Source organism: Myodes glareolus, chromosome 8, assembly GCF_982192425.1.
Source record: "Myodes glareolus chromosome 8, mMyoGla1.1, whole genome shotgun sequence".
NCBI lineage: Eukaryota > Metazoa > Chordata > Mammalia > Rodentia > Cricetidae > Myodes > Myodes glareolus.
The window spans coordinates 67,272,940-67,406,001 of NC_142033.1; the positions used below are offsets into that span (position 1 = coordinate 67,272,940).

The following is a 133,062-nucleotide window of genomic DNA, read 5'->3' on the forward strand; positions in this document are numbered from 1 at the left end:
AATATCTTAAGCAGAGGTAGGAACATGCATGGATATAATATGACTAAATAACTTTGCATAGGTGTACAAATATTGTACACATAAATAGGAGCATATTCAATATAATGAATATAATTTGAATTTTTTATCAATGTACAAGAATCTATACCAATATAATTTATCTATAAATAATAGCTCATAAGTATTCTATTACTCACTATTAGTAGTAGTATAATTAAGCTCACACTAATCTATTATCCCATCCAATCCTTTTGTTCTCAAAAGAGATCTGAGTCTACTTAATTTCTACCCCAACCATATACCACTTATAACCAACCCCTAATAGGTGTCCCTAACCTTGAGGACACACTTTGTTGGGAGAGGGGATATCATCTTCTAGAATTACTTCCAACTGTCAGGGGTGTGATGCTATTTCTATGGGATCTTGTAAAAAACTAAAATGATGGTTAAGTTTCAATATTACTGTCTGGTACAATTGTAGATAGCCTGAATAGTTGGTTGGGTTTTTCTAAAGTTCTTATTTGAAGTTCTGGCTAGAACATTGTAAGAGGATGCACCATCTCAGCTAGCCAAGTTGGAATCATCTTGGGCAGTTTTTAACCCAAAGCTGAACTTAAAGTAATGCTATCAGCATATCATATGCACCAGGGGGAATCATTGTTGTGGAACCCCCACCTTCTTCCTGGATACTTCAAATTTATTGTGGAAAACTTAATTATTCACATAAACATATATTCAATGAAATAGATTATAGAGACAAAAATAGGTATCGGGTTGAGGAAAATTTTCCTTCCTTCTGTTCCATACCAGGTGGCTCCTGATATGAGAAACTAAATATTTCTCTTAATAACATACTTGGATTTAGAGAAAAATAGCCAGTGTCCAACTCCAAAGCCAGTTTTGATTTTTAAGTGAGCTGTGACTAATAGTATACTGAGAAGTAAGGACAAACGTGTATGTTTAGGTAGTGAAATTTTATCCTGCAGAGGATATGGGTACCATAAGTCAGATTTCTCTTTGCTTGGTGATTCTTTTTGGATAGCTATCTTTTCTTCTTTTGGCATCTAGATGTCCAAGGACTTTTGACTTCTTGAAGATGGATATTTTTCTGCAAAGACAAGAACAGACCCCGGTTCCAACCCTTATGAGGTTTCCTTACCGTTTGCAGGATTGTCACCTCTGTGAATGAGCTGTCATTTCTCTTTCTCAAGAGGTTTCTCTTTTTCAGACAGAATCTTTATTTTTAGTGGTATCCATAGCTCTTCTTCTCCTGTGGAAACAAGAGCAAAATCCCTTCCCCAATGTAGCAAATCTCCTGGTTTTCATTCTGAGGTCAACACATCCTTGATATATACCTTTTGATTTAATTCAGAAGCTTTTTTCTATTACCCTATGTCTCTCTGCTGCCATTGTTCCTTTATCATTAGCATTAAGAAAACTCAAACTTAATAAAGCACTATACAATCTCTTTCTGGGGATATTTTTCATCCCTTTCTGTTTAACATGTTTTATAGTTCAGTTTGATCTTTCTATAACTGCCTGACCTGAAGGATTGTTTGATATACCTATAATGTACTTTATATTATAATAAAAACTCTCATTTTCTGAGAGTCATATGCTGGCCATTGTCTTTATTTGTTCGAGTACCCATGATGATTATAATTCCTAGTAAATGCATTCTGAATCAGCCTTTTCCAAACTCAAAGCAGTTGCCCATTGAAAACATGAATAAGTGTCAATGATGTGGTGTATATATTTCAATTTTCCAAATTCTACAAACTGGAGCACATCCATCTGCCAGATTTCATTCTTTTCAGTACCCTTTGGGACTACTTCCTGCAGTAGTGGTGTTTGGTTATATAAAGAACAAGTAGAATATGTCCTTGTAATCGCCTTAGAATTTTCTATTACATGACAACAAGCTGTTTTTAAACCTTTGCTATTGACCTAGGGCAGAGAGGGGCTAAGGAAATAAGCTCCACTGGGAGCAGAAGCCAGGAGCAAATCCAGTCCTTGGAGCCAACCCAGTCCTGGGACATTGGCAGACCAGGATTGAGTCAACGACCTGACTCAGCTACCTGGGACTGAACCAGCTACCTAGGATAGGACGGAAAGAACAAGCTCCACCAGGAGCAGAAGCCAAAAGCAAATCAAGTCCTGGGACATGGGCGGATCAGGCTTGAGCCAGCGACCAGATCCAGAGTCAAGGATCCCAGAACAGATCCAGGGGAGTAACCACTAAGCAAATGAGCCAGAAACTGCTCATGGTCTGGACGTGAATCTGGGACCTTCAAGGGAGTAATGTAAGCCAACACCCTGGTGGGTCTGGGCATGAATCTAGGACCTCCCAGGAAGTAGGCCTGAGCCAGGACCTCTGCCAGTCTGGGCATGAGTGAATCTGGGTCCTCTGACAGAATAGGCAGGAACCAGAGATCTCAGTGGGGCCAAGCATGAGTCTGGGACCTCAGAGAGTAGGCCTGAGCCAGGACCTCTGTGAGTTCGGGCATTGGGCTGGGACATCAAAGGGAATAGGCAGGAACCTGGAACCTCTACAGGTTCGAATATGAGTCTGGGACCTCTCAGGAAGTAAGCAGGTTCCCTGTGGGTCTGGGCACACCTGAGTCTGGGACCTCCTAGGCGGTAGACCAGAGCCAGAAAGCTTTCCAGGTCCAACTCCAACCCAGGAACTTCTGCAGGAAGGAATCCAGACCAGGATTTACAGGTCAAAGCCAGTAACCTAGGCCAAAGTTGCCCCAAGGCAAAGAACTCCTCCTTGGGTGACAAATTCCACAGGAATGGGACCCAAGGAGACTCGAGATACGGAGGACAGAGGGCCTGAGGAAACAAGCTCCACCTGGAGCAGAAGCCAGGAGTAAATCCAGTCCTGGGAGTCAACCCAGGCCTAGAACACTGGCGGATCAGGATTGAGCCAGTGACCAGATCCAAAGTCAGCAATCTCCATCAGAACAGGTCCAACTCCAAGCCAGGGACTTCTGCAGAAGGGGATCCAGACCAAGATTTAAAGAAACAGATCAAAGTCAGCAACCCAGGACTGTGTTGGCTCCCAGGGCTCGATTTGCTCCTAGCTTCTGCTCCAGGTTGGAGATTGTTTCCTCCCGCCCTCTCTGTCCTAGGAGTCTCCACATTCAACCCATTTCATGATTTTACTTGAGATAGGGTTCCAATTCCTAGAAATTGAACATCTGCCTCCTGAAGAGGCCAAGTCAGATGCCAAGATTCTGGAGCAACAATAGTCACATCTGCACCAGTGTCCAGTAATTCTTCAATTACAATGTTACTTATTAATTGAAGTCTGCCAAAATATATGTTTCCTATTTGAATTGTTGATTCATCTTCATGTTTGTTCTATCATCCAGAGCAGTATGGTTTACTACAACAGGCGCTGGACTATTTAATTTCCTGGGGAGATGTGCCCTCCTCAGTGACTGAGAATGATTGGACCACATCTGACCCGGGGGACTGTGAGAGGCCCAAGGAGTTTCCTGATGGTAATGGGTTGCCTTGTCTCTTGAAGCACAATTAATAAACTCAGGGTCAGAAATTGGGGTTCAACCTGAAGATCTGAAAAGCAAAACAGGCAGTTGTCAAGGACTGCCCTGGACAAAATCACCTCTTACCAGGGTAGGGGCGTGGGAATTGAAGAAATATAAGTAAGGAATATGAAGATGCATAGAATAACAAGACAGAAACCATAAGACAGTACCAGGAGCTTAATCCAGTCATTACTCAGACCCTGAAATCACCTGTTTCTTTCACAGCTTTTACACCCAATGTAAACTGTGGGAGAAGGTAACAAAAGACTTTATTAACATGATACAAAAGGTTAACTCACAGTCAACTCTGAGACATCCAATCATTAGCATTGTTTTCTAGGTAGCAAGGTGTCCCAAGTCAAGTACTCTAGGCCATGTATGTTGAAGACTGCCCTTCCCTAGGTTATCTCATAGTTACAAAAGAAAGCAGCAGAAGTACATTTGTATATCCTGACCACCCATCAGGATGGCACCAAGCTATCTTAACTTCAGATGAACCAGGCTCAATCCAGTCTATTTGGATGCAAAGCTTCCTAGGCCTGGAGGTAGGGGGCTGGGGGCCTTGGACTTCCCACAGGGCAGGATTCCCTGCCCTCTCTTAAGGAGGAAGGAGGGAGGAAGGAGGGTGAATAGGGGAGCAGGAGGGGAATGGGAGGAGGGGAGGAAGTGTAAATTTTTTAATGGAAATAAATAAATAGATAACCAGGCAACCACATGCTGAGTTAGAAGGTACAATTAAGTCTGTTAGTCTCCAACTCTCTGACCATCAGACAAGGTGAAAATGGGCCTGCATTTTTTGGCCTCCACATCAGTCACAGGCCTTAGACCTCAGTCTGAAATGGCGGTCTTGCCTCCTTGAATCTCAGAATGAGACCATGTGTTGAAAGCCATTTTCTCCCATTTTATAATCCTCTCCAGGGCTGGAGTTAAAAGTGTGCACCACCATGATTAAAGGCATTTACCACCCGGTTTCTATGGCAATTAGTGTGGCTACTGGGATTAAAGGTGTGTGTTACCATAACCTGGTCTATAAGACTGACAAGTGGGACTGTTTTACTCTCAGATCTTCAGGCCATCTTTATTTGTTAAAATACAATTAAAATGCTACATTTCCCCTTTTGTCTAAAATAAGGAGGCAATAACTAAGAAAACTATATACAATAAGTACAATGGCTATATGTGATACATACAGGCAATAAATACATCAATTTCTAGTCCATTTGCATTTGACAAATTCAGAGAAAATATTTCATATCTATCCTACCTTGCTGAGTACAAAGTCTTACATTTAAAATACTTTCTATCATAACTTGCTTTCTGCATCTGGCAAATTATAACTATTCTATCTGATCTTCAATTCCCTCAGAGACCCAAAAAGGAAATATTGACTGAAAAGCAGGAATTGTAAGCAGGTGACTTCCAAAAAATGTAATGACAGAAACAACTGGCTGTCAGGACAGTCACTGGATGGTCCTTTGCAACATTGGGACATCTATCTTCAGCCTACAGGCCTAGCATATTCACAGACTTTTATGTGAAGCAGGGTATTTTATGTCCTGCTTGTCTAATTAGGACAGCACAATGTCAGCAGTCGAGATAGAAGCATTTTCTTGTTCAGTGGTTTACTTTCACCAAAGAAAGTAAATTCTGTGTGGAGTTTCTTCAGTGTCCATTATTTTATTTGAAGTAGATTGGTGCTGCCATGAGCAGACATGAATCATTATAAAACAGAACCTATGTTATTAAAACATCTTAAATGTCATATTCTGTAGATTCTCTGAAGTGTTTGAAGATGACCTATCCAAATTTTAACTTTGTTTGACCTTCAAAATATAGCTAATGTGACTACAAGTTCAATTATACTAGATGGTTAACTACTAATCTCTATTTCTTTATAATTCTAAACAGTTGGTATTAATTTTCAAGGACTAGAAATTTGCATTACATTGTTAAATTAGCTGTATAGGTACAATACCTTGAACAATATTAGAAATGTATGTACAAGATGTTTTAACAAAATTAATCTCAAATTTGTATCAATATACAAAATTAGTGTACAATATACAAAAGTTAAACCAATGTAAGACATTTAAAACTAAGTTGCTTTTAAAAAGTAGATTTAATAATCTACCTTTTTATCTAATCATATCTATAGCCTCCCTTTTTCTTTTCAGAGTAAATTCAATGTACTTTTCCATATTATATTTATATCTCCTCTTTTCCTTTTTTTTCCTTTTTTTTCATTATTTATTTAGGATTTAAGACAGGGTTTCTCAGTAGCTATGAGGCCCCATCCTGGAACTCACTGTATAGATCAAGCTGACCTTGAACTCAGAGATCTGCACTCTTCTGCCTCTCAAGTTCTAGGATTAAAAGGTATACATACCACCACTGCCTGGTCTTTTTTTTTTTTTTTTTGAAAGTAATTTTATTAAATTATAAAAGTTTCCATTTACGCCCTCTTCCCAACACCCTCCCACTCTCCCCCCTCCCTCTCCTCCTCCCTCTTTGTCCCTAAGGACAGTCAGGGTTTCCAGCCCTGTGGGAAGTTCAAGTTCCTCCCCCCTCCCTCCAGGTCCAGGAAGGTGAGTATCCAAACAGACTGGATCCCAAAAATCTTGAATCTAATTTCCTTTGTTTAGCTTTTTCTTCCTGATCATTATCCATAACAACTTGTAACTAAACATTAAAAACAAACATTCATAATTCATTTTTGGGGAATGTGGGCATAGCTTTCTAAGGTGCTTCCTGCTGTTTGGGGATGCAAACAATCTAATGGAGACCCAAAGAAAATTTAGAATTATAGTCAAGTACTGACTAGAGTACTCTGTAAGACCTGATTAGCTCAGTCATCAATCTTGAAGCTGTTCCGAATGTAGAACTCAGAAAATTTCAACGAATGTTCTGATATGTTGGATCATCTGGGTCATCTGTTCTCATTGGAGAATTTTCAGGGATCTTCCTTGATCAAGCCTTATTTTTCTTAACCAAGATGAATCCACAGCCTCTTACTTCCTGTGGAAAGAAAAGCAAAACCTCTTTTCCAAAGTTGTTTCCAAACTTCATGAGCCTAACTTGATTTGGCATGAGGCCTAGTGTAACTTCCTAAGCCTAGCTTGAGTTTGGAGACCCGTCTTTGGCCGCGACTTCCGTATGTAAATGATTCAGCACACCCCAATTTAGACCCACCTCTAATCAGCCACTGCTAGTGTGGCAGAATATTATTGACCCTTGTTCCTTACTCGACCTCATCCCATATCAAGCTTCTCCATCCCCATCACAACCCTATATAAGTTCCTGCCTAATATTAAAAGAGATTCTGCTTTGACAGACTCCTGACTCAGTGTGTGTGCTTCTTCCATGGTGGCTAGCTAGTGGGGAGGGCTGGGTCATTCAACACTCACCATTCTTCTCAGTCCCAAGGAGAGTCCAAGCGGGTCCGGCTCTGCCCCTGCTCTTTCTGCCAGAGAACCTGGCACAGAGTAACATATCTTTTGACTTAAATTTTGAAGTCAAGGCTTTTTCAATATATATACTTTGACTTTATCCAGCAGCATCAATAATCAAATGTCTTTTAGCAACTATTGCTCCTTCCTCAGCAGTCAAACTATTCAAAGACAACTCAGTAACATACAGTATCCAGATTCTTTGTGTAGTTTCCATCTTTCCATGGAATCTAAACTAGTATGGATAGGAGTTGGGAGCATTAGTTTTTCTCCCAAACCCAGGTAGCTAGGTTTGGGTTCCAATTCCTAGAGCTGGAATTTCAATCCCAGCCCTAGAACTAGGCTGGTGACTAAAAAGACTCAGGCAAATGGCTTTTTCATAAATTCGTGCCACAAAAAGTTTAATACAGTTATTAAAACCCAGGGTCAGAAATTAGAGTTCCAACCTGAACATCTGAAAATCAAAACAGCCAGCCACTGGCTCTTACCTTGGATGGACCTTGGTCTGAAATGATGATCCTGCTCTCCTAGAATTTCAGAATGAGACTGTGTTTAGAGCCATATCCTCTTGTTTTAAAATCTTCTCTAGGACTGGGATTAAAAGTGTGCACCACCATGATTAAAGGCACGCACCACCCAGTTTCTATGGCAACTAGTGTAGCTACTGGAATTAAAGGTGTATTATCATAATCTAGTCTGTAAAGCTGACCATTGGGACTGTTTTACTCTCAGATCTTCAGGCAGTTTTTACTAAAAAACAATTGAAATGCCACAACAAGTCTCTTGTTCATCAACATTCATTGGTCCAATGGCAACCTTTGCTGCATCTCAATCCAGAAGATTGAGACTTTCTATTTTTGTCATTCCCAGAGGAAACATTTCTAGGAATGCCTTGTCTACAAATCCCTTCTCAGATATTTCTTAATACCTTTGGAAATTGCTTCTCCTTGTTGGACTAGAAGTCCAAACATCAGGCAGGAGTTGCTCCAGACACCACTCTCATAACCACAATTGATGCAAAAGCAAGAGAATTTTATTCTGTCACAACAGGGCCCTTCAGGTTCAGGATATGAAGGACATCCGATAGCTGTTTCAGTCCATCTTTTAAAGCAAAAAGCCACAAACATAAGAGGGGAACCTGTAGGTTGTTTTCCAACTTATTGGATTGGCTTATTTAAAAGGTCACTCGCAGTGATTGGTCTATTCCAGGGCAGGAGAATAGCTGTGTGGTCAGGTGAGATAAAGGGAGAGGATCTGTGGCCTTCCTGACCTTGTTCTAGTGACTAAATCAAATATCAGGAACTAAGTCAACATCTGTGGGTTGTCTTTGCCTTAATTCCCAGAATGGAGTTATGTTTGAAGATTATTCACAAGGACACAGGAAGATGAGCAGTCCAGCATGTGGTTATTCACAAGGACACAGGAGGATAAGCAGTCCAGCATGTGTGTGTGTGGGGGGGTGGTGACTGTCCCGTTTCCAAGAGAGAGTGAGTGTAAGGTTTTAGAAAAATGCCTTAGGGTTGAGGGATCTTACAAATGCATTTAGAGTCTTTCATCCTATTCAAGTCTCACTATTATAGTCAAATTACTCAACATTGACTGTGCAGGATCCATTCATTCATTGGTGCCGATTTGACCTTTCATGGCCAAGTATCTTTTTGAATTCTAAGTAGGCATTCTCTTGGGCCTTGTTTAACCTTAGTATATGATTCAATTCTTCCTAGCTCTTGAATCCTGTCCCAAGCATTTAAAGACTGCTGTATGGCATAGGGACAAGATGTGTTCATTGTAAAATAGCTTGATTTTGTGGATCAGCCTAACAGCCCTTGCCAAGAATTTGATCATGGTAACCCTCAAACCCTTTGACTCTTCCTTGCTGTTCCAAGGCTTTAGCCTCCTCTCTCCAATAGCACTTCCACTGTATCTGCAGCCCATCTCCAAGTACCACTGAGACTAATTTAAGTCAATCATGTGGAGTAACCATATTGCTTGAAGCCCATGTCTTTACTATCTCCCTAACAAATGGTGAGTGCATGTTGTAAAATGCTACTGTTTGCTTATTTTTTTAGATCTTTCATACCTATAGGTTTCCATTTACATTCTTTGTACATGTTTGGGTATTGAGTATTTGCTGACTTTTTGGAGGTAATAGGATAAGTGGCTAAAATTCTTGGTAAATCATCTGAGAGGCACTAGTGATGCTAAGCCTTTGCCTGTACCTCCTTCTCATCAGTTGTGACAAGTTACTCAATTCAAACTTTTATCACTGTCTTTTGTAAAGCCTGAATCTCTTGACTTGTGAAAAATTCTAATGATTTCATCAAATCAAATAATTTCTGGTTTTCATTCTGCAATTGTGATTCCAAGGTATTAAATTTTCCTATTAATGGTATCTTCTCATCCTTGGATATTATTTGGATGGTGTGAAGCTTGCCTTCCTGGAGAGACATTCTTATAACATTTTAATGGATTTTTATTGTCAATTTCATCAATATAAATTCTTTGAGATAATCTTTCAGTACCCTTTTGTAAGGTTTTATAACCCATTAGCATGGATTGAATTTTGCCTATCAAATTAAGGTTATTTTCAACAGTATGAATCCTTTCAGCTAAAGACTGTATTCTTGCTAAAAGTTTCTCATTATTGACTCTTATCAAAACATTTAAGAATATAATATGAAGGACAAAGCTAAACACCATGATCACAAAAATATATGTACAAGGTACCTCATATAGTTCTTGTAGAATTCAATCCTTAGTAGAAACCAAAAGATTGTTAAATTCCTGGATGGTGATACTATCTGCCATTACTTTGGTATTAGTTTACAATTTTCAAATTTATCAAATTAACTTACCTTCATTATAATTCTCAGAAAATTTTTGTAGGTGTGATCATCTTTATTTGCCAGCAAATGTCACAGTTGTGGCAGTAACCACAACTATACCAGTACCTGAATCACTTGAGACTTAATTAACTATATTTGTTAGTAATTCTAAAAGCAGCCATCCATATAAGGAGAATATTTTGAGTGAATCTGAATATCAAGGAACCCAGAGCTTGCAGGCAGTCATGAGCTATGAGGTTTTTGGCCGGAGCTTGGGCCAGACATTCATGGATCTGAACTGCAAACACAAGCTGGAGCGGCCCCTGTTCCTGGAGACAGAGCTAGACCTAATTAGAGTAGGTCTGGAAAAAGCCAGAAAAGTCAGTTTTGGCAAAAAGCCACTCCATAGGTGGAACCAAACCATGTGGGTTACTGTCAGTTAATTGCTAAGTCACCACATGGCAGGTCAAACAATTTTACAGCTGCACACCAGAGAGGTAGTTCAGCGTCATAGGGATAGTTTAGCTGTGTGGGATGGGAGGTCGCAGACCTGAGCAGGGACCAATAATGGCATGGGCTCTGGTCACATTGGGCACCAAACTGTTGTGGTACAGAAGAGTTCCACACTATCATCCCAGAATGGAGTATTATAAAGGTTTATTTTTTTCAGGGAGTAAACTTACAGAAAGTAGAGAGCCACTGTCTTCTGTGTGCTTAGGGAACTGAAACCGAATCCAGTAACCAAGGGGCCTGCACACACAAGTGGGCCAGCATCTTAAAGGCTATTAGCGGAAGGACATCCCACAACAAAGAGGTTTCCCACTAATCCCATAATAACTATCAAATATCTCCTTTCGTTGCTTTCTATCTTTATCCTTTTCCCCAACTCAACCATCCAGTTCCCTCATGTTCTCACCTTCCATCTCCTCCCCTTTACTCCCTGCTCTGAGTTTACTCAGGAGATCTTATTTCCTTCCTAGAGCAATCTATGCATCCTTCATAGGGTCCTCCTGATTCCCTAGTTTATCTGGGACTGGATTATAACCTGGTTATCTTTTGCTTTACATCTAATATCCACTTATGAGTGAGTACATGCTTGTCTTTCTGGGTCTGGGTTACCTTCTGTTGGAGCCACAACTATTATACAGTAAACGTACAGCTGACACATTCCTAGACAGACCCACAAGTGTATAATTTACGAGGGACCCATTTTGCATAGCTTCAGGAACATTTATCTTTTTTGGATAGTCTCTGTCAATTCTACAGAAACCTTGTGAAGCCATGACTCTTTTCCCCTTCAAAATGGGATCCATTCCCAATATACTTCAACAGTATAATTTCCTCCTGTACAGGCAATAGAATGACCTCCCATGGGGCTTTAGAGTGATAGCATTCACTCTTTGCTCTAATAGTGAAATCTGCATAAAATCAATCCCCCACAATTGCCTTTGCTAATAGACTGTTAGGAATTTCAAAAAGATAGGAAGAGGACATGCCTGCCCCTACTGACAAACAGGTTTGGTCATCTCCAAAGCTGGTTATCACAGTGGAGGTTGGGGTGAGGGAAATGGGTGAGTCCAGGGTTCAGGGATACTTAATGATATAATGGTTTGGAATGTCAGGTATTTCCTCCTGGAAGCTGGCCCTTCCTGAGTCATGTCATTTTTTTTGTGGAATGTTGATTTGTCAGGTTCTACCTTTTTTATGTTTCTGAAATGCATGTTTTTGTTTTTTTTTAAAAAAAATATTTATTTATTTATTTATTTATTTATTTATTATGTATGCAATATTCTGTCTGTGTGTATGTCTACAGGCCAGAAGAGGGCACCAGACCTCATGTGGTTGCTGGGAATTGAACTCAGGACCTTTGGAAGAGCAAGCAATGCTCTTAACCACTGAGCCATCTCTCCAGCCCTCTGAAATGCATGTTGATACCATTGTTAATGTCTGTGTGGGTTATATAGACTGAAAACTTCATGGGAGAGGGAACAGCAACAAGCACAGCAAGAACAACAGGAACAACAAAAAATGAGGAACAGTGTGAGCATAGAAGAAATGAACAGGACATGATAAAAAAAAGCGTTTGTGAATTATTTTGTTTTTATCCTCAGACCCTACTATAGTCATATTTTTGCTTGCTGTAGACATTCTGTTTTGAGCCCTGAGCAGGTGCTGAGGCTGGTACTCAAGTTCCCCCCTATAACCTCACTCAGGATTTTTTATAGTTTCATCCATTTGCCTGCAAATTTCAAGATATCGTTTTTTTTTACTGCCGAGTAGTACTCCATTGTGTAAATGCACCACTTTTTTTATCCATTCTTTGGTTGAGGGGCATCTAGGTTGTTTCCAGGTTCTGGTTATTATAAATACTGCTACTATAAAAATAGTTGAACAGGTGTCCTTGCGGTATGATTATGCATCCTTTGGGTATATGCCCAGGAGTGGTATTGCTAGGTCTTGAGGTAGGTTGATTTCCAATTTTCTGAGACACTGCCATACTGATTTCCAAAGTGGTTGTACAAGTTTGCCCTCCCGCTAGCGGTGAAGGAGTGTTCCCCTTACTCCACATCCTTTCCAACATAAGTTGTCCTCTGTGTTTTTGGTCTTAACCATTTTGACAGGTATAAGATGATATCTCAGTCATTTTGATTTGCATTTCCCTGATGACTAAGGATGTTAAGCAATTCCTTAAGTGTCTTTTGGCTATTTGAGCTTCCTCTGTTGCAAGTTCTGTACTCCATTTCATAATTGGATTATTTGGTATTTTATGTCCAGTTTGAGTTCTTGATGTATTTTTGAAGTCAGCCCTCTGTCAGATGTGGGGTTGGTGACGATCTGTAGGCTGCCATTTTGTCTTATTTATTTGTTCTTTGCCTTACAGAGCTTTTCAGTTTCAGGAGGTCCCATTTATTGATTGTTGTTCTCAGTCTCTAAGCTACTGGTGTTATATTTAGGAAGTGATCTTCTGTGTCTGTGCATTCAAGGCTACTTCCCACTTTATCTGTTTCAGTGTAACTGGATTTGTGTTGAGATCTTTGATTCACTTGGACTAGGGTTCTGTGCTTGGTGATAGATATGGATCTACTTGCGTTCTTCTACATGTCAAACTCCATTAATACCATCACCACTCTCTCTTATTCACAAAACTTCCCCCCAATAATGGAATAGCCACTTCAGCAATTTCTTTAATGCTTCCCCCCTTGCATATAAATTCCAAGTTTATAGACCGTATGGAGGGTGCATTAACATAGATTGGATTTATGTTCATTGATCTTTTACCCCTTACCCACCACCCTGACCGTAAGCAACAACAAGTCAACTACAACCAATAAGGTATTGGCCTTCTTTACAGGAGTCTAAGTGAGAGGTTACATAGAGGAGTATGGGTCCTCCAAGCCAACTTTTCCCACCTCCTCATGGATGATAACACAGAAGCTGCATCACAGAGTCCCGCTTTCATTAAGCCACTCGCCATTCTTGTAATGAGGGGGGGAAGGGTTAGGATCCTATGATCCTTCATCTCCTCCCCATGGGGACTGTAAACAGGGCTATTATCATTAGCATAGATCTAGCTAACACTTAATATTGTTTATTTTGTTGCCATGGCTATGGAGTTCTCTGTATGACAGATGAAGATAATAAGATCACCATGTGCTTTGGAGAGAAAGATGTGATACAACACTTTGTTTTCCTTAAACACAGGACTCTAGTTTAGAGAATTAGCTCAAAACAAGAGACTTCAACTCCTGTAGCAAGGTCAATTTGCCATTGATCTGTTAGTTTCTGTAGTCTGACCTTTTAAGGTAGTCCACTGTGAGCATGAGGAAAAAGTACTTTGACAAAGTAGGCTGGAGGACCTTAAATACCAAACATACAATGTACATCCATTGAGTGAGAGAAAGGAAGGGACTCAGGTGGATGGGGGAGGGAGTGGGCGTGGCTTGTCTATTTAAAGGACAGACAGGACAGACCATTACAAAAGTTATTGTAGATAGTGTAGCAAGAGGTAGACACATCTGGGAGAGTCCAGAGTGGACATGACCCTGAACCAAGTGAGGAGAGAGGGAGTGGAAGAGAAAAGGGAGACTAGGTGCAGCAGCCAGGGGGCAAAGGTACAAAAGGGCAGGTAACCAAAATGGCTGGATTATATAGGGAAGAGCCTATGGTGGAAGGACAGCCCAGCCCCTGGGCTGGACAGTTCACGGGTAGAGGGTGGAGTATGAAACCCTGTAACACGACTGAGGGCTGTTGAGAGAACCGGGAAGCCAGGTCGCTTTGATATGTTAAATAAGTACCTCAGCCATTTTCTTCCAGGGTTTGATTCTTAACAGGCATACAAGCTGCCTCTGCTTTCAATCTGAGGTCCTGATCCTCCTGTTCCTTAGTCCCTAGAATTTGTGTTCCTAAGTCCCTGGCCAATTGCCATGATATAATGTATATTACTCAGTCTCATGGGCTAGTCTGCTGGGCTCAGAAAGAATGAGTGTGCTGATGGAGGTGAAAGCAAGCAGGCTGAGCACACACACACACACACACACACACACACACACACACTTCCATTGCCCTTCCAGTAGAAGGTGTGGCCCAGATTAAAGATGTGCCTTCCAGCTTCAAAGTCTGGATTAAAGGCGTGTTCGTCTTCCTGCCTCAAGATCTGGATCACACAAATGCTCTCCATTTCTGGATTATAGTTCATTCTAGATACAGGCAAGCTGACAGCCAAGAATAGCCACCACGTGGTGTTAATTGGCCTTCCTCGGCCCTTTTATCGATTCCCAAATTTGGAACAAGCTGAGTAGTGACTCAAAAATCCAACAGTGCTGAACTATCAACTTCATTTACTCCACTGACAAACAGGGTGCTGCTGAGGTTCTGATAGAGGACACATAGAGGCACCTGTCCTGGGGCAGGTCAGCTCAGGGAAGAATGGACACTGGTGTGGCCGTCCATGCTCTATCAGTGCAAGCCCAGCAAGACCACTCCTATACACCTGTCCTAGCCAGAGGGTCAGGTCATGGGGAAAGGCTCCACGCGTACATTCCATGTATACATTCGGAAGAACACAAAAGCCTTTCCTGTGGGAGGAATCTTAAAGCCTGAGAGAAGAACCAGCCACACTATCTCAGGGCCAGTCTTCCCTTTGGCCAGGCATTCTCGCGTGGGTCTCTCCATTAGACATTCCATGCCTAACCCCAAGGATTAACATCCATACATCCGTGCTCACTATTTAAATGATATTGGAGTAAGATTTTCCCAGCCCAGTCCTAGGCTTCTTATAAATGGCATCTATAAATGAAATAGCCGGCAAACTTTTCAATGGCTACTGTTTTCTCAGAAGACTCAGCAGCCTTCAGAAGCTTGATCCCCAGACCAAAGCACTTCACTATTCCCTCCCGGGCATTTGAGTTCCAGCTCAGTGACTCCTAGACAGAACCACCTAGTAGCTGTGTTAGACAATCCTTTCCCTCAGGACAGGGGTGGGAATGAGGGTGGAGCACAGGCTAGGAACTTAACATTTCTCTAGACTCTTCCCTAGAGAATCTGTTTTTACCTTTCCTTATGCAAAAGCCAGTGAACAAAGGCACAAAGAATGGTGAAAGCAATTTGGTCCAGCTTCTATTCATTTGTATTCACAAGCTCTGCCTCTCCCAGTATTTCACCTGCCAGGGCCTAATAAGGTAGTAACAGACAGGTCCAACAGCTCTAAACTGCGTGCAATGAAAAAAAAAAACCAAAAAAAAAAAAAAGCAGCATGCCAAGGAGCACGAGGATGTTAGCACGCTGATGTGAGAACTCAGAATCATACAGGAGGCGTCAGCGTGCATCCCGTGGGCGGTTTAAAGCATAGGTTCAGACTAATGCAATGGGTCCCTTATTATATAAGCTACTTCCCTCCACTTGATTGTGAAACGCTTTGTGGTTGCACCTGCCCCAGCTAGATTCTGGGACTCAAATGGCTGGCACAAATGACCTTTCACTTCCTCAGCTCACTTTAAAACCCTTACAGTGTAACAAGTCAACAATGCCGATTCTGTTTTCCAATTGTTACGGCTGGAGAGTTGGCCTTTTAGCAACACTTAGTAGGAAACATTAGCGAGCCCCCTCTGGGTTCGGCTGTCTACTTCTCTGCTAAACAAAGAGGAGGAATTCCTTTGAGCATAGATCCTGATTTTGTACCCTTCGCTCGGGTTGAGGCGGGGAGTGTGGGGTCAGGAGAACCCTAGAAAGAACTATTTCCTTAACTGATGGAGAGACGTGTCTAGTGGAGGACAGAGCAACAGAAATCTACTCCCTGAGGAGACACCAGCCTCAGGCTGACTTCAGGATTATGGAATGTGAGGCAAGAGGTCCAGATTGGAGGTAAAGATGCAGCAGCCATCAACAACGTGTGTGTTTAAAATTCTAGGACAGTGAAGCTATCACGACAACCAGGCTAAGCACAAAAGACCCCAGGGAACACTACCTTTAAGGCAGGGAAAGGAACATAAACTATTAAAAAACAGGGACAGAGACTTGTGCCAGGACCACATGAACCCTACCTCATTTAATTTTTACTAGACTCCTTTCAGGAAGACCTTGAGTCGTCCCTCCTCCTCCTCCTGATTTAATGGACAAAAAGCTGCAATTCCGAGGCATTCTTGCTTCATCGAACAAAAACCTGGTGAGTTGAAGAGATGCAACCTTGGCTTCTAGATCCTGAATTCCACTCTCCAGGCACAGCCTCCGGGAGGCCCCACTGAGGACCCGAGGGCCAAGACTGTGTGTGTGCGCGCGCGCGCGCGCGCATTCGCAAATGCCTGCTTCCTCTGTCAAAGAGAAAAGGGGTTTCCTTTAAAGCATACTTTCTTGGCAGCAGACGCTATCTTTGTTCCATAAAGAAACCAAATGAAAACCAGTTCTGAGCACTCTGCCTAAGAATTTATACTCCCCTAGACACTCACAATTCTCCCTAAATTAAGCAGGGAGCACTTAGCTACACAGCAGGGTGCTGGTAAGGCCATTAGAAATGCTTTCACAACCCAGCCATGGGTGTCTCTGCAATCTGGAAGTCAATCTCTACACAATGATAGCACACCTGGACTTCTTAGAACCCGGAACTCTACTGCCCTCTAGCGGCCACCTGTCACCACATCCAAGAGAAAGAGCTAAGAGGACCTCCCATCTTGGAACCAGGTTTCAGATAAAGATGCAGCCTGTACCTCTCCATGTTCCCACAATCAAACCCATGATAGAAACTTGCTGAACATTATGAAACTGCTTTTCCACGTAAAACCTGGGGTTGTCTTATGTAGGACGTAAGGACAGGATAAACATGGAACCAGGTCACACCCTCTGGAGGTGGCTAAATAGGAGCCCTCAGGAATGGTAACTGTTAATCCCACCCGTTGAGAATAAGACCACAGTTTAAAGCCACATTTGAAGCAAGCTTTAATTAAATAGGGGCCAGGTGAATGGGTTCTGACTAGGTCCAAACCCAGGTTTCTGGGAAATGATCCCTAGTCATGGTTTGCAGTGGTTTAAGAAGGAAAACCCATAACTCATTGCATTTCCCATCAGGCCCAATCAGGGGCAAGCATACATCCTAATGTAACTCCAACCTCCATCCAATCGGGGCTAGTGTATATCCTCATGTGTTTCCTGCCTGTGAACCTCCCACCCACATGCGATCAAGCACTTCTGGCGCAGATGGGGCAAGCAAACTTGTTTAGGGGAGTGAAAGCGTGCGGCTCATTATCTCCCCTAAACAACAACCTCCAGCTTTTCAGGAACTGTCCTGAAAGGGGCTTGCAGATCAGAGGCGTTCTTGTTTCATGGATCTCTCAGGCACAGCAATTAAAATTTCAAATGTAACTGGCTCTCATAGGTCTACCTAGTCCGAGTGTGCTAGGTCATCATCTATTCCCACAATCGCCCTCCCTACCCCCCTCTCCAACCCTCATCCCATGAGACGGAATCTGGGAGCCTTAGTGCTGTGGGGGAGGGGCTCACACTTCCGCTCCTGCATCTCTCTACTCCTCATGTTGTGAGGGTCACGGGCAGCCTCCCCAAGGCAAGGTACAGAGGGAGGCACCCTGAGCAAGGCAATGACAGTGTGCAGGGTGCCCCTAGCTGGGTAACCACATCCAAGCCGGCTCCCTCAGCCTGAGGCCTACACAAATTCCATCTAGACTCTAAACTTTAGTTTCATCTCTTCAAACAAGTCACAGTGGCCTGGGCAAGGCTGGTTTGACATTTTGTCCTGTTTTCACTGAGAGAGTGGAGTTAAAAGAACAAAAAATTAAAGGATACAAAAACCATCTTACGTTTCAAAGGGCATCCCTCCCTACAAGCACTGCTATACCTGCCCATGCCCACCAGATGGCAGTGTTCAACTGTGTGTAGGATGATAAAGTCAGCTAATTCCAAACTGCTCCAGGACACTCAAAGCCTGGATATTGGGTACCCAAATATTCTATAGTCTCCCTGAGAGTAAGGGGGGGGGGATGTAGTGGTGAGGAAACTCAGAGCAAGAGGTCTCGAGAAGTCAATCTGTAAATGGCCTGGGAGTAGCACTCTGGTTGGCTAACTCATGCATCAGTGTCAAAAGACACTTAAGTGAACTAAAGCAGTAGTAAACAAGATGGGAACTTGATTCTTTAAGTTTTGCTTATTTAATATACGTATTTTGTATGTATGTTTGTTTGTTTTAAGAAGGGTCTGTGTAGGCCTGGTTGTCCTGAAACTTACTCCAGACCCACTCAAGGCTGGCCTGCACTCAGAGACCCACCTGCTCCTGCATCCCAAGTGATGGAATTGAAGGCGGGCACTGCCAACCCAGCCTGCAGTTCTCTTTCTGTCTTCGGGTTGAGACAGAAAGCTTGGCTGATTGGCCTCTACTCCAGTCCATCTTCTCCCCCCTCTCCGGGATACCTGCTGTGCAGCTCTGCTACCTCCGAAGAACTGTCCTGAAAACGGTTTGTGAGCAAGTGTGGCGTCCAGTAGAAGCAGCACAGTGAGGAAGAGCCGTGAGAGTTGAGTCCTGGGGTCCATACAGGACTCTGGCTCATATCCATGCCCAGCTCTCCACACCCCCAGAGCTCACCTTATACAACTTCACAAAACGTGGAAGTCTTGTAGACAGATATCCATACACTATAGCCTGATATGCTCACCACGCACCAATGAGTGTTTCTGTATTACACAGAAACTTTCTGGGCATGGTGGCACACACCTTCACAATTCCATCACCCTGGGGACAGAGGCAGGAGGATCCGAGTTCAAGGCCCTGCCTGGAGATCAGAGGGTGAAGCTAGCCACTAGTTAACCATAGAAACCAGACAGTGGTGGCACACACTTTTAACCCCAGCACTTGGGAGGAAGCAGAAAGATCGGGAGTTCAAGGTCACCCTGGGTTATACACATTAAGCCAGTCTAAAAGAGAAACAGAGGCCTCGGTGGCTCTCACCTTTGATTCCAGCACTTGGGACCTCATGCCTTGATCCCAGCACTAGCAAGGTGGAGACAGGAATACAAGGTGGGTAGAGTCAGAATGGCCGCCCATTCAGTCTGAGGATTTGTAGAGACAGATCTCCCCCCATTCTGTCTGAGGATTCCTAGAGACAGGATTACCCCATTTTGATGGGGAATCTTTTTCAGCCATAGATCTTTAAGAGGTGGGACCAGGTTAGAGCGTGACTTTTGGGTAACTGAAGAAAAATCAGGATGTCTTTTTTCCTCATTGTGAAGGATCATGTTTGCTGGATATAAAATTCTGGTAGACCGTCCTTCTTTCAGCACCAAGATGCCATCCCTTCCTCTGTGGACCTGCGATTTCAGTAAGGAAGAACATTGGTATTGGTTCCTGTCACATGCTATTCTGATTGCAGCATAGCATCCTGTGACTTTGTGGCCATAGTGGAAGATCTGCCTGCCTTAGCCAATCCTGAGTAACCTAACCCATGGGAACTAAGTTGTTTTTAGCCTTGATGTTTAGGTCTTTAAAAGTTTCCAAGTTTTCAAGTTTGGGCAATCTTTTTAAGTATGGTATATCTGTGCATGCACACATGTGAACAGGTATGGACATGCGTCATGGCATGCTCGTAAGAGTCAGTATAACCCAACCGTCCTCTCCCATTCCACCTTGTTTGAAACAAGGTCTCTGTTATTTGCTATAACTTACAGAGTTGGCCAGAAAATTTTCTATGATGAGACTGGATGTAGGGGCAGGAGTGTTGCAGACTCAACATTACAATGACCCACATTCATATGAGTTCTGAGGATCCAAACCTGAATCATGCTTGGACAGAAAACACTTCATCCCCCTGTGCCATTGTCAGCCCCTCCAGTGGCAAGGCCCCACCCCAGACTACTCTAATGGCTTAAATGGCCATTTCTAGCCCCTCAAAACACACATACAGTCAAGTTCCACTCTATAGAAAAGAGAATCTCCAAGATCAGGCCACATACAATCCCACCAATTCTTGAGCTTGCCCAAAGATCAGGTCACATAATCCGTCCAATGCCAGCACACCCTGCAAAACTCCACCTCCCAAGAAATCCTTTACAAAATCCTGTCTTCTGCTAAGTTTTCTGTTTCCCCGAGCTGAGCAGAGGCCACCGCCCTCCTGGATTCTTCTCTCCCTATAAACCTCTTGTGTGAGGTTTGTTGTACAGTGTGACCTTGTTAGTCCTTGACTCCCACGATTATCAGAATACCTTTCCCATCTGAGCTGTAACAGACTGACCTCATCTCCCCATCCTTAGAGCTGCAATCTTTCCGTTTCTTTAGGCCCAAATGGGCATCATGCCCCCTTTTCCTGCCCTCTTAACTGTCTTCTCCTGAACTGTCCATAACCCCCCTGTTCCTCTAGACCTATGAGGCTTTGGGACCCTGTTCCTGGTCCTTTCCTCTGGATAAGACCCCATTCCTAGAGCTAGGGTTTCATCCTCACCTTCTGGCCTCCACAAAAGCTCCCTGATCCCTGTTAAGTGTGGCAATGGTCCACAGAACAGCTGTGCCTTCATCTGGGTCTCCCTAAGTCCTGGGAATGCTCTCGACTACAGGCTACGGTGCCATTTTTCTCTGGCCCCCCTCTCTCGTCCATAGGGATTGTGTATTCTACACCCTTATTCCCCTTTAGGATGCCTTTTAGAAAGTCTTCAGTCTCTACACCTGGCATCTGCCCTAACTTTATTCACTTTGGGCAATCCAATTTGACCTCAATACCTCTTAGAAAATCAATCCAAACAGCTTTCTACCGGCACCCTAGATCCCAAAATTATTTGGTACCTTTACAAATACTGCGATCAATCAGGGAAATGGAAAGATTCTCTATTTCCTATGTTCAAGCTTTTTCTTTTCTCCACTTCAAGCCCCGTTTTTGTCTGGTCCTCCCCTCCCTACACAACACACAGTGGAAAAGTTGATGAACTTATAAATTTGTTGCGAAGAGAGACAGAGCCAGACAGATCTAGAAGGAGGTGGGAGGAAGCAAAGGAGTGGGCTTACTGAGTGTGCACACACTGGGCACACACCGGCAGGTGCATCTTCTCAGTTCCCTGCCCGCAGTGTCCTCTGTATCCAGGGCTCGCTCAAAATTTTCCCATGTCTAAGTCTTCTTCATTCTTAGTTTGTTGAATTCAGTTTTACAGGGATTCTGGCCTCATTTAGGTATGAGTGACATTAGAGTGTTGTCCCCCTTTGGAAGCCGCAAAACAATCCCATACCAGTTAAGAATTATGGATAATAAAAAAGGTTATTTATTTGAGGGGAAAAACTTACAGCTCATCGTCCCGAACAGCAGTCCTCTCGTGGCAAACAAGAATCAGAGTCTAGCAGCCAAAATGGGAGCTGGAAGCAAGAGAGTGAGCACCCTGTTCCCGCTGCTTTTTAAAAGTATAAGAGGCCACGCCCCAGTGGGCTGGTATCTTAAAAGGCTATTGGCTGAAGGAGCGGAAGGAGTTCCCGCAGCACACTTCCAACTGAAAGCTGGCTCTGGAGTTGGGTTATGACTCGCCTCCTCGAGACCCAAGCGTGCATGTTCTTTGGGCAGGATGGCAAAAGATCTAGTTCCATTCTACATAGAGATATCCAGGATTCCCAGAACCATCTTTTGCAAAAAGGCTGTATTTTCTCCAATGTATGTGTTTGACAATAAAGCCAAAAATTAATTGTGTGGGCTTTTAGGCCTTCAAGGAGCAGCCACTGGTTTATGCTCCTCTCAGAACCTCAGGCCCCTGGCTCCCCACGCAGCCTGGCTGATAACTAGCTCACGAGATTCTGTACTGACACTGCAGATGCCACTGTCACCCTCATACCTTTGAGACAAGCTTGAGTTGTCTTTTGTCAAGTTACACTGTGGTTTTTTTTAACTCTGTGCTGTCAATTCTAAAGAATCAGGCTTTGAATGGCTGAGGCACCACTTGCTGAAATTAACTGTTGTTGGGAAAGAAACTATATAACCACAGGTCCCCCAACATCCTTTCAGCCATGCTTTAGAGCCAGGCACGCCTGCAGGCTCTTAAAATAGCATCAAAGTGTGGGCCAAGGAGTCGCTAATCTAGTCTTTCCTTAACTGGACTTGTGGGTAACTTGCCAGAGCAATGTTTGTCTGAATAGTGACATGGGTGGGCACATGAAAAAGCATTATTATCAAGAATCTTTGAACATAAAGAGAAGATACACTCCCTGGATGACAAAGACTCGGCTGAGCATTCCAATCCATTGTCTCTCTTGCCTCATTTCTGCTCTATAAAAGGCCTTTCATGTTCCTGAGTTCTGGAAGTTGACTTTTGTTTGGGGGAGCAACAGCTTCCCACACTGTCAGAGGACTGGTCTTCTTGAGTAAGTGTGACACCTTCCCACTTACTCTGGCCATCCTGAAATTTGAGCAGCTTTGATTTGCATCTGTTAAGATGTGGGAGGCAAGCAGCTACCAAATTTGCCCTCTGGGTGGTGCCATCTACTGTTTTCTATCAGGCTTCAGACTCAAGTGCTTGTGAGCTGTCTGCTCCTAGAAAGCCACCCCAGTTGGCCTTGGTCAACACTTTACAACAGTTTCTTTGCTTTTTTCTTCTCAGAACTCCATCTCTCTCCAAACACCAGCTGCCTACAAATGCTTTGTTGGGAGAAAGTAACCTCTTTGGAACTAGGGGTATCAATAGCTCCAGGATGGGCAAGCCACACCCAAATTATACCAACTACAATATTGTCCATTGCTTGGGTCTTCAGTCACCATTTGGACTTCGCTTAGGTTATTTGTGGTACTGTTTAATTCTTAGAACCTTGGTATTCTCATCTCAAAGAAGCAACAGATAATTTGTTCAGCACTGCTTCTGGTGCCTTTTGTCTATTCATAGAACTACATAATTGGCAGCCTAGAGTCCTTCGAACTGAACTATTCCCCTGGGCAGCATGGAATTACTCACCTAAGCACTCCTTGAAAGAATTGTGTTCTGCTGCGGGAGCTCCTTCGACTCCTTCAGCCAATAGCCTTTAAGATACCAGCCCAATTGGGCGTGGTCTCTTGCATTAAAAAGCAGCAGTAGCCATGCGCTCTCTTGCTTCGGACTCTGCTTCTGGCTACCAGACTCCATTCTTGATCATGCAGAGGGCTGTTGTCTAGGACAGTGATTTGTAAGTTTCTCCTCTAAATAAATAACCCTTTTATTAATCACAATTCCAAACTGGTGTGGGATTTTTTGTGACTTACACCTTCATCTGGCACCCAACGTTTGGTTTTATTGGAGCTGATGAACAGGGCGAGAAGACACAAGGGCAGGATACACTCACCACTGGCTGTCAGAAGTGGCTTACCCAGAATTTTAGCAACATACCCTATAATTTACTCTGACAAAGCATCAACTTCTAAAGGTTCAAAGGGAGACAAAGAAGATAGATGGATGCCGATAGGAATGAACGATCTAAAGGAAAATTAGCACGCCTCTACATTTGTTAAGGAAATAAGAACTTGGGCTTCTAATGTCAGGGCTATACCCCATGATTTCTCCCAGTTAGCATTAGTGGTGTTAGAGGATGAACCTTCCTTGATGTTTGGAATTTAAGAATCCAAACATATGGAACAGCAAGGAAGAGCAGCAAAAGGTGTGGAGGTTTTGCCGGATCAAATTCTTAGCATAGGAGCACATGCTGGTCCACAGGTCCAAGCTCTTTATGACTAAGTGGTATTGTCCCTATGCCACAAAGCAGCCTTGAATGCTTGGGTTAGAATACCAGAACCAGGAAGGAGGATCAAGTGATATACCAGGGTTAGGCAGGGACAGAGAGAACCCTTTACTGACTTTTTGCAAAGATTAATTAAGGCTCTGCAAATAGGAGTAACAGACCCAGAAGCTAGACAAATAATTCTTGGAATCTCTGGCTTTTGAAAATGCAAACATAGAATATAAAAAGATAACTGGGCCTGAAGGTCTAGATCAGCACCCTATGGATGAATGGATTCAGCATATGATGAATGTTGAGCCTTTTGGCTAGAATGATGAATTTTGGGTAGGAGAAGCGATTTCCAAAGCAATGAGGGGACATCAACATGTCAAATATTTTAATTGTGGTAAATTAGGACATTTGAAAAGGGATTGCAGGCAAGGAATTTCTAGGAATAATACCCCATCTGGGAATGGCTATAATAGGAAACCTTGACCTTCAGGTATATGTAGGAGTTGTAAAAGACGACATTGGACCAATGAATGCAGATCAACAACAGACAGACAAGGCAACCACCAGGAAACTCCTTGAGGGGCCTCTCACAGGCCCCCACGCCAAAAGTGGCCCAGTCATTCCCAGTAACTGTGGAGGAAATGTCACACCAGGAAAATTAAAAACTTTAGAACCTTCTGTGCAAGACCATAAGGTTCTAAATGATGGCTCAAATTTGGAGGATAAGTCAGAAATTCAAATAGGAAATAAGTGTATATTTTGGTAAACTTCTATAAATGATCAGAGACCAAAGCTGAGAGTATGTATAAATGGAATTGTGATTATTGACTTGATAGACACGGAGTGGATGTGAGTATCATCACTCCAGAATCTTGGCATCCAAATTGGTCTCTTCAAGAGGCAGATGTTCAATTACTAGGAATTGGAACCTTATCTCGAGTTAAAGCATGAGATGAGTTGACTGTATTGGACCAGAAAGTCAAAGAGGGAATTTATGGCCATATGTAGCTGATATTGCAATAAATTTATGGGGCTGAGACCTGCTATGGCAATATAATACCCAGATTAACATTTCTGTAGTCTCAGAAACTCATTCTGGGAAGGATGTAATAAGGTACAATGCACAAAGGTCACCAGTCATTCAGGTTGTACAAGAACATAAAGCAACTAACAAACCTTTAGGTACCAACAGCCCTACCTTTAAAATGGCTGAGAAGCCAATATGGGTTAAGCAATGGCCTCTAGCTGAAGATAAATTACAGGCTTTAGAGCAATTGGTACAGGAGCAATTAGATGCTCTACTTATTGAGGAGTCAACTAACTAGCCCTTGGAATTTTCCTGTGTTTGTTGTAAAAAAGAAATCTGGTAAATGGAGAATGATGGCAGATCTAAGGGCTGTCAACAAGGTAATTCAACTTATGGACCCTCTACAGTCTTGAATTCCTCTGCCTTCTGTTACCAAAAAGCTGGCCTCTTATAGTTATTTAAAGGATTGCTTCTTCACTACATCTTTACAAGAAAAGGATAGAGAAAAATTTGCCTTCACAGTGCAGGTATAGACCCAGAAGAAATTATAGTGACTTTCATTACTGATGAAATAAAAGTTATGGGAAGACAATGAACCATGGCAAAGGGCTTGTGCTAATTTTTTGGGAGAAATTAATAGCAACTATCCAAAAAGTGGTAGACTTAACCTTATAAAGAGAACTTCTTGGATTCTTCCTCGAATTGTACGTGATGCTCCAATAACTGGAGCCCATACGTTTTATACTGATGCTAATAAATCAGGGAAGGCTGGTTACAAATCAGATGAATTGAGTAAGGTGGAACAAAGCCCTTATACTTCTGTCCAGAAGGCAGAATTATATGCCATTCTTATGGTGCTAAGGGATTTTAAAGAACCTCTTAATATTGTTACAGATTCACAATATGCAGAAAGAGTTATCTTGTATATTGAAACTGCTGAATTTATACCAGATGATACAGAGTTGACTTCATTGTTTATCCAGGTACAAGACATAATCAGGAATAGGCTTTGTCCTATATACATAACACATTCGATCCCATACGGGTCTGCCAGGTCCTCTAGCACAAGGTAATACAGAAATTATTGATTTGAAGCATGTTGCAGGCCTCAGAATTTCATGAAGACATCACGTCAATAGCAAAAGTTTAAAGAGTTTTCTATTACATGGCAACAAGCCAAGGAGATTGTAAAGAGATGCCCTACTTGCTCTTTATATAACCGAACACCGATACCTGCAGGGACTAACCCGAAGAGTACTCAAGGAATAAAATCTGGCAGATGGATGTGTTGCACTTTGCAGAATTTTGAAAATTAAAATATGTACGTCACACCATTGGCACTTACTCAGGGTTTCAATGGGCAACTGCTTTAAGCCCAGAAAAAGCTGATTCAGTAATCACATTTATTAGAAATTATGGTCATCATGGGTATACCTGCACAAATAAAAACAGATAATGGCCCAGCTTATGTTTCTAGGAAAATGAAACTTTTTTGCTTACAATATTAAGCATGTTACAGGTATACCACACAATCCTTCAGGTCAAGCAGTTATAGAAAAATCAAATGGAACTATAAAGGATATGTTAAACAGAAAGGGGTGGAAAATGCCCCAGAAATATATTACATAATGCCCTATTAACCTTGAATTTTCTTAATGCTAATGAGAAAGGGACACCAGCAGCAGAAAGACATTGGATAATGGAAAAGTCTGCTGAACTAAATCAACTGGTTTATTTTAAAGATATGCTATCATCACAATGGAAGCCAGGAGATGTGCTGCATTGGGGAAGGGGTTTTGCTCTTGTTTCCACAGGAGAAGAAAAATTGTGAATAGTATCAAAATTAATAAGGGTTCAGTTTGAAGAGGAGAAACTTCTTGGAAAGGAGAAATAACAGCTCATCCACAATGATGATAATCACACAGGTGGTAAGAGAAACATAGGATGGGATCAAGGTTCTGTTCTTATCTCTGCAGGAAAGCACTCATCTTCAAAAAATTCAAGGGACCCTGGATGTTCAAACACTGACAGATTGAAAAAATTACTACCCAATAAGGATCAACAAGAAAATCAAATATATTCCATAAGTAAAAAGTTCATATATATATATATATATATATATATATATATATATATATATATATATATAGTTTTGGAGTTGGACTCTGGCTCAGTCCCTCTCTAATTCCAAGCCTGTTAAGAGAAAAACCCAGAGTTTATGTCTCATGTCTCATCATGTCACAAGCCATGATGTGGAACAGAGGGAGAAAAAAGGAATTTAGAAAACATCTTTGTTTTTCTTCATATCCATCATATCTTTCATTGAATATATATGTCTTTATATGTCTATATAATATTTAAGTTTTCCACAATGAACAATGAATTTTCCTACAATAATCTTCGAAGTTTCCAGGAAGAAGATGGGGCCCCATAACAACTCCACCTGGTTGATATGTCATAATACTGATAGTGCTACTACAAGACCTGTTTCGGGTACCAGCTGCACAAAACGGTTTCAACTTGGTTAGTTGAAATGGTGCACAGCTTTTACAACATTCTGGCCAGACCTCCACAAAATACTCAGAGACTATTTGCAATCTTACCAGACATTAATCCTGAAATTTAATCATTTTACTTTCACAGGATCCCCTAGAAAGAACATCGCCCCCATGACAGCTGGAAAAAATTCTAGAGGATAATGTCCCCTCTCCCAGTAAAGTTTGTCCTTGGGTTTAGGGACATCATTTAGGGGTTGATTATAATTGGTATATGGTTGAGGGTTGGGGGAGGAATTTTACAAGCTCAGGGATCTTTTTGAAAAGAAAGGATGGATAATTGGTTGATGGGATAACAGATTGGTATTTGTGAGTTGTTTATAGACAATTACATTGGTATAGATTCTTCTATATGGATACAAAGTTAAATTATATTGAATATTGTATTCATGCATTATTCTACCTCCGTTAAAACATTTGTATATATATATATATACACATATATATATTTACCATATTGCAGTGTACATTTCTACCTCTGATCAAGACACTTGTACATTGTTTACATTTGGAGGTAATTGTCCTCATTTATTGCACATTTGTTTATTGTCTTAGTCTTTAAGTTAGATAGGTATTAAGAATTATAGATCAATAGTCATCTATGTTTGTCATATTTATAGTTAGACTAATCAGGTTCTTTAGTTACATAGAGATTATATTCTGTATAAGTAGATAATCTTCAACCTCTTCAAATAGCTGTAGAAAATGGCATTTAATCTAACTTAGAGTTCTGTGGTAGTGAGACACAATCGCTCCTGGCAACACTGATCTATTCTTGAGAGATTGTTGAGCACCAAAGACACTACACTGGGAGCTTTTCTTCTTGACAAAACTGGCCTTTGGGCAAGGAACTGCCCATACCTCAACTACTGACAAAATACATAGTATCAAGAAATGGATAAGAACTGTCCAATCTTGCCAAGACAGGGTAAGATGCTTTTGAAAATTTTCTTGCCTTTAAAAATAATCTGTCAGTTATTCTAGGCCTTAGCCAAAGTTAGTTGCTTCAACATTGCAAACATGACTTTGGGTGATTGCCCAGATAGCCAATTGTCTGATTTGTTGCATGGTTTGAAAGTTGTTTGATTGCACTTCCTAATTACTCAGGTAACATTTTCCTTCTTGGATCTTTGATGGGGTTGAAGACTAGATAAATGTAGTTACTTTCCTCTGACGACATGGCCAAGTTATTTATTATACAAGACTTAAGGTAGTTAGAATAGGATATTTGTTCTTATTGCATATAATTTTGTAGTAGGTTTAGAACTCTCTTAAAAAGGGAGAAGTGCTGTGGGAACTCCTTCTGCTCCTTCAGTCAATAGTCTTTAAGATACCAGCCCATTTGGGCATGGTTTCTTGCTTTAAAAAGCAGCAGTAGCCATTTGCTCTCTCTTGCTTCAGACTCTTCTTCCGGCTAGTATACTCCTTTCCTGGTTGTGTAGAGGGCTATTGTCTGGGACGGTGATCTGTAAGTTTTTCCTTTAAATAAATAGTCCTTTTATTAATCATAATTCCAAACTGGTGTGGGATTGTTTTGTGACTTACGCCCTCAGGATTCTGGTGCAATATTGCATGGCCTAAAATGTATTACGGTCACATTTAGCCACCCATTGTTTAAGTTTCTATATAATTTCATTGGAATGGTTCCACTGAAGTTCGCATAAATGGAAGGAAATGTTTTTTTGTGTAAGCATGTATGCATTTGCATAGTAAAAAATCCAGCTAGAAGAGACCAATGGGGAATGTAACACGAGGGGCCGGCTTGTTGAGGTTCTGTCCCACCCAGTACCCTGCAGCCGGCAACTCCCAAGGAAAATCAATCACACAGAGATCTCTATAAGTTATAAAGCTGATTGGCCCATTAGGTCAGGCTTCTTGTTAACTCTTATAACTTATGTTACCCCATTATCCTTATCTATGTTAGCACATGGCTCCGTACCTTTCTCAGCAGGACAGGTTACATGCTGCCTCTTCAGTGGTCTGTGCAGGAGTGGCGGAGGAACCTCTCTGCTTCCCAGAATTCTCCTGTTCTCATTGCATCACCTCTACTTCCTGTCTGGTTTTCCCGCCTATACTGCCTGCCTGGCCAATCAACGTTTTATTAAAATATGATTGACAGAATACAGACAATTCTCCCACATCATTTCTCTCTTTTTTTTTTCTTAAACAAAGAAAAATACCCATAGTCCATTTGTTGGGAATGTGGGCGTAGTATTTCAGGCTACTTCCTGCTGGTTGGGGGCGCTGATGATCTTATGGGGACCTAAAGAAAATTTAGAGTTATAATCAAGTCCTGACTGGAGTATCCTGTGAGTCTTGATCATCTCAGGCAGCAGTCTTGAATATGTTCTGGATGTAGAATTCAGACATCCAGGCCATCTGTTCCTGTTGGAGATTTTTCAGGTGGCCTCCCTTGGTCAAAGGTGATTTTTCTTAACTCTGAATAAATCCAGAGCCTCTCGTTTTCTGTGGAAACAAAAGCAGAATCTCTTCTCCAAAGTAGCATACCTTTTGATTTCAATTTTGAAGCCAAGGCATTTTCAAAATATCTATATTGGATTAATTCAGCAGCATTTATAAACAAAAGTCTTTTAGCAGCTGTTGCTCCTTCCTCAGCATTCAAACAATTCAAAGAGAGCATAATAGCATACAGTATCAAGATTCTCTCTGTATTTTCCATCTTTATGCGGCTTTATTTTAACCTCTATTTCTTTTATTTTTACTTTTACTTTTTGAGACAGGTTCTCTGTATATCTTTGTCCTGGAATAACACTGTAGACCAGGCTGTACTTGAACTCACAGAAATCCTTCTGTCTCTGTCTCCCCAGTACTGGGCTCAAAGGTGTTTGCTACCACACCTTGAACTCACAGAGATCCACGTGTCTTTGCTTCCCCAGTGCTAGGATCAAGGGTGTGTGCTACCATACCTTGAACTCAGAGATCTGTCTGTCTCTGCCTCCCAGGCATTGGGATTAAAGGTGTGTGCTACCACACCTTGAAGTCATAGAGGTCAACTACCTCTGCCCCTTAAAAGTCTCAGAGGTCAATGCACCTCTGCCTCCCAGGCATTGGGATTAAAGGTGTGTTCTACCACACCCAACTACTCTCTTTCTTTTTACTTTAAGAACTTTAACTTTTATCCTGCATATATTTTTAACATACTGTAAACCATTTAGAGGTTTTTTCTCTTTGAATCTCTCTTTACTGTATATCTTTTTTTTTTTGACTACATAAGCCTTTAATTTACTAAGCAATATGGAGAGCCATGGCTTTGACGGCTAGATCCTCGCGGCTGAGGTACCAGCCAGAGCTGTGTTCACTGTCACAACTCTATGGCGTTTCAAGGTCCTTGCCAGCAAGTTGCAGCATTCTGCTCAGAGACCACACTCAGTCGGACTGCCTGCCTGAAAGAGTCAGAGATTGCCTTAGCAGAACAGCCCAGAAAGCCGACATTTTAAAACAGCACAGCTTTTTTCCTGCTACAGCTTAAAACTGAAAAGTATGTGTTCAGCTTTTCATCAACACCGTTTAAGTGTTTTGTGGCAGCACCTCTTAATGAGCTGCAAGGTTTTGCAGCTAAAGCTGAGTCAGGAAGCCTCTCTTAGATGAGAGCCTTGCTTGCCTCTAGCAAGCAAAGTAGACCTGAGAAATTGCTGCTACCAACAAAACATGCTTTACTCTATTCTTTCCCAAGCTTTTTCAGGCTTTCTGTGGATTCAGTTATCCACGTCTGGGCGCCATATGTAGTAAGAGCTGCGGGCAGGTCTGCTTTTCGCCTCACCCGGCTCCCACACAGCTAGCTTAGTCCCAGAAATAACAACACACAAATTGTATTCATTTAAGCCCTGCCTGGCCCATTATCTCTAGAGAGTTAGTTACTGACTAACTCTCATATCTTGATATTAACCCATTTCTAATAATCTGTAGCACCACGAGGTGGTGGCTTACCGAAAAAGATTCAGCATGTCTGACCTGGTGGCTGGCTCCATGGCATCTGCCTCATAGCCCTCTTCCCAGCATTCTGTTTTGTTTACTCCGCCTACCTAATTTTCTGTCCTATCAAGGGACCAAGGCAGTCTCTTTATTGACCAATGAAAATAACACAATAGACAGATAACCCTCCTCCATCAGGGGAAGAAGAGAGCAGAGGTATTATCCCCACACAGAAATGATAGGAGTAAAGGGTGAGGAGTCAGTCTTTTATAGAACAATGCTCTGACATTTCTAGAGAACTCCAGAGAGAAGGGAACTGACATGAATCCATACCAGCTGTAGGCCATATGCCAGATGACACCAAAAAAAATCATGAGGATGAGACAATTTTTATGACTACATCAAGACAGAACATGAGAAAATGAGTTCAAAATATGAGAAAAGGGGGTGCCTATAAAGAAAGCTGATGTCTATATTTCATGGATAAGGCTGATCAGAAGCAGCTAAGCTAAAGACAAGAGACGGGGAAAGCACAAAGGCAAATGATGGGGCAAGAATGAGTCAGGTGATGAGGGAGGGAACAAAGGGTGACTTACAGGCTGCAATTCAACTAGTCCCCCAATGGCTAGCTGTGAACAGAAAGTTCTAGATCCTAGTAGTTGCCCGGTCCCACAAGACTGGATGTCTCAGCTGGACTTCTAGATAGGTTGAAAAGCCAAACCAAAGAAGTAGGCTCCAACGTGTGTAAGGGAATGGATGTGCTAGCCATGCAAGGGCAAGCAAACAAAGTAAAAGATTTCCTCTTTGTGCTTACTTCCAAACTTCCCACAGAAGGTGTGACCATATTAAAGGTAGGTCTTCCTGTCTCAAGATATTGATTAAAGGTGTATATCTTCCTGCCTCAGTATCTGAATTAAAGGCCTGTGTCTTCCAACCTTCAGATCCAAGACAAAGAGTCTCCAAACCTGGAACCAGTTTGCCCCTGCCTGGATTTACAGGCCTCTCATTGGTGTCCAGATCAGGGTCATTAATTCTGAAAAAGAGTCACAATGGGAGACCAAGCCCCACCAACAGTAGGGTCCATGGGTCTACCCCTCCTCCCATGGTTTAACTAGAGGACAGTTTCTGGCCAGACATCTTGTTGCAATTTCCAGCTAAACATTCTTTTTGTTCCTGTGCTCCCTCTGGCCCCCTGGTGGTTAGCTATAGGGCCATTGTTTACTCCATCTCGGGCATGGCATTTTCTCACTCTCTTTAGGAAATTCCATTGTGCATCAGCTAGGTATATAATGCTTTCTCTAAGTTTGAATAAACTGCATTCAGCTTTATCTTCTCACAAATGACCCATGTCTCTTGTGTGTTCTTTTAATCTCCAGGCCCTTGCTCAGCTTGAGAATGGTACCATAGCGTGAACTGTATAATGAGTGTAACATAGTCATCCCAACCAACCAACCATCCAGCAACTAGCAATAAAATACCTACTGAAGGAAGCCTTGGCCTTTCTGCTCTGAAGAACTGCCCCAGGATGCTATTCCCTGACAATGTTTGAGGTGGCCTTCCTGAACAGATATGCATGTGTCCTGAGGGCCATGGTGCCTGCCTGGCCCCTACCACCTCTTCGCATTGGATCACTGATAAAGGCCCCCACACATGCCTGGAGACCTTGAAGGTTCTGCTTAATGAAGTTGTACTTATTACACATAAGCCTAGCCTCAGGATAGGAACCATCAGAATGCTGGCATTAAGACCCTGTCCATCACTTACTGCCACCTCACAGACTTGACTACCTCCCCCAATCCCTGAATCTTTCTAAGCTCAAACATCTGTACCTGAGTTTGGCACCTTTATGTGTGTGGCTTAAATAATTGAATTGTTCTCTAAGAGTCAAAGACACATGCAAACTCTGGAACTGGAAAAATGCTGACTGGATGATTATGAATTTAGCATTTTCATTCCTGTCCTGAGCCAATGCTCCCAGCTCAACGTCAGTTTCTACATTAATAAACTCTGTCCTGAAGCAGCTGTCTTCAACCACACAGCCAAACTTTGCAGCTGATTCAGGAGCTATACCTTGCCCTTCCGGAGTCCTATGACAGGGGCCTAATACTTGTAGACAGATTGGGCCAACTTTGTCCTGAGCTCCTGGATATACTCAGGTCCAAAAGAAAGACCAAGACAACCTCTTGTTACAATCTTCTGCCCTAAAAGTTTTCAGTCCTGGGTCTGTGACCTGGAGAGCAGACCCTCTCTTTGCTGGCAATAAACGAGGGAAGGTTGCTACATGGTACTGAGAAATGGAAGCCTAGAGTGGGGGATGGATGAAATCCTCTCTGGGATTATTGCAGCTTGTCAGCTCCCCCACAAAGACTGCCTACTTTCTGTCGGTTGCACACCATGAATGTGCTTTGTTTCTGGGGGAAGAAAAAAAATAAAGGCAAAGGCGTGTGCCCTCCTTTCTCAAAGGTCTGAACAATAACTGAATCCACACACTTTCCACCAAGAAGGAAATCACAGCTGTGCCCAACTTTTAAGTTTTTTCATTATTACTTAAAAATTGATACCAATCCAAATTTCCACTCCCTTCCCTCTCCCTACACAAACTCTTCCCTCACTCCTCTAACTCTAAGGGAGTGCCATGCACCCTGCCCTGTGGAAAGTCCAAGACCCTTCCTACCACACCTAGTTTGAGCAAAGAGAATAGGATCCCATGAAGCCGGCATATGCAAACAGAGACACATCCCAGTGTCACTATCAGTGGCCCCTCAGTCTGCCCCAGCTGTCAACCCCCTTCAGAGGGGCTTGGTTTGTCCCATGATTGTTCAATCCCAGTCCAGTTGGAGTTGGTGAGCTACCATTAGCTCATGCAAACTGTCTCAATGGATGACCCCTCATTGTCTTGAATTCCTTGCTCATACTCTCACTCCTTCCACTCTTCAACTGGATCTTGGGAGCTCAGTCCAGTGCTCCGATGTGGGTCCTTACCCTTTGTTCCCCATCTGTCGTTGGACAAAGGTTCTATGGAGTTTTAAGATGATCATCAGTCTGAGTACAGGGTAAGGTCAGTTCAGACACCCTCTTCTCTGCTGCTTAGGGTCTTAGTTGGGGTCATTGGCAATTTTCTAGTGCCAGGTTTCTTGCTAACTCCATAATGGCTCCCGCAATATATCTTTCCTAGATCTCACATCTGTCCTTCCTCCATCTCAGCTATCCCATTCCCTCAAGTTCTCCTCAACCCCCTTATCCCCTTCCTTCTACCCTCTGCCCCCCTACTCCCAAATTTTGTCTGATTCCAACATCCATTTGGGTCTATATATGTTTTTCTTTGGATTTGCCTTATTTCTTAGTTTCTCTAGGATCCTGAACTATAGGCTTATTGCACTTTGTTTATGACTAGTAAAAAATATGGAATGCTTCATGAATTTGTGTGTCATCCTTCCACAGGGGACATGCTAATCTCTCTGTACTGTTCCAATTTTAGTATATATGCTGCCTAAGCAAGCATGCCCAACATTTCTTGATTGCAGTTCATTCCAGATATAGTGAACTTGACAAGCAAACATAGCCACCCCACCAGGGAAGTTCCAGTAATGGGTGACAATAGGAAACCAAATAACTTCCCGGTGGATGCTTGAGAACTGTCTGAATCACCCTCGAGTAGAGTGGTTCAGATGAACAACCCGAAAAGTTATATCCATTGCAGGAATAACAGGGTAATGAAACTTCTTGGAATGGACCAATCTGATTCCATAGGTTCACCTTATACTACAGCTTTGCTTGAAAAAAAAAAGCTCATAAATATAGCTTTGTACACAGCTTATAAGCCCTGAACAATGAGGTATTCATCCTATGGCACCAAGTTCTTAGGCCCCGGAGGTTAAGGTAGATTGTGACTTAAAGTTCAAAGATTCGCTTTTGCAAGCAAGCAGCAAAACTCAGTTACTCTTGAGTGACAGAAGTGAGAAACTCCACTTTTCAATATTGTGGATTGCGTTACTGCAGTGTTTAGAAAAAAGTCTCTGGTAGATATTAGCTAGAGACCAGAGAAGCAGGCTTACTTTTTGAAGGCGTGTTGCTGACGTCTGTTGATGTTTATTATAGCAGGACTCAATTAACAGAAAGTGTGGATTTAACACCATTTTGGTGATAAAATCCCTGCTACATGTTACCTCAAGTGCCACTTCATTAGACCAAAATTTGTACACAATTGGTCTAACATTTTGATTAAAGTGAGGAAAAGAGGTTAGTATCGCCAGCGGTTGCTTTTCTGTCATTGTTTTAAAACACCACACCCATAGCAGCTTACAGGAAGGGTCTTTGTGAGGCTCAAGGTTCCGGAAGGTTGAGTGAACACGATGGCTGAGCTACACCATGTGGCAGAAATAGCTGTGAACTCAACATCTTAAAGCAAGCAGGTGGTATAGAGCACACTCAAGATGGTGCCAACTTTTTTTGGTTTGTTTTTTGCTTGTTTTTTTTTTGTTTCTGATTTTGTTTGATTGATTTGTTTGATTTTTTTTTTTTTGCAACCTCAAAGCCCATCCCCAGTGACACACTTTCCCCAGTAAAGCCAGAACTCCCTTGTAGGACCCATGGATCTACCCCTGCCTCTAGATTTTATTTTCAGGACAGTTTTTTCCAGTCAGCTAGACACCTGTTTGTTCCTGTGCACCCTCTGCCACCCTGGTTGTTAGCTATAGGGCCATTATTGACTCCACCTTAAGCATGATAATTTCCCACCTGCATGGGGGGTATTCCACTGCAGCAGCTAGATATTTAAAAGGTTTTTCCTAACTTTGAATAAACGGCATTCAGCTGATCTCCTTTAGAACGACCAAGGTGTCTTGTGTGTTTTTAATCTTTAGTCCCTTGCCTGGCTTGCAAATGGTACAATGACACGTGAACTGAACCAAGAGTAATACAGTTGGAGACCCATCAGAGAGATCAGATGTTGCACTTCCTAATCCTTCCCAAATGGGCCACCAACTGGGGATCAAATATTCATATGCCAAGACTTATGTGGTGGGGAGACGTCTCAAACTACAATACCCAATCAGAATCTGTGTCAAATCTAAAGGTGTAGAGGGCCGCAACCACACTCTCCACCATAGATGGCGCTGCACCGCCAGGTGAGCTAGAAAGCTCACATGTGTTGGTATTTTCCACTACTCCCAAGGTTTCACCTGGGACTGGGAGCAGTTGACCAATCCAAGAATGACACGTCCAGAGCGGGGTCTGTTTCCTTTATAAGGGATGGGTTCCATCCTATCTGGGTCTCCGCCATGTGGCTTATGCTCTAGCTCCCAAGAGACATAAAGCTTTTCTGCAGAAGGATCCTATGTGTACCGCGTGGTTCTTGCTGGCGAGACGGTAGCGCGGGACAACTGGTGCCGAAGCCCTCGGGACGCCGAGGAATCCTGACCACCGCACCGACGGGGATCTCTTGGATTCACCTTGGATTCAGGAAGGATTCAGAACTGCGGGTCTGCATAATCAGAGAGGTAATGTCTGTTCCTGGATTTTTCGGTTTTGAGCTTGACTTGTCTCCGCATTGGGAAGGTTTCATACAGGCCTTGATGCTTATCTTAGCAATTCTCTTATTTTCCGTCAGAAATTGCTTAAAAGATGAATCTTGCCAAGCGGTTGTTGCAAAGGCGGAGGAAATTCAGGACAGAATATCAGAAACTGAATGCAGTGGGAGGTTAGACGCGCGCGTGAGAAAAAAAATTAAGGAAAGAGGACCCTCCAGGAATTCTAAGGAAGTAAAAATGGGGGAGAACATTGGCCCACAAGGCCAAAAGCATGCAGGTTTGGCTGCAGCCATCATGCAGTCACAAAAACACCCTTTTAAAGGGCCAGACAGAAGAGTTTGCTTTAAATGCGGGAAGCCAGGACACTTAAAAAGGGACTGTAGGTCATCAGAAAAGGAGAGAGCGCCCCCTATGCTTTGCTCACGCTGTGGTAAAGGTTATCATAGGGCAGAGCTCTGCCGCTCCGTTAGGGACGCCCATGGTAAGATCCTCCCACCATTAGGAAACCCACAGATTGATGATCCAAAAAACGGGATGGCGGGCCCTCGGTCCCAGGGCCCCCAAAAATATGGGAACAAGTTCGTCAGGGCAACGACCGAGGGACCCTCGGAGGCAGAACAAGAGTGGACTTGTGTGCCTCCACCGACTTATTAATGCCTCAAATGGGGGTACAGCCCGTCCCTGTGCAGCTGCTTGAGCCCCTACCCCCTGGAAGCGTGGGCCTGATTTTAGGACGTGGCTCGCTTACCCTACAGGGATTAATCGTCCACCCAGGTCTCGTTGATAGTCAGCACACTGCTGAGATACAAGCCCTATGCTCTTGCCCTAGTGGAGTTTTTTCCATCAGTAAAGGAGACAGGATAGCTCAGTTACTGCTTCTCCCGGCAGACATCCACCAGAGGCCGGAGAATAGATTAATGGGGTCAACAGGACAGGATTCAGCCTACTTGGTTGTTAGCCTTCAAGATCGACCCAAATTGCCCCTTTGGGTCAATGGTAAATGCTTCGAAGGCATTTTGGACACCGGCGCAGACAAAAGTATTATCTCATCGCGCTGGTGGCCACAGTCCTGGCCAGTTACTGAGTCGTCTCATGCCCTACAGGGCTTGGGCGACAGTGCAAACCCCACCATTAGCTCCACCAGATTAACCTGGGAAACAGATGAAGGGCAGTCAGGATATTTTACACCATATGTCCTCCCCCTGCCGGTCAACTTATGGGGAAGAGACGTGATGTAGGGCATGGGATTGACCCTATCTAATGCATATTTATCTCAGGCCCAAGATATAATGATCAGAATGGGTCATAGGCCAGGAAGGGGCTTGGGTCGCTCCCAGCAGGGAATACGGGAGCCAATAAATCCTAAACCTAATATCAGCAAACAGGGCCTGGGTTTTTCCTAGGCGCCACTGGGGCAGCACGGCCCATACCGTGGAAAACAGAGACCCCCGTATGGGTTCCCCAGTGGCCACTTACCTCTGAAAAACTGGAAGCAGTGAATCAGCTAGTTAATGAGCAGTTGGCTCTGGGACACATAGAACCATCCACCTCTCCGTGGAATACACCCATTTTTGTCATTAGAAAGAAATCTGGAAGGTGGCGCTTGCTGCATGATTTGAGAGCAGTTAATGAACAAATGCACCTCTTTGGGCCTGTGCAGCGAGGACTCCCGGTGCTTTCAGCTTTGCCCAAATGGCTCTGTTCACCATAAATTTTTTAAATCTGGATGATAATGGCCAAAATGCTGCAACACGACATTGTTCGGATCCGCAGCGGCCCAAAGATTTGGTTAAGTGGAAAGATGTGCTTTCTAATGAATGGAAAGGCCCGGATCCCATCTTATTGAGATCCAGGGGAGCTGTTTGTGTCTTCCCACAGGATCAAGAAAGCCCATTCTGGTTGCCAGAGCGATTGACCCGAACAGTGAAGAGTGATCCACAACATACGGATTCGCCTGAGGACCTGGCTGCTGTTCCTCCTGCCATTTTGCGGATGGATGACAGAGCACCGATGGAGGACGCTCTCAGCCTTCCTGAAGTTGTTACCAGTCAACTATAGGATGGCGGTGTCTCCCCGATTTTTTACAACCAATAAGACTCTGGGCCCCCTCCCTACTGTCCTAGAGATGATTTATAAGCTTGGCCGTAAGACTTCAGTCCTGGGCCGTGTCTCTCATTCCCCTACTTCAAAGAATGGGTGGGGGTGGAAATGTTTTGGAACAGTCCTATGCTATGGATTAGTGTTTTTCCTCTGGATGGTCTGCTGACTCAAATCCCAAAATCGTAGGGACAAAGTGGTTATTGCACAAGCGTTGGCTGCCCTGGAACAGGGGGCCTCTACTGATGTGTGGTTATCTATGTTAAAGCAGTAAGGTTTAAGCCAACCAGCTCCTGCACCCCTAGGACTGTGGTCCATTGCACAGGGTGGAGTGCTTGGCTTAGCTAGCCCTGAAGGTTGTCGAGCTGAAGAGCATCGCACAGAGAATGGCCCTCTCTGAGAGATAAGTCGCTCTGCTTAAGGGTTTCTTGCCGTATATTCCCTTTCCCAGAAAATTGGCAGAGGGCAGGCCGGATAGGTTCCAGGTGTCATGAGCCTAGGGACAGATTCCGTGTAAGCCCATTTTAATGTTTTCATTTTGGGAAGTGCGACCTCTATCTTTACCTTCCTAGGGAGTTGCCTTTCTGCAAAGAAGTAAAATTAGGGGGAGATGTAGAGGGCCGCAACCACACTCTCCACCATAGATGGCGCTGCACCGCCAGGTGAGCTAGAAAGCTCACATGTGTTGGTATTTTCCACTACTCCCAAGGTTTCACCTGGGACTGGGAGCAGTTGACCAATCCAAGAATGACACGTCCAGAGTGGGGTCTGTTTCCTTTATAAGGGATGGGTTCCATCTTATCTGGGTCTCCGCCATGTGGCTTATGCTCTAGCTCCCAAGAGACATAAAGCTTTTCTGCAGAAGGATCCTATGTGTACCGCGTGGTTCTTGCTGGCGAGACGGTAGCGCGGGACATAAAGGTCCTCTTAAATTCAGAACCATATATTGGTTTCTAGGCAAAGCTGGGGCTCTGAAAGTATTTTGTACTTACACCTCTCCTGATATGGATTTTCTGAGTTCAAACAAACCAGCTCCCACTGTTGAGAACAAAACAATCAGCAGTGCTTGTTCTTGAGGTTACCTAGATCCTAGATGCCCTCCTTAGGAAGATCTATGAGATATGGATGCTCTTCTATGTGTTTGGATCCCTTACCCTACAGCCTATTTTGCGACACAATTGAGACAAGCATTGGCCAGCAAGTAATCACAGCTCCCTGATGTCATCCAAGAGACAGAAAAGTTTGTTCTTGGTGACATAAGAGCACTTAACTGCTCTTCACAGTGCAAACATGATAATGATACCGACTGTCTTTTAAGTGTTATATCAGAAACAAGCATTTGTGCCTCCCACAATGCCAGAGTTTGAGTGACAAATTCACAAGGTTTTGATTAAGTTCCAACATCAAATTCTTCTCTAGGACTCAAGAAAAAACATAGCTATGAGTCAATATAAAAATAATCATGAAGTTAATACACTGATTCTTCTAAGATACAATAGCATAGAACAAACATGGCTCCCAAAGGAGAGAAAGGACACTGACTAAAAGTTCAGACTAGGTCAAGACTGAAACCCATGAGGGTAATTCTAATCCTATAGTTCATATCTACCAGGTAGGGCACATGGCGGCATGTTGTAAGCGTCAAGAGGTTTGGGAAACCCCATTCGTGTGGACTTTTTGGTAGAAGACAACACCATGACTTCCTGTTGTGCTGGCTCTGCTCATTGTAGCTTCCCTTGGCAGATTTCCACATTCCTAGTATCTCCAATGGCCTTCACTGCCAGGACTGCCCGTGGTCTTCTCAGGAAGATCCCCGAAGGACCCAGCCCTGATGAACACTTCCTTGCCTCAAAGACCTTTGTAACATGAAGTAGCCCTGCTTCTTGTATCTGTCCTGCCCAGTACCCCACAACCAGCATTTCCCAGAGAAAAATCACACAGAGATCTCCATGAGTTATTGGATTGGCCCATTAGCTCTTGTAACTTAAGTTAGCCCATTATTTTTATTTATGTTAGCCACATGGCTCAGTACCTTTTCCAGCAGGGCACCTTACATCTTGCCTCTCCGGTGGTCTGGGCAGAACTGCAGAGGGAGATTCCTGCTTCCCAGAATATTCCTGTTCTTTGCTCCACCTCTACTTCCTGTCTGGGTTTCCCCTCCTATACTTCTTTCCTGGCCAATCAGCCATTTAAGATTTGATAGACTACAGACAATGCTCCCGCACCAGACCTTCCTTTGAAATCTGGGTAAAAGCCTCCGTGTCCTATGCCTTTCAATCTGCAAATGATGAGGCAAGAATGAGTCAGGTGATGAGGGAGGGACCAAAGGGTGACTTACAGGCTGCAATTCAACTAGTCCCACAGTGGCTAGCTGTGAACAGAAAGTTCTAGATCCTAGTAGTTGCCCAGTCCCACAAGACTGAATGTCTCAGCTGGACTTCTAGATAGGCTGGAGAATTATATCAAAGAAGTAGGCTCCAACATGTGTGAGGGAATGGATGTGCTAGCCATGCAAGGGCAAGCAAACAAAGTAAAAGATTTTCTTTTTGTGCTTACTTCCAAACTTCCCACAGAAGTATGACTTCCTGTCTCAAGATTTTGATTAAAGGTGTATATCTTCCCGTCTCTGTTCCTGAATCAAAGGCCTGTGTCTTCCACCTTCAGATCCAAGAAAAGAATCTCCAAGCCTGGAACCACAGCCTGCCCCTGCCTGGATTTACAGGCCTCTCACTGGTGTCCAGATCAGGGTCATTAATTCTGAAAAAGAGTCACAATGGGAGACCAAGCCCCACCAACAGTAGGGTCCATGGGTCTACCCCTCCTCCCATGGTTTAACTAGAGGACAGTTTCTGGTCAGACATCTTGTTGCATTTTCCAGCTAAACATTCTTTTTGTTCCTGTGCTCCCTCTGGCCCCCTGGTGGTTAGCTATAGGGCCATTGTTTACTCCATCTCGGGCATGGCATTTTCTCACTCTCTTTAGGAAATTCCATTGTGCATCAGCTAGGTATATAATGCTTTCTCTAAGTTTGAATAAACTGCATTCAGCTTTATCTTCTCACAAATGACCCATGTCTCTTGTGTGTTCTTTTAATCTCCAGGCCCTTGCTCAGCTTGAGAATGGTACCATAGTGTGAACTGTATAATGAGTGTAACATAGTCATCCCAACCAACCAACCATCCAGCAACTAGCAATAAAATACCTACTGAAGGAAGCCTTGGCCTTTCTGCTCTGAAGAACTGCCCCAGGATGTTATTCCCTGACAATGTTTGAGGTGGCCTTCCTGAACAGATGTGCATGTGTCCTGAGGGCCATGGTGCCTGCCTGGCCCCTACCACCTCTTCGCATTGGATCACTGATAAAGGCACCCCCACACGCCTGGAGACCTTGAAGGTTCTGCTTAATGAAGTTGTACGTATTACACATAAGCCTAGCCTCAGGATAGGAACCATCAGAATGCTGGCATTAAGACCCTGTCCATCACTTACTGCCACCTCTCACAGACTTGACTACCTCCCCCAATCCCTGAATCCTTCTGAGCTCAAACATCTGTACCTGAGTTTGGCACCTTTATGTGAGTGACATAAAACAATTGGATTATTCTTTAAGAATCAAAGACACATGCAAACTCTGGAACTGGAGAAATGTTGACTGGATGATTACAAATTTAGTATTTTTATACCAATGCTCCCAGCTCAAGGTCAGTTTCTACATTAATAAACTCTGTCCTGAAGCAACTGTCTTCAACCACACAGCCAAACTGAGCAGCTGATCCAGGAGCTATACCCTGCCCTTCTGCAGTCCTATGACAGGGGCCTAATACTTGTAGACAGATTGGAACATCTTTGTCCTGAGCTCCTGGATATACTCAGGTACAAAACAAAGACCAAGACAAACTCTTTTGTTACAATCTTCTGCCCTAAAAGTTAAATTTTGGGTCTGTGACCTGGAGAGCAGACCCTCTCTTTGCTGGCAATAAACTAGGGAAAGTTGCTATATGGTATCGAGAAATGGAAGCCTAGAATGGGGGATTGATGAAATCCTCTCTGGGATTATTGCAGCTTGACAGCTCCCCACAAAGACTGCCTACTTTCTGTCCATTGCACATAATAAATGTGCTTTGTTTCTGGGGGAAGAAAAAAAGATCAAGGCACAGGCATGTGCCTTCCTGTCTCAAAGGTCTGGACTAGAACTGGATTCACACACTTTCCACCAAGAAGGAAATCACAGTTGTGCCCAACTTCTAAGTTTTTATTATAACTTAAAAACAATACCAATCCAAATTTTACCACTCCCCTTCCCAGTCCCCTCCTCCCTCTCCCTACACAGAGCCTCCCACCTACCAATCCAACCCTAAGGAGGGCCATGTGTCCTGCCATGTAGAAAGTTCATGGCCCTCCCTACTACATCTTGGTTGAGCAAGGTTTACATCCAAAGATAGTAGGATCCCATGAAGCCAGCATATGCAAGTAGAGACACATCCCAGTGTCACTGTCAGTGGCCCCTCAGTCTGCCCTAATTGTCAATCCCCTTCAGAAGGACTTGATTTGTTCCATGCTTATTCACTCCCAGTCCAATTAGAGTTGGTGAGCTACCATTAGCTCAAGCAAACTCTCAGTGGATGACCCCTCATGGATTTGAATTCTTTGCTTATACTCTGACTCCTTCCACTCTTCAACTGGAACTTGGGAGCTCAGTCCAGTGTTTTGATGTGGGTCATTGCCTCTTTTCCCATCTGTTGTTGGACAAAGGGTCTATGGTGATATTTAAGATAATCAGTCTGACTACAGGGTAAGATCAGTTCAGATACCCTGTCCTCTACTGCTTATGGTCTTAACTGGGGTCATCCCTGTGGGTTCGTGGGCAATTTTCTAGTGCCAAGTTTCTTACTAACTCCATAATGGCTCCCTCAATATATCTCTTTCCTTGCTCTCATATCTGTCCTTCCTCCATCTCAACTATCCCCATTCCCTCAAGTTCTTGTCAACCCCCGTTCTTCCCCCTTCCTTCTACCTCCTGCTCCCTGATCCCAAATTTGTCTGATTCCAATTGCCAGTTGAGTCTGTATATATTTTTCTTTGGATTCACCTTATTTCTTAGTTTCTCTAGGATCCTGAACTATAGGCTTATTGTACTTTGTTTATGACTAATAAAAAATATGGAAAGCTTCACGATTTGTGTGTCATCCTTCCACAGGGACCATGCTAATCTCTCTCTATCACTCCAATTTTAGTATATATGCTGCCTTAGCAAGCATGCCCAACATTTCTTGATTGCAGTTCATTCCAGATACAGTGAACTTGATAAGCAAAAATAGCCATCCCACCAGGGGAGCCCCAGGAATGGGTAACAATGGGAAACCAAATAATTCCTGATGGATCCTAGCGAGCATCCTGATCCACCCTCAAACAAAAGTGGTTCAGAAGAACAAACAGCAAAGTTATATCCATTGCAGGAATAACAGGGACATGAAATTTCTTGTTATGGACAAATCTGACCCCATAGGTTCATTATCTACTCCAGATTTACTTAAGAAAGAAATAAAGAAAGGAAGGAAGGAAGGAAGGAAGGAAGGAAGGAAGGAAGGAAGGAAGGATGAGAAAAGAAAGCTCATAAATGTAGCTTTGTCCACAGCTCACAAGACCTGAACACTGAAGTATTCATCCTATGGCATCACGTTCTTGGGCCTTTCTGGCATTTACCCAGAGATTATGGTAGATTGTGACTTAAATTTGAAAGATTCTCTTTTGCAAGACACTAACAAAACTCAGAAGGGGTGGGGAAAGGACAAAGGCAAATGATGGGGGCAAGAATTAGTCAGGTGATGAGGGAGGGACCAAAGGGTGACTTACAGGCTGCAATTCAACTAGTCCCACAATGGTTAGCTGTGAACAGAAAGTTCTAGATCCTAGTAGTTGCCCAGTCCCACAAGACTGGAAGTCTCAGCTGGACTTCTAGATAGGTTAGAAAATTATATCAAAGAAGTAGGCTCCAAAATGTGTGAGGGAATGGATGTGCTAGCCATGCAAGGGCAAGCAAACAAAGTAAAAGATTTTCTTTTTGTGCTTACACCCAAACTTCCCACAGAAGTATGACTTCCTGTCTCAAGATATTGATTGAAGGTGTGTATCTTCCCGCCTCTGTATCTGAATCAAAGGCCTGTGTCTTCCAACCTTCAGATCCAAGACAAAGAGTCTCCAAGCCTGGAACCACAGTCTGCCCCTGCCTGGATTTACAGGCCTCTCACTGGTGTCCAGATTAGGGTCATTAATTCTGAAAAAGAGTCACAATGGGAGACCAAGCCCCAACCATCCAGCAGTTTGCAATAGAGCACTTGCTCTGTGGAAGGAAGCCTTCACCATTTCTGCTATGAAGGACTTGCCCCAGGATGCTGCTTCCTGCCAATGTTTGAGGTGGACTTCCTGAACAGACATGCACATGTCCTGAGGGCCATGGTACCTGCCTGGACCCTACCTTGTCTTCATATTGATCACTGATAGACTAGCCCACCTGGAGACCTCGAGGTTCTGATTAATGAATAAGTTGTGCTTATTACACATAAGCCTAGCCTCAGGATGGGAAACATCAGAATCCTGAGGTTCAACCCTCTCCCATCACTTACTGCCCCCTCTAATATTTGGATTTCCTGCCTCAGTCCATGAGCCCATCTGAACTCAAACATCTGTACCTGAGTTCTTCACTTTTATGTAAGTGGATTAAGTCACTTGGAATTTTCTTTCAGAGAATCAAAGACACATGAAAACTCTGGAACTGGAAAAATGTTGACTGGACAAGTATGAATTTAGTATTTTCATGCCTGCCCTGAGCCAATGCTCACAGCTCAAGATCAATTTCTACAATAAACTCTGTCTGTCCTGAAGCAACTGTCTTCACCACACAGCCAAACTGAGCAGTGATCCAGGAGCTATACCCTGCCCTTCTGGAGTCCTATGACAGGGGCCTAATACTTGTAGACAGATTGGAACAACTTTGTTCTGAGCTCCTGGATATACTCAGGTCCAAAACAATGACCAAGACAACCTCTTGTTACAATCTTCTGCCCCAAAAGTTTTCAGTCCTGGGTCTGTGATCTGGAGAGCAGACACTGCCTTTGCAGCAATAAACTAGGGAAAGTTGCTACACGATACCGAGAAATGGAAGCCTAGAGTGGGGGGCTGATGAAATCCTCTGGGATTATTGCAGCTTGAGACTGCACTCCATAAAGATCGCCTACTTTCTGTCCATTGCACATAATAAATGTGGTATGTTTATGGGGGAAGAAAAAGATCAAGGCACAGGCGTATGCCTTCCTATATCAAAGGTTTGGACTAGACCTGGATCCACACACTTTCCACCAAGCAGGAAATCACAGCTGTGCCCAACATTTGACTGTAGTTCATTCCAGATAGTGAAGTTGACAAGCAAATTGCTATCCCACCAGGGGAGCCCCAGGAATGGGTGACAATGGGCAACCAAATAACTTCCTGATGGATGCCCGAGAGCTGCCTGAATCACCCTCGAGTAAAGCGGTTCAAATAAACAACCGGAAAAGCTATATCTATTGCAGGAATAAAAGGGAAATGAAACTTCTTGGAATGGACCAATCTGAAACCATAGGTTCATCATGTACTCCAGTTTTGTTTTAGAAAGGAAGAGAGAGAGAGAGAGAGAGAGAGAGAGAGAGAGAGAGAGAGAGAGAGCTGAGGGAGCTGCTTCTGCTCCTTCAGCCATTAGACTTTACAATACTAGCCCACTTGGGCATGGTCTTGTTTGCTTTAAAAAACAGCAGTAGCCGTGAGTTCGCTCTCTTGCTTGCGGCTCCGCTTATGGCTACTCGACTCTTTTCCTGATCGCGCAGAGGGCTGTTGTCTGGAAGGGTGATTTGCAAGTTTTTTCCCTTTAAATAAATAAGCATTCTATTAATCATAATTCCAAACTGTTGTGGGACTGTTTGTGACTTACGCCATCTTCTGGCGCCCCAGCATTTGGTTTTACAACCCTTCTTCCTCCCATTAGGCTGCCTGCCACCAGCTCTGCTTGGCACGAGCCCTCCCCTCAGTCGTGGCCTGTGCCCTGTGTGTGGAGCCAGCAGTTCAATATAAATTATCACTCAGTGGCTTTTCTTGCTGCAATTCTTTATATCTTCTTTTTACAAGCCTCAGATTGACTTCAAGTCCCCACACACTATTGTTTGCCTCCCCACGTGGATTTAAACTCCATGCCTCCCGGACTTCACAGGCCTGGACAGTCTCTACCCACCTGGTATGCTCTGAGTCGTTTTTAAATCTCCCTCACAAGCACAGTGCTTAAGTGGCACAAGTCAGAGCACAAGCAGCTGCTGAAAGCTGAAACCCCTCGGGGCGACTCTGTCACGTGGACGCATATGCGGCTTCCAGATTGCTCTTCTCTATCCCTGGATTCTGGGTTTTTAGTTCCATGTATGGAATTTGATTTAATTACATTTACTTTGTTGAGCAACTCATGATTTCCCAGTTTTTAACAAATACTAAGGCGGACACTGAAACAGGACCCCATTTCTGTCACCTTTGCAGTGATTCTAGTCGTGACTAAGCAAAAGCACCACCTGCTGGATAACAGGTAATATGGCAGTTTTCTTTTCCAAAGCAACTTTTACTGCTTTCTTTACTAATTCAATGGATTATATCATGCGAGGTTTATATGACTATGGGGATACCTCAATTTATTAGTTACTAGATTTCAGTTTACTTTTCCATACTCTATCATTAAGGAAGAATATGGTACTCCTAAGAGTGATACAATCTTTATGAATAATGAAAGGCTAGTTGAAAGGGTTAAAATTATTGAAAATCAGAGGTTATCTGAACAAGTGGATAATATGATAGGCAAAATTGACTCCATATCTAAGGGTACTAGAAGTTACCTGAAAGGGTTCAGGCTGTTGAATTTGATGTTCAGAAGTTATCACAAAGTTTTGATAAGGTAACAGACAGAATGTACCTCCAGGACGGGAATCTACATGATATCCAAGAAAAGTTCAATGTAGAGATGTTATCTTTGAAAGGAAACATTAAGGCCTTGTAATCACAGGTGCAGAATGGGCACCAAAAAAATTGATACCTTAGTGAAACCACTAGAAACACATGCAGGTCAGGAGACTCAGGCTTTAAGATAGACAATGATAAAAAGATTTGAAATAATCGAAGAAATTATTGGAGCTGGTGGGTGAACAGAGTAAGAAGGCACAAGGATGGGATACAATGTCACCACCAGCTGTCAGAACTGGTTTACCCAGGGTTTTCATGTCATACCCTGTAATTTACTCTGACAAAGCATCAACTTCTAAAGGCTCAAAGGGATTCAAAGAAGGTAGATGGATGGCAATAGGAATGAATGATCTAAAAGAAATTAAGCAAGCTGTCATTAATTATGACTTGTACTCTGCATTTGTTTGAGGAAATAAGGACTTGGGCTTCTAATGTCAAAGCTACTTCCCATGATGTCTCTCAGTGTCTGCGGTATTAGATGATGGATCTTCCTTGATGTTTGGAATTTATTTCAGAGAAGAATCCAAACATATGGAACAGCAAGGAAGAGCAAAAGGTGTGGAGGTTTCCCAAGATTAAATTCTTGGTGTAGGAGCATATGCTGATCCACAGGTCCAAGCTCTTTACAATGAGGAAGTATTGTTCCTAATTCACAAAGCAGCCCTTGAATGCTTGGAATAGAACACAAGATCCAGGGAAAAGAATCGAATCTGCCCAGGGTTAGGCAGGGACAGAGAGAGCCCTTTACTGACTTTTTGCAAAGATTAATTAAGGTTCTGCAAATAGGAGTAACAGACCCCGAAGCTAGACAAATAATTCTTGAATCTCTGGCTTTTGAAAGTGCAAACATAGAATGTAGAAAGATAATTGGGCCTTAAGGTCTAGATCAGTACCTATGGATGAATGGATTCAGCATATGATGAATGTTGAACCATTTGGCTAGAATGATAAATCTTGGGTAGGAAAGCGAATTCCAAAGCAATGAGGAGACAAATTGCCAGGTGTTTTAATTGTGGTAAATTAGGATATCTGAAAAGGGATTGCAGTCAAAGAATTTCTAGGAATAATATCTCCTCTGGGAATGACAATAGGAGACCTTAACCTTCAGGTATATTTAGAAGTGTGGTAAAGGTCAACACTGGGCCAACGAATTCAGGTCAACAACAGACAGACAAGGCAATCCGATACCATCAGTAAACCCCTTGAGGGGCCTCTCACAGGCCCCCAAGCCAAAAGTGGCCCAGTTATTCCCAGTTACAGTGGAGAACCTGTCTCACCAAGAAAATTAAAAATTCCAATGTCTGCTGTAAAAAAGCAATACTGGTCTAAATGATGGGTTACATGTGGAGAATGAGTCAAAAAATCCAGTAGGACAGAGTAAACCTGTATTTTCACAGACTTCTATTAATGATCAAAGACCAAAGCTAAGAGTCTGTATAAATGACATTTTTATTGAAGGCTTATTATACACAGGTGCAGATTTAAGTATCATTACTCCAGAATCTTGGCATCCAAATTGGCCTCTTCAAGAGGTAGATTTTCAGTTCCTGGGAATTGGAACCCTATCGAGTTAAACAAAGCACAAAATGGGTTGAATGCATACCCATTCATTGGCCTGAAGGGCAAATAGGAAGACTAAGATCATATATAGCCAATATTGCAATAAATTTATGGTGCCGTGACCTGCTACAGCAATGGAATACCCAGATTAATATTCCTGTAGTCCCAGGAACTCAAAATTCTGGGAAGGATATAATGAGGTATTATGGAAAAAGATCACCAGCCATTCAGGCTGTACAAGAACATAAAGCAACTAGCAAACCTTTAGAGGTACCAACAGCCCTACCTTTAAAATGGTTACTGAGAAGCCAATATGGATCAAGCAGTGGCCTCTAGCTGAAGATAAATTACAGGCTTTGGAACAGCCGGTACAAGAGCAACTAGATGCTCTCCATATTGAGGAATCAACCAGACCTTGGAATTCTCCTGTGTTTGTTATAAAAAAGGAAATCTGGTAAATGGAGAATGGTGACAGATTTAAGAGCTGTCAACAAGGTAATTCAACCTATGAGTCTGCTACAATCTGGAATTTCTTTGCCTTCTCTATTACCAAAAGTATGGCCTCTTATAGTTATTGATTTTAAAGATTGTTTATTCACTATACCTTTACAAGAGAAGGATAGAGAAAAATTTGCCTTCACAATGCCTACTTATAATTCTCAGCCTACTAGGAGGTATCAGTGGACGATCCTCTCACAGGGGATGCTCAATAGTCCCACCTTGTGTCGACACTTTGTGAGTCAGCCATTGACAATAACACGTAGGCAATTCCCTAAGTCTATAATTTACCATTACATGGATGACATTTTGCTATCTGATTCAAATAAAGATACTTTAGAAAGGATGTTTGAAGAAGGAAAGTCTTGCCTAAATGGGGATTACAAATTGCTCTTTGAATCTTTTCAGAGAAGATTCTGTTAATTACCTAGGTTACAGAATAAGTTTACAGAAAATTAGGACACAAAGGCATAAATTAGAGACTGGATACAGGCTCTTAATGACTTTCAAAGCTTGTTAGGAGACATTTCTAGTCTATGACCAGCTGTTGGGATAACACCTGATCTAATAGTTCATTTAAACAAAACCTTAGATGGTGATAAAGATTTGAATACTTCCAGAAAATTAACAGCTGAAGCAGAAAAGGAACTGACAATGTTTGAGGAAAAATTACAGGAGGCACATGTGGATAGGGTGAACCCAAATCTTAGTTGTATCCTAGTCATATTGCCTTCCAGAATTTCTCCTACAGGGATTTTAAGGCAGAGGGAAGATATTACTTTAGAATGGATATTTATATCACATAAACCAAGTAAAAAATTAAAAACTTAGGTGGAAAGTGTGTGAATTATAAAAAGTAAACAGACTTCGTATAGACCCAGCAGAAATTATAGTGTCTTTTACTACTGATGGAATAAAAAGTTATGGGAAGACAATGAACCATGACAAAGAGCTTGTGCTAATTTTTTGGGAGAAATTAATAACAACTATCCCAAAAGTGATACTCAACCTCATAATGAGAAGTCTTGGATTCTTCCTTAAATTGTATGTGATGCACCAATAACCGGAGCCCAAACATTTTATACTGATGCAAACAAATCAGAGAAAACAGGTTACAAATCAGAAAAATTGAGTAAGGTGGAACAAAGCCTTTATAATTTTGTCCAGAAGGCAGAAATTATATGCCATTCTTATGGTCGAGGGATTTTAAAGAACCTCTTAATATAGTTACTGATTCACAATATGCAGAAAGTGTTATCTTGCATACTGAAACTGCTGAATTTATACCAGATGATACAGAATTAACTTCATTGTTTATCCAGGTGCAAGACATAATCAGGAATAGGCTTTGTCCTATATACAAAACACACATCCAATCCCATACAGGTCTGCGTGGTCCTCTAGCACACAGAAATGCTGAAAATGATCAGTTATTAATTGGAAGAGTGTTTCAGGTTTCAGAATTTCAAAAAACACATCACTTCAATAGTAAAGGTTTAAACAAAGAGTTTTCTATTACATGGCAACAAGCTAAGGAGATTGTAAAGAGGTGTCCTACTTGTTCTTTCTATAATCAAACACCGTTGCCTGCAGGGAGTGACCCAAGGGGTATTCAAAAAAATGAAATCTGGCAGATGAATGTGTTCCACTTTATGGAATTTGGTAAGTTAAAATATGTACACCATACCATAGACACATATTCAGATTTTCAATGGGCAACTGCACTGAGCTCAGAAAAGGCTGATTCGGTAATCACACATTTATTGGAAGTTATGGCCATCATGGGTATACCTGCACAAATAAAGACAGCCAATAGATACATATGGCCCAGCATATGTATCTAAGAAAATGAAATGCTTTTTTGCTTATAATATAAAGCATATTACAGGTATACCACATAATTCTATAGGCCAGGCAGTTATAGAAAGATCAAATCATACTATAAAGGATATGCTGAACAGAAAAGGACGTAAAATACCCCCAGAAATAGATTGCATAATGCTTTATTAACCTCGAATTTTCTTAACGCTAATGAGAAAGGAACAACAGCAGAAGAAACATTGGACAATGGAAAAAGCTTCTGAATTGAATCAGTGTATTTCAAGGATGTGTTGACTTCAAAATGGACACCAGGAGATGGACTATGTTTGGAAAGGAGTTTTGCTCATTTCCACAGGAGATGAAAAAAATATGGATACCATCAAAATAAAGATTCGCTTTGAAAAGGAGAAACCTATTGAAACAGAAATGACAGCTCATCCACACTGGTGATAACCATACAGGTGGTAAGAAAAGCATTTAGGATGGGGGCAGGGTCCTGTTCTTGTCTATACAGGAAAATACTCATCTTCAAAAATTCAAGAAACCCCTGATGTTTGGATGATTACAGGTAGAAAAATAACTATCCAATAAGGATCATCAAGAAAATCAAATATGGTTTGTAAGTACAAATGATACAATGTATACATTTATATATACATATAGGTATGTATATATTTATGAATATATTGAGTTGGTTTTAGAGTTGGACAACGACTCTGTCTTTTAAATCCAAGCATGTTGTTAAAAGAACATACCCAGAGTTTCTATCTCATGTCAAGAACCGTTTGATGTGGGACAGAAAGAAGAAAACATCTTTGTTTTTCTTCATATCCATCATATCTTTCATTGAATATATATGTCTGTATATGTCTATAGAATTAATATTTTAGTTTTCCACAATGAACAATGAATTTTCCTACAATAATCTTCGAAGTTTCCAGGAAGAAGATGGGCCCCATAACAACTCCACCTGGTTGATATGATGTCATAATACCGATAGAGCTACTACAAGACCTGTATCAGGTACCAGCTGCACAAAACGGTTCCAAATTGGTTAGCTGAAATGGTGCACATCTTTTACAACATTCTGGCCAGACCTCCACAAAATACTCAGACTATTTGCAATCTTACCAGACAATCCTGAAATTTAATCATTTTACTTTCACAGGATCCCCTAGAAAGAACATCTCTCCCATGACAGCTGGAAATAATTCTAGAGGATGATGTCCCCTCTCCCAGTAAAGTTTGTCCTCGGGTTTAGGGACATCATTTAGGGGTTGATTATAATTGGCATATGGTTGAGGGTTGGGGGGGAATTTTACAAGCTCAGGAATCTTTTTGAAAAGAAAGGATGGATAATTGGATGATGGGATAACAGATTGGTATTTGTGAGTTGTTTATGGACAATTACATTGGTATAGATTCTTCTATATGGATACAAAGTTAAATTATATTGAATATTGTATTCATGCATTATTCTACCTCTGTTTAAAACATTTTTATGTATTGATATATATATTGTATTGATATATTTACCATATTGCAGTGTACATTTCTACCTCTGATTAAGATATTTATATATTGTTTATGTATTGATATATATTTACCATATTGCAATGTATACTTGTACATTGTTTACATTTGGAGGTCATTGTCCTCATTTATTACACAGTTGTTTATTGTCTTAGTTTTTAAGTTAGATAGGTATTGAGAATTATATAGATCAATAGTCATCTATGTTTGTCATTTATAAGACTAATCAGGTTCTTTTAAAACACAGATTATATTCAGTATATAATCGTTAACCTCTTCAAAAAGCTGTAGAAAATGGCATTTAATGTAACTTAGAGTTCTGTGGTAGTGTGACACAATCACTCTGGGCAACACCGATCTATTCCCGAGAGAATGTTGAGCACCAAAGACACTCCACCTGGATCCTTTCTTCTTGGTAGATCTGGCCTTTCGGCAAAGAAATGCCCATACCTCAACCACCGACAGATACAGAGTATCTGTAAATGGATAAAACAGGACTGTCATATCCTGCCAAGACAGGGTGAGATAGTTTTGATAAGTTTCTTGACTTTGAAAATGGTATGTCAGTTGCGTTAGGCCTTAGCCAAAGTTGGTTGCTTCAACATTGCAAACATGACTTTGGGTGATTGCCCAGGTAAGCAGTTGTCTCTGATTTGTTGCATGTTTTGGAAGTTGTTTGATTGCACTTCCTAATTACTCAGGTAACATCTTTCTCAGATCTTAAATGGGGTTGAAGACTAGATAAATGTAGTTACTTTCCTTTCATGACTTGGCCAAGTTATTATACAAGACTTAAGGTAGTTAGAATAGGATATTTGTTCTTATTGTATATAATTGTATAGTAGGTTTAGATCTCTTAAATAAAAGGGAGAGGTGCTGTGGGAGCTCCTTCTGCTCCTTCAGCCAATAGCCTTTAAGATACCAGCCTGTTTGGGCATGGTCTCTTGCTTTAAAAAGCAGCAGTAGCCATGTGCTCTCTTGCTTCAGACTCTTCTTCTGGCTAGTATACTCCTTTCCTGATCGCGCAGAGGGTTGTTGTCTGGGAGGGTGATCTGTAAGTTTTTTCCCTTGAAATAAATAACCATTCTATTAATCATAATTGTAAACTGGTGTAGAATTGTTTGTGACTTACGCCACTGAAAAAGAAAGAAAGAAAGAAAGAAAGAAAGAAAGAAAGAAAGAAAGAAAGAAGGAAGGAAGGAAGGAAGGAACGAAGGAAGGAACGAACGAAGGAAGGAACGAACGAAGGAAGGAACGAACGAAGGAAGGAACGAACGAAGGAAGGAACAAACGAAGGAAGGAACGAACGAAGGAAGGAACGAACGAACGAAGGAACGAACGAAGGAGGAAAGAAAGAGAAAGCTGATAAATATAGCTTTGTCTACAGCTCACAAGACCTGAACACTGAAGTATTCAATCCTATGGCATCAAGTTCTTAGGCCGTTCTAGCACTTACACAGATTATGGTAGACTGTGACTTAAATTTGAATGATTCTCTTTTGCAAGACACTAACAAAACTCAGAAAAGAGATGGGGAAAGAACAAAGGCAAATGAGGCAAGAAGTCAGGTGATGAGTGAGGGACCAAAGGGTGACTTACAGGCTGCAATTCAACTAGTCCCACAATGTGAACAGAAAGTTCTAGATCCTAGTAGTTGCCCAGTCCCACAAGACTGGATGTCCCAGCTGGACTTCTAGATATACTGGAAACCCAAAGAAGTAGGCTCCAATGTATGTGAGGGAATGGATGTGCTAGCCCTGCAAGGGCAAGCAAACAAAAAAAGATTTCCTCTTCTTTGTGCTTACATCCAAACTTCCCACAGAGGCTGGGACCCATATTAAAGGTATGTCTTCCTGTCTCAAGATTGATTAAAGTTGAATATCTTCCCACCTCAGGATCTGAATCAAAGGCCTGTGTCTTCCAACCTTCAGATCCAAGACAAAAAGCCTTCAAGCCTGGAACCACAGTCTGCCTCTGCCTGGATTTAGAGGCCTTTCACCGGTGTCCAGGTCAGGATCATTAATTTTGAAAAAGAGTCACAATGGGAGACCAAGCCCCAACTATACAGCAGCTTGAAATAGAGCACTTTGCTCTATTGAAGGAGCCCTTAGCCATTTCTGCTCTGAAGAACTTGCCCTAGGATGCTGCTCCCTGCCAATGTTTGAGGTGGCCTTTCTGAACAAACATGCACATATCTTGAGAGCCATGGTACCTGCCTGGCCCCTATCATGTCTTCATGTTGATCACTGATAGAGTAGCCCACCTGGAGATCTTCAGGTTCTGCTTAATGAAGTAGATGCACTTATTACACATAAGACTTGCCCCAGGATGGGGAACATCAGAATGCTAGGGTTCAGACCCTCGCCATCGCTTACTGCCCCCTCTCACAGACTTGATTACCTGCTCAAGTCCCTGAACCCTTCTGAGATTAAATATCTGTACCTGACGTTCCTCACTTGAGGCGAGTGGCTTAAACCACTTGGAATTTTCTTTCAGAGAATGAAAGACACATGCAAACTCTGCAACTGGAGATTATGAATTTAGTACTTTCATGCCTGCCCTGAGACAATGCTTCCAGCTGAAGGTCAATTTCTACAGTAATAAACTCTGTCCTGAAGTAACTTTCTTCACCACACATTCAAACTGAGCAGCTGATCTTATGTTACCTCTTTTGTTACAACCTTCTGACCTAAAAGTTTTCAGTCCTGGGTCTGTGACCTGGAGAGCAGACACTGCCTTTGCAGCAATAAGCCAGGCAAGGTTGCTCCATAGTAACAAGAATGGAAGCCTAGTGTGGGGGATGGATGAAATCCTCTGGGATTATTGCAGCTTGAGACTGCTCCCCACAAAGATCACCTACTTTCTGTCCATTGCACATAATAAATGTACTGTGTTTCTGGATGTTTTGGAGGTGGGGAAAAAAAATCAAGGCACGGGAGTGTGATTTCCTATCTCAATGGTCTGGACTAGAAGTTGATCCACACACTTTCCACCAAGCAGGAAATCATAGCTGTGCCCAATATTTCTTGATTGCAGTTCATTCCAGATAGTGAAGTTGACAAGCAAATCACCATCCCACCAGGGGAGCCCCAGGAATGGGTGACAATGGGCAACCAAATAACTTCCTGATGGATGCTCAAGAGCTGCCTGATCTACCTTAAAAAATAAAGTGGTTCAGATGAACAAACAGCAAAGTTATATCCATTATAGGAATAAAAGGGACATGAAACTTCTTGGGATGGACCAATCTGACCCCATAGGTTTATCTACTCCAGCTTTACCTTAGAAAGAAAGAAAGGAAGGAAGGAAGGAAGGAAGGAAGGAAGGAAGGAAGGAAGGAAGGAAGGAAGGAAAGAAGGAAGAGAAAAGAAAGAAAGCTCATAAATATAGCTTTGTCCACAGCTCACATGTCCTGAACATTGAGATATTCATCCTATGGCACCAAGTTCTTAGGCCTTTCTGGCATTTACCTGGAGGTTATATAAGATTGTCACTTAAATTTGAAAGATTCTCTTTTCGAAGCCACTATCCAAACTCAGTTACTCTTGAGGGACAGAAATGAGAAATAAACTTCACTTTTCAGTATTGTTGGATTACATTACTGCAGTGTGTTTTAAAAAAATATATCACTGGCAGATATTAGCCAGAGGCCAGAGAAGCAGGCTTACCATTTGAAGGCGTGTTGCTGACATCTGTTGATGTTTATTATAGCAGGCCTCAATTAACAGAAAGTGTGGATTTAACACCATTTTGGTGATACACTCCCTGCTACATGTTACCTCAAGTGCCACTTAATAAGACCAAAATTTGTACGCAATTTGCCTAACATTTTCATTAAAGTGAGGAAAAGAGGTTAGTATCACCAGCAGTTGCTTTTCTGTGATCATTTTAAAACACCACACCCATAGCAGCTTACAGCATACAGCTTACAGCTTTGTGGGGTTCAAGGTTCCAGAAGGTTGAGAGTCCATGATGACTGACCAAGGAATGTGGCAGAAAAGCTGTGAACTCACATCTTAAAGTAAGCAAGAGGTATAGAGCACACTCAAGATGGTGCCAAGTTCTTTTGTTTTGTGTTTTGTTTCATCTACAACCTGAAAGCCCATCCCCAGTGACACATTTTCCCCAGCAAGGCCAGACCTTCCTAATCCTTCCCAAATGGGCCACCAATTGGAGATCAAATATTCATATGCCAAGACTTATAGGGAGACATCTCTATAATACCTAATCAAATGTCAAATCTAAAGGTACTCTTAAACTCAGAACTATTCCATGGGTTTCTAGGTATAGTGGGGGCTCTGAACTTAGATTCCTTATTTTATACTTATACGTCTCCTGATATGGATTTTCAGAGTGTAAACAAAGTCACTCTTGAGAAAAATATGATCACCAGTGCTTGTCCTTGAGGTTACCTAGATCCTAGATGCCCTCCTTAGGAAGATCTATGAGATATGGATGCTCTTCTATGTATTTGGATCCCTTACCCGACAGCCTATTTTGCTACACAACGGCCAGCAAGTAATCACAGCCCCCTGATGTCATCCAAAAGACAAACTTTGCACTATAAGCAATTAACTGCTCTTATGTCACCAAGAAGAAACAGGATAGAATCCCGACTGCCTTTTAAGTGTGTTTTATCAGAAACAAGCATTTGTGCCTCCCACAATGCCAGAGTTTGAGTGACAAGGTTTTGATCAAGTTCCAACATCAAATTCTTCTCTAGGACTCAAGGGAAAACATAGCTATGAGTCAATATAAAAATAATCATGAAGTTAATACATTGATTCTTCTAAGATACAATAGCATAGAACAAACATGGCTCCCAAAGGAGAGGAGGGACAGTGACTAAAAGATCAAACTAAGTCAAGACTAAAACCCATGAGGGTAAATTCTAATCCTAGAGTTCATATCCACCAGGTAGGGCACATGGTGGCATGTTGTAAGCGTCAAGAGGTTTGGGAAACCCCATTCGTGTGGACTTTTTGGTAGAAGACAACACCATGACTTCCTGTTGTGCTGGCTCTGCTCATTGTAGCTTCCCTTGGCAGATTTCCACATTCCTAGTATCTCCAATGGCCTTCACTGCCAGGACTGCCCGTGGTCTTCTCAGGAGGATCCCCGAAGGACCCAGCCCTGATGAGCACTTCCTTGCCTCAAAGACCTTTGTAATATAAAGCAGCCTGCTTCCTGTGGTATCTGTCCTGCCTGGTACCCCACAGCCAGCATTTCCCAGAGAAAAATCACAGAGATCCTCATGAGTTATTGGATTGGCCCATTAGCTCAGGCCTTGTATTAGCTCTTATAACTTATGTTAGCCCATTATTTTTATCTATGCTAGCCACGTGGTTCAGTACCTTTTCCAGCAGGGCACACCTTATATCTTGCCTCTCCGGTGGTCTGGGCAGAACTTCAGAGGGAGCTTCCTGCTACCCAGAATACTCCTGTTCTCTTTTCTCCACCTCTACTTCCTGTCTTGGTTTCCCTCCTATACTTCCTTCCTGGTCAATCAGCATTTATTTATGATTGACAGAATACAGACAATGTTCCTGCACCAGACCTTCCTTTGAAATCTGGGTAAAAGCCTTCTTGTCCTATGCCTTCCAATCTGCAAATGAGGCAAGAATGAGTCAGGTGATGAGTGAGGGACCAAAGGGTGTCTTACAGGCTGCAATTCAACTAGTCCCATAGTGGCTAGCTGTGAACAGAAAGTTCTAGATCCTAGTAGTTGCCCAGTCCCACAAGACTGTATGTCTCAGCTGGACTTCTAGATAGGTTGTGGAATTATATCAAAGAAGTAGGCTCCAACGTGTGTGAGGGAATGGATGTGCTAGCCATGCAATGGCAAGCAAACAAAGTAAAAGATTTCCTCTTTGTGCTTACATCCAAACTTCCCACGGTGGTTATGGCCATATATTTGAATTACTTTGAGGGTTATGGTACCTGCCTGGCCCCTATCATGTCTTCATGTTGATCACTGATAGAGTAGCCCACCTGGAGATCTTCAGGTTCTGCTTAATGAAGTAGATGTACTTATTACACATAAGACTTGCCCCAGGATGGGGAAATCAGAATGCTAGGGTTCAGACCCTCGCCATCGCTTACTGTCCCCTCTCATAGACTTGATTACCTGTCCCAGTCCCTGAACGCTTCTGAGCTCAAACATCTGTACCCGAGTTCTTCACTTTTATGTTAGTTTAAACCACTTAAATTTCTTTCAGAGAATGAAAGACACATGCAAACTCTGCAACTGGAGAAATGTTGACTGTATGATTATGAATTTAGTATTTTCATGCCTGCCCTGAGCCAATGCTCACAGCTCAAGGTCAGTTTCTACAATAATAAACTCTGTCCTGAAGGAACTTTCTTCACCACACAGCCAAACTGAGCAGCTGATCCAGGAGCTATACCCTGCCCTTCTGGAGTCCTATGACAGGGGCCTAATACTTGTAGACAGATTGGAACAACTTTGTCCTGAGCTCCTGGATATACTCAGGTCCAAAACAATGACCAAGACAACCTCTCGTTACAATCTTCTGCCCTAAAAGTTTTCAGTCCTGGGTCTGTGACCTGGAGAGCAGACACTGCCTTTGCAGCAATAAACTAGGGAAGGTAGCTCCACGGTACCAGATATGGGAATTTGAAAGATTTTCTTTTGTAAACCAATTACCAAACTCAGTTACTCTTGAGTGACAGGAGTTAGAAACTCCACTTTTCAATATTGTTGGATTACATTACTTCAGTGTGTTAAAAAAAATATCTGGTAGTTATTAGCCAGAGGCAAGAGGAACCAGCTTATAGTTTGAAGGTATGTTGCTGCATCTCCTTTCTCTTGGAGACCAGGGCCTCATACTTGATACTGAGGAAATTTTAGGGGCCTACCTCTCCAGTTGCCCTATTGTTGGGGTAGGAGGACAACCTTATCTACCCTCAGCAGACCCCACCACTTAACTGTTTTTAGAGGTATTCATCTCATTCATTTTTAGTCATGCCAACTTACCTGGTACCTCTTATGGGAAGGGTTTTTTTTTCCTCTTTCTTTACTTAAAGCAAATACCAAGGCAAATTCCCACTCCCTCCCCACGTCCCAGTTTCCTCCCTCTCCCTACATAGACCCTCCCCCAACCCCTCCAACCCTAAGGAGGGCCATGTACCCTGCCCTGTGGAAAAGTCCAAGGCCCTCCCTACTACATCTAGGTTGAGCAAAGAGAATAGGATCCCATCAAGCCGGTATATGCAAGCAGAGACACATCCCAGTATCATTATCAGTGGCCCCTCAGTCTGCCCCAGCTGTCAACCCCCATCAGAGGGGCTTGATTTGTCCCATGATCGTTTACTCCCAGTCCAGTTGGAGTTGGTGAGCAACCATTAGCTCAAGCAAACTGCCTCAGTGGATGACCTTTTCATGGTCTTGAATTCCTTGCTCATACTCTCTCTCTCCCTCCACTCTTCAACTGGATCTTGGGAGCTCAGTCCAGTGTTCTGATGTGGGTGACTGCCTCTGTTCCCCATCTGTTGTTGGACAAAGGTTCTATGGTGATATTTAAGATAATCAGTCTGACTACAGGGTAAGATCAGTTCAGACACTCTCTATTGCTTAGGGTCTTAGCTGGGTTCATCCCTGTGGGTCTTGGGCATATTTCTAGAGCCAGGTTTCTTCCTAACGCCATAATGGTTTCCTCAATCGAGATCCCTTTCCTTGCTCTCATATCTGCCGGGAAGGGATTTTGTTTGTTTGTTTGTTTTTAAGCAAAACTAAAAGTTTCCATTTCATTTGCTCCTTCCATTTGCCTTACTCTACACTTGCCAGCAGCTCCACTCCTAGCTCCCAACCTCACAACCCCAATGGGTCTTTTCTTCTACCAGTCTCCCAGGTGGACTCCAAGTCTGGGACTCCCAAAACCCCTGTTACTAAACACCATTATCTCATTATTATTCACCATTATCCATTTACAAGATCCTACTAAGTACATTACCAAATCTTATTCCCCCCTCTCTCCAGAGCCTTAGGGGACTTAAGCGTATTATCTCTGACCTTTTTAAGAAAAAAGCTACTTCACCTCACCTCTTTTAACATCTCTATACTTGCTGTTAAAAAAAAACCTAATGAAATCACCTGGTTCAAGACCTCCAGCTCATTAACTCCACAGTGGTCCCTCTTCATCCTGTAGTGCCTAAGCCTTACATACTGCTTTCCACTATTCCTGCAGGAACCTCCCACTTCTTGGTTTTAGACTCAAGGATGCTTTTATCTCTATTCCTCTCAGCTCTCAAGCTCAAAACAGCTTTGCTTTCAGCTGGACTGATCCTGATACTCACCTGATACAGCTTGGACTGTCTTCCCCAGGGTTTCCAGGATAGCCCACACCTGTCTGGTCAGGCTTCAGCTTCTGATATTCTCTCTGTCTCTCCCTAAGTCTAAACTCATACAGTATGTATTGATGATATTTTACTTTGCAGTCCATCATTGGAGATCAACATTGATACCTCCACTCTTTTTAATTTCCTGTCCAAAAGGGGCTATAGAATCTCACTTTCTAAGGCCCAGCTGTCTACCTCTCAGGTCATTCACTTAGGATTAACTCTTACCACAAACCAAAAAGCTATTACCCTAGACAGAAACAAGACAATACACAGTCCCTTGCAGTTCCTTCCACAAACAAGGTTTTTATCATTCTTAGGAATAGCTGACTTTCTGTGTTACTTGATCCCCTCTTTTTCTTTCCTTGCTCACCCCTTATACGAGGCAACTCTTGGCTCTCTGCATGAGCCCCTTCTCCATCACATTCTTAAACTCTTTCAGAGACTCCCACAAGCCCTTATCCAGGCCCCAACTCTTCATCTCCCAGATTTAACTCGTCCTTTCTCCCTCTATGTAACAGAGGAGGAGGGATATGCCTTGGGGTCCTAGGACATCAGCTGGGACCTATCTTTGTATCTGTAGCACATCTGTTAAAGAACTGGATCTCACCACTCAGGGCTGGGCACCCTGCATTCGTGCTATAGTAGTTTCTTTGACTCATGAATAAGAGCCAACTTTTAGGTCACCCATCACTCTTTCCACCACAATCTGTCCCATCTCTTTACTTACAAAGGCTTACAAACCTTACCCTTTTCCCGAGTATTTCCCTCCAGGTGGCACTAGTAGAAGATACCACTCTCACTTTCCAGTGCTGCACACCCTTGATCTCTCAAATCTCCTACCTCAACCTAACATTAATTACTCCCATCTCACTCCTGCTTAGAGACCTTAGAGGATCTGAAACATCAGGAGGCATTCTCAATGCTTCACCCAGGACATTCCCAACTGGTGGGACACTTTACCCTCTGCCGTACAAAACAATCATTAATCTTTCTGATAAAGAGCTCTGAGTACCTGTCATTAACCTATTCCAGCAGCCACTCTATAAATTGCTTGCCTCTCAGGAAACAGTTGAAAGGGTTTGCTGAAAGACACCCCCACCCACCCACCTCATAGGCAATCTAGGAGCTACTTCATGGGAGTATTCTGGCTCCCACATTTGTTTTGGAGTCTGGGAGGCCCAACATTGCCATGTTGTGCTGAGATGAGGTTTAGAATCCTTTTTGGATAAAGGTGGCTGGGCGTTCCATATGGGTAAATGCTCATATCAACCATGATCAATATGTCAGCAGACTCTACAGGCCTACAATGTTCAATTTGTAGTCAAGGCATGGAACAAGAGGTCCTGTCTTCGAGAGCTGTGCCATGCTGAGTGCACTTTTCCACCTCTAGCATTTAATGCTGTATCCACCAACGACCTCCTGAGGTAGTACCAGAACAATGTGTCTTCATGAGGAACTATCTCAAGAGATTTTTACCTATCAAACCCTTCAAATAACAGCCTTCAATTAGAAAACTCTAAACAGATGATGGTTTCAAAAGGCGTCTGTATGGATTGGCTATGACCATCCTGCCTACCCAATAGACCTTTGTGTTAACTAAACAGAGAATACAATGTAGATCAGAACCCCTCCCATTGTTCTGTCTGTAGTAGCTGAGGCCATCTTGATTAAACCGAGATTGAATGAGAGAACTCAGCTTCAGACACTTCATTCTCTATCCACTCAGGCCTAAATGTTTCAAAGTCAGTGTAGAGAGCTGCGTGATGCCACGCCTTAAAGGTGGCACTGGTTTCTGCCTTCCACCTTCCCAACAGTGAGTGCTCTCAGCTGTGAACAACTCCATATATGGCTAACGCTAAGGATCTGGCTTGCTTATGCATTTCTGAACCTATCTGCACTTCCCACGTGGCTTGTTTGGGTTGGCTACCCAGAGGTTATTTAAGCTGTAGGCTGGCTTTGCCCCAGGGCGAGAGGGGCGAGAAGGGCGAGAGGTGTGAGAGGTGTGAGAGGTGTGAGAGATGCAAGAGGGTGAGAAAGTTGTTCAAAGGTCCTGAATAAAACCACAGTGAGAAGAGTCCGGTGTTGCGTCTTCCTTGCTGGCGAGGCAGACATCACAAGTCAGTAGCTTCTTGTTGCCAGGAGGCTTTGGTGCCCAGGATTGAGTAAAGGAGAAAGTTAAGACCATCCCTTAAGAATGATAGGAGTCTTCTTCCACTGTGGACACTAAAGACTCCTACTGTAGAAGGAGGGTCCTTTCACAGTAGGGGACATAGTTATAGAGGATAGCACCATGCCTGCAGCCCAATCCCATTGTCCTATCAAAGTTGCTATCTTAAAACTTCCTAAAAATGTCCCCACACAGCTCAGTTTGGCACAAAATTTCATGTAGATGTGTAAGTTATTTTATAGTCATCATATACCTCTGAGAAACAAGGCAGATACATTTGTCCCGATAAGGACATCCTGTTTGTGACAAGTACACACATTCTGGTGTGCTACTCAACAGGACAGGGGAGGAAAGACTCAAAGCAAAAAGACCCGTGCAAGTGCAGACTGCATAGCCATCACCCAGGATTATGGGATATTAAAATGTGTTACATCGAGGATCAAGAGAGAACAAGGTAAGAAGGATGCAAGGGGCCAGCCACATAGCCAGTCAAGAAGTTAGAGTGAAAGTAAGATATTCAGAAGTAAAAAAAAGGAAAAGTCATAGAGGCAACAGGAAAAAGGGAAAATTTAAGTTAAGGAAAGCTGGGTAGGAATGAGCAATGCTAAGTCCCAGCATTTATAAGTAATAAGCCTTTGTGTGCGATTTATTTGGGAGCTGGGTGGTGGGATCCCAAGGATCAAAGAGTAAAGAGTTAATAGAGTAAAAACGAACTACACAGAACTCCAGGGGTTCCACAGGATGAACACATAAATCAAATGAGTCCTGTGGGCAGAAGATCCCACTTTGTCAGCAGTGCCTCCGCCAGTGTGAGCAATGGCTAGACCATGCAGTGAGTAGTAGTGCTACGTTTTCAATCATTAATTCTCAGTTAGGTACTCAGGGTTCTACGGGGGAGGGGGATCACTTCTCAGGTCAAGCCCTCAAAGGAAGAGGACAAGGCCACCCCAGATAATGCTTCCAATTTTCAGCTATGAATCACATACTGCTATCACAGTGAGACAAATCCTTTCCCTGTGTTGGTAGAAGTCTCAGGGTATGGCATCTTCTAGAAAGTGGGGGGAGGTTATTGGGAGGCTAAAGGATTCAGTGACATCTTCTGGACTCCCTTGCTATAGACTCAGCTGTGGAAGACATCATACACCTCCACTGGTCATCTCATTCCGACACCTCATTCTGATATCATAGCCACTACCTTAGAGATTCTCTAAGTGTTCAAAGATAGCTAGCCTCAGACACAAGGGCACATCCCAGCCTGTACAGAGCAGATTTATCTTCATCAGTGAGGGAGGGAATGGAGTAGTTAGCAAATCCTGGATTCTGTTTCCTATGAGACATCCTAAGACATTTTTGGCACTGTTCTGAGGTTCCAATGAGACCACTCTATACACAGACTTAGCTAATCAGCTCAGGGCCTGGACTATCTTTTCATGTTACTCTTCCATAGCTGCTTCCTTACTCTGGGGTTCCTGGCCTGTAATCAAGAAAACCATATGCACAAGTACAGATCTGCGGGGTTTTTTTTTTTTTAGTTCAAGAAATAAATACATGCAGGTTGTATTTAATGTGTCAAATGTTAACATTTAAGTACTTTCATTAGGATAACTCAGCTTCTAAAAGGGCAAGTTTCAAGCCAGCTGGTGGAACCACACCTTTCATTTCAGCACTCAGAGACAAAGGCTGTCAGATGCGAGTTCAAGGCCAGCCTGGTCTACAGAGTGAGTTCTAGGACAGTCGGGGCTACATGGAGAAAACTTGTCTCATAAAAACAATGAGTATAAATAGGCAAGTCCCTAACATGAATAACTATATTTTTGGAGTACCTAACAATTTATGTGTTCAGTTAAGTCCTAGCTCCTTCAAACAAGTAGACCCTGTAGAATTTACAGACTGAAATAACTCCAGAATCTTTAACATGCCAGGCCCGTGGCCATTTTTAGCCTTTGTAGTAAGACCACAATGCAGACTCTTCACCTCTTTTTATTTTGTAAATTTTCTCCGAGTTGGCGTATGACTCTTAGAAAATTTGGGATTAAAGCCAAAGTCCCTAGTTAGAGGCTGAAACTGCCTCGTTCAGGATCCTGCCTGGCTCCCAAGGCAGAGGTGAGACTGACCTTCCCTTCCTCAGGCAATCAAGAGAACACACCCAAAGTCACAGCTACGTCTAGACCATCTACCTCATTATGAAGCATCCAGACGACCAATTCACTATGCTTCAGCAGATGCCAGGCAAAGATAAACATCTTGGGCTAACTATGGGAATGGAGTTGTGAGGGACAAGCTGTCCCAAGCACTTATATCCCAAGTGGGCAGTGCTTGCTCTGAATTACCACCGCCATTAATAAAAGCATCCCAGAAGCTCAGGGGTCAATGGGGATTCACTGACTGGTACCAGAGTTGCCTGGTAATGAGAAAGGATTCATACTATTGACTGAATTTGACAGGAAAAATTCAATCCATGTCTTAAGACTGGAGTGGGAGCATGTGGATAGATGAGAGGGTTGACATCAGTTCAGTAGCCTTGCCCTTACAGCGTCCTGACCAACTTCGTGGGCCTGCTGATGAACCCCGAGTAAGGGAAAAGGCACACACTCTTGATGGTTTTCTGGGGGGTATTCCACTGTGCAGAAGCTAAGTATTTAAGGTTTTTCCTAAATTTGAATAAATGGCATTCACCTGATCTCCTTTCAAATGACCCAGGGCACTTGTGTGTTCTTTCAATCCAGGCCCTTGCCCGGCTCACGAATGGTACAGTGGTGCGCGAACTGTACCGAGAGAGTAGCGCAGGCGTTACAGCTGGAGGCCTATCAGCAAGATCAGGAAGTAGGGGGACCCCTGAAAGATCACCCTCGGATGCAGGCCAGCGGGTAATAATTTAGGGTGAGGGTGAATTGAAAATGGGTACAAGTAATTCTGTTCCATTATTGATGGGCCGATTAATGGGCCAATTGCTCTTTTAGAGAAACAAGGCACTGGTATTAAAATTGAGACAGCACAAGAGATCATTAAGACAGTTTTAGAGTTTAGTCCCTGGTTTCTACACGCAGGAGACTTCAATATTACTGGTTGGGAGCAGGTAAAGGCTGACCTTCAAAACGCATCGAAAGGGTGAGGGCCAGAAGAATTTCCCATAGCAGTATTTTCACTATGGTGTTTAGTCAGAGATGCTCTTCTCAGTGATGATGTAAAAGTAAAAGCAATTAGAGAAATTAAGAGCTTTGAGGGGGAAGTTAAGAGTACTAAAAGGGATATAGAAGAAGAAAAAAAACTTTAGAAAAGGAGTTTGTACTGCTAAAAAAGAAATGAGAAAAAGAAGAAAGGTAGCTTTGCAGAGTCCGTCTTTCCGGAGGAGATTTTTGTTGTGGGTAGGTAATATGCAGGAGGGTTACACAGATGCTGAGGGTTTCCTCCTGTGTGACCTTGACATGTTAACGACTTAGAAGTATAGCTTGCTTCTGACCCTGCTGTTTATGCTCAGATATCTGCCATTAAAGCATGGAAAGCTTTACCAAATAAAGGACCAACGGAACAACTGTCTAAGGTCCTTCAAGGACCTTCAGAACCTTATTGAGTTTGTTGACCACCTGTTATAGCTGGGAAGTCTCATTTCTGCGGGTGTGAACTCAGCTATGCCTGTCAAAGCATTGGCCTATGAAAATGCTAACAAACACTGTCAAGAGGCTATACGCCCCATAGAAATAGTTTAAATGACTACGTCTGGTTATGCAGGGACATTGATGGCACTCACACATGATGGGACAGGTAATTTTTTCTGCCCTTAGGTAGAGTCAAGGAGGAGCTAGGTCAAGGAATTGTTTTCTATGTGGATGGGACACATCAAAAGGAATTGCCCTGTGAGTAAAAGGATGATTAATCAGCCCAGGGGAAATCCAGGTGTTTGACATTGTCATTGGGCTAACGACTGTCATGGGAAAAGGTTCCAAGGCCTTTCAGTTACAGGAGCTGATAGTTCTGTGATTGATGATAGCCTCTGAAAAGGTACAACAACAGTTTCTACATCAGTACTTGGGGCATCAGCTATTGCAGACAGGAGTGAAACCACGAAAGTTACTCTTCACTTAGATAAGCTACAAACTTTGAATAATTTTCAAAAATTGCTTGGAGACCTCAATTGGGTCCAGCCCAGTCTGGGAATTCCTGTCGGAGCCTTAAAACCACTTTTTGACATTCTGCAGGGGAATCCAGATTCAACCTCCTTCTGTAAGTTGACACCTCAGGCAAGGCAAGGTATTACTTTAATTGAAGAAACGCTTGCCTCCGGCTCATATTCATTATATTGACTATAGTCAGTCTCTGTTGATAATTTTTCCCTCTCGTCATAGTCCTACTGGAGTTTTCTGGCAGCAAGGACCCATCCTATGGGTACATGAACATGTGTCACCTGTAAAAATTGTTATCTCGTACCCATCAGCTGTGCTATGTGTTATTCAGAAAGGGTATAAACTTAGTTTACAAACCCCTTTGGAATGTTACCTGATAAGGTTATTACACCATATACCCAGGCAGAAATAACTTGGCTGCAAAATTTTGCTGGACATTGGGCCTTGTTTTTATGCACTAATCTCTGCAGGTTTGATAATCATTATCCTTCTGATAAATTGGTCACCTTTTTCAAAAATCTGGTATGCTTCCCTAAAGTCATTTCTTTGCAACCTCTGGCAGGGGCACAGGATGTGTTCACTGATGGATCTTCCTCTGGGAGAGCTGTAGTGGCCTCCCCTCCTGATTTTGATATTCAGCCTGTTGATGTTAATTCTGCTCAGGTGACTGAATTGGTTGGTCACTGCACAAATGGCCCTAGAAAAATATGCCGATACTCCATTTAACCTTTTTACTGATAGTCAATATGTAAGCAAAATCCTTGCACCTTTGGAAACTGCATCTTATATTGCCTCTGTATCTCAAGTCCAGATGCAGTTATTGGCTATTCAAACATTGCTTTGGGCCTGATCTGTTCTGTTTACATAGGGCATTTGTGGGCTCATACTGACCTTCCTGGTCCTTTGAGTGAGAGGAATGCATTGATCAGCTTACTCACTGAATTTGTGCAGTTAGTCAAGAATCTTATGAAGCTGCAGAAAAAGCTCATAATTTTCATCTCAATGCTGGGTCTCTAGGATTTTAAGATATATCAAGAGCAGGCCACTGATATTGTTAAAAAATGCTTTCTGTGTACAGAACTTTTAGCTGTTCCCTATTTGGGTGTTAATCCTTGTAGGCTTGCTCCTAATCATTTATGGGAGTTCCAAAACTTATATAAAACCTTATAATCCTCAAGGACAAGCTATAGTGAGCATGTACATCATACACTCAAAGCCTATTTGCATAAAACAAAAAAGGGAGAATGTGGTTCCACCCCCAGAAACCATTTGTCTTTTATTTTATACATTTTACATTTTTTGACTGTTGATGCTCAATCTCGTACTGCTACTGACCGGCACTGGTGGCCAGGTTCTTCTGGGATGCCTCAGCCCCTCTTCCCCACACCAGTACAGGATCTGGTCCTTGAGGACTATAAGGTATTCCTGTTTATGAGAAATAGAGAACTCAGAACAAAATTTAGCAAAGCCAATGCTGTTGTAGGCTGGCCCATTGTCAATTTTTATAGTTTTTAGAACTCCCATGTCGGCGAAAGCCTGGAGACAGTGACTTAACATCCCATAATTTTCTTCCGTATGGACTGAGGCAAAAATAAGATGAGAATATGTATCCATGGTTATGTGAACATATTGCATATGCCCAAAAGAAGGAACATGGGTAACATCCATAATGATCCCTGGGGGTTCACATGGTAGCAAAGATAGGGCTCCTGCAGGTTTCCCTCCAGCTCCACGCTTGCACTATGGCTATCCCTCTTTCCCTCCCCACACATAAAGGAGAAACAGTAGCTTTCCGCTAGAGCCTATGACCTTCCCATCACAAACTTTTGACTGGGTTTACAGTCCCAGACCCAAATTCCCTCCATTAGGGCAGCTTGAAATCCAATAGAAACAGTTGTTTCTACTCCGAATGTTCAAGTCAACACTACAAGTAGTGGGTGCCGCGGACCGACTCTCTTGGAGATCGATGACCGAGGGGGAACAGGGGTGAAGGCTAAGAAGAACCCGGGACTCGACGAATGACAGACACAACGCTAATGAGGTTTGAATCTGCTGCAACATTACTAAAATACAAGCATCATTTTTATGATATTACAGAAGGAAGTTGGCAGACACAAAAGCTTACATAGAAAAATTGATTACAGACAATTCTCAGCAAGTCTTGTGGTCAGGGCCAGGTGGTCAGATTTTTTCTTTGAAATTCATCTCACGCCACTAACCAACTGCGCTTTCTCATGGCTCTAAATCATATCTGCCCTTAAGGTAACCCAGATACCATTCTTCAGGATTCCGCCCCCAGGGTTTGCTCCAATATTGAATGGCTGGCTTCATGTTGTCAAGAATAGCCTGCCTCTCTTTCCTTTCTAAAATGCACCAGGGGTTTCTCATTCTGGCTAGCCTCTCCATAAATGTTAACTCATGCCGCTCCATATGTTCTCCTTCATAATTTACCCATCTTCTACCATCATGAGCTCTTTGTTTTAGGGTATCCATAAATTTCCCCAGAGAACGAGCCGGAGTCTTAATCATAACATGAATGGCCTGAATCAAGGGAGGGAACTGACACATCATTTCCTCCGTATTCAAGGAGCTGCTGGGAATGTTTCCTGGTTCCTTGAACAGATTAAGTTTTGGTCAAGAGAAAAATAGAACAGAAGAAAAAAATAGCAGAGCTAACGCAAGAAACCATTGCCAGGAACAAAGTGAACGAGGTCGTTGAGGCTGATCAGCCACCACAACTCGAGCAGGTTGCCAGGGAACCGCCGGGGGCCAAGCTCTAGGAAGCACGAGACCCTCGTTTCGAGACGGCCACCACCTGAGAGGCATTTTGTCACACAGGCGAGATAGCCGTGGATGTGGCAAGTGGGCACACCTTGGCTGTCATGTTGGTACTGCAGCAATCAGTGGGTTCACACTGAGGTTGTTAATTATTTCCCCAAAGCTATATAGTACTTTCTAGAACTATAAAATCTATCCAGCAGGAAGAAGCTTCCAGTTCAGTATCAGGCTGGTTTCCCCCCCCCCCCCCCCCCATGTACTCTCAATAAAAGTATGTGCCTTCAGAATTAGGGTCTATCACCTAGTTCTAGTCAGCAGCCAACAGCCATGGCAATGGGCTGTGTGGTTTACTGGGTCTTCAGGCCTTTCCTTCCCATCCAGGTTATACCTTTGCTCAGGCTTTGCCACCCTTGTTTTACAGCAAGCATAGGATGAAGGATTCTCATGCCCTTGTTTATCATGTCTTATGTTACAGCTGTACCTGGCCCTTGTACCCAGTGTTAACCATTTCCCATCCTCACTTAGGTGGTGCTTGCATGTCATCTAGATGCTTTTCTATGTCTCTAATGCACGAAGGCTAGCATTAGATCGATGAAACAGAACTTTTGCAAATGATGGGCAGGATCTCTGAAGGCCTTCTTTGATGTAAATTAGACAAATTTAAAGATTTATTGGAGTCATGTAAAAATCTAAGATGTATTTTAACCAATAATATTTTATTATATACACAAGATGTAACATTCAACTTAAAGATAACTTCAGAGGGTCAACACACCCAGAAGAATCTCTTGCAAGCCTATGCATGAGCTCTGCTTGAGAACCCAGATGTCTCTATGTCAGCATCTGTCACCCTGTGCCCCGTGAAAGCTGAGAAAATAGGTAGGATGACACTCTCCAGAGTTCCTGGATTCGAGTTCTCTTCATCACCAAGGAAGCACATAGGTGACTTGAGGACAAAAGCTATGGATACCCCTATTAAGGTCAGTTCCTAGATGCTAGCAGAAACCTCTACTGTGGGGTCAATACCAGAGACCTAGTGCCCTTTGGCTTAGTGTTGGCAGGTTAGAAGTGTCCTTTGGACAGCTTTAAAGGGGAAAATTAAAAAGTACTGGGAGAGAAAAAAGGATCGTTGACATGAGGCGGAAGGAGCATTACAAAGCAAAGCACAGCAGAAAGCAGATTGAGAGAGTATTGAACAGTCCACAGTCTTGCATGTGCTTTGACTTTACAGGTTTACTTCAGTTTGACCACAGGAATCCCCTGAGAGTCATACTTATATTGAGTTTTATGTAGGGGTTAAGCCCCACTAACCCTCCCAGGATTCAGAAGGATCACTCTAGCAGGTGAAAACAGAATTCACATAGATCTTTATCACGGCATCTCTTCTTTCTGTGCTCTAATACTCCTTTTGATGTTCCTCACTGTGCCTCATTGTTCAACCCATCCCAAAAGGTTTTCAGTTTATACCCACACATAGTTAGCAGGTCCATAGGTGTTAGCAATGGTACCAAGAATTCATTCTGTAGAGATAAGATGGATAAAAGACTTGGCAGGTGCTTTATGTCTCAGAGGGTGTATGGCTGTGGAGCTCCCTGGCAGATAGTGGGGGGATTAGGATCACGCTTGGTCCCCTGGGCTAAGTATCGGGGTGCTGTATCCACTGACCCAGGTGAGAATGAATTCCTTTATCTGGGATGATTTAGTGAGCCAAGTTTTTTTTTTCCTATATATTTTAGGGGTAAGGGTACACAGTTAATTTTCTAGACGAAGACCTTGTATCAGATGAAAGATGAAGATACGTACAAAATATTGATAGCTTGAGCAAAGACAAGTAGATTACATATTCCTGAGTCTGCTGCTAGAAAATTTAGGGCCACCCAGACCTGTTTATCAGTAAGAGCAGACATACCGCCTTCTCTACTTAGTGCCTCCTTTCTTGTTAATAAGTCCTGTCAGTAAGGATAATTGTGGGGGTCTAGCTTAGGTTGATTCGACTATGGGAACAAAGGTTTGGCTGAGTGAATATGTTCACACCAGGGCCCAACAACGTGGGAGTTATCCAGTTGCCAGTACAGGAAGAGTCGGGTTTAAAGAATGATTTATACACTACACTGCTGGGCTATTTGGGGATGAATCCCATTATGGAAAGAAGAGCCATTGCTTCTCCAGATTTCTACACAATCGACAGCAACCATTCAAAACACAGGCGGTTCCTGCAGCTCTGCAGCTCAGGTTTGCCATCAGATTATATTTCTGTGGGTCCGTCTAGTGGTCTGTCAGCTGTATCTTTCTTGTATAATGCTTGTGGTCACCAACACTGACCTACTGGCCATGAGAGCCTGGTCTCAGTCTGTGCACAAACTGCTAGGAGAAAACGTCTTGGTGCAGTGACAAACAAGATTGTATAGGTCCGACCCAAAAGTGATTATGTTCTACTCATTACTGTGTAGGCCCAAAAAGGCCAAAGGTCAGGGAGTTTGAGACTTGTTGCTAGTTCCTTCAAGGTTATTGTGCTCAGAGTGTCCAGGCTCAGAGTTCTGCTCTCAAGGTTATTAACAGGTGTGGCTAATTGCCAGCCCTTGTGCTCCTGGAATAGGGAAGTAGTTGGTGTCTACCTAAAACAATAGTCTAAGGATCCAACTAAATTCCAGCTCCCTTTATGGAAATAACTTGGGATCCCACCCAGGGAGTGATTTGCCTACACAGTGTTTGGTCTAGGGCAGGAGCAGGACTTGGTGACTTTCTGTTACTACAACAAAGCAAGTTTTAACTATGAATGTAACCCCATGACTTTCAATTGGTATGTTCATTTCCTTATATCATGTTAATGCAATCTTTTGTCTTACTCCTTCCTTTTGGGACCAGGAGTATATTAAACTGCTGGAAAATAAAACACGGGTGAATTTTCAGTACTCACTGAAAAATTCTCTCCCAATACATATGTTTCTGCATTTTATTATTTCCAGTCACATCTTTGTAATTCTTTACCATATTTCTAAATTCCCACACCTCAACTCTGGAGAAAGGTATTTTGTGTTGAGGCAGGCCCCTGACAATTGTAGCTTCCAATAAGAACCTATGAGCCATTTCCCCACAGTCTACAAACGAGATAGACTCATCCCAAAGGGCAGAACCAACAGACTCTTACAGATTGTGTTGAGTACAGCCTCTTATACTCTATACCACAGCACAAGAGCCCAAAATCCCTCATGTCACCTAGGTAAGACCTGATTACCCACAGCAGGTACAGTATGTGTGTGACATTAGCCCACCTGTTTGGCACAGTCATTCTAATGTTACCAAAGACAGGAACTACCGAGGACTTCTGAGACCCAGTTTCCTTGGAAAACCATTCAGGGAGAGCATCAAAGATTTTGAGGGCATCCAACCAGAATGTGGCAGTACCCTCTATCAACATGGGCATCCATGCAGTTATTAGAAATATCAGATGAAATCCACCATGGGACCTACAAGGCTAGAAACAAGGCAAGCAAGAATAGCAAAGGCACACTATATTTAGCCTTTCTCTCAGAACTCACAGGCTTCATCCTCTCAGGAAAGTTACAGCCCCAGATCTAGCTCTCAGGCTTCATCTTCATGGGGGAGTAACACTCCCATATCCCCTGGACTATCAGGCTACATCTTCATGGGGTAGTAGTAACATTCCCAGATAATTCACTACTGAGGTCTTCACAATGGTTAATGCACACCCTTGTCCCTTGACTATCTGGCCTTCATCCCAGGTCCTCTAACCCTCAGGTCTTCATCCTCACGTGAGTTATGCCTACAGATCTCCCAGGTTCTCAACTTTTGTCTCTGACTCAATCGCTACCATCAGCATCCCTGCTTCCCAGCTACAGGGAGCTTAGTTAGGCCTTGGACTCCATGCTGGGTGATCTCATTTTAGTAATCTTATTTTGAAAATGCTCATTTCCCCTCCTCAACCAATTGTGAACTTTACGCTCTGTTATTAACAGATCCCAGATCACTTCTTTGCATTGCTTCTTGCTCCCTCACAGTAAAGTTGAATCTGCTTGCTGTGTACAATACACACACTGGGAAGCTCAAGGAATCTGAATGTTTTTATAATTAACACAGCATTTTGAACTTTAACATCAATATAGATGAGTTTTACTCAAACACAGTCGAAGAAACTTAGTTATTTAATCCAATACTATGGAGAATTCCATGCAGACAGAATTCAGCCTTCCATCTCCAGTCAGAACTACCACACCTCAGTGATCCATGGATGCCGGAGACGGCAAAGCATAGCCCCCTTCTTTGTGCGGTTCCTGAGATGCAGGAAGCAATTCCCTCCAGGCACCCCAGTGGCAGCTAAATGAGTGCCGTACTTGAGGGACAAGGAGAAAACACCTATGTGCCCCGAGGAAGGTTTTTATGGCATCTGCATATTCATATGCATTTGGCAACGTTACAAATGATTCTGGCTATAGCAATTCTACTAGTGCACTTGTTCATGTTCTTTTCTCCTTCCACACCAGTGGCTCCCGAAAATATGGATGCGCTGTACAATAATGAGTCTCCCTGATCTGATAGAGTGGGCAGGCATTAAAACTGTAAAGCAAGTCATGGGAACAAAACTTGAAAGCATTGGGGAAATTTGGTAAAAATGCAAAAAAAAATGTTTTTTGATTATGATACTTGGCAAAAGAATTATACTGAAATAGAAAGGAACTTGGCTATGATATATAATGTTTCTGAAGAACCTAGGGCTTTGGGGCTGACTGCCTATGGCCTCATAAATCAAAATGATATGTATTGAAATTGTGAGGAGCAATGGGAAAGGTACGGAAAGGTATGATAATGGAGTAAAACCCACTGAACTATGCTTCTGTACACCTCAAGTAGCCTCTGAGGTGAAAGTCTCAGAAGCTGTTTGATGATTAACTCAGCTAAGAATTATTATAGTGGCTGGCACGGGTTTGGGAACTGGGGAAGTGTGATGATGATGTTCTGATTTTAGAGAACTGTACTTCTTGTGAAGTGCTTTGCTCATGGAATGATGAACCTGTGACAAGAAAGAATCAAGTTCCTTGTGTAAGATTTTACAGTAGAAGACTCAGGTTTTAAGCTCAGGGAAAAGAGTAGAAGAACCTGCCCTGCAGCTGATAGCCTGTCAGCTTGCATCAGAATCCTGTGTTCATGTCCTCACTTCGCTTTCCAGACATCCCAGGTTCGAGACCCACTTCTCTGCTGAGGCTGGTCCCCGGCACATGTAGAGGACAGCCTCAAGTCCTGCAGGAGCCAGAGTAGCAGGTCACTACTACCAGCACCACTAGCAGAAAGGAGTGCTTTCCCGGTGGAAGTGAGCCAGATGGGTCCACTGTTAGACGCCAGCAATGAGATTCCTCCCCTGTTGTGAGCCACATCCCTTCACCACAAAGTGAAAATGAACAGTAGCCTGCCAGCAAGGCCCATGTATACTGAAGAGTCCAAGAATATAAAAATGTAGATTCCAAAAGTAAAAATATAGAAATAAAGAAATAGAAAAAGGTTGTAAGTGTAGGAGAATGAGAACAGACTGTCAGCAGCTTCCTCAGCAGCCTGGGGACTAACTATTAACAGCGGTTATTTCACTTTACAACCATAGCTCTATTTACAAGGCCGGAGCTTCTCTCTGCAAACAGTAGTATCCTGGCCATCCTTGATATAACAGATATGGCTGAACTGACCTTTAAGAGACAATGACCTCTGGGTTAGACAGTTTCCTGCTGTGTGAAACTGGCAGCAGCAAATGGAAGGCATGGGGCTTCAGTAAACAGTGCCTGAAAATACCAGGACAGACCGTGGGCTGAGTACAGACACTGGTTTGACTAATGAACTCTGCCTTACGTTACAACCTCCATTAGCAATCTGTATCTGAGTTTTATCTTGAGACAATGTGAGAAACTTTTTGCTATCTAAGTTCTCAGCCAAAGAACCAAGTATTCTAATTCATTAACCCTCTGATATTACTTGCATTCCCTTTTTCTGACTAATTGCTAAAAACTTCTGTTTTCTTGCAATTAGTGACTTTTGCTGAAATCTCCGCTGGAACATTTCATGATAACTGCCTAGTTACCCATTAATGTTAGAACACATCTCCCCCTTAGGGTCTCTGTTGACTAACATAGGTCAAGGCAACTCTTTTGTTCAAACCTAATGCTTGGTGCCACTTACTATAAAAGGTGGGTTCAGAAACTGGCCTTTTTCCACAGCCTGACAAACACCATCTCTGGCTGTGGTCTCAGCTAGCTGATAAAAAAAAAAAAGCTTCTGTGCCCCGTGGTGTTTAATTTTTAAGTTTGATTCTGGTTCTCCTAGAATCTTGTTTCTGAAATAAAGTTTGCTTCTGGTTTATTAGACTTTGGTGGTCTGTTCCCATCTTTGTGTGACCACCCCCCACTCGGGAGTCAACATATACAAATCCTAGACATGCCAGTTACAAAGCCCATGACAAATACTGCCCATGTAGTTGTCTTTACAGTGCTTACCTAGACAAGACACCACTTTGAGCTTAGAAGGGGATAAACCATCCCTGAACTCAACTAAAGCATACTGGTAATAAGAATACCTGGGGAAAGTAAGGGAGACAGAAAGGCAATAATGGATGATGTTAGTTGGGAAGATAATCTAGGTTATGGGCGTCACCAAAGCTTCTGGAATAACAACCCAAACACTTCTCTTTGGGGATAAGGCTAACCAAAGTAGCTTTGAATAGTTTAGTCCTTATGGAATCATCCTAGACTTAGAGTCTGGACAGTATCAAATCCACACATATGCCATAGATAGGCTTAGCCAAACAGTGCATCCAAGGAATAGGCTGGATGAACAGGCTAGCTTTGTTTCCCAATTCAACATGTAACAAATTCTGGGGCAGGTCTCACTGCAGAACCAAGTCTGCAAAATTAAGGTCTTCTCATCCCCAAAATAAGCATAGTGTCTTAGGGTCTATTGTTGTGCAGAGACAAATAAGCAAAGAAGGTTTCACAGAGGAAAGCATTTCACTGAGGCAGTATTTTCAGGTGAAGTTGTGTACCATGGATAAACATTTTGACACTCCAATGTGTGGCATGGCCACACTGGCAGAGAAATCATGTCAGAGGCAGACAAGTCATCAGATTTGGTAAAATACCTGAGAAGTCCTTAAGGAGAGAGCTAATATTAAGAAAACTTTCCCATGTTAAGAATGGGAAATATCCAGTGGAGGCCATTAGGTCTGTGTGCTACTTTAGTTGCCTTGAAAATAGAAGTAGAAAATGAAAAGATAAATTACTTAATAAAGACTGGAACACTACTAGTTATAAGTACTATCAGTCTGGAAAATTCATATATTTTATCCTTAAAACTGTAATGCTTTCTTTGTGCCAAATATGAAAAGTTGACTAATAGATACAAGCCTTAAACTTATAAATGAAGAAAATTGCTAATACAAAGGATTTTAGACAAGAACCTACCATGCAACTGCGTGATGAACCTGAAAAGGGGTGGCCCAAGCTTACAAGAAAAACCTTAGTTTGTCCAGTTACTATACAAGAAATACCAGGAGATGATAGACACACCTGACCCAGGGTTATCAAGAAGTAAAATAGAATACTATAGAATAACTAGATTAAGATCTTTAAAGTAGTCATTTCATATGGTATGCATTCATACTATGTGAAGCAGATGTTAAATTCATGGGCAACTCAGAAAAGAACTATCCCCTAAAAAATGGGATGATTTAGCTACAGAAATATTGTGCTGTGGGAGCACATTCTGCTTCTTTAGCCAATAGTCTTTAAGATACCAGCACACTCGGGCATGGTCTCTTGTTTTATAGAGCAGCAGTTGTCCTGTGCTCACTCTTGCTTCTAGCTCCCACTTCCAGCTGCTAGACCCTGTTCCTGGTCACATAGAGGACTGTTGTCTAGGACAGTGATCTGGAAGTTTTCCCCTTAAATAACCTTTCTGTTAATCATAATTCTAAAATGATGTGGGATTGTTTTGTGACTTACGCCTTCATCTGGCACCCAGTGTGGGGCTCGGAACCCACGACCCTGCTCTACCAACTGAGCTAGCAGGGCCCAGCTTGGTTAGTTTTGAGGTGACCCGTGACACCTACTGGCAGGTAAAGATTATTGCACCTAATCCAGCTAATTAAACCACAGGTAAGATTTAATATCCTAAATATAGATCATAAATTGCTAATTTAGAAGGGCAATATGTCACACAACCTAACCATCCAAGGTTTCAATAGCCTCTTTTACACCATGTGTGGTTTTACAAGATTTATGATGTACTTTCTACATCAGTATTTGATTCTGGGGATTAGTCATGTCCTCAATATTTTTTTCTTAAAAATATGGTTTGACAATAGGGCTAAAAATGAGGCATTTTTGGAGATGGTACAGTCTTTACAGACTGATTCCAGGCTTCTAAGAAAGGGGTTGGGAATCTGAAGAAGGATATGACTTTAACAAAGCCCAGTCAACTGAGGTACTTTTAGAAATGGTGCAGACTGGTCCCAAACTTCTCAAAAAAAGATTGTACATCTGAAGGAGAACACAAACAATTTAACAAAACTCGGTCAACTGAGATACTTTTGGAAATGGTACAGACTGATAATTTAAAGGAAGATTCAGCACTCTGGAGAAAGAAACAGTTGATTTGGCACATAAAACTCAATCAGTGACAGAGGGTGCTGAATCAATTCAGTAACGAATACCATCAAGCTGCTAGATCCAAGCAATCCACATGTGCATCCTGTAATTTCTGCCAGAGTCAATTCTCTCTCGGCCTCAGCTGTAATTTTCTTGGACTATTTAAGTCCTCGTCACTTTCTAAGGTTTGGAATAAATTACTTAGCTCTTGAAGTTACTTTCGTTTCTATTCATTTCCCACATGAATTCTTATGCATAGAGACCTCAGAATGGATGCTTAACATACAGTAAAAATTTTAAGACTTATGTAGTAAATGTTTCTGAATTGATTCTGAAAGAAAAAATAGGACTTCACCAATTAACAGGGATAGATCCAGCAGAAATCGTAGTACCTATTATTAATGCCTCATTATGAGCATAAACTGAACATTGGCAAAGAGCTTGCAATAAGTTCTTGGGAAAGATTAACAAATATCCCAAAAGAAAGACTTCAAGCTTATAAAAAGAATTAACTGGATGCTCCCTCATATAGTAAAGGGGACACCAATTCCTGGAGCCCCTTCATTCTGAATGATGCAAATCAAGAAAAAGCAGGTTATAATTCAAGAAAAATTAGTAAAGTGGCTCAAAGCCAGTATGCTTCAGTTCAACATTGCAGTTACACATCATTCTTATGGTTATTAGATTTTCCAGAACCACTTACTATAGTTACTGACTTTCAATAGCAGGAAGTTGTGGGGTGTAGTCAGCAACTGAAGCACCAGTAGGTTCAGGTGCAGCTGCAGTGCCAAAGATAAAAATCACATTTTCAACTGAAACAGTTTGAGGTTCATCCACTGCATAGCAGATAAAATATCAACTCCCGGGTGTGCTGTGCTGGTGTTGATGCAGGGAGCTGAGCAGAGATCCTGGGCAAACTTCACACCAGGACATGACACAATCTCTCTCTATAGTCCTTGATATTCTGAAAGGAGCTCTGTTTACCAGGCTGCCTTAAACTCAGATCCAAATGATACTGGCTCCTGTGTGCTGATATTAAAGACAGTGACCTATAACGATGTACAGTTAGCCATCATCCATCTGCCTCTCAACCCAGGAAGAAGCCCAGTCTGTCAACTCAGGAAGAGTGTCAGGCCCTCATTAGCCATACACAGCCCAGGTAACTTTATGAGGATACTTGTCTTTGATCATCTCAGGGTCTCCATGTTCTCCAGATATTGGCCTAATCAGATCTTACATGTAGGGGAGTGACAAAGAGCCAGTGCCATTTGGCCGAAGTTAAGCAAATAGGAGATTTAGAAGGAACTCTGAGTTAATGTGCAGTTTTAATTTCTTGGTAAATAGACTTTGTTTGTTTGGGTTTTTTTCAGTCAGGGTTTCTCTGTAGTTTTGGAGCCTTTCCTGGAACTTGCTCTGTAGACCAGACTGGCCTTGAACTCAGAGTTCCACCTGTCTTCTGCCTACCAGTGCTGGGATTAAAGGTGTGTGCTTTGTAAATAGATTTAAAAATATTTTCAGTATATTTGTTATGGTGTGTCCTTTTCTGACTCCTTCCAGATTCTCTACTGGAGTTTATTTTTTTAACCTTAGGATTCTGTTTAGATTATTATAATTTGTTTCTGTAAGGAAGTAAAGAATAGTTGTAACATTTTATAAACTGAAAAGGTGTGATGGGTATATGGTGGGCATGAAGGAGCATCCAGACACATTGTATACATGTGTTAAATTGTCAGAATAACTGATACTTAGATAATAAGCCTCCCAAACAAAAAATATCAACTCCCTAATGACAAGCAATCAAACATGAAAATGGCAGGGGGTTATTCTCATTCAAACCACCACATTTGACCACTCAAATTTAAATGAAAAGTAATTTTAGAAGCCTGCATAATGAAGTACTTTCAATAATATTGAGGGTAAACAACCCTCAAGTGACTTCAGTCTCTGACAACCAGGAAAGATGTTGTGACATTGCTGAAAACACAGATCAGAAGGCTGACCCTTGAGCTTACACTCCCCTCCCAGTGCACACTTGAGCTGAAGGCTTCTAGCACACTGCTTCCAAGCTCCCATGCGAGTTGAGGCAGAACTAATTAGTCTTCAGATAACACTGATTCTTGTGTTGGAAACAGAAAGGTTTTACATGTATAGCCATTTGAGCCAGTGTTTCCACGTGTAACCCAGGCTGACCTCTACATTCTGGCTATCCTGCTAATTGAGTGCTAAGATTCCAGGTATGATTAACATGCCTGATTTCACTGAGCTTTTGGCATTTGTTGTAATGGTCATCTATTTGGTCATTTATACTTTTTTTTAAATTAAAGTGATTTTCATTCAATGAAAGCTTTAATAACTTTGAGAACAACTGTTTTCTTAGATTGTTATTCCAACCACGGTTTCCCCTCAATCATCTCCCTACAACTGCCCCAGTTACAATTGCACCCCTCGAGGAAGAGGGACTTTAAGACTAAAAATAAAGCAGCCAAAAAGCAGCCCTGAACATTAAGAAGCAACCAGACTTCTTTTTTCAAAGTCTGAACTATCCCATTCTGAATGGTTCTCCTTTGAAACAGAATTTCATTCAGGTCTTTTCTTCCTTCTTTCTGAAGATCACATCCTAGGGAAGAGGGAATGCCACCAACACAAAGGCGAACACTGGAGACTTGGGGATGTATCCCAAAGATGCTCACATCTCAGAGACCACAATGCAAGAACATCAGCATCAGCACCATGACTGTCACTCACACCCCATCATCCTCACTGCAATTTCCTGGTTTTCAGGCCTTGTGTGGCCTTCCTCCCACTGAAACTTCAGATGGTTGCTCAGCTTCAGGCACAAAGCACATCCTTTTGAACAAGGGCAGACACTACCTGTCCACAGGGGATTTCATTCCCAAGCCCCACCACTAACAATGGAACAGATCATAGTTCTGAGGAAGGATGAAAGTCCAGAATGAGGTACCAGATTCAGCCCTTAACTATCATTCCTGTGTACTAACCGCAACTGTGTGTAACCTTCTGAAGAAGCCTGTCCTATTTGAAGTCACTTGAGGTTCCCCCTACTTCTATGGAGCAGTAGGCTCAACACCTCAGGGTTCTCCCTGAGGTCTAGAACATGTTCTCCATCCAGTGGCTGCATTTAACAGAGCTCTAGTTTATATATCAAGTGTGGGTGTGGCAGCTATAGTGGTGACTGGTATTGGGTCCCATTGTAGAGACATCAAATACATGTTCTAGGTGCATAGGCCAATATATTGACTGTGATGGGCACAGCACTCAGCCCCTTGGACTCCCAGTCAGCAAAGCTCTATGAAGCATCTTCCACTAGAGGGCAGTTTATAGAGTCTGGTTTATATCGCCATATAGTCCTGCCAGGGGTTCCAGATGGTCAGTCTCTTCCTTCCCACATCACCCTAGGAATTTAATGGATCAACCAACAGAACTGCAACAGACCCCTGATGCTTTCAGACACTGAGGTGGAATAGCAAAGTATTCTCCCTGAAATGGAACTCGGGATCACTGAAATTCAAGAAAGATAAGCAACTTCATAGAGGCCTCAACACAACGAATCCCTTGCAAACCTACATAGGGAATTCTGCCGTTTCAGAACCCATGTCTCTATGTCAGTATCTGTCTCCCTGTGCCCTGTGAGAGCTGAGAGAACAGTGAGGATGACAGACTCCCCAGAGTCCCTAGAAGTAGAGTTCTCGAACACCAAAGCAAAGAAGCACATCGGTGACTTTTGAGGACATATCTATGCATCCCACCATGAAGAAGGTCAGTTCCTAGATGACGCTAACAAACCTTTATAGTGGGATCAAAGCCAGAGACCTGGTGCCCTTTAGCTTAGTGTTGGCAGGTTAAAAGTGTACTTTTGCCAGCTTTAAAGATGGAAATTAGAAAGTACTCTTTTGGGAGAGAGAAAGCGATGATCACTTGCGGTGAAAGGAACGTTACAACGAGAAGAGCAGCAGAAAGCAGCTCAGAGCAGTCCGCAGCCTTGTACGTGTTTCTACGTAAAGGTTTACTTCCTTATGACCACAGGCATCCCCTTAAGTGTCATGGCTGGGAACTACCAGCAGGGATCCAGGCAGGGATCCAGACAAGATGGAAGAGCCTGCAGATATCCAGGGCACATCCATGGTGAGTACAATTCCCAAAGTCAACCCAGCCTGCAAGATCCTTGCCATGATGATCAGGCCATAGAATATGTTGAGGGGAGTTCCCAAGAGACCCTGCTTGACTCATGCCCCTGTTGCAGCTGCTTACTTAGGTCAACCCAGAGTAGCTGAAGACCAGACTTATGTATCAAAGGATAAATGGCCAGCCACTTAGGAAGCTCCTGTTCCCGCCACAGCTGTAGCTGGAGTCCTTAATTCAACTTCTGAGAACCGCAGTCAGTGGAAAATAGAGGGTCTGCACACACGGGAGGACTTCTAGACATGGAGCTCAATTCTGAGCCCACAATTCCTGTCAACAAGGCACAGTCCATGCCCAGGCCCTTAATCTCAGCATTTTGGGACTGACGATGCAGGCTAATCTGCATTAGTGTCAGACCACTCTGGTCCATCTACTTAGATTGTTTCCAAACAAATTAAAACATTGATTTAGAAAAAAAAATAAGTCATAGCTGGGAAGCTGCACCAGGAGACAGCGTCAGCATGGGGCAGTGGGCCCAGGATGCACTGGGAGACAGCCATGAGACAGCATCAGCATGGGGCAGGCCGCGGTGACAGCAGTGGCCTCCAGAAACTGACTACCAGGATCCTCAGCCCCTCCTGCTCCTAGAGGAGCAATCACCAGAACCGTGGTGGCACCTGCCACTGGAAGAGTGACCAGCAGAACCATGGTCCCACCTGCACTGAGAGAAGTCAACATCTGAGCCTTAGGCCGAGAGGCACCTAAGTGATCAGAGGTTCAACCCTCTTTGTGCCTGAAGGAGCATTCAGTGGAGCCCCAACTTCTCAATGGAAACAATGAAAGCCAGAAGGTCCTGGTCGGGAGTTGTGCAGTGCAGACACTAAGAGAGGCTGAATAGTAACTAAAGTTCCCCCTTTGCTGGAATCTTCCAAAAAAAAAAAAACCTATTTCCATCCATTTGCATGCAAAATTCAAGATGTCATTGTTTTTACCGCTGAGTAGAACTCTAATGTGTATATGTGCCATACCTTCCTTTGAGTGAGATAACCCAGACCCAAAAAAGATGAATATGGTATGTACTCACTCATTAGTGGATTCTAGCCATAAACAAAGGACACTGAGCCTATAGTTCCTGATCCTAGAAAACCTAAATAAGGTGAACCTAAAGAAAAATATATTTATCCTCCTGGATATTGGAAGTAGACAAGATTACCGGGCAAAAGTTGGGAGCACAGTGGTGGGGGTGCAGTGGAGGGAAGAGGAGATGGGGAGAGAGAAGGGAGAAGGGAAGATTGGGGAGAGCTTGGGGGAATGGAGTGATTGAAATGGAAGAAGCGTGGATATGGGAGCAGGGAAGAAGATATCTTAATTAAGGGAGCCATTTTAGGGTTGGCAAGAGACTTGGCTCTAGAGGGGTTCCCAGGTGTCCAAACAGATGTCCCCAGCTAGGTCCTTGGGCAGCAGAGGAGAGGGTGCCTGAACTTTCCTTCTCCCATAGTCACACTGATGACTATCTTGCATATCACCATAGAACCTTCATCTAGTGATGGATGGAAATAGAGACAGACCCACATTGGATCACTGGACTGAGCTCCCAAGGTCCAGATGAAGAGCAGAAGGAGGGAGAACATGAGCAAGGAAGTCAGGACCGCGAGGGGTGTGCCCACCCACTGAGACAGTGGGACTGATCTAATGGGAGCTCACCAAGGCCAGCTGGACTGGGACTGAACAGGCATGTGATCAGACTGAACTCTTTGTGGCTGACAATGAGGGCTGACTGAGAAGCCAAGAGTAATGGCACTGGGCTTATGATTCTACTGCATGTACTGTTTTTTTGGAGACTAGTCTGTTTGGATGTACAATTTTCTAGACCTGGATGGAGGGAGGAGGGCCTTGGACTTCCCACAGGGCAGGGTACCCTGACTTCTTAGGACTAGAGAGGGAAGGGGAAAGAGGAGTGGAAGGGAAATGGGAAGGGAGGTGGTGGAAATTTTTAATTAAAACAAAAACCTTTCTCCCAAAATGGTTCCTATCACTTCCTGTAAGTTACTTGCTGGCTCAGCCTCCTGATCACAGGTTAATTTTATTTAATCAAACCCATCTTTAAATGGTTAACAAAAGTAGAAAAAAATACAACACACTTTAAAATATTTTCCAACAAACTGATTGGCCAATAAGCAGCACCTACCAAGTGATTTAATGCAACTTGATGGCGGGTCAGAAAATGCCCATCTCCAAAGATGGTCAAGTCCTGCGCTCTCAGTGGCCTCAGCATATGAGAGCATACTGCAGCAAGTGGCAAGTTGCCACTCCTCTGCCAGAGCGCAGAAAGCAGGTAGCCTTGTGCCCAAATGTTTATTCCGGCCGTATCAAACTCATATATATTTCAGTGCCCAGGCCCATTCACTAGGTAATCCATAAACTGTAGGTTAGAGTGGAATCTAGAACAAGCCAGAGTGGGCTTAATAGCTGGTGTTAGTGGCCCTGCCACTTGGCCTCAACAGGAAAAACTCATTTCCTGGGAAATTGTTACTGATAAACAGATTGTTACATGGATCCTTATGCAGTCACAATAAGAAAATCATACTTTAAGAATACCCAGAAATCACACACAAAAATTCCACTTCCTATTACCCATAGAATTTCTGCTTTGAACCGCTATTGGGTCATGGTAGGGACTGACTTGTCCATGGCAGCTCATATGATGGCACATTTGATGGCTCAGTTAAAGCTCGACTTATAAGATTTTTAAAAATCTTTTCCCAAGGTTAGACGAATATCACAAACCTAAAGTCTCCAAAAAAAAAAAAAAATCAGCATTACAGGAAATGTTTCAAAACTGTGGCATTCACTTCCTGGTTCTCTAAGGATTCTACAACCCATCCAGAGTAGTGTTTCCGATGAAGCCAAGGGACACGCCACCAAATCTCAGCATTCCAGCAGCACCATACGGAGAAAGCCACCGACTTACAGCCTGCTCAAGGCTCTGAAAAGAAAGGAGGATGGGAATCTCAGGAGGTAGAGTCCCTGGCAAGATTTGTCAGTAAGTTGTGACAATCTTCCTTTTATACTCAGAGCTGAACAAGACTTTAACACTGTAGATACATTAGCCAGATATGAGAACTACAAGTTGAGATAGTGATCCCCAAAGATGTCTGTCCTTCTGTATCAGTGGCCTGGGCATCTGAGAACCCACTCGGAGGAAGGGCAGTTGCTCTGTCTTGCATAGGCCAACAGCAAACAGGTGGCCTGGGGCTTCCTCTGTGTGTGTTCACGGCAGTACCCAACACACTGGTGTGCAGAGACAGGGAGCAAGGCTGAGGATGCCATTCCCCTCTCAATCTGAACCCCATTTACTTTCAAAAGCATCATGTGTCGGGGGCTAGCACAAGGCCATTTTCATACGAGAAAGGATTGACCAAGGCCAATTTCTCTGTCAAGGCTGCTACTTGCCACAGCTATAGCCCGGCTAGCACTTAAGATTCAATGTCAGTACAGTCATCAATGGAAGCTCCAAGAAGAGTTCTCTATTCCTCAGCATGGCTGGATTGGTCATTTGTGGATTAAGTTCACTGACTTAGATTCTTACAGCCAAGGAGAGCCACGGTTAAGTTTTAACAGGACATCCTGGTAAACATTCTAAGCTCAGAAGCTTTACCCGCTCTTCTGAAGACTTTGAACAGTTAAACCCAAAACACAGCATCCCATACAAGATCAGACCAGACATCCACTTCAGTAGAAAAGGCACAGGAATGACCAATAACCATGGGAGCTACCCGTCACCTGCCTCAACCAGCAAGCCAGAAGGCTCTGTCAAATCTGCCTTCATGTAGCACTAATTTAGATTCCTCCCTCTAGTCTCCTCCAGAACTCAGCACCGGGTTGCTTCAAGCACCTTTAAACTGTGCTGTGTTACTATGAAAGACGCCTGCAGGAGCAACCCACTCGCCGTCATTCCCAACGATGCCCTCACATTGACAGACGCTTTCTGCCCTCAGAAGTTTCAGGATCAGCAGCTCTAACCCTGAAGAGCCCACGAGTTCAAATTATTTCTGCTCAGGGACATGTCTAGTCCCTTATATGTCCCAGGACCAACAGGCAACAAAGTTCTTCACAATTTCAGATCTGAGGCTGCTGAACCTCAGTTGGGGCAGGGAAGAGGGCTTGGCACATAAGTGACCACCTTGGACACTGTTTTCTCGATTCTTATAATGGACAGGAGAATCCTACAGCTCCACACTCAGAGGAGCATAGTTTCCAACAAAGAGGCTTTTCAGGAGGAATGTCTAATGTGTGCAACCTGAAATTCACCATGTAAACGATAGCACCAAGGGAAGGATGGAGATGGAGGGCTGTCATCCTCAGAAGATAGTGGATGTTGCACACAAAGGAGAGACTAGTTAAAATGCCAGTTGATTAGTCTATCCCTTTAAGGACCTTAGCTCTCTCAGAAGAAAGCAGTCTGAAATGTGGAGGAACTATTTTTCAAACATGTGAAGAAAGAGCCCTTGTAGCTGAAAGTAGCTGAAAGAATAGAGTGTAGTTAACTGTAGTTAACCTGTACTGAATACTCTACAAGGTCGATCGATAGCTTAGCACATCATTCACTGTAGAGAAGTTGTAATGCAGCAGATCCAGAGACAAATATCTTGGGCATTTTCAGCCTCTTCAAGCAGATTTTTGTTGACCACCTCTCTGTGATCTATTATGTGTCATTGAGACTATTTTATGAGGCATTTTGAAATGAAGAATGGTGTTTCTATTAACCCAGAAGCTAAGAATGTCAGACAGTAAAAGTTAGGTCTCTATCATTTCTCTCCACCTTGCTGCTTTCTGCCCACCTGATGCTTCCACCAAATCATGTTTGTTCTTTCCTCTTTTATATTTCCATTTTGAGAATAATCAGTTTTATAAAATAGAATCTGTTCCTGCTTTCTCCTTCCAGATCTCATCTCCCATTCCTTCCAATACCCCTGTCTCTTTAGAAAGAAAGCAGGCAAATAAAAACTAGGATTTAAAACATAGCCCAATAAATATATATGTGCTAAGAGGCACACAAAGAAAACCCATAGTAACTAAACTGGAAACCATGACAAAAAGCCACCAGTAAGGTTTTTTAAAAAATGTTCAAGCAAGGCAACGAGACAAAAAAATTTAAGTATACCACTGATTTCATTTTGTGTTGGCCATCCACTGTTGGATATAAGTCTTCTTGATTAGAGAAGTCCATATACATTTCCCCCTTAAAGTGCTAGGACCTGTGTGCAGGCCAGTCCTGTGAATGCTGCTACAGTCTGTGCATTCATATGTGCATCAATCCTGTTGTGTCTGGAAGACACTGTTTCCCTTGGTGTCATCCATCCCCTCTGGCTCTTACAGTCTTTCTGCCTCTTCTTCTGCATAGATCCCTGGTCCCTGAGCAGAAGGATCTGATGAGGACATCCCATTTAGGACTGAGTGTTTCCATTTAACTCTCTATGCATTGTCCAGTTGTGGATCTTTGTATTAGTTCCCCTCTACAAGAGGAGTGCCTCTGATGGTGACGGAAACACTGTTCTATGGGGGATAGCAGAATGTCATGCAGTCATTTTAGTGCTGCCTTTCTTTAGCAGGACAGGGGTATTTGGTTTTCCCCTAGGCTTATTTAGACTCAGGTTCTTGGTCACCAAGCTGTGTCAGTCATAGGTTCTCTCTTGAAGAGGACCTTAAGTCCAATCAAGTAGTAGCACAAAACTCGCTGGAGTAACCAAATACTATCCACTTGCAGGGCATCTCACTTGCAGGGAAGATCACCATTATAGATCTAAGAGTTTGTAGCCAAGTTGGTGTTTACCTTTTCTCTTGACCACCACTTCTGAAGAATGTCCCATGTCATAGTGGAACACACACACACACACTTGCAACACTAGTTGGACTCAATAGGTTAAAATATATTTACGCGGGTTTTTTTTTTTTTTTGTTCTCTTACAAAAAAATCTCCATGTAACACATTGGAACATGGTGAACATGAATCTGGTCACTGGTGTTTGGCATCAGAATAAACTAGTATTCTCTTTGAGGTGAGATATGGGTTTTTATAATATGGTATTGAAGTGGATAAAGAGGTATCTTGCTACCTACCCAGCTGTGAGAATATATAGTCAGACATGGATCGTCTTGGCTCCAGAGTGCCACCTCTCCTAGAAGCAGCTTTTAATAGCAGCCCACACTTACTAGAGAATCAAGATCTTGTTTTAGGCCAATACATTACAACTTGAGAATATTTCTGTTCTAGAGCTCCCTATGGGAACAACTAAAGGAATTAGATACCCCTTCCCCATAGTGGAGGTTAAGTTCTTTGATCCTACTGTTTAATTCCCTGCTATAGAATCATGAGGCAAGAATAATCCTAAATTAGTACCTTACATACAACCCTGTTAGGATCCACTTCCTGGAGAAATCTCCAGTCACAACAAGATCTGGGAAAACACTTCATCCTTTATAGAACTGATGAACAACTAATTGCAGATACAGCAAGTCCTCCACAGACTGGAGCTTCTGAAAAGCTCTACCTTTGCCAAGTTATCAGCTTTTCCCCAGGCTGTATGTTCTAGCAAATTCTAAATAAAGTGCATGTGGTGGCTATTCTTGGTTGTCAACCTTGACTGTATGTGAAATAAACTAATCCAGAAATGGAGGGCTCATCTGTGATCCAGACCTTGAAACAAGACAAGCCTTTGATCTTGGGACTGAGCACTTTGAACCCAGACCTTGAGGCTGGAAGGCACACCTTTAATCTGGGCCATACCTTCTGGCAGTACAAACGAAGGGAGTGCGTTTGTTGTGTGCCTGCTTGCCCTTGCCTTGTCATTTCTTCACTGGCGTGGAGGCTACTTCTTTGGGATTTCAGCGTATAAAGAAGACCAGCTGAGACGGCCAGCCACATGGCACTGAGCAGCTGGAGTCTTGCAACTTTCTATTCACAGCTAGCCATTGTTGGACTGTAAGTCATTCCAGTAAATTTAGAGAAATAGGTGATATAAGTTCTATGAGAACCTGGACTACGCAGATTTTGGTACCAAACATGGTTCTAGAGAAACAAGTTTAAGAATCTTAACTATCTGGAATAGGCTTTTGATAATTCATCAGTACCTTCAAATTCACCAGCACCTTCTGCTACTGAAATCTCTCATCTCAGTCTCCTGAAAGCCCATGGTGAAAACTTTATTTCAAACTTAGAGATAAATGCCTTTGATTATCTTCATTTATCAATAGGGAGTGGCGATGGATTTATTGACCCTATATATGAAACTTGACAGTTTGGGAGAAAGACAAGGAAAATGATGCTGTTGACAGTTGTTCTTAATATCTCTGAATAAATTGATAAAGGGTAGAAATTATCTCTGTGGTAAAATTAAACACATCTGAATATGAACTTAGTGATAAAGCTGGCTGGCTCCAGAGGCAAAGAAGCAGTCTAAATGTTTCTAAGTGTGCCCTGGAAGAGAACCCTCTCCAGCAGCCACAGAGCTCAAACTGCAGACAAAACAAAGCCCTCCTAAGGCTGGCTGAACCACAGCAGAAAGTCAGGTTTCAGTCTCACAGCGTGTCCACAGTTAAAGTAAGGACATTTATTGGTAAAGAGTGGGATCCTGAAACCTGGGGTGGGGATGTGTGGTAGGACTCTAAAGCTGAAAACTTGGAACCCTCAGATTCTCAAGGGTTTATCTCACCCAAGGAAGTAATACCCTTAGCTCCACCCCTTGAAATATTGCCCTTTTCACCTTTCACTGAGGAAATTAATCTCACTACTAAACTAGCATTGACTTTCTCAAGGGAATGCCATTTGAGACAATACCTATGTCCCTCAAGATGCACCAATACTTGCCTCTAGACCTATAAGCATACCCAAGGCAAAGCAGGCTCCTAGAGGGATGTAGAAGGTGTAATCCGTGAGCAAGTATGCTACATCATTAAGCTTAATGATTTTGCTAATTCATTCAAACAGAATTCTGGGGAATACATGTGGGAATAGATTTAAAGGGTATAGTATAATGAAAGAAAGAAAAAACTAGACCCATCTGTGTTTATGATATGATTCCTCTGAGTGGAGATTCTAGGCTTAATATGGAAGCTCTTAAAATGTGTGAAAAATTTTGCTTGGATATTTGGCTGAAGCATTTATGAAAAGATGGAATACTGAAAGGAGTTGGAGATGTCTGATAGCCCTTGACTTAGTGTTGATGAAGGGATTTTAAGGCTCAGAGAAACTCCAATGCTAGCGTAGGCACACAGTGTAGAACCTAATCCTCTATAACGGGAAGGCCCAGGGGACATGTCCCTGCACTAATCCTCTAAGACAGTAACTGAAAGGGGCACCAGCACATTTGAAAAGTTTTGTTGTTGCCCTTTTTCTTGTGCCAGACCTTAGGGTTGGAGACGTTGCTGGAGACGTTGCTGCTCATTTGGGCAAATTGAATGCAATGGGTTTGATTGGACCCTAAGGTAGCATGAACCAGGCAGCAGCATTGGATTGCCAGAGGCAAGGTAATTATAGTTATAATGGGCAGCAGCTTAGACAAAACAGTGTTCTTAATGGTCTAACCCGTAATGATCAGCACAGGCAAGGTGAATTTTATACTGGTATGACTCATATGGTTCTTTGGTAATGGCTATTCAATCATGGTTTCGAGGAACGAAATAGATAACATGCCTACTGCATTTCTGTCTGATCTGTATAAGCAGAAACAAATCTCAAAGGAAAGGCTGCACTGGATTGTGGCAAAAGGCAATCTCAGACAGCGATTCAATATCCAGATGAGCTAGTTTATAGACCCAGAAGCCCGTGAGTGAAGGGGCAAGCCAGGTTCCCCTGAGGAAGGACCCTGAAAAGATTATATAAAAGTTTTACAGTCAGTCCTTTAGTCCTTTCACAGAGGGACCTGAGGCCTTTTACAAAAGGAACTATATAATTGGGGGGAAGGAAACAGACTTTCCAGAGTTTGTTGGATTCTGGTTTTGAACTGACATTGATTCCAAGAGTTCTCAAGAAGCACTGTGACCCTCTAAAGTATGGGCATATAGAGGCCAGTTGTGGCTGATGTCTGACTCATAGTAGGTCCAGTAGATCCCTGACCTTATCCTATGACTATTTCATCAGTTCCAGATAGTATTATTGGGATGGATATACTTAGAAGTTGGCAGAATTGGTGAATACCCAAAGTGTCGTCATAGAGCCCTCATCTAGTACCTGATGGGACCAGATGCAGAGATCCACATTTAAGTACCAAGCCGAGCTCCAGGAATCCAGTAGAAGAGAGGGAGGAGGGAATATATGAGCAAGGGAGGTCAAGACCGTGAAGCAGAAAAAATTTACAGAGACAGCTGAACCAAACTCAGGGGAACTCTAGACTGACAGCTATGGAAGTCTCCATGGGACTGAACTAGGCCCTCTGCATGCGAGAGTTGTGTAACAGTCTATTTGAGGTGTCCCTGGCAATGGACCAGGATCTATCCCTGATGAATGAGCTAGCTTTTTGGAGCCCATTCCCTATAGTGGAATGCCATGCTCAGCCTTAATGCAGGGGGAAAAGGGCTTGGTCCTGCCACAACTTAACCTGCCAGGCTTTTGTTGACTTCCCATGAGAGGCCCTACCCTTTGGGAGGAGGGTTAGAAAGGGTTTGGGGGTGGATGATGAAAGGAGTGGGAGGAGGGGTAGAAGGGAGAACTGTGGTTGGAATGCAAAATAAAATATATATGCATATATACATACATGTATAATACATGAAGTAGGCAGAATTCTCACATTAGTTCCCTGATCCTATAGAGTGAGGGTTATTCATGGTAAATGGAAGGCTACATGAAAGCCCTTAGAATTGTCTGTCAAAGAAATCAAAAGCAGTATCTCATCCCTGGAGGAGCTTCAGAAATTAGTGCCACTATCAAGGACCTAAAGATGCAGGGATGGTGGTTCCCACCACATCTCCCTTTAACTCAACCTGGCCAGTGCAGAAGACAGATGATCTTGGAGAATGACAGTTGACTATTGAAAATTCAGGAATTCTGATTGCAGCTGCTGTACCAGATGTAGCTTTCTTACTTGAGCGGGTAAACACATTTCATGGTACATGGTATGTAGTGATTGATTTAGCAAAAGCCTTTCTTGGTACCGGTCCATAGTTACCACCAGAAGCAATTTGCTTTCAGCTGGCAAGACCAGCAGTGTACCTTTACAGTTTTGCCTCGGAGATATTAACTCTCCTGCCCTGTGTCATAACTTAGAAGGGATCTTGATCATGTCTCTTCCACTAAATTTCACACTGGTGCACTATATTGCTGACTTTATACTGACTGGACCACGTGATCAGGAGGTACCAATCACTTTGAACACATTGGTAATGCATGTATTATAAGAAAATGGGAAATAAATCCAATCAAAATTCAAAGACCTACCTCTGAAATTCTTAGGAGTCCAGTGGTGTGGGGCATGCAGAGACATTCCTTCTAAGGTGAAGAATAAGTTATTACACCTGACCCCCTCCCACCAACAAGATAGAAGCACAATGTTTAATTGGCCTGTAGGCCCGTGTGGAGTCTGGAGACAGCACATTCCCCATTTGGTGTGGTGATCCGGCCCATACACCAAGTGACTCGGATAGCTGCTAGCTTTGTATGGGACCTGGAACAGGAGAAGGCTCTTCAAGAGGTCCAGCTGCTATTCAGATTGCTCTGCTACTTGGACCATATGATCCAGCAGACCCTTTGTTACTTGTCGCAGATAGGGATGGTGTGTGTAGCCTGTGGCAGGACCCTATGTGAATCACAGAAGAGACCTTTGCTTTGGGCTTTTGGAGCAAGGCTCTGCCATCATCTGTAGACAACTGTTCTCCCTTTGAAAGGCAGCTCTTGGCCTGCTGTTGGGCCTTAGTAGAAAATGAACATTTGACAATGGGACACCCAGTCACCATGTGACCTGAATTACCCATCATAAGATGGATGTTGTCAGACCCACCAAATCATAAAGTATGACATGCACAGCAGCAATCAAATGTAAGTGGCATATATGAGACCCAACATGAGCAGGTCCTGAAGGCACAAGCAAGCTACAAGAAACTGACCATTTTATGGTTTCTACTATTATGCTGTCTGCTGCCAAGCCTTTCCCTATAGTCTCAGGGGATGTTCCCCATGATTGGTTGACTGAGGAAGAGAAGGCTAGGCCCTGGCTTACTGATGGTTCATGTTATTCAGGCACCACACAGAAGTGAACCAACTGTGACATTACAACCCCTTTCTTGGAAAACCCTGAAAGATACTGGTGAAGGGAAACTGTCACAGTGGGCAGGAACATTGGGCAGTAAATTGAAGAAATGGCCAAATGTGCAATTGTTCGCTGATTCATGGACCATAGTCAATGGACTGCCTAGATGATCAGAGGGACTTGGAAAGACAATGGTTCGAAAATTGATGAGAGACATCTGGGAAAGGAGTATCTGAAAATGGGTGAAGGATGAAGATACTTGTGTCCCATGTTAAATGCTCACCAAAAGGTGACTTCGGCCGAGGAGGAGTTCAATAATCAAGCAGATATACGATGACCTGTTCTGTGAATAGTCAGCCTCTTTCCTCAGAGATTCCTGTCATTACCCAATGGACTCGTAAGAGCCAGTGACTTGAGGCTTTGCTTTTCTGATCTTCAGAAAATTTCTGACCCTGAGATTTTGTTAATCATGCTCCACACCTAGCTGTTTTTCTCCCTTCAAAGAATTTGTTCAAATGTGAGATCAGAACTCTGACATCAGCATGTAGAGAAGGTCTCAGCTGAAGACCACCTCCCCGAGTCAAATCTTCCCAAGAGTGTCCCATGCCCAAGGATAGAAGGACTATCATCTTGCTTTTAAAAAGACAAATAAAAAAGGTCATGAAATAAGTAGTCTCCACCGGGAAGGGAAAAGTCAAACTTTCTGGGCTACATTTGACCTGGAAATCTTGGTGACAAAACTCAGCAGCTCCTCACTGCGGGGGGCACAAATGGTTTTGTAAGTCTAAAGATAACAACGCCACCTAGCTAGCTGGACACTGTTTGACAAAGGTAGGAATAATGTTATCCCTGCCATCCCATGTGCAGTAGTACAAATTTCAGAGAAACCCCAAGTAAGGATCCAGAAGTTTCCACAGAAATCTTATTTCCAAAACACTGGAAATAACCTTGAGGCCTAATTGAAAGATCCCTTAAGCAGCAGCACTTGCTATGAAGGACGGAGTGCCAGGAATGGAGCCTTAACTCCTAGAAGATCTAAAGTTAACGGCATTCCTAGTTCTATTGGTCATTCTTTAGGGGAGGGTGGTAGTGGCTAAGTGCATAAAAATACATTCAATAGTAAAAATGTAAAATCCAATGTGAAGCTCCATGTCTTCAGGTTGGCTGTTTTAACTGTATAGAAGATCAGTTAGATTCATAAGACTTTGGGTCTTCCCATGTTTGTACAAGACATGGGTCTTCTTCCCATCATGTATCACAAGACAAATGAAGGGTTAGACTTATGATCACAAGGCAAACAGACTTCCAAATGGAAAGCTTACCTCAAGGACATTTAAATTCAGCTCAGAGGAAGGTTGTTTCTCGAGCTTAAGAAGATCTAACATCTTATTAAGAAGATCGTGATATCTTATGAAAGATCTAGACCTCCATCATAGCCAGAACTTGGTGGGCTACAGAGGAAATAATCTCATATCCCAGCCCAGTCTATTCTAGGGCACAAAAGCTCATCATTGGCAGACCCTACCCAGAAACTCAACAGCAGCAGTGGCCTCCTCAAATGTCAGAGTCCCAGCATGTTTAACAAGTGACCCAATGAGGAATTATAAAAACAAGATTTGACATCTGACCCAGGAGGCCAGATGAGAGACAGAGGTAATAGAGGGACCCCACATGTTGCATAAAGCTGCACCAACACTAGCAAGAGCACTCCACTCTCTAATGACCAATATTTAGAGCTCTTTATCTAGAAGGCTTCCATGAAACACTGCTTATGACTGTAGCATCTCACTCTTCTGGTTCCTCCAGTGCCCACTGACCTCACCAACTACCTTGAAAACAAGACATTCTCCCCTATGCTTGGTCTTTCTCCCACCCAATCAGGATTTGGCTCCCTCTGAATATTGAATCGTCATCTTGGGGTGCATACAGAACTTGAGAGAATTATCTAGAGAGCAACTGTCCCATCAGCACTGATTCTGCCAGTGATTCAGAAGAAGCCAGTCACTTCTGCGAAGACTCACATTTGGGGACTACAGTATGAAATGTTCTCAGACACACACAAACGGAGAAGAGAATCCCTGAAAAACCAATGAGGGGGAGGAGGTTATCAATTTCTGACAATTCTCATCTAGAGTTAGAAAGGAACATTACTGTTCACCTCCTTATTTCTAGGATCTCTCATGGCCATTTCGTCAGATACCCAGAAATACAAAGCAAATGAAGATACAAGTCATGGAGGATCATTTGCCAACCTCAGATGAAATTAGCACTAAGGTGCCTTGAAGGTCATATTTCCGATCACAGATGTGACAGTCCTAGAAGTGTAACAAGATTTTCACTAAGTAGAAATAATTTTCATAATTAAGAATTGTCTACATAATTTTCATAGTAATTTCTTAAGGTGACCCTTTGGGGCAACCAAATTCCCAAGCAGACATACCCACAATCAGAAAGACAACATGGGTTCTGTAGCCGCAAACATATCTACACTACTACCACAACGAGGATGCATCAGTGAAGCAAGTACTGTAAGGAAACTCAAACTCAACATTCAAGTTTCAGTGAGGTTTTAACCCATACAAAATTGCCAAACAGTAACAGAAGCAAAGCTGTCAGATTTCAGAGGCAACGTTAAAAGTCAATCTTTGTGTAATCACACTCAGATTTTGAGTGACATGTCTAGCTGAGAATGGAAGACATCTGGCAAACTAAATCCACCTGCCAAAGCACTGACCTCAATCAGGGAAACTACCTATTCTTGGACACCTTCTATAAATGGATGCTGGTCTAGGTCATTGAAAACCCTTGGACCAGCAATGAGTGCAGTGACAGAAATCCTCCTTAGTGCTGCAGGAGCTCCTTCCACTCCTTCAGCCAATAGCTGCTGAGATACCAACCCATTGGGGTGTGGTCTCTTTAAAAAAGCAGCGGCTATCCTCCACTCTCTCTCTCTGGCTTCCAGCTCCACTTCGGGCTCCTAAACTTTTCCTGACCATGCAGAGGGGCTGTTGTCTGGGACGGTAATCTGTAAGTTTTTTCCCCTTTGAATAAATAACCATTCTATTAATCATAATTCAAAACTGGTGTGGGATTGTTTGTGACTTATGCCTTCACCTTAAGAAGACCTTCAACCCAAGAAACAAGGCTTGGGTCAAAGCTAAATCAATTCCTGGGGAAATACATCCCACAGTCAAACAAATAACAGCTCATTCAGGTTCTGATCTCAGTAGAAATCCACCTAATTGATACACCAGGAAGTATACAGTCAGCAGGAGCTAGTGTGATACTTTATGATCCACTAATTATACAGATTGGTATTGTCAAACAAAGGTACTGCTAGCCTGTTAATATATACAACATGACCATGAATGAGAAGGTATCCCTCTGCACTAATTCCAGGTGCTTCTGGGAGGGATGCCTCATGCTAGTGAGGTGCAGAAGAGAGGCTGTCTTCTGACCTATTATCTACCCTGCACACTCCAGTTAGTTATGAGCCATGTAAGCACACAAGTAGTCTATTTTGACAGCTGGAGTTTGAGTTCAGAGGTTAACAGCTTGCTGACCGTGATTTCTTCGAGTGTAGAGTCCTAGGTCTCCCTCCCAGTGAAATCAAGGACAAGATTTATCTGTCTCATCTATTCACCCACGTGCATGTGCATTTAGTGATGTGAATCCCATCCTGTTCATGCCCCCTACATCCCAAAGCACTGCATTATGAGAAGGATGCATTCTTGAGTTCAGTTGGGATGAAGGTGACCACTAAGCTATAAAACGGCCTCAAGCTGTCCCTTAAAATGGCATGATTAAAGACCCCACCAGGACTAATTATTTTTACCTAAATATCTTGCATTAGATTCCTCATGGTCAAGACTGCTATTAAACATCAAGACATCTATGAAGTCTAAATTAAGGCTCAATAGCTTTGAGGTGGATAATGGTGTGCATGAGCCAAGATCATGTGCTCTAGAGAATTGAGAAAATGGTCCTCAAATGAATTCATCTAGGACTTCAATGTAGCAGAGGAACATTCAAAGGGAAAAATCAGGTACTGAGACCCCACAAACCCTAGGAAGAATTATGAAGTTCATAGACTCTAGACATGCACACATCCATTGTCACTAAAAGCTGAGGACTCTGGGCACCAGCTCCCTGAAGGCAGGATAGCCCGTGTAGATACACTACCACCCCTGCATGAATTATTCTATCGCCTGTCAGTTTGGCACAAGCCAAATTATACCCCAGGCTATGATACCTCGGAACCTCAGGTGTCAAACAGTGACAGAAGTATGAAGCTGTCAGATCAACAGGTGACGACAAGAGTGAGACGGTGACAAGGGAGCTTATCTCCGTGTAATTTTGTGAGTTTCTATAGACAGTCCTTTCAAAAACGTTCTCATTTCTATAAAAAATAAATAGGTTGGAAGATCCTTGTGCAGTATCATGGCATCCTCTAGAAGAGTGAGTCAGATGAGGGGGCCAGGAAGGGCCGTGCATTGCCAAGGTTTCCACAGTAGTGCCAATTCTGAAGTAGCGTTTGGAAATACACTTGGACCATCTAGAAGGAGCCATTGCAGACAACTTTAGTACAATTTACAAAGTTGTGACAAGGAAACCAATCAAGAGAGACACCCCCACACTAAATGCCTGTGGAGAGAATAGAATGCTAGATTCAGGTTCCAGAACCTCAGATTTTGGGGTGCCAAGTGCTGCCCCTATTGCAAAGCTCAGTCGTGGCTTCTCTTCATAAATTCATGGCCAGGTCCAGAGATTCACACAGACACGGGAAGTGTGTATGTCGTGGCCTTCAAATTAAGGCTAAGTTCTACCTAGAAAATTAAGGCTCTAGATAAAATCCTTAGACAACCAAAGCCAACTACTCTGCCAGTCTAAGACTCCTAAATATGTCAAATACCCAAACACTGGCCTAAGAGAAAAATCTATCCATGGGGGCAGTGACACTGAAGAACAGGAGTTATTCCCAAAGAAGCATGATCTAATGGAGAGGAGACGTGGTTTCTTGGCTCTCCCACAGAGGGTGAGCAAAGTAGAAGGCCACCTTGATGGTGAACAGTCATAGACCACACGGACTGTCGTTGGGTTCTTGGAACAGGGCAGAGCCCCATAGCAGAGCCTGGTACATAATTATGCCTAACTATTTATTCCCTTCACAATGAGAAGAAATAGAAAAGCTGATGCCATCAAATGCAGGCTGACCTGGGTGATATTCTTTTGAAATTTACAGAGCATTCTCAGGGATAGCAAGGAGATGACATAGGAAGGATAAAACAGTCTGGATGCCAGAACAGCTGCAGCTGGGATCTGAACACGGTCAGCTTTAGCTGCCTCCCCCACTAGCCACAGTGACACCGTCTAGTCAGAGCACAGAACAGACAACCTCAAAGTTAGCTCAGCTCAATTATGACAAGGGCCATGTCTGAAGCCACCTGTGTCTACACAGAATTGCTGGACTAGAGACGAGTCATAGGGTCTATTCTCATTACCTTATTCACAAGGAAAGGCCAACCACTGGGCAAGCAGTAGAATGATCCATACCACTTCCACAGAAACATGAAGGCAAATGTCGCAAATATCCACCTACCCTGTACATGAATTCCTTTCTAGAATGTTTGGGACTAGAGAGATTTATTTTCTGTGACTGCAATAAGGCAGTGATAAAAGTTATAGGCAATTTTTTTAACAAAGCAAAGCATAATTCAGTCTGCATTTCATATCATTCACCCAAACCCACTATCACATAAGACAAAACTACATCAAAATTGATTCTGTATAATGCAGCCCCTACACCTAAGTTCAGAGAGCATTGCAAAAGAACAGACTTAGAAAACTTAAAGCAGAGATCCCAACCCCTCTGGCTCTTAAAGATAGTGCCTTCCAGACCTGAGAGGGCTGACCTATAAGTCTCAACAATATGTCTGCCTAAACAAAACCAAAACAAGAATACCAGGAGGCATGCCAACATGGATGCTGGAAATATCACAAGGACACATTCTAGATTAAAAGCTGCAGATTCTCAATGGCTCCTGAGCAAAGGAAAATCAGGCTGTTCCAAAGACAAGCCCCAGATGCACTTAGGTTTTCCCACCCCAAGTGTTTAGCCCTATGTACATACAAGGAAAAGTGAATAGATTCGTTTACGTAGCACATACATGTAACGATAAAGATGTCTTAAGTTTGAGAGGGAGGATGTGTGTTGAAAACTCTTAGGCCAAACCTGTAATTAAATCATCTGAGAGGGAACCACAGTTAAAGAAAATGCTTCCGTCCTGCCGAAAATGTCACTCTTGAGCCAGGACAGGTACGACAGGGGAGTTTAATGAAATCACTTAATGCTGGTCCCAGCTACTGAGGACCTCACCATACACGTGCCTACAACAAAGTCAAGTGCTTCTTCAGGCACAGACCTCAAGCCACCAGTTCCCCGACGCCAGTTTCCCAGAACACCAACTCCTCGGTATCCAAGCTAAAGCCCTAGCTGCTCCTGCCCCCTATTAATGAAGTGTCCAGGAACACTCTTCAGGAATTCTGTTACTGTCATACCTTGAATATGGAAGGCAAGCAAGTTGAAGTCTACTTGAGACTCCAGAAAAACTCACATTCGAAGCAAAACTGTCATATTCCCCAAACATGTCGAGGCCAAATGAAGGCAGTTCCCAAGAAACTCAAAGCAGTTAAAGTACCCAGGCCTCAAAGCTTCAAGAGGAAGAGAGCCACGATGGTAGATTTGCAGTTGTAACTTCAGAAATGGAATCCTCTATTTTTGCAGCCTGGGGAAGAATTGCCAGGAGAGTGGCTCACCCTAGGGCTGTGAAGCCTCAGCCCCTTCCCTCGAATGTCAAGGCCTTTCTGCTGCCAGTGACTGCATGCAGGTGGTGCATCGTCCATGGCAAACAGCTCCCTGCAGAGAAGGCAGGCTGGGTTTGCCTGCAGATGCACACTGGTCATACCCGGGTTCCGAGACAGCCCCCCCAGTGGATTATCCCTCTTTCTAGTACCATCCTGTGTCTGCCCATCCCCAGGAGTACAGGAGAATGTGCTGTGTCAAGAATGTGTGCACAGCAACAGAAGAAAAATTTTGAAAGAGACAAACGATCTCAAAGGAAATACACTCCCTTCAAATCTGCCACGCTAGACTGACATCAAGATTTTTGAGGTGAATGGACGCATCCTAGAATGGCAAAAAAAAAAAAAAGAACTGTACATCCATCCCTTTGGAGTTGCTCAATGCTATTTTGTTCATGGGGTCCAGAGAACTACTATGTCCACAGGCTCCAGAAAACAATTATGTCCACAGGCTCCATAAACAATTGGGGTGGAAGGATGCCTACAACAACAAAATTCCTGTCTTCAAGTAAAAGAGAGAGAGAGAGGGAGAGAGAGAGAGAGAGAGAGAGAGAGAGAGAGAGAGAGAGAGAGAGAGAACTTCCATTAGATGGGGCTGAGGGCAAGCCTGTAGGGCATTTAATTAGTGATTAATGGCATAAGAGCCCAGACCGTTGTGGGGTGCTGATAGTCCTGGGCTCTAGAAGAAACCAGTTGCTCAAACCATTGAGAGCAAGCTAGTAAAAGAGTACCCCCTCCCTGGCAGTTCCTGCCTCCAGGTTCGTGCTCGGTTTGAGTTTCTATCCTAACTTCCTTCAGTGATGGACTATGGAACTGGGATGCATGAAGCAAATAAACCATTTCCTTTTCAACTTATGTTTTATCATGGTGTTGCTTCACAGCAATAGCAACCAAACTCAGAGGGAGACATGAAAGGATTGGAGAAAGGGGAGAGTAGGTGGAAAGAAGTTTAACATTCATACACACACACACAAAGAGAGGCAATAGAATCGACCCTTTGTGTGTAATCATACTCAGCCTTTGAGTGACTACTCTAGCTGAGAATGAAGACATCTGGCAAACTAAATCCACGTGCCACAGCACTGACCCCAATCAGGGGAACTCTATTCTTGGACATCTTCCATAGATGTCCAAGACATTCCAGCAACCGCTGGTCTAGGTCATTGGAAACCCTTGGACCAGCAGTGAGTGCAAAGACAGGAATCCTCCTTAGGAAGACCTTCATCCCAAGGGACAAGGCTTGGATTAAAGCTCAATTCCCAGGAAAATGTATCACACAGCCAATCAAATATCAGCTTATTCAAGACGCTGATCTCAGTAGAAATCCCTGGTGAATCATTAAGTACAGAGCCAGCAGCAGCTAGTGTGATACTTTATGATCCACTAATTACATACAGATTGGTATTGTCAAACAAAGGTACTGCTAGTCTGTTAATATATACAACATGACCATGAATGAGATTGTATCCCTCTGTACTAATTCCAGGTGCTTCTGGGAGGGATGCCTCATGCTAGTGAGGTGCAGAAGAGAGGCTGTCTTCTGACCCATTATCTACCCTGCACTCCAGTTAGTCATGAGCCATGTAAGCACACAAGTAGTCTATTTTGACAGCTTGAGTTTGAGTTCAGAGGTAACAGGACTCTACACTTTGAAGAAATCACACTCAGCAAGCTAAGTCTCCCTCCCAGTGAATTCAAGGACAAGATTTATCCATCTCATCTCTTCACTAAGGCGCATATACACTTAGTAATGTGTATCCCATTCTGGACATACCCCCTACAGTCCAAGGCACTGCTTTATGAGAAGGATGCATTCTTGAGTTCAGTTGGGATGAAGGTGACCACTAAGCTATAAAATGGCCCCAAGCTGTCCCTTAAAATGCCATGATTAAAGGCCTCACCTGTACTATTTATTTTCACCTAAAAATCGTGTTAGAGTCCTCATGGCTAGGATTGTTATTAAATACCAGGACATCTATGAAGTCTAAATTAAGGCTCAATAGCTTTGAGGTGGATAATGGTGTGCATGGGCCAAGGTCATGTGCTAGAGAATTGAGAACATGGTCCTCAAATGAATTCATCTAGGACTTCAATGAAGCAGAGAAACATTTGAAGAGTGAATCAGGTACTGAGACCCCACATATATTAGGAAGCACTATGAAGTCCATAGGCTCTAGACATGCACACATCCATTGTCACTAAAAGCTGAGGACTCTGGGCAGATGCTCCCTGAAGGCAGGATGCCACATGTAGATACTCTACTATCATTGTATGAATTATTCCCCGGGTTACGATACTGTTTGAAAACCTGAGGTTTGGAGGTAGCAGAACCATGAAGCTGTCAGATTTTAACGGAGGCAACTTCAAGAGTGAAATTGTGACAAATGAGCTTTTCTCCATGTAATTTTGGCATGTATGCAGTCATGCCAATATGTTTTCAATTCCATAAAAAAAAATGGATGGAAGATCCTTGTGCAGTATCATGGCCGCCTCTAGAAGAGTGAGGGAGTTGAGGGGTCCAGGAGGGGCCGTGCATTGCCAAGGTTTCCACAGCAGTGCAATTCTGAAATAGCCTTTGGAAATACACTTGGAACATCTAGAATGAGCCATTGCAGACAACTTTAGAACAATTTGCAAAGTTATAAGGAAATTAACCTAGAGAAAACTCCCTACTAAATCCCTGAGAGATTAGAATTCTGGACTCAGGTTCCAGGACCATGAAAATATGGAGGCAAGTGCTACCAGTAAAGAAAAACTTGGTAGTGACTTCTCTTCATTAATTCAAGGCCAGAAAAGTGTGTATGTCATGGCCTTCAGAATAAAGGCTAAATTCTACCTAGAAAATTAATACTCTGGCTGAAATCCTAAGACAACCAAAGCCAACGTCGGTGCCAGTCTCAGGAGACTCCTAAACACGTCACATACCCAAACATTGGCCTGAGGGGAAGAATCTATCCATGGGGGCAGTGACACTGAAGAACAGGAGTTATTCCCAAAGAAGCATGATCTAATGGAGCAGAGACTTGGTTTCTAGGCTCTCCATCAGAGGGTGAGCAAAGTAGAAGGCCACCTTGATGGTAATACAGTCATAGACCACACGGACTGTCGTTGGGTTCTTGGAACAGGGCAGAGCCCTATAGCAGAGCCTGGGACATGATTATGCTTAACTATTCCCTTCACAGTGGGAGAAAATAGAAAGGCAGAGAATGCATCAAATGCAGGCTGACCTGGGATATAATCTGAAATTTACAGGGATTTCTAAGGGATAGCAAGGAAAAGATATAGGGAGACTAAAACAGTCTGGATGCAAGATAAATAGCTGCAGCTGGGATCTGAACACGGTCAGCTTTGGCTGCCTTCCATTAGCCACACTGACACTGTCTAGTCAGACCACAGACCAGACAACCTCAAAGCTAGCTCAACTTAACTATGACAAGGGCATGTCTGAAGCCACCTGTGTCTACACAGACCTGCTAGACTAGAGATGAATCATATCTATTCTCATTACCTTATTCACAAGCCAAGGCCACTGGGCAAGCTATAGAGTGATCCATACCACTTCCTCAGAAACATGAAGACAGTGTCGCAAATAGCCACCTACCATGTAAGTCAATTCCCTTCTAGAACATTCAGACTAGATTTTGTTTCCTGTGACTGGAAAAAGGAGATCAAGAATTTATAGGCACTTTTTTTTTCTATTTTGACAAAGAAAACCATGGTTCAGTCTATCTTTCTGATCATTCACCCATACCCAGTATCATGAAAGGTAAATCTGTATCATTGCCTCTTGTTCCAGGAAAAATTCCAAATGAGAAAAGATTTCACATGTCTGCCTTTTTTTGCTCTCCCAGGCAAAAGACAACTTTGTTCCAAATATTCCCTTGCTCAGAAACCCATTATTTATAACTTCAGTCCACTCCAAAGCATTCACTAGTTTTTCCCTTAGCATCTACCCATACTCCATATGAACCAAGGTGTCAGGGTCCTACCTTCAAATCCATACCATGGGCAGAAATAAGTTGAAGCAGGTGTAGGGATAGTACAGCTCAATGCCATGATGTGATAAATTTCATGCTATCAAGGGGTGAAATTTTACAAATCAAAATAATGCATTGAAGACCTATGCTAGGCCATCGGAAGTAACTAAGGGAGCAAGGGAGGGCCCAGTATTGGTGAGGGGGATCATCCTCTAATTGCACAAACATTCTTCTTCCAGATTCTAAGATGATGGAAGAAGGGCACAAGCATTCAGAACTCCGCCCACAAAAGTCCTCAGGTGACTCTGCAACATCTAGGAGCACTAGTGAGCTCGCTTTCCACCCTAAGGAGAGGACACTCCAGAAGGACTGTAGCAGAGTGTGAGGAGAGTGTGTCACATCTGGAAGGGCCAAGGGTAACTAGGAAGAATGTTAAAAGGGTTTTGAGAAGCAACTCATAATAAACACGACAGTACCAAATAAGGTTGAGTTGAGAACTACATTTTGAACCTTATTTCCAATACTTTAGTACCTTGGGAAAGTATAGAGAAGCAGAGGTATCTTGAAATCTCTCAAATCCTTCCGTCATAGGGATCCGTACAGCGAAAGAACCCACAACCAGGAAGACCCTTGAAGATTCACAGCCGAGAATCGAGCCACGTGCTTCATTATTATTCATCATTTCCTTGGAAGGAGGTCATCTGGATGCCATGGCCACTTTTAAGGGCATAGTAAGTTTGAAATTTCCAATTCCATGAAGTGACTCAATCTACATTTTGATAAATCCACAAGTGTTTAGCTTATTCCTTGACTAGGTCTGTCATTTGTGTAAATAGTAAACAAATCTTTGATTTCATGAGTGCCCACCCTGACCAGATAGAGCTCAGCTTCAGTAGATATAGGCATAGGGAAAGCTTCTGATTCACCTTAGCAATAATGCCATCCATACCAGGTCCCAGGCTCAGACAGTGGGATATATCTTCACCTACATATAAAAGGTATCCCATTTACAGCTTATGTAGTCCCAGTTGAGTTTCACGAAAACACGTGGGCTGTAGTGAGACATTTCAGGGAGATAAGAAACATGCCAAAAATCAGGTAGATGTGTCCGCTGATACAATTCAGAACCTCTTAAATTTTGCCCAGTCTACAGTCCCCTGCTCTGCAATCTGAGCTGTTGACGGGTGCCTGAATTTTGAAGCTGAAAGAACAGGTTACGGTTGTGACTTTGCTTCATGGAGAAATAGTGACCTCCCCTGACCACTTCTTTCTAGTAAAGCAAACCACCCAGGGTTAAGCAAGTCAGCACTTCCAGAATGCACTCTGGTTCTTGGACAATCAATTAAAAGTCATTGCAAAAGAATGGGCTTAGAACACTTAAGAGCCAGAGGGGTCGGGATCTCTGCTGTGAGATAGTAGGTCAGTCCTCTCATGTCTAGAAGGCATTAAGTCTCAATAGGACTGCCTAAACAAAACCTGAACAAGGACAATACCAGATGGCATGCCAACACAGATGCTGGAAAATATCCCAAGGACACATTCTAGATTAAGAGCTGCAGATTCTCAATGGCTCCTGGGCAGTTCCAGAGACTAGCCCTGATGTATTTAGGGCTAAGCACTAGGGGTGGGAAACCCCACGTACAAACAAGCAACACAAAATAGATTCAATTAGGTGGCACATGTGTCAGGACATACGGACAGCATGTGCTGGAGAGGGAGGGTGTGCTGACAGTCTTAGGCCAAACCTGTCCTAAAATCATCTGGGAGGGACCCACAGTTAAGACAGTGCTTCCATCTTGCCGAAAATGTCACTCTCCAGCTATGACAGGTACGACAAGGGAGTTTAATGAAGAAATCATTTTAATGCTGGTCCCAGCTACTGAGGACCTCACCATACACGTGCCTACGAAGTCAAGTGCTTCTTCAGGCACAGACCTCAAGCCACCAGCTCCCCAACATCTGCTTCTCAGGACACCAAGTCTTTGGTATTCCCAGCTAAAGAACTACCCGTTCCTGCCAGCCATCCTGCCTCCTATTAATAAGGTATCCAGGAACACTCTACGGGAATTCTGTTACTGTCATACCTTGAGTATGGAAGGCAAGCAAGTTGAAGTCTACTTGAGACTCCAGAAAAATTCACATTTGAAACAACTGTCATATTCCCCAAACATCTCAAGGCCAAAATGAAGGCAGTTTTCAAGGAACCCAAAGCAGTTAAAGTACCCAGGCCTCAAAGCTTCAAGAGGGAGAGGAGAGGACGGAAGAGTCGAAGTTATAACTTTAGAAAGGGAGTCATGTTTTTGTAGGCTGGAGAAGAATTGCCTTGGGAGCTGCTCAGCCTAAGGCTTGGAAGCCAGAGCCCCTTCCCTCGAATAGCACGGCCTTTCTGCTGCCAGTCACTGCAATCAGGTGGTGCATTGTCCATGAAAGACAGCTCCCTGCAGATAAGGCAGGCTGGGTTTGCCTGCAGATGCACGCTTGTCATACCTGGGTTCCAAGACAGTCCCAAAAGGATAACTTCTCTTCCTATTACCAGCCTGTGTTTGCCTATCCCTAGGTGTGTAAGATAACGTGCTGTGTTAAGAATGTGTGCACAGCAAGAGAGGATGAAAAACGTTGAAAGAGACAAACGCTCTGAAAGAAATGTTCCTTCCAAATCTGCCACCTTCCTTAGACTGGCATCAAGGTTTTGAGGTGAATGGAAGCGTCCTATAATAGCTAAGGAACTGGACATCCATCCCTCATTTGGGCTTGCTCAATGCTATTTTGTTCATGGTCCAGAACACTTGTTCACAGGTTCTAGATAACAATTGTGTAAGGTATTTACAACAAAATAAAATTTCTGTCTTCAAGCAAAAAAGGAAAGTACTTCCATAAGATGGGGCTGAGGGCAAGCCTGCAAGGCATTTAATTAGTGATTAATGGGATAAGAGCCCAGACTATTGTGGGGTGCTGATAGTATTGGCTCTAGAAAAAACCAGCTGCTCAAGCCATGGGGAGCAAGCTAGTAAAAGCAGCACCCCCCTCCCTGGCAGCTCTTGCCTCCAGGTTTGTGCTCAGCTTGAGTGTCTATCCTAACTTCCTTCAGTGATGGACTGGAATTGGGGTGCATGAAGCCAATCAACCCTTTCCCTTTCTACTTGCTCTAATGTAACACCATAATAAAAAGCCATAGTAACCCAAACTAAGAGGTAGACATGAATAGAGATGGAGAAAGGGGAGAGGCACCTCTCTTTTTCTCACACATGGCAATAAAATCAATCCTTAGTATATAATCATATTTAGACTTTGAGTGACATGTCTGAGAATGGAACACATCTGTCAAACAATCCACCTGCCACAGCACTGACCCATCTTGGTGAACTCTATTCTTGGACACCTTCCATAGATGGATGCTGGTCTAGGCCATTGGAAACCCTTGGATCGGCAGTGAGTGCAAGATAGGAGTCCTCCTTGGGAAGACCTACATGCCAAGGGACAAGGCTTGGGTCAAACTAAATTCCGGAGGAAACGCATCCCACAGACAATCAAATCAGCTCATTCTGACGCTGATCTCAGAAGTCCCTGGTGGATTGTTAGGTGTAGAGTATAGAGCCAGAAGGTCTAGTGTTATTCTTTAACATCAACCGATTACATACAGATTGGTATTGTCACACAATAAAGCTACAGCTTATTGTACAAACCTGGCAGAGCGGCAGAATAATGCATACTGTGGTAGTAGTGTATCTACATGTGGCAACTGTGTATTTCCATCTCCCTTGACATTTAGCTCAGTGGTCACTGATACCTGTAAGCTGTGGAGCAGCAAGCAGCCTCTAGCATTCTCTCCAATTGCTCCAGAGCAATCTCCCATGACAGTGATCTCTGGTTCAAATTCTATGCGAAAGTTTGCTTTTATGACCTTCATCTCTTCCTGAAAGTCTCAGCAGTCTGTTCGCATCTGAAATACTTAACCGCAGATCTGGTTTCGCGGTCAGTGACAATATGCAAGTAAAACAATTTGTTTCTCCATCCGGGGTAATGTCAAGACACTGCTGAGTCCTGGCCCTCCTGGGACCTGATATTATGTAAGCCATCTTTATAGCCTACAGAGCTATTACCCTGAAAATCCTGGAGCAAGTCATTCAACAAAATGACCTTCAAGGCAATGTCCCATGGGACAATATGAACCAAAGTCACTAAACCCTAAGGTCAGATGAGCTAGACAATCAGCAATACCTTTCCCATAGCTAAGTTCATATGACATTTTTTAATGTTCTGAAGCTGACATAGGAGTCCAGCAACGGCCAATGGCTCTGCCCTTGACCACAGAAAATAGAGATTTGTAAAGGAAACGGTGTTCCAAAGACAGGAAATTTCTTCTTCCACCTAGAACAAGCCCTGAGAGGATAAATGAGCCAATATCTAGCTGCATTCCCAAAAGTCTCAAACCAGACTAACAGGTAGCTTAGTCAAGTCTGGTCATAGCAAATCCAGAGGAATACCAGTAAGTGTGCCCAGTACTTCAAGGAACAATGCTTTAAGGAATAAATGCCATCCAACCAGTTGTAGCATTCATCTACATTTGGAGTTGTCAAATTAGAAGCTTTTCACCAAGCACAAGGACAGTACACTAAGGATCTATGAATCAAAAATTCTTTAAGGCCCAAGTCAAAGGTTAAATAGTGAAGAACAAATGGGGCATTTGGCCATGATAATCTAGACAGGGTGACTTGTATTCCAAATGGTTTCTACATTTTTATTTATTTATTTCTTAAAAATTTCCACCTCCCACTCCTCCCATTTCCCTCCCACTCCCAACTCTCTCTCCCTCTCCAGTCCTAAAAGAAGTCCAGGTGCCCTGCCCTGTAGGAAGTCCATGGCCCTCCCCCCTCCATCCGGGTCTAGGAAGATGTGAAGTTCATCCAAACAGACTAGGCTCCCAAAAATCCAGTACATGCAGTAGAATCAAAACCCGGTGTCACTATCATTGGCTTCTCAGTCCGCCTTCATTGTCAGCCACATTCAGAGAATCTGGAATATCTTGCATCATATCACCATAGAGGCTTCATCTGGCGGTGGATGGAGACAGATACCCACATTAAAGAACTGGCCTGAGCTCCCAAGGCCCAGATGAAGAGCGCAAGGAGTGACAACATGAGCAGGGAAGTCAGGACCACGAGGGGCGCTTCCACCCACGGAGATGGTGAGACTGATCAAATGGGAGCTCAAAGCCAGCTGGACTGGGACTGAAGAAGCATGTAATCAAACCGGACTCTCCAAATGGTTTTCTTAGTCTAGTAAAATTGTAAAAATTTTACCAAAAGCAATATACAGATTTCAATACAATGCCCAGCAAAATTCTTCAAACCTCGAAAGAGCAGTACTCAACTTTATATGCAAAACCAAAAAAACCCAGCATAGCCAAAAACAATCTTGTACAATAAAAGAACTTCTGAGGCATTACAATCTGACTTCAAACTCTACTACAGAGCTACAGTACTGGGAACAGCATGGTATTTGCATAAAAACAGACTGGAAGACCAATAGATCCGAATCGAAGACCCTGATATTAATCCATACATCTAACACCCGATTTTTGATAAAGAAGCAAAAAATATCAAGTGGAAAATAAAGAATATTTAACAAATGGTGCTGGCATAACTGGATGTCAACCTTAAGAAAATAGACCCATATCACCATGTACAAAACTCAAGACCTAATGGATCAAAGACCTCAACATAAAAAGCCAGCTACACTGAACCTCAGAAGAGAAAGTGGGAAGGACACTTGAATGCATTGGCACAGGGGATCACTTTCTAAATATAACCCCATAAGTACAGACACTGAAAAAAAAAGTTAATAAATGGGATCTCCTGAAAATGAAAAGCTTTCATGAAGCAAAGGACACGGTCAACAAGACAAAATGGCAGCCTACAGAATGGGAAAAGATCTTCATTAATGCAACATCAGAGGTCTGATCTCCAAAATATACAAACAAGAAATTGATCATTAAAAGAATAATCCAACTAAAAAATGGAGTACAGACCTAAACAGAACTCTCAAAAGAGGAATCTAAAATGGCTGAAAGACACTTAAGGAAATGCTCAATATTCTTAGAGAAATGCTAATCAAAACAACTTTGAGATTCCATCTTACACCCATAAGAATGACCGAGAAGCTAGAAATCATAGATATAGCCCAGACCCAGAAAGATAATCATATGTTCTCACTCATAGGTGATTTTTAAACAAAGCAAAGAAAAAACCAGCCCACGAATTACAAACTCAGAGAACCTAGACAACATTGAGGATCCTAAGAGACATACATGGATCTAATCTACATGGGAAGTAGAAAGAGACAAGATCTCCTGAGTAAATTGGGAGCATGGGGACACTGGAGAGGGCTGAAGGGAAGGGGAGAGGAAGGGAAGGGAACAGAGAAAAATGTATAGTTCAATATAAATAGGAAAAAATTAGTAAAATCGGCTTGTCTTTTTCCGTAAGTATGGACACTGTTGTGGTCCCGGACAGTCTCACTCAATCACTCCAGGTGCAGGAATCTGTTCTTAACTGACACTTATGCCCTTTTCACTAAGACCATGATAGTCAGACCAGCCCCAACTTTAGTAATCTTCCAGATGTCCATCCTTTCCCAAAAACCACCTATGGAACTCCCTAGGTATTAGCTCCACATATTGTATCCTCAGATGTCTACATTTCCCTTTTATTTATTCTTTTTAAAACACTGTAGCCCTGAATTTCCTTTGGCCAAGATGCTATTTAGTCTTTTTTGGAATAGGTTTGTTCATGGATCTTCAGTAATAAGACTTAAAAAAAAAAAAAGTCAGGTCAGAGCTTACATGGACCACCTGAAAGAAGAAAGCTTAATATATAAAGTGTGATGGGAAAGCTCACCCAAGGAGGCAAAAAAAAAAGACTTTGCAGGAGAGGATGCTCCAAAGGCAAAACAGCAGACCCCAAGGGACCATCCTCAGGTTCCTTTTCAAAGCACAAGACTGGAGCAAAACACCTATACCCTACCTGGAATGCCACAAGTGCCTACAAGCCACATGGTGGTACTCAAATCCTTACTAGAGTAAAGACTGGCATCCAGAAATTCACATCCCCTTTTAGAGAAACTGAACTCTGATGTTCCTGGTAGATTTACAGCAGGTTGTGATGGTGGCCCCACAGGAAGCTAGCAGCACAAACCACCCTCCTTGTGGTTTCCTTAAACATGGTTAAGCCTAAGTACATAAGATACCTTGGTCTTTCCGCTGTAACAGGACCTAAGTTGAAACCACAGTCCTGATGAAGAAATAGAGTATCTGAAAAGATATACATGTCTGAGCCAAGTTACAATTGTCCTTCATGTCCAAGTCACAGATATATTATTATGCTGTTGGGTACAGTGCTCCAGGTTCAGCAGCTGAGCCTAGTGTTGTGTGAGTCTTCCCAGCTCCAGGGGTACCATATGCATATCCATTCAGGAAAAAATGAGTTGGCTTGAAAGTCTGTTCAAAAACTTCCATTTGACTTGACATTACATCAAAAAAAATAGCATCAAATACAAACTTAAGGTCTTTAATTTGTCTTTTAGTAATATCAAATTTTTAGGGTTTTTTAGTGGGGAGAAAGACTTGTTTGGGATCAAAAAACAAGTGTACGCTTATCCCCAACATGAACCACTGTATGGAACACAACTGCCTTTTCTTTTGTGTTCTCAGGACACAAACAGCTGCCTTTATGTGAGAAATCTTCCGAAAGTATATAGTGAACAGATTTGTGACCTCTTGACAAATTCCAGGCCATCTGCTGTTCGGGAAGATGCCCAGAATGAAGTAGTTGCTCAGGGCCTCACTTTACATCACATCTCCCAAATCCTCAGAGGAAATATTTACAGCTACAACATGAAAACAGACACAGCATCCACCTGCCATACATGCTGCAGCCTGTTCTCGACTGTTTGCCGGGTACATCCAAGTGAACCTAACTTGCTTAATATTACCCCACAAAAAAGAACCAAAAAAAACATGAATACCTTCTTCCTTGAAAATAACATACTCAGAAGTCTCCACTCTTAAAAGTACACAGCTCAAGGATTCTTTCAGCAAAGAACTTCAACCTATCGTTTATACCCCAGGGGACTGAAGAAAACCTCTTCAAAACCCATCTCCGTCTTCCTCATGTACTACAAATATAACCAATGAGAATTCTTTGAAAATGGTGTGAAGTAGATTCTCCTCTCAACAGATTAGAGTATAAACAGGATTTGGACTCTACGTGATGACATCAGGAGCTTGTACAAATTACCTGAAGAATCATGTCCAAACAGCAAAAGCCATTTATATAGGTCAAATGATAAAAAAAATTGTAAAGTATTTTTGTAAACTGTTAATGTCTTCTTTATGTTGGAAGCTTAGTTCATAGATCATGTTTCTCTTTGATATAAAAATACTTATTTACTACGTATTAATAAACTAACCACTTTGTAAATTAATAAATTTGATACATCAATTGACTTTAAACTAGAAGAGAGATCGGGTTCCATATTCTGATGCTGTGTAGTCTGAACCATCAAAAAAGGACTACCTTGCTTACTATTAGTCTTCGATGTCTCACTTAAGGAATATCCAAACTTCAGCATAGCCCAACATTCAAGGTATGATTAACTGAATGTCATCTAAGCAAACACTAAAACTACATTAAAGAAGCATTAAAAAAAAGCATTCAACCACTTAATTACATCCAATCTAAACATGGGAGGAAAAATACCTATACATTTCCTTGCTATAAGAAATGCAGAGATGTTTTGACATCATTACTGATGCATTAATATTTTTAATAGAAAAAGACAATTGAGGGAAATTTTTATCACGTAGAGGAATATATACATTAACACATTAAAATCAATGGTTTCCTGATTAAGTCATTTCTTAGTAAGTATAAATCAAATTTTTAAAATTTCTTTTCGTGTTTTTTTCCCTCCGAGACAGGGTTCTCTGTAGCTTTGAAGCCAGTCCTGGAACTAGCTCTTGTAGTCCAGGCTGGGCTCAAACTAAGACCCGCCCCTTCTCTGCCTCTCTGGTGCTGGGATGAAAGGCGTACTCCACCATGGCCCAGTTTAATTCATTCTTAATGGCCAAACCTGGATCTTCATTGCCATCTAAAGATTCTAGGCCTGTATCCACAAGTGTCCCATCCTGTTGAAAACCATGTAGCCTAGTTTTAGACCAATATGAGTGCTTGTCCAACAGGTCTAAAGATGAGGCAAAAGCCCACAGGAGGGTCTCACTCACCAAGGGCCAGTGGACTTTGGGACAGTACAGAACAAGGCTGGAAACTCATGGCCTATATGCTTGTCTTCGTCCCTGTTACATTCTGATTCTTATGACAGATTTAGTTGTCATTTTCTAAATCATGCATTGGACAGATGTGATCATCCTTGGAAACTCCATTTTTCTCAATTATCTTCCCCGAAACTTCTTGAGCTGTTGCTTCTCAGGATTCTTGTCTGGGGGTGCCAGCTGTTTCTTCAGACCCCATCAGTTGTTTTACTTCAGTACTGATTAGATATCTTTCACCACTTGATATAATGAAAGATATTAAGACTGTGGATGAAATCCTAAGACAACCAAAGCCAACGTCGGTGCCAGTCTCAGGAGACTCCTAAACACGTCAGATACCCAAACATTGGCCTGAGGGGAAGAATCTATCCAGGGGGGCAGTGACACTGAAGAACAGGAGTTATTCCCAAAGAAGCATGATCTAATGGAGAAGAGACTTGGTTTCTTGGCTCTCCCACAGAGGGTGAGCAAAGTAGAAGGCCACCTTGTACTTTGTACTTGTACATGTACCAGAGCCTGGGACAGGATTATGCTTAACTATTTATTCCCTTCACAATGAGAAGAAATAGAAAAGCTGATCCCACCAAATGCAGGCTGACCTGGGCTATTATTCTTCTGAAATTTACAGAGCATTCTCAGGGATAGCAAGGAGATGACATAGGAAGGATAAAACAGTCTGGACGCCAGAACAGCTGCAGCTGGGATCTGAACATGGTCAGCTTTAGCTGCCTCCCCCACTAGCCACAGTGACACCGTCTAGTCAGAGCACAGAACAGACAACCTCAAAGTTAGCTCAGCTCAATTATGACAAGGGCCATGTCTGACGCCACCTGTGTTACACAGACCTGCTGGACTAGAGACAAGGCGTAGGGTCTATTCTCATTACCTTATTCACAAGGAAAGGCCAACCACTGGGCAAGTAGTAGAATGATCCATACTACCTCCACAGAAACATAAAGACAATGTCACAAATATCCACCTTTCCAGTATATCAATTCCTTCTATAATGTTCAGTCTAGAGAGTTTATGACCTTTTTCCAGTCACAGAAAACAAAATTTATAAGGTTTAACAAAGCAAAGAACGATTCAGTCTGCTTTCTGATCATTCACCCATACGCACTAACACACTATCACATAAGGCAAATCTGTATCATTGCCTCTCATCCTCTGGTAAAATCCTAAGTGAGGAGATTTCACATATGTGCCTTTTGTCCCCACCCCACTCCTCAAAAACACACTTTTGGTCCAAGTAGTTAGCCTTGCTCAGAAACCCATCAATATAAGAACTGCTGAGGCTCCAGCCAGACTCCCCAGTGAGCAATACTCCAAATGGTGGAGGGACCACAGTCTCAAGGGTCCAGCAACTACTGTATTCTCAGCTTCTTTGGTGAGATTCACCCGCTGTGGCTATTTAGATGCAAGATAAAATATCCATCGGTTAGGTCATCTCCTTATCACACTGTTTATATTAGGATTCTCTAGATGAACAGAAACCACCCAGTGCACTCCAGCTAAGGCACCAATTTTGAACCATCATTATAGAATTCTAGGCATCCTATAATAGGTAGAAAAACGACTTGGGCACTATCAACTTGACAGTCGGAAACTGCTAGGAAGCTATGGACAGCTGTGGGAGATTATATTGATCAAGTCAAATCTCAATTTCTAAGGTATTTTCTTAATTAGTGTAGGAAGATAATCTTAACTGCAGGCAGCACCAGTACCCTGACACCAGCATCTCAGGATACCAAGCCCTCAGTATCCAAGCTAAAACCCTCGCCGCTCCTGCCAGCCATCCTGCCTCCTATTAATGAGGTGTCCAGGAACACTCTTTGGGAATGTTGTCACTGTCATAACTTGAGTAAGGAAGGCAAGCAAGTTGAAGTCTACTTAAGACTCCAGAAAAACTCATTTGAAAAAAACTGTCATATTCCCCAAACATCAAGAGCAAAATAAAGTCACTTCCCAAGAAACCCAAAGCAGTTAAAGTAGCCAGGCCTCAAAGCTTCAAGAAGAGAGCCACGATGGCAGATATGAAGTTATAACTTCAGAAAGGGAGTCATCTCTTTTTGCAGCCTGGGGAAGAATTGCCAGGAGAGCTGCTCACCCCTAGGACTGTGAAGTCTCAGCCCCTTCCCTCAAAATGTCAAGGCCTTTCTGCGGCCAGTGACTGCATGCAGGTGGTGCATCGTCCATGGCAGACAGCTCCCTGCAGATAAGGCAGGCTGGGTTTGCCTGCAGATGCACACTGGCCATACCTGGGTTCCAAGACAGCCCTCAAAGATGATCCCTTTCTTCCCATTACCAGTCTGTTTGCCCATCCCCAGAAGGGGAAGATAAAGTGCTGTGTCAAGAATGTGTCTGCAGCAACAGAAGATGAGAAATTTTGAAAGAGAAACGCTCTGAAAGGAAATAAACGCTCCCTCCAAATGTGCCACCTTAGACTGACATCAAGGTTTTGAGGTGAATGAACGCGTCCTGTAAAGGCCAAGTAACTGGATATCCATCCCTGATTTGGACTAGTTCAATGCTATTCTGTTCATGGGGTACAGAGACCAATTTTGTTAGCAGGGTCTAAGAAAACAATTGGTGTGGAATGATGTCCTAACAAAATAAAATTCCTGTCTTCAAGCAAAAATGGAAAAAATGCTTCCATAAAATGGGGCTGAGGGTAAACCTGTGGGCATTTAGAGATTAATGGCATGAGATCTCATACCGTTGTGGGGTGCTGGTAGTCCTGGGCTCTAGAAAAACCAGCTGCTCAAGCCAGGAGCCTTTTACTGCTCAAGCTAGTAAAAGGTGCACCCGCTCTGGCAGTTCCTGCCTCCAGGTTCGAGCCCAGTTTTAGTGTTTATCCTAACTTCCTTTATTTATGAACTATGGAATTGGATGCATGAAGCAAATAAACACTTTTTATTTCAAATTACGTTTTAACATGGTGTTTCATCTCAGCAATAGTAACCAAACTCAGCAGGGAACATAAAAGGAGTTGGAGAAAAGGGGATAGGTGGAGGCCATGTGGAGATACACTACTACCACTGTTTGAATTATTCTTTCTCCCTGCCGGTAGCGCACAAACCAAATCATCCCCTGTTTGACGACCTGAGGTTTGGAGGTAACGGAACCATGGAGCTGTCAGATTTTAACGAAGGCAACTTCAAGAGTGAAACTGTGACAAATGAGCTTTTCTCCATGTAATTTTGTGAGTTTCTGTATGCAGTCCTGTCAATATGCTCTCATTTCTATCAAAAGAGAAAAATGGGTGGGAGATCCTTGGGCAGTATCATGGCAGTCTCTAGAAGAGTGAGTCAGATGAGGCTTCCAGGAAGGGCCGTGCATTGACAAGGTCTCCACAGCAGTGCAATTCTGAACTAGCCTTTGGAATTACACTTGGAACATTTAAGAAAGAGTCACTGCAGACAGCTTTAGTACAATTTACAAAGTTATGATAAGGAAATTAACCTAGAGAAAACTCCCTACTAAATCCCCGAAAGAGTAGAATGCTGGACTCAGGTTCCAGGGCCTTGAGTTCTATGGTACCAAGTGCTCCCCCTATAGCAAGAGATCAGAAGTGACTTCTCTTCATTAACTCAAGGCCAGGTTCAGAGATTTGCACAGACACTGGAAGTATGTATGTCGTGGCCTTCCAATTGAAGGCTAATTTCTACCTAGACTTTTCCTCAGCATCTACCTATAGTCCATAAGAACCAAGGTTTCAGGTCATATCAAATCCATACCATGGGCAGAAATAAGTTCAAGCAGGTAAAGGCATAGTGCAGCTCAATGCCATGATGTGGTAACTTTCATGATATCGAGTGGTGAAATTTTTTAAAGTAAAGTAATGCAGGAGAAGCCTAGCTTAGGTCACGGGAAGTAACTAAGGGAGCAAGGGAGGGCCCAGCATTGGTGATGGGACCCATCCTGTATTGCATAAACACATTCTTCCCCTGGATTCTAAGATGATGGAAGGGCACAAGCATTCAGAACTCCGCCCACAAAAGTCCTCAGGTGACTCTGCAACATCTAGGAGCACTAGTGAGCTTGCTTTCCACCCTAAGGAGAGGACACTCCAGAAGGACTGTAGCAGAGTGCGAGGAGAGAGTGTCACATCTGGAATGGCCAAAGGTAACTAGGAAGAATGCTCAAAGGGTGTTGAGAAGCATCTTATAAACACGACAGTACTAAAAAAGGTCGGAGCAGAGAAACTGTTCGTTTATTTAGTTTCCAATACTTTAAAACCTTGGGAAGGTACACAGAAGACTTGAAACTTTCTCAAACACTTGGTCATAAGAAACCATACAGATCCCACAACCAGGTTGAACCTTGTAGATTCACACAGCTGAGAAGTGAGCCACATGTTTTCTTATTCTTCATTATTTCCTATGGAGGAGGTCATTTGGACACCATGTGTACTTTCAAGAGCAAAGCTAGTTTGAGGCACTTCATGGAATCATGAATTATCAAAATATAGATTGACATTTCTAAGTGCTTAGTTTATTGCTTAAATAGGTCTGTCATTGTGTAAATAGCAGATACAATGCTTTGCTTGTTCAGGATGGGCACTCATGAAATCAAAGTTCAGCTTCAGTAGATACAGGCACAGGGAATGCTTTTTCACTTAATGCCATCGATACCAGGTCCTAGGCTTAGACACTGGGATATATCTTCAGCCTACATATAAATGGTATTCCATTTACACCTTAAGTAGTCCTGGTGGAGTTTTAGGAAAAAACATAGGCTCTTGTCAGATGATACAGGCAGATAAGACACATGTCACAAATCAGGTAGAAATGTCCTCTAATACAATTCAAAGACTCGCAAGTTTTGCCCAATCTATAGTCCTATTCTGCAATCTGAGCTATTGGCAGGGTCCACATGTTTTCAGCTTCAGAATACTTACAGGTTAGGGTTGTAACTATTGTCTCATGAAAAAAAATAGTGACCTCCCCTGACCACTTCTTTCTAGTAAAGCAAACCACCCAGGGTTAAACAAGTCAGCACTTCCACAATGCACTCTGGCTCTCAATTGTCAGATTGTCAGTTTTGAGTTTATAGTCAGTAATAGAAAAATGAAGCCCATGAATCACCACAATGACCATCCCAGCAGTGCAGTAGTGGCACATTTGTACTGGAAGTAACCAATAACTATCAAGTTGGACTGAAGTTCCACTCAATAGAAGGGAATTAAGCCTTCTACCATAAAGCTGACCAACTTCCTGTGGCTGGAGAGATCATGGACCCTAAAGAACATACTGCTAACATTACTAAACCATCATAATTTCTAGCAATATAAGAAGTGTGTATGATTATAACCATTGATAAGCATAAGTTCTCCTCAAAGCAGCTTTTTAAAGAATAGAAAGTACTACAGAAATTCAGAATGGGTCAAAATGCAGAGAGTAATTGACCATGGGCTACATAGTCAAAATAGATTCTGTATAATGCAGCCCTAACACCTAAGGCTCAGAGATCATTGCAAAAGAACGGACGTACAAGACTTTAATAGCCAGAGGGGTCGAGATCTCTGCTGTGAGATAGTGCCTTCTAGACCAGATAGGGCTGACCTACTAAGTCTCAATAGGACTGCCTAAAAAAACCTGAACAAGGACAATACCAGGAGGCATGCCAACATGGATGCTGGAAATATCACAAGGACACATTTTCTAGATTAAGAGCTGCAGATCTTCAATGGCTCCTGAGCAAAGGAAAAATCAGTCTGTTCCAAAGACAAGCCCCAAATGCATTTAGAGCTAAGCACTTGGGGTGGAAAACCCAACGTACATACAAGCAACACTAAATAGATTCAGTTAGGTGGCACATGCGTGTAACGATAAAGAAAACATGAGTTTAAGAGGGTGTGCTGGACAGTCTTAGGCCAAACTTGTAATAAAAATCATCTGAGAGAAACCTACAGTTTAGAAAATGCTGCCGTCTTGCCGAAAATGTCACTCTCCAGCTAGGACAGGTGCCTTTAATTAGTGATTAATGGCATAAGAGCCCAGACCGTTGTGGGGTGCTGATAGTCCTGGGCTCTAGAAGAAACCAGTTGCTCAAACCATTGAGAGCAAGCTAGTAAAAGAGTACCCCCTCCCTGGCAGTTCCTGCCTCCAGGTTCGTGCTCGGTTTGAGTTTCTATCCTAACTTCCTTCAGTGATGGACTATGGAACTGGGATGCATGAAGCAAATAAACCATTTCCTTTTCAACTTATGTTTTATCATGGTGTTGCTTCACAGCAATAGCAACCAAACTCAGAGGGAGACATGAAAGGATTGGAGAAAGGGGAGAGTAGGTGGAAAGAAGTTTAACATTCATACACACACACACACACACAAAGAGAGGCAATAGAATCGACCCTTTGTGTGTAATCATACTCAGCCTTTGAGTGACTACTCTAGCTGAGAATGAAGACATCTGGCAAACTAAATCCACGTGCCACAGCACTGACCCCAATCAGGGGAACTCTACCTATTCTTGGACATCTTCCATAGATGTCCAAGACATTCCAGCAACCGCTGGTCTAGGTCATTGGAAACCCTTGGACCAGCAGTGAGTGCAAAGACAGGAATCCTCCTTAGGAAGACCTTCATCCCAAGGGACAAGGCTTGGATTAAAGCTCAATTCCCAGGAAAATGTATCACACAGCCAATCAAATATCAGCTTATTCAAGACGCTGATCTCAGTAGAAATCCCTGGTGAATCATTAAGTACAGAGCCAGCAGCAGCTAGTGTGATACTTTATGATCCACTAATTACATACAGATTGGTATTGTCAAACAAAGGTACTGCTAGTCTTAATATATACAACATGACCATGAATGAGATTGTATCCCTCTGTACTAATTCCAGGTGCTTCTGGGAGGGATGCCTCATGCTAGTGAGGTGCAGAAGAGAGGCTGTCTTCTGACCTATTATCTACCCTGCACTCCAGTTAGTCATGAGCCATGTAAGCACACAAGTAGTCTATTTTGACAGCTTGAGTTTGAGTTCAGAGGTAACAGCTTGCTGAGTGTGATTTCTTCAAAGTGTAGAGTCCTAAAGTCTCCCTCCCAGTGAATTCAAGGACAAGATTTATCCATCTCATCTCTTCACTAAGGCGCATATACACTTAGTGTAGCTTGAGGGCTGGCTTGTTGGGGTTTCTGTCTCACCCAGTACCCCAACAAGCCAACAAGTCCCAAGGAAAATCACAGGGAATCTACATTAGGTTATAAACTGATTGGCCCATTAGGTCAGGCTTCTTGTTAACTCTTATAACTTATGTTAACCCATTATTCTCATCTATGTTAGCCATAATGGCTCCGTACCTTTCTCAGCTGGGCAAGTTACGTGCTGCCTCTTCGGTGGTCTGCGCAGGAGTGGTGAGGGAGCTCTGCTTCCAGAATACTCCCAGTCTCTTTGCTCCACCCCTACTTCCTGTCTGGCTTTCCCGCCTATACTGCCTGCCTGGCCAATCAGCGTTTTATTAAAATGATTGACAGAATACAGACAATTCTTCCGCATCAACTTAGTAATGTGGATCCCATTCTGGACATACCCTACAGTCCAAGGCCCTGCTTTATGAGAAGGATGCATTCTTGAGTTCAGTTGGAATGAAGGTGACCACTAAGCTATAAAATGGCCCCAAGCTGTCCCTTAAAATGCCATGATTAAAGGCCTCGCCTGTACTATTTATTTTCACCTAAAAATCGTGTTAGAATCCTCATGGCTAGGATTGCTATTAAATACCAAGACATCTATGAAGTCTAAATTAAGGCTCAATAGCTTTGAGGTGGATAATGGTGTGCATGAGCCAAGGTCATGTGCTAGAGAATTGAGAACATGGTCCTCAAATGAATTCATCTAGGACTTCAATGAAGCAGAGAAACATTTGAAGAGTGAATCAGGTACTGAGACCCCACATATACTAGGAAGCACTATGAAGTTCATAGGCTCTAGACGTGCACACATCCATTGTCACTAAAAGCTGAGGACTCTGGGCAGATGCTCCCTGAAGGCAAGATGCCACATGTAGATACTCTACTATCATTGTATGAATTATTCTATCGCCCTGCCAGTTTTGCCCAAACCAAATTATTCCCCGGGTTACGATACTGTTTGACAACCTGAGGTTCGGAGGTAACAGAACCCTGAAGCTGTCAGGTTTTAACAGAGGCAACTTCAAGTGAAATTATGACAAATGAGCTTTTCTCCATGTAATTTTGTTGAGTTTCTATATGCAGTCCTGTCAAAATGCTCCCACATCTTAAAAAAAAAATGGATGGAAGATCCTTGTGCAGTATCATGGCAGCCTCTAGACGAGCGAGTCAGATGCGGCTCCCAGGTAGGGTCATGCATTGCCAAGGTTTCCTCAGCTGTGTAATTCTGAACTAGTGTTTGGAAATACACTTGAAACATCAAGAGTGATTGCAGACAACTTTAGTGCTGGACTCAGGTTCCAGGACCTCGAGTTCTATGGTACCAAGTGTTACCACTACTGAAAAGCTTCGTAGTGACTTGTCTTCATTAATTCAAGGTCAGGTCCAGAGATGCAACCAGACAACATTAGTGTTTATGTTGTGGCCTGCAAAATGAAGGCTAAATTTTACCTAGAAATTAAGACTCTGGCTAAAATCCTTGGACAACCAAAGCCACCTTCTTCCCAGTCTAGGAGACTCCTCAACCATGTCAAATACCAAAACACTGGCCTAAGGGAAGAATCTATCCATGGGGGCAGTGACACTGAAGAACAGGAGTTATTCCCAAAGAAGCATGATCTAAGAAAGAAAAGACTTGGGTTTCTTGGCTCTCCCACAGAGGGTGAGCAAAGTAGAAGGCCACCTTGATGGTAATACAGTCAGACCACATGGACTGTCTTTGGGTTCTTGGAACAGGGCAGAGCCCTATAGCAGAGTGTGGGACATGATTATGCTTAACTATTTATTCCCTTCACAATAAAAAAAAAATAGAAAAGCTGATCCCATCAAATGCAGGCTGACCTGGGTGATATTCTTCTGAAATTTACAGAGCATTCTCAGGGATAGCAAGGAAATGACATAGGAAAGATAAAACAGTTTGGACGCCAGATCAACGGCTGCAGCTGGGATCTGAACACGGTCACCTTTGGCTGCCTCCCCCATTAGCCACAGTGACACCGTCTAGTCAGAGCACAGAACAGACAACCTCAAAGTTAGCTCAGCTCAATTATGACAAGGGCCATGTCTGAAGCCACCTGTGTCTACACAGAATTGCTACACTAGAGACGAGTCATAGGGTCTATTCTCATTACCTTATTCACAAGGAAAGGCCAACCACTGGGCAAGCAGTAGAATGATCCATACCACTTCCACAGAAACATGAAGGCAAATGTCGCAAATATCCACCTACCCTGTACATGAATTCCTTTCTAGAATGTTTGGGACTAGAGAGATTTATTTTCTGTGACTGCAATAAGGTGGTGATAAAGTTATAGGCAATTTTTTTTAACAAAGCAAAGCATAATTCAGTCTGCATTTCATATCATTCACCCAAACCTACTATCACATAAGGCAAAACTATCATTACAATCAATTCTGTATAATGCAGCCCCTACACCTAAGTTCAGAGAGCATTGCAAAAGAACAGACTTAGAAAACTTAAAGCAGAGATCCCAACCCCTCTGGCTCTTAAAGATGGTGCCTTCCAGACCTGAGAGGGCTGACCTATAAGTCTCAACAATATGTCTGCCTAAACAAAACCAAAACAAGGACAATACCAGATGGCATGCCAATATGGATGCTGGAAATATAACAAGGACACATTCTATATTAAAAGCTGCAGATTCTCAATGGCTCCTGAGCAAAGGAAAATCAGGCTGTTCCAAAGACAAGCCCCAAATGCATTTAGAGCTAAGCACTTGGGGTGGGAAACCCAACGTACATACAAACACAAAATGGATTCAGTTAGGTGGCACATGCGTGTAACGATAAAGAAAATCTGAGTTTAATAGAGGGTGTGCTGGACAGTCTTAGGCCAAACTTGTAATAAAAATCATCTGAGAGGGACCCACAGTTTAGAAAATGCTGCCGTCTTGCCGAAAATGTCACTCTCCAGCTAGGACAGGTGCGACAAGGGAGAATTTAATGAAGAAATCATTTAATGCTTGTCCTAGCTACTGAGGACCTCACAATAGACATGCCTACAACAAAATCAAGTGCTTCTTTAGTAATAGACCAAGCCACCAATTCCTTGATGACAGTTTCTCAGGATACCAAGCCCTAATTTATCCAAGCTATAGCCTTAGTTGCTATTGCCAGCCATCCTGCCCCCTATTAATAACGTGTCCAGGAACACTCTTTGGGAATGGTGTCATTGACATCATTAGTGTGGAAGGCAAGCTAGTTGAAGTCTACTTGAGACTCCAGAAAAACTCACATTGGAAACAAAGCTATCAAGATGCTTCTGGGAGGGATGCATCATCCAACGTAAGTACAGAAAAGATGCTATCTTCTGAATTATCGACACTGAACCTAATTTAGTTATGAGCCATGTAAGCACAGAAGTAGCATATTTTGACAGCTGGAGTTTGAAAACTGAGGTAAGTTTGCTAACTGCAATTTCTTCACAGTGTAAAATCCTAGGTCTCCCCTCCCAGTGAATTCAAGGACAGGATTTAGTCATCTCATCTCTTCACTAAGGCACATGTGCACTTCTGTGAATTCCATCATGGTCATGCCCCCTACAGCCCAATGCATTATGAGAAGAATGCATTCCTCACTTCGGTTGGGTTGAAGCTGACCACTGAACTATAAAATGGCCCCAAGCTGTCTCTTAAAATGCCATGATTTAAGACCCCACTTGGACTATTAATTTTCACCTCAAAATCGTGTGTTGGATTTATCACGGTCAATATTGTTATTAAACTCCAAGACATCTATGAATTTTAAATTAAGGCTTAACAGCTTTGAGGTGGAAAATGGTGTGCACTAGTCAAGGTCAAGTGGTCTAGAGAATTGGATTCATTTGAAGACCATGTTCTCATCTAGGACCTACCTCAATGTAGCAAAAATATTCAAAGGGTAAATCAGATACTGACCCCCCACATACCTTAGGGAGTGCTATGAAGTCTATGGGCTCTAGACATGCACACATCCATTGTCATTAAACCCTGAGGACTCTGGGCAGCAGCTTCCGGAAGGCAGGATGCCCCGTGAAAACACACTACAACCACTGTATGAGTTATTCTAACGCCCTGCCAGTTTTGCACAAACCACATCATTCCCTGGGCTATGGTACTGTATGACAACCTGAGGTTTGGAGGTAGCAGAACCACGAAGCTGTCAGATTTTAACGGAGGCAACTTCAAGAGTGAAATTGTGACAAATGAGCTTTTATCCATGTAATTTTGGCTTGTATGCAGTCATGCCAATATGCTTTCAATTCCATCAAAAAAAATGGATGGAAGATCCTTGTGCAGTATCATGGCAGCCTCTAGAAGAGTGAGGGAGTTGAGGGGTCCAGGAAGGGCCATGCATTGCCAAGGTTTCCACAGCAGTGCAATTCTGAAATAGCCTTTGGAAATACACTTGGAACATCTAGAAGGAGCCATTGCAGACAACTTTAGAACAATTTGCAAAGTTATAAGGAAATTAACCTAGAGAAAACTCCCTGCTAAATCCCTGAGAGATTAGAATGCTGGACTCAGGTTCCGGGACCATGAAAATATGGAGGCAAGTGCTACCACTAAAGAAAAACTTGCTAGTGACTTCTCTTCATTAATTCAAAGCCAGAGATGCAACCAGACAGAAAAGTGTATGTCATGGCCTTCAGAATAAAGGCTAAATTCTACCTAGAAAATTAAGACTCTGTGCTGAAATCCTAAGACAACAAAAGCCAATTTTGATGCCAGTCTCAGGAGACTCCTAAACATGTCAAATACCCAAAAATTGGCCAGAGGGAAGAATCTATCCATGGGGGCAGTGACACTGAAGAACAGGAGTTATTCCCAAAGAAGCATGATCTAAGAAAGACTTGGTTTCTTGGCTCTCCCACAGAGGGTGAGCAAAGTAGAAGGCCACCTTGATGGTAATACAGTCAGACCACACGGACTGTCGTTGGGTTCTTGGAACAGGGCAGAGCCCTATAGCAGAGCCTGGGACATGATTATGCTTAACTATTTATTCCCTTCACAGTGGGAGAAAATAGAAAGGCAGAGAATGCATCAAATGCAGGCTGACCTGGGATATAATCTTCTGAAATTTACAGGGATTTCTAAGGGATAGCAAGGAAAAGATATAGGGAGACTAAAACAGTCTGGATGCAAGATAAATTAGCTGCAGCTGGGATCTGTACACGGTCAGCTTTGGCTGCCTTCCATTAGCCACACTGACACTGTCTAGTCAGACCACAGAACAGACAACCTCAAAGCTAGCTCAGCTTAACTATGACAAGGGCATATCTGAAGCCACCTGTGTCTACACAGACCTGCTAGACTAGAGATGAATCATATCTATTCTCATTACCTTATTCACAAGCCAAGGCCACTGGGAAAGCTATAGAATGATCCATACCACTTCCTCAGAAACATGAAGACAATGTCACAAATAGCCACCTACCCTGTACATCAATTCCCTTCTAGAACATTCAGACTAGAGAGATTTTGTTTCCTGTGCCTGGAAAAGGGTGATCACCTATTTATAGGTACTTTTTTTCTCTTTTGACAAAGAAAGGCATGGTTCAGTCTATCTTTCTGATCATTCACCCATACCCAGTATCATGAAAGGTAAATCTGTATCATTGCCTTTTGTTTCGGGAAAAATTCCAAATGAGAAAAGATTTCACATATCTGCCTTTTGCTCTCCCAGGCAAAAGACAACTTTGTTCCAAATATTCCCTTGCTCAGAAACCCATCATTCACAGCCTCAGTCCACTCCAAAGCATTCACTAGTTTTTCCCTTAGCATCTACCCATACTCCATATGAACCAAGGTGTCAGGGTCCTACCTTCAAATCCATACCATGGGCAGAAATAAGTTGAAGCAGGTGTAGGGATAGTACAGCTCAATGCCATGATGTGATAAATTTCATGGTATCAAGAGGTGAAACTTTACAAATCAAAATAATGCATTAAAAGCCTATGCTAGGCCGTCGGAAGTAACTAAGGGAGCAAGGGAGGGCCCAGTATTGGTGAGGGTATCATCCCTAATTGCACAAACCTTCTTCCGGATTCTAAGATGATGGAAGAAGGGCACAAGCATTCAGAAATCTGCCCACAAAAGTTCTCAGGTGACTCTGCAACATCTAGGAGCACTAGTGAGCTCGCTTTCCACCCTAAGGAGAGGACACTCCAGAAGGACTGTAGCAGAGTGTGAGGAGAGTGTGTCACATCTGGAAGGGACACACGTAATTAGGAACAACGTTTAAAGGATGTTGAGAAAGTTCTCATAATAAACACGACAGTACCAAATAAGGTTGAACTGAGATAAACTTCATTTTGACCCTTGTTTCCAACACCTTAGAACCTTGGGAAGGTATAGAGAAGCAGAGGTATCTTGAAATTCTCTCAAATCCTTCCGTCAGAAGAAACTATACAGAAAAAGAACCCACAACCAGGAAGACCCTTGAAGATTCACAGCCGAGAATCGAGCCACGTGCTTCATTATTCATCATTTCCTTGGAAGGAGGTCATCTAGATGCCATGTCCACTTTCAAGGGCATAGCAAGTTTGAGTCACTTCATGGAATTGGAAATTTCAATCTACATTGATAAATCCACAAGTGTTTAGCTTATTCCTTGACTAGGTCTGTCATTTGTGTAAATAGTAAACAAATCTTTGATTTCATGAGTGCCCATCCTGACCAGGCAGAGTTCAGCTTCAGTAGATATAGGCATAGGGAAATCTTCATATTCACTTTAGCAATAACGCCATCCATACCAGGTCCCAGGCTCAGACAGTGGGATATATCTTCACCTACATATAAAAGGTATCCGATTTACAGCTTATGTAGTCCCAGTTGAGTTTCACGAAAACACGTGGGCTGTAGTGAGACATTTCAGGCAGATAAGAAACATGCCAAAAATCAGGTAGACATGTCCACTGATACAATTCAGAACCTCTTAAATTTTGCCCAGTCTACAGTCCCCTGCTCTGCAATCTGAGCTAATGACGGGTGGCTGAATTTTGAAGCTGAAAGAACAAGTTAGGTTTGTAACTTTGCTTCATGAAGAGAATTAGTGACCTCCCCTGACCACTTTCTAATAAAGCAAACCACCCAGGGCTAAGCAAGTCAGCACTTCCAGAATGCACTCTGGTTCTTGAACAATCAATTAAAAGTCATTGCAAAAGAATGGGCTTAGAACACTTAAGAGCCAGAGGGGTCGCGATCTCTGCTGTGAGATAGTGCCTTCTAGACATGAGAGGGCTGACCTACTAAGTCTCAATAGGACTGCCAAACAATACCTGAACAAGGACAATACCAGGTGGCATGCCAACACGGATGCTGGAAATATCATATGGACACATTCTAGATAAAGAGCTGCAGATTCTCAATGGCTCCTGAGCAAAGGAAAAATCAGTCTGTTCCAAAGACAAGCCCCCAATGCATTTAGAGCTAAGAATTTGGGGTGGGAAAACCCAAGTACATACAAGCAGCACTAAATGGATTCTGTTAGGTGATACATATCTAAAGATAAAGATGACATGAGTGGAGAGGGAGGGTGTGCTGACAGTCTTAGGCCAAGCTTGTCATAATTCCGTCATCTGAGAGGGACCCACAGTTAAGAAAATGCTTTCGTCTTGCTGAAAATGTTACTCTCCAGCCAGCACAGGTACGACAAAGGAGAATTTAACGAAGAAACCATTTTAATGCTGGTCCCAGCTACTGAGTACGTCACCATACACGTGCCTACAACAAAGTCAAGTGCTTCTTCAGGCAGAGACCTCAAGCCACCAGCTCCTCAATGCCAGTTCCCCAGGACACCAACTCCTTGATATCCAAGCTAAAGCCCTAGCTGCTCCTGCCCCCTATTAATAAGGTGTCCAGGAACACTCTTCAGGAATTCTGTTACTGTCGTACCTTAAGTATGGAAGGCAAGCAAGTTGAAGTCTACTTGAGACTCCAGAAAAACTCACATTCGAAGCAAAACTGTCATATTCCCCAAACATGTCGAGGCCAAATGAAGGCAGTTCCCAAGAAACTCAAAGCAGTTAAAGTACCCAGGCCTCAAAGCTTCAAGAGGAAGAGAGCCACGATGGTAGATTTGCAGTTGTAACTTCAGAAATGGAATCCTCTATTTTTGCAGCCTGGGGAAGAATTGCCAGGAGAGTGGCTCACCCTAGGGCTGTGAAGCCTCAGCCCCTTCCCTCGAATGCCAAGGCCTTTCTGCTGCCAGTCACTGCATGCAGGTGGTGCATCGTCCATGGCAAACAGCTCCCTGCAGAGAAGGCAGGCTGGGTTTGCCTGCAGATGCACACTGGTCATACCCGGGTTCCGAGACAGCCCCCCCAGTGGATTATCCCTCTTTCTAGTACCATCCTGTGTCTGCCCATCCCCAGGAGTACAGGAGAATGTGCTGTGTCAAGAATGTGTGCACAGCAACAGAAAATTTTGAAAGAGACAAACGATCTCAAAGGAAATACACTCCCCCTTCAGATCTGCCACGCTAGACTGACATCAAGATTTTTCTGAGGTGAATGGACGCATCCTAGAATGGCAAAAAAAAAACTGTACATCCATCCCTTTGGAGATGCTCAATGCTATTTTGTTCATGGAGTCCACAGAACTACTATGTCCACAGGCTCCAGAATACAATTATATACACAGGCTCCATAAACAATTGGGGTGGAAGGATGCCTACAACAACAAAATTCCTGTCTTCAAGCAAAAAGAGAGAGGGAGAGAGAGAGAGAGAGAGAGAGAGAGAGAGAGAGAACTTCCATTAGATGGGGCTGAGGGCAAGCCTGTAGGGCATTTAATTAGTGATTAATGGCATAAGAGCCTAGACCGTTGTGGGGTGCTGATAGTCCTGGGCTCTAGAAGAAACCAGCTGCTTAAACCATGGAGAGCAAGCTAGTAAAAGAGTACCCCCTCCCTGGCAGCTCCTGCCTCCAGGTTTGTGCCCAGTTTGAATGTCTATCCTGACTTCCTTCAGTGATAGACTATGGAATTGGGGTGCATGAAGCCAATAACCCTTTTCCTTTCTACTTGCTCTGATGTAACACCATAATAAAAAGCAATAGTAACCCAAACTAAGAGGTAGACATGAAAAGAGATGGAGAAAGGGGAGGGACAGCTCTCTTTCTCTCACACACGGCAATAAAATCAATCCTTAGTACATAATCATACTTAGCCTTTGAGTGACATGTCTGAGAATGGAACACATCTGTCAAACTAAATCCACCTGCCACAGCACTGACCCATCTTGGTGAACTCTATTCTTGGACACCTTCCATAGATGGATGCTGGTCTAGGTCATTGGAAACCCTTGGATCGGCAGTGAGTACAAGATAGGAGTACCCCTTGGGAAGACCTACATGCCAAGGGACAAGGCTTGGGTCAAACTAAATTCCGGAGGAAACGCATCCCACAGACAAATAATAGATCATTCTGACGCTGATCTCAGAAGTCCCTGGTGGATCGTTAGGTGTAGAGTATAGAGCCAGAAGGTCTAGTGTTATACTTTAACATCAACCGATTACATACAGATTGGTATTGTCACACAATAAAGCTACAGCTTATTGTACAAACCTGGCAGAGCGGCAGAATGCATACTGTGGTAGTAGTGTATCTACATGTGGCAACTGTGTATTTCCATCTCCTTTGACATTTAGTTCAGTGGTCACTGATACCTGTAAGCTGTGGAGCACCAAGCAGCCTCTAGCATTCTCTCCAATTGCTCCATAGCAATCTCCCATGACAGTGATCTCGGGTTCAAATTCTATGCGAAAGTTTGCTTTTATGACCTTCATCTCTTTCTGAAAGTCTCAGCAGTCTGTTCGCATCTGAAATATTTAACCGCAGATCTGGTTTCACGTTCAGTGAAAATATGCAAGTAAAACAATTTGTTTCTCCATCCGGGGTAATGTCAAGACACTGCTGAGTCCTGGCCCTCCTGGGACCTGATATTATGTAAGCCATCTTTATAGCCTACAGAGCTATTACCCTGAAAATCCTGGAGCAAGTCATTCAACAAAATGACCTTCAAGGCAATGTGCCATGGGACAACATGAACCAAAGTCACTAAACCCTAAGGTCAGATGAGCTAGACAATCAGCAATACCTTTCCCATAGCTAAGTTCATATGACATTTTTTAATGTTCTGAAGCTGACATAGAGTCCAGCAACGGCCAATGGCTCTGCCCTTGACCACAGAAAATAGAGATTTGTAAAGGAAACAGTGTTCCAAAGACAGGAAATTTCTTCTTCCACCTAGAACAAGCCCTGAGAGGATAAATGAGCCAGTATCTAGCTGCATTCTCAAAAGTCTCAAACCAGACTAACAGGTAGCTTAGTCAAGTCTGGTCATAGCAAATCCAGAGGAATACCAGTAAGTGTGCCCAGTACTTTAAGGAACAATGCTTTAAGGAATAAATGCCATCCAACCAGTTGTAGCATTCATCTACATTTGGAGTTGTCAAATTAGAAGCTTTTCACCAAGCACAAGGACAGTACACTAAGGATCTATGAATCAAGAAAAATTCTTTAAGGCCCAAGTCAAAGGTTAAATAGTGAAGAACAAATGGCATTTGGCCATGATAATCTAGACAGGGTGACTTGTATTCCAAATGGTTTCTACATTTTTATTTATTCATTTATTAAAAATTTCCACCTCCAACTCCCCCAACTCTCTCTCCAGACCTAAGAGAAGTCCGGGTGCCCTGCCCTGTAGGAAGTCCACGGCCCTCCCTCTCCATCCGGGTCTAGGAAGATGTGAAGC

At 42.8% G+C, this 133,062-nt stretch overlaps 2 non-coding genes and 1 pseudogene across 2 annotated transcripts; 1 reads left to right on the forward strand and 2 right to left on the reverse strand.

The window, feature by feature from the left end:
• Window positions 1-34,891: 34,891 nt before the first annotated feature.
• Window positions 34,892-34,997, reverse strand: LOC148121180 (U6 spliceosomal RNA). The gene has a single exon (XR_015738660.1). It is a non-coding gene; the product is annotated as a U6 spliceosomal RNA (small nuclear RNA).
• Window positions 34,998-44,272: 9,275 nt separating this feature from the next.
• LOC148121181 (U6 spliceosomal RNA) lies at window positions 44,273-44,377 on the reverse strand. Its single transcript, XR_015738661.1, has one exon. It is a non-coding gene; the product is annotated as a U6 spliceosomal RNA (small nuclear RNA).
• A 22,191-nt stretch (window positions 44,378-66,568) lies between these two features.
• Window positions 66,569-117,589, forward strand: LOC146893878 (developmental pluripotency-associated protein 2 pseudogene; annotated as a pseudogene).
• The last annotated feature ends 15,473 nt before the right edge of the window (window positions 117,590-133,062 follow it).